The sequence below is a fragment of the Dreissena polymorpha genome, chromosome 1, assembly GCF_020536995.1.
Source record: "Dreissena polymorpha isolate Duluth1 chromosome 1, UMN_Dpol_1.0, whole genome shotgun sequence".
Classification (NCBI taxonomy): Eukaryota; Metazoa; Mollusca; class Bivalvia; order Myida; family Dreissenidae; genus Dreissena; species Dreissena polymorpha.
This window is the reverse complement of record NC_068355.1, coordinates 162,587,857-162,705,738: the sequence shown is the minus strand read 5'-3', so window position 1 is coordinate 162,705,738 and position 117,882 is coordinate 162,587,857. Positions and strand designations below refer to the sequence as shown.

Genomic DNA, 117,882 nt, shown 5'->3' with positions numbered 1-117,882 from the left:
CATACTAGTCAAAGTCAACATCAGATATGGTCTTACTGTGGCTGCCTGTTAAATTATTCTTTCTTTTAGCCCTCTTAGTTACAATATAGCATTTAGTTTTTCAAATATCTGTGTATGGAAAATTAAAGATTTTTATTAATGAAATATATACCTTTGAGAGTTCCCATGGTACTGGAAGACAACTGATAATATTCCTTGTGGGTCTTCACATCATGTCCCAGATGCTTTGCAAGCAATTTTAGTTCACCATGAGTCATGTCAAGAATCTATAAAGCATGTTAATCTTGATTATATTCACAAATATGCAGTCATCATTCCAGTTTGCTGCCAATTAACAAATTTGTTTTGCATCTTCTACAGAAAAGATGTACACAAGAAAGCTTTTATCTGTATAGTTGTAGTCATTATGGTGCTCCAAATTCTTGTAATCACACCATGCATTTACAGAGTCAAAAATTTTGTAATGTTTAATCTGAAAAAGCCAACACGTGGTTTGGTATTTACATGATCCGCCATTTTGAAAATAGCTACTTCCTGTATATATGCCAAAATTTATGTTAAATATAACAATTGGGTCTAACAATTTAAAATCAATTATTGGGTTCTCACAGATAACCATTTTCTGTCATACAAAAGCTGCCAAAATCAAAGGTCTCCATAAAAGTTTTATTTATAATTTATTCACAAATTGATGGCAAGCAAATTCAACATAATTACTTATTTCTGTATAAAAGCCGAAGTATACATGTATGTATGTATGCCATTAAACTGGAAGAGAATGTAGTATAATTGCTGAAAGTCTAAATAAATATTGTGCCATAATAAAGAAACCTTCAGGTCACAATATCTCATCTGTACAGGGATATGAAACAAAGACCATAATTCTTAAATGGCTTAAGCAATCCCATATTTGCACAACTAGACTTTAGAAGTAATTGTGAACGATTGTACCAGTTTGTAAAATAAAAAAATACATACATATAAAACAACACAACAATTTCTTGATTTAACAGCAAAGTTTAATATAAAAAACAAATCTATGTATCAAGAGAAAGTAAACAAAAGGACTGCAATGGTCGCTCAAGGTATATTGACAGCAAGTAAGAAATGCTGAACCAATGATTGGCAAATCGCCATGACAAAGTAACCTTGGAACTTTTGAAGAATGTCTTATATGGTACCAGACAATATTTCTTACAATACTTCTTATATGAGACTCAACAGTATTTCTTATATGGGACCCAACAATATTACTTATATGAGACCCGAAAATTAGTGTAAACATGTTTATTCTTATATGGGACCCTACGATGTTTATTACTTGTAAGAGGCCCAACAGATAACAGAAATACCATGGGTCAGACTGGCTGGCTCTTCACTTGGCTCCCTCCTATCATGGGTCAGACTGGCTGGCTCTTCACTTGGCTCCCTCCTATCATGGGTCAGACTGCCTGGCTCTTCACTGTCAGCAGTTGACATGGACTCTGAAAGAACCAAAGTGAAACCTGTAGATTGCATATGATCAGCACAGTCAACACTGGCATGTTGTATCATGAGAGGCTCTGACTCCTGTATAGATTCTAGACTGTGGGTGTCTTCAACAGTTGCCTCAATGACTGTAAACATATAATGTCAACAGTGGGGTCTTGTATGTCTATTATCCATTGGTGGGTCTTGCTGAAATCTATAGAAAATATATATTGGCTTGGATAACAGAAGTTTTGCTATTATGTTTACGTGACATGGTTCAGAAAAAAAAGGCCATATGAATGTGACAAAAATAAATTGAGTTTTTAAAATGTTCTTAAAGTTCGTTCTTTTCCTATTCAGATAATGTACACGTTTTATATGATCAAATGAAAACTTGTTCAAACCTATAATTTTGAAGAGATGCTGTGTGAACTCTAAAAATGTTTTTATATCAATGCAACTATTTTGACGATATAATTTTGCAAGAAGTTTTGTCCGTTGTTTACTACTATACATGTAATATGGCCAATTTGTATTGTTACACGTTCTAAATTAAATGAATTAGCATAGTGATTAAATTTGTGTGATGTTTGTCTAAAATAATTTTTAAACGTCGGAAAATAATGCATATCTTCACAACGTCATTTCTCCGTTATTTGACGTTCACACAAAAGGGGCCTTTTTCAGAAACGCGCCACATATATATAAGTATATAGTCAACAGTTGGGCTTGATATTATTATCCATTGGTGGGTCTTACTGAAATCTACAGAAAGTATATTGGACATTACAACTGAAGTTTTGCTGTTATGTATATCATAAGTTATAGTTTTTTGTTTACAGTGTATATTGGTTCCTCTACCCAAACAGTGCACGTATGACCAAGAAAAATTGACGAGGAGTAATATGTTGCCACTGGAGGGGTAGAGGAACCCATATACACTGTGACAAAAAACTTATAAACAATTTTATAATACTTCAAATTCTTTAAAAACAGCCAAAAACTCTTCATTAACGGACAAAAATCCATTTTTGCCATTCAAGATGTTAAAGACAATATCCACATGCCGCAACCCTTAATATGATGAGTAATAGAAGGGTTGTCGTTTTTACGTACCTATTATTACGTGTATAAAAATGTATAACAACGGCAAATGCATTTCTGCAAAATATTTGAATGTCTGTGAACATGCCATAATTAGCTTTATGTTGTATTGTGTCATTGTATTCGTTGTGGATTCCGGGCTTTTTTCCTTCTTTGCGATTGGCCATGGACGGACATTTCACAATTTTGACACGGCCAATTCACAATCCTTTCATGTCCGTGAATATTTACAAAACGGGCCGTTTTACATCGTTGAAAAACGGACTGTTCGTGCTCAAAACTGTAAAAAGAAGAAGAAGAAGATGTTTAAAGAAAAAGTTAACGCACGCATGGACACACGACGGACACAGGACCATGACATAAGCCCCGCTGGCCAGATGGAGCTAAAAATAAATATATATTTTTTTTTAGGTGGAATTTTTTGACCAGAAAGGGAAACAAACAGCCTAGTTCGGCGTCTGTTATAGAAGGTAAAAACCCGTTTCTAAAATGGGACCCAGCAATACTTCTTATAGGACCCAACAATATTTCTTATATGGTACCTGACAATATTTCTTACAATGCTTATTATACATGGGACCCAACAATGTTTCGTATATGGGACCCAACAATACTTCTAATATAGGACCCAACAATATTTCTTATAATACTTCTTATATGGGACTCAACAGTATTTCTTATATGGGACCCAACAATATTACTTATATGAGACCCGAAAATTAGTGTAAACATGTTTATTTTCTTATATGGGACCCTACGATGTTTATTACTTGTAAGAGGCCCAACAATTCTTATTACATGTATTTAGGCAGAAATATGTGCAATAATAAAGCTTCAACAAGGATACATCGTAAACAACCTAATAAATAAATATTCTGCCCATTGGGAATTGGCAAAAATGACTTCGCAAACTGGAAATCTGAAATTGGAAATTCTGCAATCTGGTACAAAGATGGCGAAGATCACAGCTTAATTGCTTTATTCGTCCATTTAACAGATTTTAATGGCATAGAGGTTAAACGGACCTTTCGACAGCTCATTGGTGTTAATCTGTTGTGTAATGTCAATAAAGGTGTGAAAAACTCGCAAGTCATGTTTATAACATGTATTCCCTATCAGAGCAGTATGTGTAAGAAAAATAAATGAAATAATCCAGGCAATTTGTTTCATGCTTATGCAGTGCAACTGTTAACAGATATTCACTTTCATTTTAACCCATTATCAGAAAGTACCACTCAAAATGTGCAGCTCCATGAAAACACCATACATGCCAAATATGAAGTAGCTTTCTTCAATATAGCAAAAGTGATTGCAAAATGTTAAAGTTGGCAGAAACAGACCAACAGGGGAAAATCCATATGTCCCCCACTATAGTGAATGGGAACATAAAAATAAAATGGGCTGGGTGGTGGTGGGGGGGGGAGGGGGGTATAGTGTAAGGGTGTGGTGGTCATTTATAAGGTGGGGGGAGTCTATTGTGGTATGTCAGTTAAGAGTTGTTTTGTCAAATTATCAGTTAAATCTAATCATAAATAAAGATGTTATGGCAATTTTAGCAAAATTAAATAATTTGACCTTGAGAGTCAAGGTCATTCAAAGGTCAAGGTAAAATTCAACTTGCCAGGTACAGTACCCTCATGATAGCATGAAAGTATTTGAAGTTTAGAATCAATAACCTTGATACTTTAGAAGTAAAATGGATCTAAACACAAAATTCACATAACCAAATCTTCAATTTTCTAAGTATAAAGGGCCCATAATTCCGTCAGAATGCCAGTCAGAGTTGCATGACTTTGCCTGCACAGTCCCCTTATGATAGTTAATAAGTGTTGCAAGTATGAAAGCAATAGCTTTGATACTTACGGAATAAAGTGGACCTAAACACAAAACTTAACCAAATTTTCAATTTTCTAAGTATAAAAAGGGCACATAATTCTGTCAAAATGCACGCCAGAGTTATCTAACTTTGCCTGCCCAGTCCCCTCTTGATAGTTAGTAAGTGTACCAAGTTTGAATGCAAAAGCATTGATACTTAATGAGTAAAGTGGACCTAAATCAGGGGGTTTTCAGCACTGTCTGCGCCTCCGGAAAACGGAGGCACTCCCAAAGCAAACGGACCCGATCCCAAACCAAAATATTTAAAAAAAGTCCCAACTTCCAAAAAAAAAATTTTTTTTTTTCTTTAAAGAATGAAGTGTCTTATAACTTGTGTGACTAACCAGTGTTTGTTTTGGTAAAAAATATCTGCTATAAGGTTTTGACTGTTCAGTTCTTATCTCAGAGTGTAACTGTAACTAATAAACAAAAATGCAGTACTTGAATAAACGTTGAACACGCCCAATATTGCATCTGTTTATATAAAGAAGACAAAATAACAAATAAAAACAAATTTATTTGTTAAACTACTGAATTATTTAAGCATGATATATTCACTATTTTTTCCCAAATGAGCTGTTTAATCGAAGCAAAATTTCCCCAAATGGCCAATTGTGTCGATAAAAAATTCCCAATTTGGTCAGACTCCTTTTCCCAAAATAGACAGAAAAACCCCTGTAAATGCAAAACTTAATCGGACGCCTACGCCAAGGTGATGACAATAGCTCATAATTTTTTTTCAAAAAATAGATGAGCTAAAAATGAAAAGATGCAAACTAACATGAAAATTAAATCTTAACAAGCAGGCTGTAATGATACCTTTGAATTTGATTTTGCCATTCACTGGATAATTCAAGTATCATATACATGTTTGCCCTAGGTGGCAGACCATTTAAAGCGGGTATATACGATCTTGTCAAATATTTATTAATTAATATAAAATGTGCAAAAAACTTATTATACATATATTTCAAAATAAACTAAAATACAAGTAAAGAAGAGCATTTGTCGGAAAATGCGAAATAAGCAGAATATTTAAAATTGAAATCGAAAAAGCCTGTACAGCCGAATTCGCCAGCATGTATATCATGCATGTAAGATGTGAATCTAAATTTAGTTTAACGGTTCATTTTAAATTCCTGCAGCGATATTGATTCATACGACACACGAACACTTACTTAAAAGACGAATGCATCGGTTATTGTAGGAAAATATGTACGAATTATCTTCGTCACAATCAGCTTGGTGCGCAAGTTTGCATTTGCTGCATTTTATGAAATTCGTCTTAAATGTATCATTTTTCTTGCATATTGCGTGTTATTATAGCATATTTGTTTCAATATATTACAATTTAACGCATTTAAAAATCGAATATACCCGCTTAAAGTTATGTTGCTTTTTTCCTAAGAGATGTACATGAATATGTGTGCCAACTATCATTTGCATACTTTTGACAGTATTGAAATTATCATAACTATTTATCAGCCTTGAAAAAAACTGACAACCATGATGCGAAGTTGGCCATAAAAACTTATTTTCTTTGAACGTTCTGCTAAATTGTATTTCACAAGATTGGCTTACTCAATAATTAGACAATTTAAACAAGAATATTTACCTACTTACTTCCCAATATTACCATTCAAAGTATCATTACATCCATTAAAAACTGTGAACTAAACATACCATTGGCTTTCTTTCCTACAAATTATTGCAAAAGTAACTTAATATTGATTTTATAAAAGGTACCAGATAACACAAGACTAAACAAAAGGTCCAACAAGATGTGTTTGTGAAACACAATGTCCCCCTATATGACGTTTGACCTTGAAGGATGACCTTGACCCTTCACCACTCAAAATGTGCAGCTTCATGAGATACACATGCATGCCAAATATGAAGTTGCTATCTTCAATATAGCAAAAGTTATTGCAAAATGTAAAAGTTGGCGCAAACCAACCAGCAGACCAACCAACCAACCAACAGACCAACAGACAGGGCAAAAACAATATGTCCCCCACTACTATAGTGGGGGACATAAAAAAGCCCAATATTGCTCAACAGCTATAATAAAGATTGCTGAACTCTTATTGATTTGTGGGGTTGATTAACTTGGAACATAAGATGAATCTGATAGCTCATTAATTTTTGTAAAAGATGTGATCTCCAAGGAAGGAGCAAATTTTAACCAAAGGGGCATTATTTAAACAATCCTGATAGTGGACCAATTAGAGACGCTAGATACCAAATACAAATGTATAAATGCTCTTTCCTTTTTGTTACAGGGAAAAAATAAGAATGTGGCGTCTCATCAGGATCCAAACTGTTTGCTATTCTAATAATATTCTATGAAAAAACTCGAAGAAAATGCTAATTTTTGAAATTCAGCAGATGAATTAGAGCAGGAGACACATTTCCCAGCATGCAAAGGGTTAACAGCTGTTTTTGAGGATACAATTATGTTAGCGAAAAGCCATAAGCTGTTTGATGACAAAAGTTATGTTAGTAGTTTGACATCCATTCATGTGTGCTTCTTCATGATAATGGCATCATCTATTTATTAAATATGATGTATATGATATAACTAACCTTCCATGGTAGATCAGACACACTATAGTCATAAAGAAGCTCCTCTCCTGTCTGAATGTCTCTTTGAGCAAATAAGCATAGGTATGGTTTTTGTGTGTTCATTTTCAGCACAAAATAATTGTAGATGTCACTATCTATTAATGTAGGAAAGTCCATTAAGTCACTACTCAAAAATACGTAATAGCCAATATGGCGGCGCCCTTATTATCGATTCTGGGATTGTCTATATTGCGGAGGATACTGGCAGTGGTCAATGTATAGTGATTGAGCATGCCTGTATTTACGTCATCGTCCAAGATGGTGGCAAGCAGAAAAGAAATTACGATGAACGGCAAAATGATAAATAACATTCGAATTAACAACGGATACCATATGGTTATAAGGAAATAATTTAATGGGTGTGTCAATTAACCCTCAAGACTAATTTTGAGATTAAAACAACACATATTTAGTAGAAATCTGCACAGTGAATGTGTGTCACTGAAACCAGTGTTAGAAAATTGCAGTTCAGTCTACTAGCAATACATTTTAATTATATGGGTCTCAACATTAGTCATTAAGTGTAAACATGTCTACTTCTAATAAAGGGCCAGGCCCAACAATTTTCATTACTTATATGGATACCTAAAGTGTTAATTATACATTTAATGTTAATTAAATTATAAGGGACCCTAGAATGTCAACTTGTATCTTTTATGTTGGACCCAACGATGCTTTTTACGTATATGGGACCCAACAATGTTTCTTATATGAGATCAAACAATATTTCTTACAATACTTTTTATATATGGGACCCAACAATGTTTCTTATATGGGACCCAACAATACTTCTTATATAGGACCCAACAATATTTCTTATATAATATGGTACCTGACAATATTTCTTGCAAAATTTCTTAAATATGGGACCCAACAATGTTTCTTATACGGGACCCAACAATACTTCTTATATAGGACCCAGCAATATTTCTTATATGGTACCTGACAATATACCTTATATGGGACCCCACAATATTACTTATATGGGACCCAACAGTATTTCATATATGAGACTCAACAATATGACTTATATGAAATCTGAAAATTAGTGTCAACATGTTTATTTCTTATATGGGACCCTACAATTTTTATAACTGATAAGAGGCCCAACAATGTTTATAACATGTATTTTGGCAGAGGAAGAAGTATTGCAATATTGCAATATCATCTGTTTACCACCACTGTTTCCCTTTGAAAGAAAGGAAGTATCTGAAGAGAAGGGGAATGGGAAGCTTGGTATTAGTTTATAGCCGTGTGGATACATAATTATGGCTGAATGTTACTGCTTCTGTTACTGATTATCATAAAAGCTTTAAAGCAACAATCAATATTCCATTAAAAATTTCCTCTGTATTTTGGCAAAGAAATATTAATCTTAGTCTTTTACAGATGACACAGAGGGAAAGTTTTGAAAAAAAATCGGTTAAAAAATAATACAATATAAAGAAGTGAAACTCCAGCTGCTGGAGCAGTATTGAATTTTCATTAAAAACAATTAGTAGGTCCTTTATTTAAGGCAAGTGACCGATTGCCCAAACAGTACAAAACAGCACAATACAGCACAATACAAACCAACATAAACACAAAATATGAATAAAGCTGGGGTCACCGCCTTGGAACGGTCAATGCAAAGCATTGGGGGTTTAAACCTGGTTATAGAGCGCTCAACCTCACACTTGGCCCAGCAATATTCATAATACATTTAAGTGTAAATAAAATTTAACGTCATAGCATTGTTACTCAAGTTAAACAATAATAAAAGGGAATTAAAACGCATTCAATTTAATTGCTATTTAATTACTCAATTGCATTGAAGATACAAGAGTAACAGAATTACAACTTTTTGACGAACGATCAAATAAAACTATTAACAATTGTCAACTACATTCCTTCTTTATAGAAAAGATTTGAGAATACAGAATCATAGAGTTAATATCTCAGATAATCATCGCGCAAATACAGGAAGAAGCAGCAATAATGGGTGTAAAAATTCCATATTACATAGCTTGGTTGTTTATGTGACTGCTAAACAAATTACAAGGCATTTTTCCTGAACAATTCCAGGGAACAGTTAAGCATTTGAAACTTGAAATGTTTTATTTTATTCATAAACCCATGTGGGACAGACAGACACAGTGATTGCAGTATAGCTCCAATCACTTGTGGTAGGGGAAAGCCATATAAAAAGCTACAGCTTTTAAGTGGAGCAAATAATGGTTATTACATGTAATTAACCTTCGGTTTATGACAATTTATTGCAATTTTTCCCCAAAAGTGCCCGTCACATGGTATTTTCCCCTTTTGAAAGGTAAGGCCGTATCCCAGAGTCAATTGTTTGTTTGCTTAAAGGATTTGATGCCCATTTTATTTGTTCAAACATATAAAGGCAAAAACATGTAGTGCCAGCTGAAATTGAAATTAACAAACAAGATTAAATGACTTAAGGTCAAGGCTACAAAGAGGAATCTTAAATGATGCACAGTACCAACTCCAGGGATTTTCTTAACTCTTTCAGTGCTGGAACCGAATTTTGAAGGCCTTTGCAAACAGTTTGGATCCAGATGAGACGCCACAGAATGTGGCGTCTCATCAGGATCCAAACTGTTTGCTATTCTTATAGTATTCTTTGAAAAAATTCAAAGAAAACGCTAATTTGAGAAATTCAGCAGACAACATTTTAGCAGACGACAAATTTCCCAGCATGCAAAGGTTTAAGAACTTGACTTCCACTTGCACAGATCCTAGGCCCAAGCGTTCTTGAGTTATCATCCGGAAACCACCTGGTGGACGGACCGACAGACCGACATGTGCAAAGCAATATACCCCCTCTTCTTTGAAGGGGGGCATAAAAATCAGTTACTTGTTTTATTTCTGCATAAACAAACTGTTGAGTGAAACATCTATCAGACATGAAAATCATGCAAGATTAATACATGGCTCTATATCTAACATAAATGATATTTAAATTTTCATAATATTTAATGATTAATCAAATAACTGTAGAGAATGAAATTTTGAAAGGCCTTATTACTCACTTAATGTCATAAAGACTAGTCACTTTAGGGAGAAGTTCTGCAAAATCTCAAACAGAAGAAGGAATAACGTTGGTCCAGTTCTTTAAGATTAATATTAAATTGTGTTTTGGAAACAGTCAATCTTTAGAAAATTGAAAACAGTTTAGACAAATGATCGTTGTTGGCAATGTTATTGAAACGACCATACTATTGACTGCTAGCCGCTGACAATCGAACTGGACGGGGCTTTATAATCAATAATCGAGGTGACTGCCAACAGCTGTTGTGTTGGAATGTATTTGAAACTCTGACCTTTGGGCAAAAGAATTTGGTTGAATTTAGATTGATCAGGTTTAATGCCTTCTTGAACCCAAATTAAGGTCATTTTGCAAGTGGTCAGGACATGAACCAGCTTTCCTACTTCTTGTGACCAGTATTAGCCAACCACAAGTGACCCACTTCTTCCCAACTTGATTCAGAGGTTGGGGAAGAATGACCTACAAATACAATGTTACAATGTTCGGGAACCAATCTCTATGAAGAAACTTTATCCTACCCCCAGATTCAAACCTAAAAATTGACAGTCTGGCGCTCTATCAACTGAGCCATCAACTCAGCTAGCTGGGCAGGCCCAAAACATTTTGGATTAAAAAAATCAATGCACAGAAAGCAGAAAGCATACTTCATTTTTAGCATATGATCATATAACCGGACATTACCTAACTTTTGGTTCCTAAACATCAGTAAATTACAGACTGCGCATTGCGATAAATAGTTGATATTTTAGATGATATTTAATATATAGCATCTTCAAGGTCTGTTCTTTAAAACGCACTGATTGAGTCGTAATGGGAAAGACTCTTTGTCAAACATTTCGGTATGTTTTGCTGACATTTATATACAATTTTGTTGATTTCTGTCTCGTTTCCAAATCGAGGTTAAACATTGTTCGCGGCCACATGCTAGTATAACTATGTTGGCAAGCAAGAAGTTTAAGCATTAATTTTAAGGCCATTTAGTAGTCCTGCCTGCAAAAGTCCATTTCAGTTTTGATTCGTGTTTAAAGATTTTGCAGCACCTTAAATGAAATAAAGAATAAGGACAATAACAGATCAAGCGTGATAATATGCGTATTGCTAATATATTATATTAAAATATATGAAAATCTTGTTGATTCTTACAATAAATGACATCAATCTTATAGTTTTATTTATGATCCATGTTTAATATCGATGATTATATATGATTCAAATAATTTCATGGTTTTTAACACGCCCATATCTTTCTGATCTATTTAGGATTTTCATCAGATATTTCACACAAGAATACAAGATCACATATAGAAAACAATCAATAACAATAACAAAAACATGAATATTATTTATAACTGGCAATATAACTTGGTCCTTGTAAACAACAAAGTTCATGTTTCGACAGTTTAAATAATATGTTAAATGCCCCCCTCCTTGAGTGGTTTTGATCATGTGATCCGTTATAGCTACAACTGATCCGTTAATGCATGAATTCTGCGGCGAAAAAAAGGTAACACAAATACATTTTGGATTTGACAAGGCGGACAGTCGCTCCAACATTATTTTGCCAACCCGGCTAACATCTATAATTAACAGACAATTAAATTTGCCAACTTGTTAACAGAAAGCCAATTTAACATGAGCGGATCAATGTGATTTTAATAAATCAATTTACTTATTAAGAAACTATGTTACAGTTGGTCGATTCTTTAAATGTAATTTAGCAATCTGTGAAAACAATATGTATATATTGTAATGTCAATATTACGCCAATAATTTACTACCAACATGGAACTTCTAACAAACAAACGCAGTCAGTCTGTGCTATGCTTAGAGGGTCACTCGTACTCAAAGAAGCACATGTCTAAGTCAACCATATGATGGTTATGCAGTAAATCGAACATGTCTGTACAGTCGAATTTGCCTGCATGTTGCATTTTATGAATTTCGTCTTCAATGTATAATTTTTCTGGTATAACATTCTATCAATATATAACAATTTAATTCTTTGCTATTATATAAATATAATCGGTGATAAAACGCGTAAGAAAGAAGACGGTGAGCCACTGACAGACACAAAAGACCTTTTGTTTGGATGTTTTTTCGTTTGTGTATTTTGTGTATATATATGTTTATAAATGTCATATAAATGTCATATCATAAAAACAAATGAAATTAAGAACAACATATTTGCGGTTTTTATGTTTATCCCATTCGCAAAATGGCACTTACATGTATTCCAATAAATGTAATGTAGGAAATGTAATGTTTTGAATTGGCTAACTGTCAACAAGTTGGCAAAATTAATTGTCGGTTAATTATAGGTGTAAGTCTTTGATAGGCATATAGAACGTTTTGCCGTTGAATAAAAATAATGTAGGAGCGACTGTCCGGGTTGACAAAATAATGTAGAAGCGATTGTCCGAGTTGGCAAAATAATATAGGAGCTACTGTCCGCCCTATCAAAACATTGTAGGAGCGAATGTCCGCCCTGTCAAATTTAGCGTTAGCTAAAGAAACTTCAGCGTACAGTTTATATAGTATTGACATATCTGTACGCTGAAGTCAACCCTGTATCGAAAGTCAACCAGAGTGGTGACAGATTTATGTCACGCTATAAATCAAAGACAGTATGTTTTCTTGGATACATTCCTTCATATATTGGTGAATGAATATAAATTACTGCATCGGGGCATATTTTAAGATTCAAATGTTTCAAATGCATCTTACAATAGATGAAAATAACTCTCATCAGCCTGAAAGTCATAATTTTGCACCATTGTCGCTTTGTCATGTGACGAGTTTTCATTTGGATACTTTCGGATCGACCTTGACATTTTTTGCTGGAATTGTAAACATTACTTTCGTTTTCTGAAATCTATTATTTGTGATTAACAAGTTACGTCTGGTGGATTTAAACACTGATTTCAAAGTGAATTTGGTAATTTTGAATATTTTGTACATTGATTTTGTATTTACACTACAATTTGTTTACAAAACAAGCAAGAATAATTATTAAAAAAAAACGGGAAATGTCTTTCTGAATTTGTAAACAATTGAGCACATGGTTTGTTACTAAAAATAGAAATAACATCATATGACCGTGAAATCTCGGGAGATTCGCATTTCAATCATGTGTGTCACGTCACTGTTTTTCTCGATAGACCAGTTGAATGTTATTGTTTACATTCGGGATTTTCCGCGCATGCGCACTGGCTGGTTGGCAAAAAACACTGGTTACAGTAACGTAAAACATGTATACATGTCGTTTGTTTAGTCAATAAAACGATACAAAAATCCGAAATAAACATAAAAACTCTTAAATAATAGTGCAAAAATATAATATTTAGTACCAATAAATGTATTTTCATAAATATAATTACCTCTGTATAAAAATACATATTAATAATATTAATACATCAGACTAAAAACTGGCAATCCAACAAAACAAAACAATAAATATTCTTTCATATTTTTTGTGATTGTAAGATTTTGGTAAATTATATTTCAAAGATAATAACACATACATTAATTTGATTATAATTATAAGTGGTGCAGATATTGTTATTGTTCATAAGCGAACGAAGGTGCAAGAGGGGCATTTAATCAATTATAAAACGAAGCCCTAAAAGCGGAATACATTACAATTAATAAACATTGTAGTAATTTTATTTTACATGGAATGAATTACCGTTTCGTTTCCATCGAATGACAATATCATAAAGTTTAGCATACATATGAAAAACAAGAACTGCATATTAAGCAAATTAAACTGTCTTTGCATGCACTCTCTTTACTGGTGGTAAGGAGTGATAACAATCTAGCATTTTATGATAAATATATCTATATATTAATTTATTTTACGCAAGTATTTTTTACCCTTTTGTTGTTTGCTTGTTTTCATGTCATTTCATACACTACAGAAACGTACAATCTTAACATGAATAGCCGAGTTTACATTTGCCGGTACTCGTTAAATACGTTAATTGTGTAGCAATGAAATTGCACAATATTTTTAATTTATAGTTATTAACACTCTATTATTATGATTAAACAGGCTAATATATACATACACTAATTCCTGTTAATCCATTTCGGACAAATATCTTCATTTTTTAATATGTTCAAATATTTTATTAAAGCAACTGTTTCGTATTTTGGCTTTACAATTTTGCTTAGATGATCGCTCAATATGCCAAGAGATGACATGGAGGTATCATAAATGATGTTTAATGACCAGACACTTGTATGCCACATGTGGTTTATGCAGTGGCCAAGAATAGGTCCCTGGATTTATCACACCATGTGTTCTTTGTAATTGTTTGGACAGTATCCGATCATAACGAGATAATCGCTTTATGATGAACAAAAGTGCAATAAAACACCGGGTTAAAAACGCTGAAACAAAGAGTGTCAAAATTGGTGTGAATAATTAAATAAAAACAATTACATTTATCAAGAGAATTTATTTAATGTGTAACAAGGCAAGTTTTTACAGGCATGTTCAAATCAGTTACTATATGTTGCGTACATAAAGTCGATCTATTTGCTGTTTGTTTACATCCTTATTTTTGTTCGTTCATTAAATTTGTTTTATTCTGAAAAAATTTCAATATCAGAGAATTTTTTATCTAAAAAATGGTCGCGAAGATGTGCCAAGTAGAGATTTTTATGGTAACTGCATACCGTGCTCGTATATTGTGTTCCACTCCAGATTTCGTTTATAGTAAAAACAAATAATAACAACAATATAATCGTTCCAAAAATGCATTTCCTTGCACGCTTATGTTTAATTCAGACATAGTTAGTAAAATTATATTTGATATAGTGCATGATTATCAATAAAAACGATTATTATTTCAACTTTCTCTATAAGCGCTTATATGAATTTCACCTCTTTTTGCCAACCAGTGGGCGGAGTGTAATATTTGCAGGTGCGCGTGACTTCACTCGTCAACTGGTCTATATGTTAGAGCAGAAAAGATAAATGTTAAATGTTTAAGATAGTATTTTGTAAAAAAACATATCAGTTAAATGTGAAAAATGTCAATCTTTCCAATAAAGACATAAAGTAGCTGATTTGGGCCAATAACTGCTTTTACAAGCTGTTTTGGAGCGGTCTTTGTTAACTGTCAACTTTTCGTATATTCCTGGTTGACTTTCCTACTGGGGTTGGTCCATAACTTTAATGTTGCGCCATTCAAAATTCATAGAAAGCGAATTTTAAAGTTATTGAAGCCAGAACTAATTTAGCGTAGGAGCGATTGTTTGTGGGAGCGTTTGTCTGGAAACCTTATCAAACTGATGTAAAAGAAGTCTTAAACCATTTATTGCTTTTCCCCAGAACAACTTTATTACGCTACTGATCCGGTAATAGTAACATGACTGTACCACTAAGGCTAGTCCAACTGTCTTGTGTGGTTAAAGATTCTGTTCTTTTATAATTTATTTCCCCAGTCTAACCATTGCAGTCAGCCTAAAACATATATTGAACTTGTATCGCATGGAAATGATCTGATGCTACAATCATGCTTGCTTTCATGAATGTCACTATATCTGCATTAAATGCAGATTATAGGTTACATTTGTTTGTTTGCGGTAACAAGGTTGTCACCTAAATTCGTGCCACGGCTTTACATGTTTGAAATATGTTTTCATTGTCAGCAAACGTTTCAGAAACTGTGTCCTTATTATTGGTTGCAGTTTCAGTTTAAATTCAGTCATTTGCAGAATAATTTTAATAACCAAAAATATAAATAAACCTAATAAATATTATCGCCACTTACCTTTTTAAGTTTAACCGCGAAAATTGGCAATTTATATTACAGAGTTGTCGGGCGCCGAGTTGTCGTTCGTTGCTATGCTGGTTCCCGGTAAATCACTGCGCCGAGGTTGGTCAATCTCATACGCAGTGGCCTCCCTTATTCTAGAAAAAGACATTAATGATTGGCGAATGCCCAAGGGAAGTAACTGCTGTGTGGAGTTTGACCTAATGTGTGCTAATGGGAGATATAGGCCCGACAATTCGAGTAAAATTACACATGCAAATTTGAATTTAAAAATAGTCATGAGTATGTTAAGCAGCCTTTTTTTAAGTGGGTCTTCAACTGTCGGGTCCAAGTGCCCGATAATCGACTTTGGGACCCGACAATCGACTAAAGACCCAACAATACGGCCGTAAAATGGACGTTTGACCCACCATTTTACCCAATCTGAAACTATATATATATATATATATATATATATATATATATATATATATATATATATATATATTCACACATATGACCAGTTACGGGGTCTCTGATTTAGACATAGGTCATGGGGTTCCCACTTTAAACACGTGTATCTCCATACCCTTTTTTATCCGATATTAACACGAATTAAGGTATATAAGGGTACCTTATATATTGTTATTTATGAACACGCCATTTATTTAACGTCTTATATAAGGAATATATATAGCGAACTTATTTGCGAGGTATATACAATTTCAATTTCAGACGTGATTGTGGTTTTCGATTTAAGACCTTATTGTGAGATTTGATTGCATTACCTCCCCTACACCCCCCTCATAGTAATTAAAGGAGCCTAGATTGCGGGGTTGTATATAGACCCCGTTTTTTTTATTGACCTCGTAAGTACAGTCTGAAAACTACAGAGACCGCGTAACTGGCACTATGCATTGGTATATATATATATATATATATATATATATACATATATACAAGGGAGGTATCTCTTAACACAGGAAAATCACCTTCATCAACATTTTTAAGCCATTAAGTGCCTAAATGGCGGTCGATTGTCGTAAACTATGTACCATTTTGTTGGGAAAGGTTGCCTCGTGACGAAAAAAGACCACGAACGGCTAATTGCCAACATAAACTACAATAAAACAATTCTGGAACTCGTAGAAATGCTAGGTCGGCTCTCGTCTGACCGAACGTTCAGTGCCGATTTTTACAAGAGTAAAAACTATCGAAATACCCCAGCTACCGAACATAATCCGCATTAGTACATTAAACAAATACCAGTTTATCAACTTACAACACAGATTTGTCCTTTTGTTTGCGTTAAAACGTCGAAATCGTTGTAAATCGGGAATTGTTTATCGGCAGTTTCGAGTCCAGCTCCATGTCGCTCAGAAGGTAAACACGGTTCTCGGTTTCAGGTATTCGGTAACTCTGAGGTGCGGAACCAATAGTTGGATAAATAGTATAAGATGAAGGACGGATCATGGTACACGATTGAAATAAACATTTAAACATAACGACTATATTAGTGCTTGTCGTGGACAAAAGACAAATCTGTGACAAAGGAGATCATATCCATCAGCATAGCGCTTCAACAAATACCAACCCAATACCTTCATATCATGTACTCTGTAACACACAGGCATGGTAATTGGATATTTCATTGAATTGAAATCTTAGATGTTATGATGTGTTCATGACACGCAAAGCGCCTTCTTGGCTACTGAACACCTGCGTTCGATATTAAGCAAACGTAAATGTATCATTCTCCGCCACAATTTCTTATATCAAAAGCTCATAAAGATAGCTTAAACTGTTTAATTTTTAACACTCTCAATCATCATATTATATTATTCCCATTTACATATTTTTTCTTCTGTCAAATAAGACATGGCATGAGTTTCTTTTCAGTTCCTCTGTGAAGTGTTAATAACTTATATGATTTAAATAGTACTGTTGTATGCGTGGATAGAGAAGGTTATAGCCCATATATATAACTAATGGTGTTGTGTATTAAGCCTACAGAGGCCTTCAAATCGATAGTTATGTAAACAAGTGATAATAACAGTTTTTGCTTCAGTTTCATCTATTTGTCACAATTGGACTAGGGTTTTCTTTGCATAATTAATTTCCTGCATGTGAAAATAAACAATTGTACATGAAATAATAATTAAATTTCATGAAATATTATATTAAATAGTTAACTTAATTGTATTCTATTTATTTCAATGTGCTTTTATACCATTAAACTGACGTTTTCCATTATAGCGTATAAAATAAGATTGCATGAAGATATTGATGTAAAATGAAATCAATAAGATTTAAAACATGAAATTTCTGAAAACCAATAAAAAAGGATATGCTTGGGCAATATGTGATATGTATAATCAGAAATAGAGCGGAAAATACACTTTTAGTAATCTTGTTATTTGAAACATCGTGATAACTGAAATTTAGGTATAATGCACATAGACTTGTCACGGAATCATACCGATTTAATTATGCATATAATGCTAGAAAGATAGACTTTTATTTTCCTCCATTCACGGAGAGCAAAACATATAATACAGGTAATAAACGATTAAATACAATTGAGTATATACACATACAAGACATCAAAATGAATTAACTCAATACAGACATTATATTATTTACAAAGATAAGGAACATAACTAGAGTAAATATTAAAATAATTGTTAGGTCAATGACATGAATAAAGTCAATGATAATGATTTAAGTTCACACACGCACGCACGCGTGAACGCACTCATAAGAATATATACGTTTACATGTACATAAAGACACTGTATGCGTTATGGACAATAAGGTACGCATAAGAGATAACATTAACAAAAGAAAGAACAACATAATACATCTGGATATGTTTCTAATTATTGGCAGCATCATCGCTGTATTAATGAATGAATTTGCAAATTGAGACGGCAATACCAAAGTGTAAAAAACGCTTCTGATATGTTTCATAACCCAACTTTAATATCTTCACACATTGCTCAAAGGCACTGATCTGGATGAAGCGTTTATAGTCTTCAATCCCACAACTCTCAAGTATCCACAATTTCTCACTTTCGGCTTCAATAGCAGTACAATAACACAACTTGTGGATAATCAGGCTTCCCGTTCTGAGATTACACAGTTTGTTATTAATAAGCCGATGCCATTCATTAGGGTTTTGCACAAGGATAAGAGTTTCTTATTGTCCTTTGCAATTAACCATAAAGGAGAGTAACTGTTATTTTCTATAACATGCGCCGTAACGACCCATGGGTCTCTAGCTTTTAAACGATTTACCATGTCTTTGTTGATACACGTCACGATATTACGATCAATGATTTGCTTCCACTGTCCCTTGGAAGCGAATATTCCGTGTTCAACATATGAATGTAGATAGTTGGTAAGATTGTATCTTTGTAATATTTTGTACACATCAGGAATAAAGCCGAAACATTGACGGTCTATATCAAGGAATCGCATAAGTCTGTTATTGAATAGATCTTTTGTTAGATACTGTGGGTTTAATCTGCAAATTTGTCCTAGTAATTTGAGTTTCTGACACTCGAGTATGTAAACTATTGGTATAGCATTTATTGTTATTAGACAGAAATCCGTAGAAATGCATTTCTGGTATCCTTGCATGTGTTTTATACAGAAGTTTTGAGTAATTTGCAATTTCAATAGGTCTCTTGATGAATTGTTATTCCAAAGCTCACTGCCGTAGATAGCCTAAGGTAACACTGCTGAATTAAATATCGTGATCATAGTGATAGGGCTTAGTCTCTCAGGTCCCAGACCTTTAGCGCATACGCTTATATATGCCCCTCTGAGCTTCAAACATGCTTCTTGAATGTAGTTGCCTGTTGACAAGCATGTGTTACATTCAATGCCAAGATATATGTTACTGTTATTTACAGGAATAGTTTCTGTTCCGACGTAAATTTCCTTTTGAGTGATCAAAGTCTTATTGTTAAATATCACAACAGAACATTTGTTTGCATTATATAAAAATCGCCACTTATTGGCGTAACTGGTGCCAATTCGGAGCATATTGTCAAGTCCAGCTCGTGAGTATGACACCAGAACCATATCACCGGCAACAGTTGGTGCGGACATATGTATGTCATATAGGCACACTCCATTCCCACTTTCTTCCAGCTCTGAAATGAGACCGTTGATATATACGAGGTAGAATAGCGGCGAGCTCGTTTCGCCCTGGCGGGTTCCCTGGCGTACCGGAAGTGGCCCTGATAGCAGTCCCTGGCAACGCACGCGGCTTGTAACATTCTCATACATATCACGAAAAGCAACTAACGAGTTAGCGTCGATGGCTGGCGTATGGGCGTCATCACCGGAAGTGAGAGAGGACAACTTGTAAAATAAGCCATCATGCCACACCCTGTCAAACGCTTGGCGTGCATCCAAAAAACACATGTACACAGGTGATGAGTGCTCCCTAGAGTAATTTAGGCATTCCCGCAGAGAAAAAATTGTCATGATGCACCCAAGTCCGTCTTGGAACCCTCCTTGTAACCTCCTTATTGAGGTCATTATATTGCCTTTACACCGGTCAAGCACGACCATCTCGTACACTTTTAGCATGGTCGAAGATAATGTTATGGCCTTACCTAGGTTTTTATTAAGTAATCAGTACTTATACACTTAATCAGAGGAGGATGTGCGTACCATGATTTCTCTCACAAAACTGCACCATCGAAAATGTTGACATTACATCAGTATTTATATTGCCTTCAACGATGAACTGCTTGTCCCAACTCAACCATTTTGATTTTGAGATTATTAATTTTCCCTCTTTGATTGATAACATTCCTAATATATATATATTTCACAATTAGATCGCTTTGCGACGAGGGCTTGTTCAAATATTAATTTCTTCAACTTGCGTAATTTTTATGTGAGTGATTTAATAAACAAGCATTTTTATTTCAAAAACAACGCAAAAGTTGTGCAACGTTTTTCTTAAAAAATACAAGTGTTTGGTTTTTAAATATAATGTTTTCTTAAATCGCTATTGGTGAGCAGTAAATGTAATTATGTCAATTTTAATAATAAACTGATTTTTAAAGGAATCAGTATTATTTATCAAAAAATGTCTATCGGTTCTTTATCTCATTTTTTGTTAAGTACGATTTTTCGCCGCTTTCAACTTTCAATCAGAAGTCAATGGTATATCTATTAAAGCTAAGTAAAAACATTAATTGAAGTATAGAGACTTTTGCAATAACAGCTTAAACAACTATGCTATTGTTATGTGATGATTTTTGCCGGTACTTTATCCTTTAGGTTCATTATTCTTTGAGTTCTTTCCTATTATTTACACCAAAACGAAAGTACGTTTCCCGCGAACAAGCATTCGACCATTCGGTACGTTCCACGCAAATAGCGTGTGTATTTTGGATTGATCATTGTGTTTTTATGTACATAATTTGATGATTTAATAATACAAGTCGGTTATTAAGATGCACAGTATGTATTTCATAATATAGCCACAGTATTAAACAATCACTGTTTGAAACGGTAGGGTTGTGTTTACATGAAATAGTAGGGTGATGTCTTTAGCAAGCGGGTCGCGTGGTATATATATCAGTATATAAAGCGCTGCTCTTATGGGGAGCAAGCAGTCTGCGTTCGATCGTCGAACAGTACACAACGTTTAATACGTTATATAAACCAAATACCATTGGAAGTATCTGTGACTTTGGATGCCTATTGAGTGGGGGTGACCCAGGCAACTTTGCGCATAACATACCATAGCTTGCTGGGTAAGCTTGAGACTCATATATTAGTCCGGGCACAGGTCTCCTTTGGTAATATAAGACAGTGCACGTTTCTGGTCTCTTAGGTCAGCCTGAGCAAGGGACATCTCTGTGACTTTGGATACTTTCGAGTGGAGGTGACCCTGGCAACTTTGCGCACAACATACCATAGCTTGCTGGGTAGCCTAGAGACTCGTATATAAGTCCGGGTCCAGTTAGTGCACGTGTCAGGTCTCGTAGGTCAGCCTGAGTCTGTCAAGCTACTGAGTGTCGCTTGTACAACACTGACCGATTGTCTTCCTTGCATAAACGCAGAGGGGGGACATTGATTGTCTCCCTTGCGTAACGCAGAGGGGAGACACTGACCGTTTGTCTTCCTTGCATAAACGCAGAGGGGGGACATTGATTGTCTCCCTTGCGTAACGCAGAGGGGAGACACTGCAGACTCGTTGCAATAGGTGTAAGACACCCGGGGTGACCCAAGTCACCCAAGACACCCTAGGTGATCCAAGTCAACCCAAGTTTACTCAAATCACCCCAAGTTGACCCATTGCAAGTCAACTCAAGACGAACCAAGTCGACCCAAGACACCCCGAGTCGACCCAAGTCGACTCAAGCCAACCCAAGTCGACCCAAGTCGACCCAAGTCAACCCAAGTCGACCCAAGTCGACTCAAGCCAACCCAAGTCGACCCAAGCCAACCCAAGTCAACCCAAGTCGACCCGAGTCGACCCAAGTCAACCCAAGTGATCAAAGCAATCCAAGTCGCACAGGGCATACGGAACCGGCTTGTATAGAGGCAAATTATATTATTTGTTTATCAAATCACACGGCTAAGGAAAGCCCGAGGAAAAGCCATTATATATATATCCCGAAGGAACGGTAGACACGTTACAGTTATTGCTTTTCTCGTTAATATGTCTACTGCTTTGACAGACGGATACGCAAAATCTATTGTTTTTAAGCCGATTAAGAACGTTTTATTTGTATTTTTAATAACACAAAACGGACATATACATTACTGTGCGGGTGTGTCGTATAATATCAGAGGGGGTTATCACGTGATAGCCAATATGACGACGTCCATTCGGAGAAAGGTATTTTTCGTCGTGTTATACCCTTGATTACTTTTGTTCAAATTATAAACAACGCCTATTTTCTAGCCATATCGGTAAGAAAAGGATTAACGTTTACTTCGTATTATAGTTCGCTTTATATATCGGCTTTATTTTTTGCAAATTTTCTTAGTTGAGCTGTAATTCTATGAAATTTCGCAGCGAGTTAAGTCGAGATAAAGAGCGAACATTAATACGAAATAAACGCTAGTTACATTCTTGCTGATTTTGACCGGAAAGTGAGCGGTATTAAGACAAGTAAAAAAGGGTATAAGACGGCCAAACAAAACTGTCTCGGCATGGACATCACCATCTTGACTATCACGTGACTACCCCCTCTGAATATGATAAGCAAAGAATATTGAAGAGTTTTTGTAGTTAATTTGTGTATTTGCTGGGTCCGATTCATGTGTTTTTAATTTAAAATAACGTAACTTATCTTTAGTATTAAAGAAGTAAAACATTGTAATTGCATTGCACGAACACACGCATTATCAACAAGCATTCTGAAAGTGCAAGCCAGCAGAACAGGTAAACTTTATAGGCTACATTTGAAGACGGAATTTTATAATGAAATTTATCTTTCCGAAATTGTTGATGTCAGAAGAATTTTAGAACATATGATAACGGAAATGTCAACTAACATTCTATTGACGAGACTGTCGTAATGATGGGTCGTAGCCTGGCATCAAGTTTGTCGTGAAATTTGTGTTGTGTTTCTTGTGTGAGTACATTTGGTCTTTGTCTGGTTGATAATATTGTTAATACACATGTACACTAAAATTCAATTTTGATTTAAATTTTATCGCAAAACCCTGTAAACTTTAATATAAATAGTTAAAGCTGTAATACGCATTATTTAATAATCATGTCGTAAAAACAATAAGGTAATAATGTGAGGAAGATATTTATTTTTGATATGATTTTTCTTAACAGTTTCATTGTCTGAATATGATTTCTTCAGAAAGAAAAGTTATTGTTATCATAACTATCACATAATTATTTTAGACTTGGTTCGATGTTAACAGATTTGTATCGTAAAGTACGTACTTAAACATTAATTATAAAAAGTATTAATCGAAATAGATGGAAATCTAATCGGATACTCAATCTAAACCATCACAATAGGTATCTGAATTGGGAAAACTTAAATAATACACGAAAGTCGATGTTGTATGATCTGTTTATTTAAATGATTCAACAACTTAAACAGAAACATGTAAAGAGAGATATGTTATAGAAGTGCACAATAAATGGAACTAAAACAATGACATCTACAACTGCGTAAATTCAGTTAATTATATAAGCGATTTTATTATAACCACGAAAGCATAATTTGAACCTCGTTATTGAAGCTATGTTGAGTTGTTGTTTTCTTAGAGGTTAGATTATAGAGGATGAGATTATAAAGTACCCCGAGGGTTGAGATGGCCCTTGATCGCTAATATGTGTAATAATTTCAGAATAAAGATGTAAAGTTGTTTTTACTGCATACAAACGATGTTACCCCTGCATTTTGCACACGACCAATATCTGAATGTAACACATGTTAATGCATCAAACTTGTGGATAAAGGGGGGAAGAGCTTTACCAAAGTTAGTATGATTTAAAGTTAAAAAAAACAACATTACACTACGCGCGGAGCGTTTTGTTCCCCATGTATTCGATCTTAACCAATATTGCGGATACAATATAACAAAGCTTCACCTTCTTTAAAATATTTGTATTCTCCATTTAAATTTTATTCCTCAGACTGTGCTTGGTTTTAGCCTTGAGCCCAGTGACATGACAAACACACTTTGTACAAAACCACTTTTTAAAAATAGTGTTATTTTACTATTCAGGTCTTGGCAAAGCATGTGAATGGCCGATGTTAACCTCATGGGCATGATTTAAACAGACCTGTTGAGGACCACTTTACCCTGCTACACACGATACATAAAACATCAGAGCGTCGTTATTTAATAGGAGTAATGTTTTAAGTTTTTGTTTTAAAAACCTGTTGTGTTTTTCGCTGGCTACATACATGTGGAACTATTTGAAATACTAACTATAAATGTCACATGAAAGAAAAGTTGGTGGAAGACGTACACCACACGACGCATAATAGGCCATACCAAACGCTTAAACGTGGACGTTGTGCACAGGTGAGCGAAAATCCGTATATAATCTTGTAAGTATTGTGAAATGAAAATACAATAAAGCAGTATTATATGTTAGAGGAATTACTATGACAAATATAGATGAAATACACGATACAACTCGATAACATGGATCCAGGTTTTTACACCTTCGACTTATTAAATAACTTTTAATTAGTTTTAAATGCCAATAAAGGTCTGCATTAACACAAACATTCAGTTCAATACCTTTAACCCAACTCGGGTCATTTTGTGGAATCAGTTTTTGCATCATTGATATTGTCTTTAATTTGACTGGCTTCAAATGAAGTTGCAAGCTTGGTCTACCAACACCTGATTTCGGTACAATAACTTCATCGAAACGAAAGTAACTGAGTGCAAACCATTGTCATTTCTTGTTTTAATAAAAGTAACCTTGACGTTCAACCGACTAGCCTAAAATGGAATCCCATGCCAGTTATACCTGTCATCTACATACACAAAACTTTTCAGTAAGATATTGAGCAAAAATTGCTTTTCCATTTAAGGAACTGTAATTTTGATCTTGATTGACTCAATTTAAATATGAAATGCTTTCCCAAATTCGGCGTGAATGTTAGCTGCTTATCCACACACATTTAATACAATACCTCCATCCAAGTTCAAGTTATTCAGCAGATATCGTTTATATTTTTAACAGGGATAGTAGGGGACGACTATCCCAAATGAAGTCTCAAGCTAGATCATGATTGCTTAAAGCGAGATAATACCATTTTGTAAAATATTTATGAATTAATATAACACGTGGAAAAAACTTATTATACATATATTTCAATATAAATTAAAATCAAAGTTAAGAAGAACATGTGTCGAAAAATGCGAAATAAGCCAGGTATTTAATTCTGAAATCGAAAATGTCTGTACAGTCGAATTCGACAGCATGTATATCATGCATGTACGATGTGAATCGAAATGTAGCTTTTGTGCAGATTCGTTTATACAACACAAAGACACAATTTTGTTTTACGGATCAATTTTAATTTCCTGCAAAGATATCTATTCAGACGACACACGAACATTAACTTCGATCCCAATAAAAAGACGAATGCTTCGGTTATTGTAGGAAAATGGTGAAATATCTTTGTCACAATCGGCTCGGGGCACTTTTTTGTCTTTGCTGCATTTTATGAAATTCGTCTTCCATGTATATTTTTCTTGCCTATTTTGTGTTTTTTGTAACATATTTTTATCACTATATTACAATTTAACACATATACAAATTGTATAATCTCGCTTTAATCGAAAGTTTCATCAAGATTAATAAATGAAGTCTAAAGTAATTGACACGAAACCATCAGTTTGACGCACAAAATCCCCTAGATTATCATAACTAATTGCATAAATGTTCAACTTCGTTAAAAACCTTTAAAACGATGCATTGCTTACAATGACAAAACGTGTACATAGGCAATCACATAAATTTGCATAAATTAACTCATACGTACTCAAAGGCGGACACAAACATGTTCTTAAACGAACACATATATGTTCATTGTTCAAACTACCATAAATACATATTCATAAGCTGAATAAGTATCTATAGGATGACACATACATTTTCATAAGCGGACCAATACATGTTCACAAGGGGACACAGGCCTGTCCATAGCGTACATAGGCGTACACTTTTATTCTCTTGGGCTGAAAATTTATGTTCATAGGTAACCACATACATGTTCAGAGGCAGACACATACATTCTCAAAGAAAGAAACATTCATGTTCATTGGACAATAAAGACATGGCCATAGATAGATACATGCATGTTCCTATGGCATACAGATGTTTCTAGACGGATAAAGTCATGCACATAGGCAAACCATACATGTTTATAGGCAGACACATATATGATATATGCCGACTCATACATGGTTATTTGTAGACATAAGCAACCACATGTAGCGTAATTATTTTACACATACGTGTTTATGGATCGACACATGTTACATTATTAGTGGACACATACATAGGTAGGGACATTCATTGTGTTTGTTCGACACATACATTCTCATAGGCAGATACATAGACAAACACACATGTTCTAAGGCAAACACCCACGGGTTCGGACACAGATATTCTCATAGGCAGAGACATACATGTTAATAACCGGACATATATATGTTCCGAAGCGGACACATAGATGTTCATATGCGGACACATACATTGCCATAGATTGACACGTACATAGTCATTTGCGGACACACATATGTTCATAGCCTGACACATACATGTGTATAGCCGGACACACATATTTTCATAGCCGGACAAACATATGTTCATAGCCGGACTTTGGCGTACACGAAACTGTCACTATAATAACACTAACATGTTTAGTGGACGCACATACGTGTTTATAGATCGAGAAACGTTACGTTATTACTGCACACAAATGTGTTTATATGCGGAAAGATGCTTCGCTATAAGTAGCCTTTTATAAATAGATAAAAACATAGTCATAGGCGAAAACATAGACGTCGAGAAGCTAAAATATATACCTTCAAAAGCGAACATAATTATGTACAGGTTCATAAGCGGATACAAATATTATGAAAGGCGACAGAACACGTATATAAGCTGAAACGTACACGACCGCGACATAAACACGATTATAAGCGGACCTTAACACATTTTTAGGTAACATCAACACATCGATACAATGAAGACGGCTCTCCGAAATATATAGTTCACATGCAATCGTCATTCGACAATGCTCTTAATTATATACAAGTATTATACACATTTTAAATACATATTTTAGTACACCATGTCCTTTTCAAAGTAAACAAGCCTAGTTTTAACATTTCAACTGCCTCATCTATTTGTTTCAATAAGCATTTTAACCATCAATTCCGTTCCAAACGTGTGTTATACAAGTTAAACTTATCTTGGTCATTAACCACGTTAGATGTTACACTAAGTTGACACAATATGATACTATACATCACAAGTATTTGCGAATTGATACGAAGCTAATGATTTTAAGATATATTCGAGGACATATCATATTATCTTTAAATATAACAATACATTACAAACAGTCTCGAAAGCATAAATATACCAGTTAACTAAAATTTTCAATTTCTACATTTAAAATATACCATGAAAATGCGCATGTACATATATACAGTTATGACATATTACAAAAAAATATGTGCTTTACTTAACATACAACCCACATTGTCTGTAAGTAAAAGAATGACGTAAGAATGAAGTTCCTTGATGGAATTTCTAAAGTTGATTGTTGTTAGTTTTCTTTTTTGTCAGAAAAGAGTTTAGCGTGTGTTTCGAGTACAATAGATAGTACGTAAAAATGAGTACACTTGACCCATTAGTTTTCAAAAAATAAATTAATTAACGATTGTATGTGATTGGCGTGTCTTTTGCACGCGCGCTTTTGAGCACTTACACGTTCATAGGTAAGACGCAATAAATTAATTGGGTACGTCAACATAAAAACTAATATGCACTGGCGTGCATACCACTACTGTATGATTTGATATTTAGAAATCAACCAAAATTTGTGTCTTACCATATTCATTTGTTTTCAAGTAAAAATTAATGTACACTGCATGTTCATACTCGAAACGAAATAACCATATTGGTTAACATTTAAAATCACTTAAATATATTGTTGGTGACGTTAAGGTAAACAATTTTTTGAATGGAGTCAGTTAAATGTTCACAAAACTACCAAATTTTCTCCGTTACAGCGGCTAACGTAATGCCATTGTTTAAGAACTTCTCTTGAAAGAAAACAACATGACATGAGCAAAACATTTGAATTTCTTTCTTTGTTCTTCTAATACATTTTTAATTGTTACTTCATATACAATTAACGTGTCTCGATACTTTGCTTACATAATTGATGTGTTTATTGCAATAACAATTGAAAAATATCAAAGAATATTGTACGTGTTACCTCCTGTATATATAGTGATGAAATGTACATGAAAAAGGGTTAAGAATATTTAAAAGACAATTACACGTTATTTAGATTATATAGATATAGTTAATATATTGTACAACTAAATTGTACATTATTATCGTCGTATGTAAATTAACTTTATGGATAGCCTTCATAAAAATATCATATTCGTTGCATCAGTCAAATAAAAGTATATTATAGAATGCGAATGGTATTAGCTGCACTATGTTTATTTCAGAAAGATAAATATAATTTTATAACAAAACTGAAATATTATAACATTTTGGTATTCGCCAAATGATACCATTTTTGAATATATATATATGTTTCTTATCTTGCAGTAAAGTTCGAAAAGTAGTAGGAATGTTTTTTAAGTAAAAAACGTATACATTTGTTTCTTTAAATGTTACCACTCCAACGGCTTCAAAAGCTTGGTGGGATTACACACTTTTAACAACTGCATGTATTTGATTATTGGATTACAACACACAACACAGCGCACACATTGTTACAAAAGCACGAATAAATAGGCAAGTGCAAGTTTAGGGAACATAAACAAAATTTACATGACAAATATATGACTGTTTATATTAACACAACATAATTTTGAATGTCAACGAAATGTTGTGTTAGGTTAACACGTTTTATGAAATTAGCATATCCCTTCAAAGTATATTAAGCATCATCACTGCATAACTCAAATGCTGATCCATATGAGTTCTCAAACTGCTTGAAGGCTTCACTAAGAAGACAAGCATTATATATTTCTGGTTGATGTGGATCTTGCAGAATAAATTTTCCTACGACCATTGCAATAGCATACAACGTCTCAGTGCCATCACTACTGTCAGTAGCACACACCATAGCGCCGCTGTCACCATCTATGCAGAATGAATGACCATAATTGCGATCGTGAATCTTTATCCCAAACCCATTAGGTACGTCCATATTTATTTCTGCAAGAGTTCCTAAACCAGGAGAAGTTTGCGCTCCCCATATATACACAGGTTCTCCTATCCAATTTTCAACATCTTCCAGTTGAAGTAGTTTTCCATGCAAAAGCTGCATTCCGTCTTCAGTTCTAAATCGAGTATTGCACTGTTGTAAAAAACCGGTATATACGTCAATTGGGAAAATATCAACTTCAGGTTCCTCAGGAATAATCTGTCTTCCACCCATTATCATATTATCAACGTTAAGAAAAACAGTTGAGTCTTGGATGTTAGCCATCGCAACATGTCGAGAGATGAGAGCAACTAGGTTCGAGTTTTCAGGGTCAGCAAACTTCTGTGCAAAACCTCCCATTGTTCCGTTAAAAACTCCCTCTCCGCTGGAAAGAAATTTTCGGAACTTCCCATAACTCATTTTGCATTTTACGTCTGTATTTTCAAGTAGCTCTTGTATTCTACGTGTGGTTTCATCAATATCTTGTTCGTTGTCTATAAGAACTTCAAGATATCCAATATCCTTCGAGCAACCAAGCACCCCTTTAATTTTTAGAACACTTCTGAGAACCTAAAATAACGTCAAATTTTATGTTAATGATATTTATAACATATTTGAATTGTGATTGACTATATACAACAACAACAGCTACAACAACAACCTTGATATAGTAGTTACAGTATATACACTTCAACGTGAATCTTGTTTGTCAAACAAGTTGTATACTTTCGCTAAATATCATGTCAGAGTCATTGACTTTCGTCAGTGACCACACACAATAGCCCGAAAGTCATGCACACAGTTTTCAGTAAACATGTTAAGAAGTTACAGACATATTATGTTCTTATTTTGAACAATCTTACAAATCAACTCGCGAATTCATATGTTGTTTCTGTTACTATTTCTACCTACATTGTCAATATTTTCCGGGTATTTATAAGTAATTTCGGGCAAGGTAAGTCTTTCAAATGTCGGAACTTTACATCTCTTGTATGCTGTCCGTGCGTATGTATAAATACTCTGCCATGTTTTTTTCTTCTCACTGTCTGAAATATTATTATTAAATGTGTTGGTATAAAAACACGCAACTTCACAAAAACATAAGCATCATTAACCAATACCTAGAACATGATGAAATCTCCCAAAGCCTTCTAGACCCAATCGTAGACAAAAAAAAATATAAACAGATTTTGGTGTGCCGATTGTTCCATAAACATGTCAAGCTATATGCCTACTGTATGCCAGAAAGCTTATATATGTTTCAAATTGGTATTCTCGCATAGTTTATATAATATTGTTTTCGATCAAAGTCTTATAAGTGTACTGTTTTTATTTAAATACAAAATCTTACTAAAGCCACTTTGAGTCATTTATCTTTAAAGGCTCTATAAAGGTGAGAAATTAAATTATTATGCATATAAACTGGTCTAATTTTTACCGGATTTCAGTTTCCTGTGCATAAAAAATGCTCATAACATAGCTTAAGTGCAACGTTGTCAAGACTTATGGAAGATATACCCGTTTCATAATTGGTAGAAATGTTTACAACTTTGCAACTAACGTGATGTGTAGCCTCAAAGCGTTTACGTATGCTAAAAATAGCCGAAAGAAAATTAAATTTTAATTCTGTTTTAAACAATTTCTTACCAGCAGAAAGTTACTTATTAGATCACTACAAACGTTTTAACCATTTAGAAGTGACCAACTTTGTGAGTGATACCGGAAAACGTTGAAAATCAACGAAATATTTTTGGTGACCTGAGTGACTTTCACTTTCACATCCCGAGTAAACAGCGATGTAAATAAACTGATTGTTTGTAACCACAATTGACTTGGAGGACACTCTATTTTGAGCTCAAAACAATTTGCATTGCTTATTTTTGTTTGGTAATGTCCAATTGCATATACATATTGTTTTTTGATAACCTTTATAAATAAAATATGAAAAACAATAATTAAAAATCGGTAAATAATTACGGATCGTGACCTTTATAGAGCCTTTAATATAACCACACGAATTCGTTTATGAGTGATTTTGATTTTCTAGTATATAAAACAAAAGAAATGTTTTGTCTTACACTTTTATGAGCAGATTGTGGAACAGTTGTACTAAAGTATGTTAGCAGACGTACAAAGAACTAGAAGATGCAATAGATATATCTGATTTATTACAAATGCTACTTAAATGAACACGATGTTATGTATGTAAATAACAGTTGCAAGAAATAAGCTTTACAATAACATTACGTTAAATAATTTGACATTTGGCATGCCACCGTTACAGGATGGTAGACAGTAATAAGGGTTTCAAAACTGATAAACGGCCCTTAAGGGAAAAACTCTTTAATGTCAGCTATGGGCATCTACAATTGCTTGAAATAAGCATGAAAATGCTTTTGTAGCGCTATTTTTCTATTATGAATTAATTAGAAAGCAAGTCAATTACAAACAGTATACACCGTTCTAATGTCTCCAACATGAAAACAGTCGTTTTATGACGGAATAGCATTTTAGTGAGATATAAATTCAATAAATTCAGCCCAAAGTAAAATTTCAAGCAACATGAGAGAGCTTACTGATATCCCTGTCACAAGCACTTATACAAATTAGATGGCATGTCATTTAGCCAGACTGGAAGGTCTTCAAAGTCAAACACTTCATCATACGAGTAAACATCATGTTTGGTAAAAAGAAGTACTTAAAAATAAAATAAAAATAACACAAAATAAAAACACACACAAAAAAGCGTATTAACGCCACCCTTATCATATATCCCATTTACAAACATGACTAACACGCCATATCCCTCAGTAAGGCTAACATTACTAAGGCCTTGGACGTGCACGAATATAAATAAGACAGATTGGCGCCTAAACAAACTGAAAGCCGTGTCATGATCTGAAACGTGAAAAAGGTCAACATACGGGGATAACTAGGTATCTTAAACCCGTCAGAAATAAGCCTTACAATTCCGTGTTGGTTCGAACTTCCCTTTCACGTGCAAAAATGACGGCATTTCACAAAGTTAGTACTAAGATAATTCTAATGTAACATAGGTCGATACACGTTAGCAGAACTGTATGTTTTAAATTTGTCATAAATGAGCATTCAACAGCATGTTACTTAGTGAGACTGATATACAGTATCAAGGTTTCAAATTTAACTTCAGACGGTATACGGTGAAAACTTTTTTCACCGGTTATGTGTAGCTTTAAACAGCGTTTAACCACCACGACTCTTTGTTACGAGCAAGAATATAACATAAACAGTATGTCAACTAGTAAAGATAATATAATGTAGCAAACGTCTCAAATATTTCATATGGCAGTATAAGTGACAATACTTTTGCGACAGATATGAGTATCTTAAATCGTCAAAAATAAGCAGTTTTATCGACCATTCTGACCCCAGTCACGAGCACGATTATAAATTAGGTGTCATGTAACCTAGTCCGCTTGATGGACAGTATCAGATCTTCAACAAGGCTTAAGAACGTATACGGGAAAAACTCTTGCTTTCGGAAACAGGTATGTTAAATTCGCCATAACTTAACATTACAACAGCGTCTTTCGCAAACCTAACCCATTTGTCCCGTCCACAAATGTAATCAAGACGGCATGCAATATAGTCTTTCTTGTAAACAATACCACGGTCTCCAAAGTATCCTATGGTCAAATACCGGTAAAACTCTTAAAATTGTCAAAAAAGAGCAGCGCTTTATCGCCACCCTGGTGTTTGGTCACGTGCATGAATGCATATTCGATGGCCTGTACTCTAAGTAGGCTGAAAGTGGGAACCTTTTTTAATCAACTTTAAAACATCCTGACCCCCTGTCATGTACACGAACATAAATCTTACAGCATGTAACCTTATCGGGCTGATAATAAAGAACCAAATAATGGCGATTTTTTATGAAAGCACATAACATGTCGAATTAGACATAAGTTGCAAGAACTAAATTCGTTACTATCAAATTAAGTTTTGCATGAAAAACCATTATTTTATAATTTGTACTACTAAAAATGATATTGATTTGAACATTCTACAGTAATACACGAGGTTAATTAAAAACAAGTTAATTTTCTTTATGTGTTCTAAAGCGGAAAACAGACGCCACCGTCCGCATGTGCGAAAGATCAATTATACACTTAAATAATTAGCACATATATGTTAAATAAAATATAATTGAAAACGCATATATTTTAAAAGCTTACCAGGCATATCTTTGGGTGATCCATATGTATTTAAACACTTTTCCATAAGATTCTTTAAAACTGCAAATATCGCTCGCTCAAGTAGATGATCTGCAGTAACCATGATATGGGATTGTGCTGCCACGCTTTGAAGTACTCCAAGTTTTTTGAAAAGGTCATTTGTATCTTTTTCGGAAATGTCCTTTGTAACTTTTTCGGAACTGTCTGTGGTATCTTGTTGGGAAATGTCTTTTGTATTTTGTTCTTTGTCAACAAACAGCACACCCAAACTAGTGATGTCTTCATTTATGCTGCTGAAACTTTTTTTAATCTTGTCATGCTGGTCCTTGGTAACAATCAGTAATGCAGGAAAGATAATTCTTAGCTCTTGCAAATTGAAATCTTTTACAGGAGATAAGTGCTCTTGGCAATCCGCTTTCAAGTCTTCCATCAAGGCAGAAGTGGTGTATACGTAAACTGATCGTGTGCTTACCATCTGGCTCTCTTTCTCACTAAAAACAGGTCTTTCAAGAATGCTTTTTCCTCGGGTAACAATACCCTGTAGAGCTCCACAACCACGTTTGAATAAAGGGAATAGGTCCGATCTACATTCGACCATGACGTCGATTTGTACTAGAATCAGTAAAAAAAACGCAATATAATAATCTTGCAAAATGAAATCGTGCACTCTCTTATAGAAACAAAAAAATATATTTGATTTCTGTGATCGGAAGCATTTATTTGAAAATAAAAATCATGAATGAAGACATCTATGTTTTGAAAGCACAATGCTCAATTTGTTGTGCTTTGATTGTTGAACAAAAATATCTGTATACGGAATGCGAATAAAAATGTCCGTATATCAAACAGTAAATTTATGAATGATTTAAAAAATATTATCTAGAGAATATAGGAACATACTATTGTATAACAAGACTATTGCCAAGCAATATAGTCCCCTACCGGCTCCACCATTGTCAGAAATTCCACCATTGTCAGATTTTTTGTTGTTGCCATAGCAACCAAAATTTTTGAAGTAGGAACAAAAAGAAATGACGTGCATAATGTCCATATTGCCATCTATCCATGTTTTAAGTTTCATAAATAAAATATTTAGACCTTTTAAAGTAATCGCAGGATCCAGAAAACCACCATTTTCAGCAGTTATACTAATTTATTTGTTGCCATAGCAACCATAATTTTTGACGTAGGAACAAAATGAAATGACGTGCATAATGTCCATATTGCCACCTATCCATGTTCAAGTTTCATGAAAAAATATTAAGAACTTTTAAAGTTATCGCAGGATCCAGAAAAGTGTGACTGACTGACTGACTGACTGACAGACTGGCAGACAGAGCGCAAACCATAAGTCCCCTCCGGTGAAACCGGTAGGGGACAATAAAGCATGTCATTAAGCAGTTTATGGCCTTAAAAATCAAGTGGTGCCACAGTAAGTGCCAATAGCCCAGACGTATCCTTTCAATCCAACAATATTATCAGGATCTATATTAAATCAAAATGTGTTTAAAAGTGCGAAGTTGTATTTATTTGTTGAAAATCTTAACAAACTAAATGTCCTCAATTGAACTGGGAAAAAGTTCCTCAGAATTCTATAAAGTTTCATCTAAATACATCAATACTTTATTATTCTGATCTGCGCTCTACAATAATACCATGGAATTTTGGTTTAAACAAGACAACACCAAGGCAAACAACTTCTAAACACATAGTTATATTTCTTGCAGTCTAGGCGCACATCCAATTTTTTCTTTACCATTATGAATATTCGTCGTATTATCTTTAATTGTATTTTGAATTACAGAGTGAACCAACACATTTATTAAATGCAATAAATATACTTATATAGTAGAAAAAGTCATGTTTTTTACATGCTGACATTTTTCTTTAGGCCATTGATCAAAAATATGAAATGCAGCAAACACTATATGTTAAAAAACTTAAATTTGCAGTTTATAGGAAAAATACAAATTACAAAAAATTAAAATATATGTTCATTCACACAATAAAAAAACATTCGCAATCAAATTGTACTTACATATTTCATACAATCCTTTTATGTCTCTTGTCATTGGAGACTCGATCTTTGGGGCAATCAGTGCATCAGTTGGAGACTCGATCTTTGGGGCAATCAGTGCATCAGTTGGAGACTCGATCTTTGGGGCAATCAGTGCATCAGTTGGAGACTGGATCTTTGGGGCAATTAGTGCATCAGTTGGAGACTCGATCTTTGGGGCAATCAGTGCATCAGTTGGAGACTCGATCTTTGGGGCAATCAGTGGATCAGTTGGAGATTCGATCTTTGGGTCAATCAGTGCATCAGTTGGAGACTCGATCTTTGGGTCAATCAGTGCATCAGTTGGGGACTCGATCTTTGGGGCAATTAGTGCATCAATTGGAGACTCGATCTTTGGGACAATCAGTGCATCAGTTGGAGACTGGATCTTTGGGGCAATCAGTGCATCAGTTGGAGACTCGATCTTTGGGGCAATCAGTGCATCAGTTGGAGACTGGATCTTTGGGGCAATTAGTGCATCAGTTGGAGACTCAATCTTTGGGGCAATCAGTGCATCAGTTGGAGACTCAATCTTTGGGGCAATCAGTGCATCAGTTGGAGACTCAATCTTAGGGGCAATCAGTGCACCAGGTTCCGTCTGAAAAATATATGGGCTTCAATATTATAATTAAACAGGAGAATTATTTTCTTAATTGAAGGTCGAAGCTGTGACCCTTGATAATTTACCCTATGTTATCCTCTTCTCGTTTGTCAGTATTCTTTGGGTCAAGACAAATTTAAACGTTTGGTCATAAGGAGCCTCCATGACGACCTTTGAACACATACGTACACCTTTGGTTATTATTTCTAGTAGATAAAGAGATATAAAGTAGTCGTTTGCAAACTTTAACTAGATTTTTTTTAATACAAAGGGGACAATATTCTGCTACACCCATGACAAATATGTTAAGTTTCAACAGAATACATGTTGCAGAAACAGGGATATAGTGTTGTTGCACGTTAATTTTAACATTTGCACTACGCGGACGTCGATGATAAAGTCGACGCCGACATATGGATGTGTATTATATCTAAAACTATTCGAAGAGTAGTCGAGCTAAAATGTATGATATTTGGTCTTTATCTGTGGCATTTTCAAACTATCTAGGAGCATTAGAACTGTACAAAAAACATCCTATAGGAGCATGAGAATAATAAGTAAGAAACAGAAACCCCAACTAAGGGCAACATCACATTAAACTGACAAGCCAGGAAGCCCCGAAAGGTAAGTGGATCGCAGTTAGAGTCTGAGTTCTAGGATACAGCCTAGGGCTGCCTTGCTGGTCGTCACCATGCCATTTGGCCCGTAGTAAGGTTTTATATTTTATATTGAACCGAATATTTCAATTCTGAGAATCAACAAGTGTAACAATCAAAGATCGAAACACACCTTGACAAAAGTCGTTTAACACTTAAAGTAGTTTTTGTTATTCCTAAACACAGTCACACTTTGGGTCCAAATGACGAAACACAGTTCGACAATATGATCAAAAACCTTTTTGTGTAATATTCGATCAAAAAGTGTGGGTGTGCAAATAGACGAATATAGACTTGGTCGGTTGTAAAAATTAGTTGAACACAAGTTTGTATCATCCAAGCATACGTGTAATTTATACATATCATATATAACGCACGTTCGTGTTGCCATACATATTACCAAATTCACATCTAATACAACATTTGTATGAGTTAAACATGTGCGTTAAAACACGACCTTAACCACTCTGCATTCAACGGAAACTTTACCACTATTCGGTAATGGATGAATATTGCCCCAGCATTTAGTTGATAATGGTTCTCGATGAAATAAATGAGCAACAAGGAATGGATACTTATTTATCGCAGATTTGATTGAGATTATAAGCAATTATAATTTTCACTGAAAGTTAATATTTTAAGATTCTGATAATTTGAGACTTAAAGACTTTTTGATTTTTTATATATTTTAGAGTGGTATTGCTCTTTTGATGATATTCATCGGATCGAGGATAAATTCGTATCTTTGGCCGATATAAACATGTGATGTATGTGATCATATTCGACGAAATTGATACATTTGCGAAAAGTTATTAAATTGTAAATGTTGAATGTTGTGTGTCTTTGAGTGTATGCAATTACTTTTCAGACAGAGTTCCATACATACGGACATACATAAAACAGAGGAGTTGACTTTATTAATCCAACCACAAGATAGCAAACACATTATGTCACACAATATCAATCACTACGTGTACTACCCATTTTACACGTAAAATATTTAGCGGTTCAAGTTATTGAAGTATTTATTTTATAGTATATTTTTAAAATGTCGTATGACATTTCACATATGGGTAAATGAATAGTCATGCATAGCATTGTCATCGCTTGCATGTTGTTTTTTTGGTAATCCATACGTAAGATAAGGTTATTTCGTGTTTTTTGACGGACCTCACGTTATGAGAGATATTGAATGTCAGCCAGACACGTATCATACCTATATCGAATTGTGTATGCAAATTTGCATTATCATATAATTTTTTTAGTTTATTAAGTTACCATATACAGACTTACGGACAAACGGACAATGACGAATGAAGAGAAAACCGATACTTTTTCCATCGCTTAAAAAATCTATGTTTAACAATTAGTTTCAGCATATTAGTATTGCATACCTTTATTTTGAGCACCACAATTGTGTCGTACCATTGCCCAACAAGGATGGTGTCTGTGTGCTTTGTGTAGTAGACTGACCATGGCCACCGCAATCCATTGCTGAATGTAGCTAGAGTGGCTAGCTTTTTCTTGCCGTCACTGTCCACTAGCAAAACTGTGTCTGATGCGTCTCCACACACTATTATTTGACCTTTCGGTGCCACACATACACCCCATGGCCGTAATAACCCAGGGTCGTAAAATGTAGCTAATATTGTACCATTCATGTCCAAGGTAATGAGCTTGTGCAGGGAGGGTTGAGAAATGTACACCTTGTCCCCAGCAGGACTCACAACACACTTCCATACTGTAAACAAAGATTAACGCCAATTATGTAAGCAATCAAAATAACATTATGTATTGCTATTTTATTACGTATGATGTGTATATTGGATTATTATTATTTGGTAATAACACATACATGGTAAGAATAAAAAATATTAATGTGTCATGAAATATATATCAGCGTTTTGTCTTATTGTTTTACTTGTAAATGCCCAAATGTGTAACCATGTCTAACACGTTAACACAAATCGAAAGAGTTAAGAAGTACAATTATGTGAATGTCATTTTCGTGTTTTAAATATTCCGCATTTTCTGAAGGCAATGATTTTTATTATATCTTTAAAGTATATATAACTAAAGCACAGCATAACTTATATAACCAAATGCGTGAAATACATAATTGTTACAGACACATCCAACAGATAAAAATGACTTCGTTCATGAACAATCACAACCTGTGACATGATATACGATCTTGCATCTTTTTGTCATGGAGAATAATTATCGCTAGTTATTTTTTAATCATCCAAGTCGAAAGATGTGCCTTTCAACACATGTTAATTGAGACGCGACGCGTGTTCGTACAAAGATTAAAGTATGCCTCTACGTAAACTAGCAAGCTCTTTGCCACAAAACATTGCCCAATGCATAAAATTAAATGTAATAGTCAATATTACTGACAAGAAATTGCCATCACTTTACTGGATACCTAAATTACATAAGACGCCATATAAAAGTCGTTTTATCGCTAATTCAGTGTCTTGTACCACCAAACAATTATCAGTGTATCTTACATCTGCATTGAGTGCTATTAGATATCATATAGCTAAATATTGTAATAAAGTTTATGAAAATAGTAATATTAACCTATTTTGGTCAATAAAAAACATCTTAGAAGTTATTGATAAAATTGAAAATAAAAAATATAAGGTGTCACAGGTAAGTACTTATGATTTTTCTACACTATATACAACGCTTCCTCACGCTTTAATAAAATCCAAACTTGTTTCTTTGATTGAAAAAACTTTTGCTAGAGAGAAGTGTTTGTATCTAGCTTTAAACACTAAAACAGCTTTTTTTACTAATCATTTATTAGATAATTACATCATTTGGACTGGTCTTGACTTTTGTGCAGCACTTACTTTTCTTCTGGATAACTTGTTTGTTGAATTTAATGGTAACATATTTAAACAAATTATTGGCGTTCCTATGGGTACTAATTGTGCGCCACTTATAGCTGACCTTTTTTTATATTGTTATGAAAGCGAATTTATGTTAGAATTATCTAAAACTAAGCAAGTAGATTTGATTAATTGTTTTAACCTTACTAGTAGGTACATTGATGACATACTTAATTTAGATAATCCATTATTTGAACAATGTATTCATAAAATCTACCCAAAAGAACTAGTCTTAAATAGATCGTGTATATCCAATACAGACACTGCGTATTTAGACTTACATTTAACTATTAATAATAATTTGATAAAAACTAGTTTATACGACAAACGGGACGATCTTAACTTTGAAATTGTGAATTTTCCGTTCCTAGATGGCAACATCCCTAAAGGACCTTCCTATGGTATTTACATTCCGCAGTTGGTACGTTATGCCAGAGCATGTTCATGTATTAAAGATTTTAATGATCGTAATCTAATATTAACAAAAAAATTGCTAAAACAAAGCTTTTTGTATCATAACCTAAGAAGTAAATTTGCTAAATTTTACTCTAAGTATGGTGATTTAATTTCAAAATATAATGTTTCTTTAAAATGGCATTTAAAAAATGGAATCTCCCATCCATCATTTTACGGAGATGTTTTGAAGCGTGTCCGCAAATTAAAATATGTTAAACCTAATGTTCATATTAAACTTTTCTATTCAATTAACTTGTTTTCATCAAAAGGATACGATGATTATGTACTTAAAAACACGTGTTTGATGGTTTTCGATTCACTATATCTTTCTTCTCTTATAATTTGGAATCATTAGTGATATTATAGGCATTTTTCACTGTTGAACAAAATTGTGTCTTTGTGTCGTATGAACAAATCTGCATGAAAACTACATTTGGACTCAAATCGTACATCAAATCATTTCTGTCGTCAGTTGTCAAAACACCTATATACTGTTTGATTCCAATAATGTCGCTTTAATGGAATTACTATTTTTATATATTTGATTCTTAATATTTAATCAACTAAACTTGTTTTATTAGGGCATTTTTCACTGTTGAACAAAATTGTGTCTTTGTGTCGTATGAACAAATCTGCATGAAAACTACATTTGGACTCAAAACGTACATCAAATCATTCCTGTCGTCAGTTGTCAAAACACCTCTATACTGTTTGATTCCAATAATGTCGCTTTAATGGAATTACTATTTTTATATATTTGATTCTTAATATTTAATCAACTAAACTTGTTTTATTAGTAGTACAATTTTGCAGTAGCCCCCCATTAATAGTTTTATTATTACTTTACAGTACCGCCCCTGGATTTTTTTCACGTCATTGTGTCTTCGCCTGTCAATTACGTCATAACTATTTCTCTGTTCCAGTTGTAAGCTACATGCATAGGTCATTGGGTTTATAACGTACAATTTTATTTATATTTTCTCTCTGATAGGCGTTTCTTTTTTTGATTTAATTATTATTAATTTAATTTTTAGCAGTCACATAAACAACCAAGCAATGTAATATGGAATTTTTACACCCATTATTGCTGCTTCTTCCTGTATTTGCGCGATGATTATCTGAAATATTAACTTAATGACGCTATATTTTTAAATCTTTTTCTATAAAGAAGGAATGTAGTTGACACTTGTTTGTAGTTTCATTTTATCGTTCGTCAAAAAGTTGTAACTCTGTTGCTCAGGTATCTGTAATACCATTGAGTAATTAAATTGTAATTAAATTGAATGCGTTTTAATTCCCTTTTATTATTGTTTGATTAGAGTTACAATGCTATGACGTTAAATTTTATTTACACTTAAATGTATTATGAATATTGTTGGGCCAAGTGTGAGGTTGAGCGCTCTATTACCGGTTTAAACCGCCAATGCTTTGCATTGACCGTTCCAAGGCGGTGACCCCAGCTGTATTCATATTTTGGTATATATCTGCCATGACCATATTATTGGGGTGTACCATATACGCTTCCATATTAATGGTATAAGATCAGACATGGAAACAGCTCACAAAACCTTAAATATGATACTTCTAGACAAAGGCTCAAACGCAAGGCACAACAGGCGATTTCATTATTTAAATGATTTTGTAAAGAACAAATACATTTTCAATATAATGTTTGTAACAAGCCTGCACATGTTTACTTGCTTACATTCAAATTCGTTCTTAAAATCTCAACTATTACACAACATTATTAATAGTCAATCAAATTTGAAACCAAAGATTGGATTGTGTAATATATTTTATAAAGATGTTCCTGTAATGGCATTAAAGTTAAAACAAAATAAAAAATGGCGTATATGCATCAACTTATTATTTGGAAAAATAATTTGCAATTTTTTGTTGACTCTGAAGCAATTTTTTTAAACGGGTGATTATATGCCCGGGTAAGTTTTTGTCAGACTTAAAAGTGGAAGGGCGATTTTTTTGTCCGCGTATACAGTGTATCTTTTAACAATTCATGTGTAGAACATAATATAGTTTGTATATGATCAATTATGCCATGAACTAGTATTTATTGATGACCACTGCATGCATTTTGTTTGTATAAATATATTCAACATACATGTGTAGTCAATGGACTGTAATGTCTAATGTATCTTGAATAAACCATAAACCAAACCATATTACAAGACAGCTTTAAGTCGGGATGTGAAACTCGTGGTAGAGGTACGCCTGCATGACAATGTACGGATAGCTATTGTCCGTGTGAGTTTTTGCTGTCATTACGTTTTAACCGATTTCCGTTTAACTAATTTATAGATGTAGCCAAACACAAATGTATTGTAAATGCGTCTAATGTTGAGGACTTTACGTCTTGTTAGATTTGCGGTGTTTTACATGCGCGCCAATAAGACAGTTAGTGACAACTGAAAACATACAATTATGCTTATAGTGCCTCCTATTCTCTGTAACTATGTTCCGACAGAGTCGTTATGAATGTCCGATAATGATCAGTTTGGTGTAAAATGCGAACCTGTCATCTAGTGTCTATACCCCCCCTCTCCCCCTCCGCACGCACACACCTATTTTAGGCGTTTTTATTGGATACCTAATACTGGGCTGATAATGGAGCATCACATATACAGGAAATGAAAGTTGTTATTAAAGATTTTTAAACGTAAGGAATATACAGTACATAAGATTTGGGGTGAGCATGAGGGGAGGGTTCCCATAGTATACCCGGTAAATCAGTTCCGCATTATTAAACATGAGATTTAACATGTTATCAACTACTGGGTTACATTGTGAAATATATATTTATTTGTGGCAAAACTGTTGGCGCAGAAACTAAAAACATAAAAAAGGTCTGGCAGGTTTATACGCTAAAAAAGATTGTCAAGTTATTTTATTATGATACGATTACAACTATTTGAGTAAAAGGCGGTCAAGGTAAATGTGTAGTTTTTATGATTCTTCAATTATAGGGTCGTCATAGAGAAGTGTATCATGCATAACGGGTTTTTGCAAACTTGTGTTGCTTTAGTACCTAAACAAAATGTCACACAATGTGTTGTGTTTACGCTTTAAACTTATTTTTTACAAGGAGGGATAACATGGTATTTTGTTTCATTTTTAAAATAAAAAAGAAATCGTTGAGAGGTGCTCTAGCTGTTGATTAAACTTAACCGACAAAAGATGATGGTCATAAAAATGGTCAAAAAGTTCTAGTTAACTTCGAGTGAGGACTTGCTCTGGCCACTGTCCTTCTCTGCTGATCCTGATCCTATCATATGCCAAGTTTTATAACTGGCTTATAAAACTGTCTTAATTGAAATCAAGTGAAATAAATATCTGAAAGTTATGGGATTCGAAAGACCAAACAATGAGTCGAAAACAATTGACTAGTTCGACAGAAGGAAGGACGGAAGTAAAAACAGAATAACAAAAGGTCGGACGGACGGAAGTAAGGGCACACTGCATTTGAGTAGAACTGAAGCAAAAAAGTCGTTTACAGCATAAAATTGACACGGGTTTCTCCTCCTGGTAAACAACTTAATAAATTTACGACTACGCAGTATAAGATTAACATTGCCCATACTTGTGCATGAGTTATCTTGCACAATAAAGTTCAATAATCATCAATGTGTTTGAAATTGAGTTAATATTCACAAAACATGTGACGTCTAGTAAAACATGTGCATAATCCTTACCCATGTGATAACAATATAAAGAAGTGAAACTCCAGCTGCTGGAGCAGTATTGCATTCTCATTATAAACAATTAGTTGGTCCTTTCTTTAAGGCTATTGACCAATTGCCAAAACAGTAAGAAAAAGCACAATACAAAACAACATACACACATAGAAGAATAAAGCTGGGGTAACCGCCTTGGAACGAACAATGCAAAGCATTGGGAGTTTAAACCGGTTTTAGAGCGCTCAACCTCACGCTTGGCCCAGCAATATTAATGACACATATAAAGTTTTATTATTATTTAGTGTATAATTTTTGTTCTGTCAGTTTAAATCATATTATGCTTATCAAATTTGGGGATCATATGTAATGCATTGATTTTCAACAAAAGACTCAATAAGAAATTAAACAACATATTAACATAATTTTAGGAAGAACTTTAATAGCGTTTCGTTGAAAATGCGTTTAAAGAATCAACAGAAAGTTGACAGCATGTATTGTTTTCAGTTTTTGAGGACACGCAGATGGTCGAATAAATAGACAGGGGAAGAGATTAGACCGACAGATCGGAAAACACTGTGTATGTTTACCCAGTTTCATGCTCATTACTTCAAAAGATTTTTGTGATGTTTGAAGAACGGATTAATGAAGAGACGAACGGACGATGGAGCAACAAGCAATATGGACAGAGATTTTTAAATGGTCATTACAATACGTAATACATATAGATATTCTTCCATATATCAGTATCAATTGATAATGTTTCTTACCTGTTCTAAGTTGTGAAGTATCCTCGTACATTTGGCGGATCCATCTTCCGTTATCCGCGTACTCGTGCAGTGCTGTACCAGAAGTTATAAACAAGCTACCCTCGTGGTGAGCAATACCTGCACTCTCGTTCATTTTTTCTAAACAAAAACAACGACCCTCTGCCAGCTGTTTATCGTTAACTCTTATAAACTGGATATGCTTACCAGCAGTAAGAGCAGCCTCATTTGATGTAACCTGACAAATGTCCCAAGGAGCAGCCGCTACTTTTATGTTACTCACTACCTGATAATGATCGTCCAGAAGCTTGACGGTCTTAGTATCCCAATCTGCAAGGATAACCCCATCAGGTAAAGCACAAATGCCTGTGATAAAGCATTGGACTTCATCCCTTGGTATTTTTACATTGTGCTCTGAAGTCTCCTGGACAATAAACGCCTGTTTGTTTTCTTGCTCTGACAACACCGAATCAAGAATACGTGTCTCAACACGGCAGTTTCTGAAAGTAGAATTTATAATCAGCATGCGAACAGTGATATACTCTACAATTCTTTTAATATATATATATATATATATATATATATATATATATATATATATATATATATATATATATATATACATACATACATACATTCATACATATATATATTTATATCACGTGATTACATGTACAATTAACGCATTTATGAGCAAAGGGAATTATCGGAGACAATCCAGAAGACTAAATGGTTTTTTCACATGTATATTATACAATATACATGTGAAAAAACCATTTAGTATGCTTGATAATATACATGTGAAAAAACCATTTAGTCTGCTGGATTGTCTCCGATAATTCCCTTTTCTCATAAATGCGTTAATTGTATATGTAATCACGTTAGCAAGACAATACGAGAATAAATATATAAACTAAAACAACAATGTAATAATTACTTTAAAAACCTTGCGCGGCAATTAAAAAGTCCTATTCTAAATAAAATGTGAATTAACAGCTGATAAAATAATTAGGACTCAACGATTAGGCATGATGCACATGTCGAAGGGTAAAAGTTATTCTCATTAAATCCAGACTTTTTTATTTTAATCTTAGGCTTTCAATATAAAGTTGAATACATTTCACTGGTCAAATGGAAGCAACACAAACAGTAAAACCTTATGCATGCATTACTTATATTAGAGTTATCTAACCCTGGCTCGTGATTAACGTGCATGAAAATCTCAAATTCAATAGGTTAACGTATTTCTTATTTTTGGAGAAAATAATATATTTTCTCAGAAATTCGATTCCATAAAATCGCAATACGGTCCAACTACAATAAAATATATCATCATTTCTTCCTCGTTCGATAATTTAATACTCACAGAGCACGTACCCCGAACCACACGTCCTCTCAATAAACAAAATATATGAAAATGAATTATATCATCAACTTTTACTTAATTTATTCATAACATCTCTCTTGCAAATAAAAAGTATCTAAGTATCTTGAAGCAGAACAACATGGTCAAATAGGCATGTCCATTACAAGAAAACTGACAATTGTCATTCATCAAAAATCTAAACTATTTAAACATTCCTGAGATCTCACTCGAGACTATGCCATTCAAATATTCAAAGGACAACAACTTCTAGAAAATACAATACGTTAAAAGCGGATAATAAGTTTTTTTTCGCTAAAACCCTTTTTGACGGACATTGTTTTATTCCCATAAAATTAGCAGCTATTAACAAATAAAAGATACTTAATTACAGTTCACTGCATTTAAACGGATGAGCGTGAAATAATAAAGTTTAAAATCAATACATGTTAGTAGACATAATTTAAAATATATTCATTAAGTAGGCAATCAATTGTTTTTATATAATTGACATTTTCATAATTACAAAAACTTTACGTAGTTTCATTTATTAATTAGATTTAGATGAATAGAGTTTCACACTCTCCTTAAGTTGTGTTCACCTTAGAAATTATAATTTCAACAAATATGTTATTGTTTCGTACATTCTCAAATAGCTATTGACAAAATTTGTTTAACAATTTTCATTACCATCAAGCGTTATTCACACGTGTGCTATTTGTTAATGAGGAGGGTTTTAATGGTGAATTATTTTGATATGTTAAAGCTGCTTTGGTTTTGACTTTAGTCCATGCCATTTCCTTTAAAAATACCAGTCGAACAGCAAACCTTTGGTTCATACGCATTATGGTAACCGGGGTATAAATGCATTTTGACACTTCTGCCTTTACGATAAGAACAATATCAATGCATTCCTGAACGATTTTCTTATGAATAACTTAACATAGCAAAGAGGACTTCTTCTAGTGGTATAATAGCTTTCCCTTTCTTGCAAGATGTGCTTACAAAAGCTAACAATTTGATCAAATTGGTTCTTATAGGTATCCACATATCGACCCACTACCATTAGCGAGCGGAAACAACAACAACTACTACATACTGCTTAGCAACTTGTAAAAAACGACCAAAACGTGTCATTCAAATGTTAAAATATTCAAATACCTGTGGGCAACGGAAAAGCATCTAGAGCAAAATGGCTGATGGTGATCAAAGCAGTACAGGTCCATTTGTTTATATGTATGTAATTTGCATTGCTGCGGCAAATCCTTGGCAGCAGGCCAGCGATCGACACTATCTCTTCCATGCTTGATATGTCGAAAAAACAAATCATTATGAGAGTGGATACATTTTTTACAATAACATAGTTGGCACCCCTCACAGTAAAACTCTGCACGTTTCAAAAAGTTCTTGTAGCAGCATGAAGTGCAATAATAGTCCACAGAACCGATGTCATCAGAAGCTTTAAGAATTGAAGACATATTTTAATAAGTTAAAACATGAATTGCACTTTGCAATTGTAAGTAATATGTATATCCTGCAGTATATGAACGTATTTTAAAAGAACACACATTGACTTATAATTTACAATGAATCAACAAAATTAAACGATTTTGAACAGTTCGAACAAAAGTGAAGTAAACAGCGTCCAAAGCTGTAATCAGTCAACAGATATGTGACCCAAATGTAAATGTGTTACAATGTATTAAGGATCACGTGGTTATAAGACAGGTAAACAGCGTATCACTGTGCAGCTAACGATCACGTGAGCATTTAGGAGGAGCAGATTATGTTACTAAAACTGAATTGTCACACATGCAGCATTGTCTGTAAATTATAAGAGAACAGTTTAAACCATATCAAATTATAGCGAATTATTCAACCTTTAAACAGATGTTACATTAGGTAATATTAAAAGTGTTGCAGAATGAGAATAATTCACAATTAGTTTGAATGACCAAATGCCCGCCAGCCCGTAAATGGATTGAAGTTTCGTTGGAATCTGCGGCTTAACAAAATATCAACAGCACAAAAAGATTCCAGTACACAATCTTGTAAAGGACACCATGTCCATCAGCAATCAAAATGTGAATTTGCCAAAGAGTTTTTCAGTAAAATATGACAATCCATAATGTAAATTAAGTGTTGCCACTACACCAAATTCAGATTACTGCCAGTTGGTCAGATTGAATCTGATCAATAAATAAATAATGTCACACGCTATAATTCACTTTTAATACACAGTTTGAGATGTTTATGTTATTTGCACTGAAAAACATATTTAAAAGTTAAGTTCCTGATAACAGAATTTTCAAATAATATTCGTATGGTACTTAATAATTAGTTTGTTATAAAATTGTCTAGATATCACATAGATTTGAACGTGTGTTATGTTTTTGGGAAAGTCATGCCATTTGTAGTCTTTTTTTTTATTCTTCAACACAAAACAAAGCCTCATTGTCTTCTTGGGGCGAACAAAACGATGAACGGTGGGATATGAAGTAAGACGGAACAAAACTTCATCGAAATGTGTTTTAACAATTTTTCAAATGATATCAGTCTTAATTTAAATACTAACGGTCTTACAAATCGGCGACTAAAAGCTTCCACTTTCAAGAGCATAAAATATAACACATTTAAATATGCATAAATAGCGTCGTAACATAGTTTACTGTGTAACCAAGTTTCAAGTCTTACACGCAATACTAAGGATAAAATTGTTGACATAAATTGAGACTATAACCGTAGAAGTGAACACTTATATATACTTAGTAATTATATTCAAAAGTGCTTAAAGCGGAGGGCTCTGGAATAAAATAGTATACATTTGAGACTTAAAAAAGGCTTTCATTTCTGTTCGTTCTGTAAAATAAATTAAGTCAGGAAATGTGGGCAATACTATCGGTTAAGCACTATACATAATACACAAATAAAGGTAAGCATATACTTATAAAAAGCAATTTTACCTCAAAATCTGTATAATGCCTTCATATGACCTTTTAATATGGCGTTGAACTTTTAGGGAAAAGATACGACGTTTCCTTCTTGTGAAAATTTGTTGTATGTTATTTTTTTAAATTGTCAGATGACTAGCGAAGTTCTACTCCGGACATGCTCGGACAGTCGAACGCACACTACCGCACGCACGGGGAAAAACTCGATCACTGTGACAGCTCTTTGCGTCTTGCCGTAATCGAACTCGACAAAACTAAAAAAGAAATGGGCTTGTTTAGACTTGTCCCTTTAATGTTAATAAGCGATATCGCTCAATTTACCGTATTCTCTTTATTCCGGATATCAATTTGTAGTGGCAATAAAGTATTTTGTTACTGTTTACAGCTATACTGAACAAGATTGATTTCAAGGTAATTGTTGATAACTACAATTTTCATTAAGCTAAAACCCTGTGTATTGTAAGTACAATCATACGTGCAGCAATTTACCACCATACTCGAGATAAGAGTTGATAATAAATTTACGAATACTGTTAATTGAGGATGTCCTCGAATTTGTATCGGGATATTTGGCAGCGTAATTGTTGTAATATACGGATATCTGCTTAGCTTTCCATAGCTGCTGAATGTTGAGTCATATGTTAAACATTAAGTTGACATCTAGATGTAAAGTATCTTCTCTAAATAAAAGTAAGTAAGAACGTTTGCAGTACATTAATAAGCTTGATCAAAATATATTTAGAAAAACAAACATGCATAGGGACATTTTACCACGTTACAAACCATGTATTATATATATGACATATGCCAATAGGATTGTCGAAGTTTCAATTTTTATCAAATGTGTCTTGTTCTGTAAAAACTGGACATAATGCATGTGCGTAAAGTGTCGTCCAAGATTAGCTTGTGTGGACTGACACTTTCCGCTTTAATGGTAATTTTAGTTTTAAAGGAAGTGCCTTTTTACCGAAAATCTAGTTTAAGTGGAAAGTGTCATCCCTGATTAGCCTGTGCGGACTGCACAGGCTAATCTGGGATGACACTTTACGCACATGCATTATGCCCAGTTTTCTCAGAACACGGCACAAATATAAGCACTCGGAACAACTGCATGGGCAGCAGACTGGAACGACTTGAAATTTATGTGGAGCACAAGTGGCCTAGTAAAGGAGATACAGTAAAACGCTATAATAGCCAGTTGATACGTTGCGTTTATATAGTGGTTCACGAGTAATTTTTCGTAATGTTATATATGCAATGATGTCGTTTTTCGGGATGTGGAGAGGCCAATCTAAAGTATTAAATGTCTTAATAAGGATCCTGTTTTATGGAAAGTTTAAGTTTTAATTACTTTTGGAAGCAAACAAAAATTGGGCTCAATCACCAATACTAGAAATGGCGTGGCAGAGGCCGACGCGTATCCCCATGCTGCATGTTTGACCCAGGGGCGCCCCAGGGTTGGTAATGGGGCCATGCATAGTTGAGATTGACCGCATTGTCATAAGAGATGTTCAGTATCAATTTGAAGTAAATCGGTGAAGAAATGAAGAAGTTAATGTAAAATTACCTAAAAAATGAGTGAAAAATCTCTGACCCTACCCCACCCCAACCCCCATAACTATTAACCTAGGGGTCAGGTAGTAATTCCAAATAGTGAACTTCGCACATATGCTCATAGCTATCATGTGTGTAAGTTTCAAGGTTCTAGTGGTAATAGTGTAGGAGGAGAAAGTGCCCAGAACGGACGGACATACAGACGGCAGAGATAACCACATAATAGATTTCAAAATCTAAACTCGGACCCTAAGTTCAAGGTCACAGGGGTCAAACATTTTATGCGCATGTAAAAGTCTTGTCCAGATACACATGCGTACCAAATATGAAATCAATTACTACAGGGACACAGACGTTATGAGCTTTTTTGAATCGCGGTCGCAGATTTGGAAACCTGAACGCAGACCCAAAGTTCAAAACTTTCATGCGCATGGAAAGGTATTGTCATTGGTCATGGTCGGCTCGGGTACTACTTACATGTACCGTGGGTACTCTTAAGTATACTTACATGTACCCAGAGTACGGTAAATATACTTAAACGTAGCCGGGAATATAAACGCTTTATCTGTCGTTGTCGGCTATTTTTTTTATTATGTTCACATTTATGTTTATTTTCTATTTAATGGCCTTTATATTATCGAAACTCATACTCAAAAAGCATAATGATGCCGTTTTTTTTTAAAGAGAAGTTTGTTTAAGATAAACATTATCGTTTTTCCGTAGCGCGTTTTACGACATCGAATTTTCGGCGAGAATACAACTCTGGTCCACTCTTATATCGACCGGTACATTTTAGTATATTTACCATACCCGGGGTACATGTTAGTATACTTAACAGTACCCGGGGTACGTGTAAGTAGTACCCAACCTGACAATGACCAATCGAGCTCAAATATCCATATCTCTAATTAAATTTAATGTAAAGAATGCAACAAAAGTACTGATCCTCCTCTAGTCATTAACATGTAAACAATTTTCTAATCCTGAAATGTTACGTTTGCGCAAACGGGCAGAGGTCGACTTCAGTGCGCGGCAACACCTTGACATAAATATATTTCCCTTTTGACGGTGGATTAGCGAACTGACGCTAACGTCTATTTAATATATAAATTGGACCATCTACTCGTTAGACTGGAGCTGACCATCTACCCCTTTCACTGAAGCTGACTATCTACCCTTTTGAGTTAAGCTGACCATCTACCCTTTTGACTGAGGCTGAACATCTACCCGTTTGACTGAGGCTGAACATCTACCCGTTTGACTGAAGCTAGCCATGTACCCGTTTGACTGAAGCTGACCATCTACCCGTTTGACTGAAGCTGACCATCTATCCCTTTGACTGAAGCTGATCATCTACCCGTTTGACTGAAGCTTACCATCTACCCGTTTCACTGAAGCTAACCATGTACCCGTTTGAAGCTGACCATCTACCCGTTTGACTGAAGCTGACCATCTATCCCTTTGACTGAAGCTGACCATCTACCTGTTTGACTGAAGCATACCATCTACCCGTTTCACTGAAGCTAACCATGTACCCGTTTGACTGAAACTGACCTTCCACCCCTTTAACTGAAGCTGACCATCAACCGTTTGACTGAAGCTGACCACCTACCAGTTTGACTGAAGCTAACCAGGTACCCGTTTATGGCGTACCATTTGGGTTGAAAGTCAAAAAGACCTACTAGGTTAAAAGAGAAATGTACTTTGACGTACAATATGTACGTCAAAGTACAAAAATTGTACTTCGCCGTACAAATATGAAATACACTTCGAAGTATATATATGTACGTTGAAGTACAATTTATTCTTCGACGTACATATTTGTACTTCAACGTACACATTTTCTGAACAGCCAATCAAAACACACGTCTCTTGAGCCACTTTTCCTTCAGATTTATTCAAAATAAATGTTTAAAATCTCTTTTTTTATTGAGGACAAAATGAATAAAAATATCAAAATTGAACAAGAGGGCCATGATGGCCCTGAATCGCTCACCTGACTCATTAAGATCAGATGAAAACTATGACCTCTATTGTCTACACAATGTTTTTCTATGATTTGACCTAGTGACCTAGTTCCTGACTCTAGATGACCCAAATACAATCCCAATCCAGATTCAATCAAGATAAACATTCTGACCACAGTTCATAAATATTGGATGAAAACTGTGACCTCTATTGTCAACACAAGGTTTTTCTATTTATTTGACCTAGATTTTTACCCAAGATGACCCAAATACAATCCCACCCAGATTTCATCAAGAATTCTGACCAAATTTCATAAAGGGTTGGATGAAAACTGTGATCTCTAATGTCTACACAAGGTTTTTCTATTATTTGACCTAGTGACCTAGTTTTTGACCCCAGATGACCCAAATAAAATCCCAACCCAGATTTCATCAAGATAAACATTCTGACCAAATTTCATAAAGATTGGATGAAAACTGTGACCTCTATTGTCTACAGAAGGTTGTTCTATTATTTGACCTAGTGACCTTGTTTTTGACTCCAGATGACCCAAATACAATCCCAAACCGGATTTCATCAAGATAAACATTTTGACCAAATTTCATCAAGATTGGATGCAAACTGTGACCTCTACTGTCTACACAAACAAATTGTTGACGGACGGACGCACGGACACACGCAGGCACGCCCAACGGACGCCGGACATCACACGATCACATAAGCTCACTGTGTCACTTCATGACAGGTGACCTAAAAATATGTGTCGGAGATAAACATGAACAGTTGTGGTTAAAATCCCATAGAAACAAGGGCTGTTTGTAAAACATGCATGCCCCCCCTATATGGGCTATAAGTTGTAGTAGCAGCCATTGTGTGAATACGTTTTTTGTCACTGTGAATGGTGGTGGTGGTGGTGGTGGTGGTTGTGGTGTAGTAGTAGTAGTAGTAGTAGTAGTAGTAGTAGTAGTAGTAGTAGTAGTAGTAGTAGTAGTAGTACTGTAGTAGTAGTAATAGTAGTAGTAATAGTAGTTGTAGTAGTAGTAGTAGTAGTAGTAGTAGTAGAAGTAGTAGTAGTAGTAGTAGTAGAAGTAGTAGTAGTAGTAGTAGTAGTAGTAGAAGTAGTAGTAGTAGTAGTAGTAGTAGTAGTAGAAGTAGTAGTGGTAGTAGTAGTAGTAGTAGTAGTAGTAGTTGTGGTGGTAAAAGTAGTAGTAGTAGTGGCAGTAGTAGTAGAAGTAGTAATAGTAGACGTGGTGGTGGTGGTGGTAGCACTAGTAGTAGTAGTACTAGTAGTAGACGTAGTAGTAGTAGTAGTAGTAGTAGTAGTAGTAGTAGTAGTAGTGGTAGTAGAAGTAGTAGTAGTAGTAGTAGTAGTGGTAGTAGTAGTAGAAGTAGTAGTAGTAGTAGTAGTAGTAGTAGTAGTAGTAGTAGTAGTAGTAGCAGTAGCAGTAGCAGAAGCAGAAGCAGTAGCAGCATTTCAAGACCAATACTTAAGAATAATCAAATGGGAAAAGGTAACCTAGCACTGGCAGTAAATATTGGGCTCATTTACAGGTCAGATTTGGAATCTCTGCTGTAAAATGAGACTTTGAATGAATTAAAGGGAGGCAAATCTGTAATAAAATTAAAAAGAACATGCATAAACCGTAGTTGTTTCCATTGTTTGAACCATGCTAAATCCTTACAAGTTTGGAAAGAATTGGATGAAAAATTTGGACTTTATTGCATAAACACCATTTTCTCAATTCAAGGGGAGGTAATTCTGTACTTCATGGACCAATAATGCTCATTTTTGTAGGGTTCGTGTCCTCATTTATATAAAGACACTGTGCAAATTTGGAAAGGATCGGACAAAAAATGTGGAAGATTTTTGAAAGTTTTCACAAAATAGGCAAAAACGAATAAACATGCAAAGTTCAACGAGCTCCTGCGGCCATGTTTTTTGACGAATCAAATTTCTTTGAACAACTTTTTCAGGGAAGCCCTCAAAGGTCATCCCTGTGAAATTTTTTGAAAATCTGATGAGCGGTTTCTGACAAAAAGATTTTTTAAGATTTTTACCATATATGGTCATGGCGGCCATCTTGGTTATGTGATCAATTTTTTTAAACAATTCTTTTGTCCCATGACCTAGGGATGCTCCACATGAAATTTAGTTGAAATTGGCTCAATGGTTTAGTAGAAGAAGATGTTTACAAATTGTTTACAGACAGACGGACGGACGGACGCCGGACGCTGAGTGATCACAATAGCTCACCCCGAGCTATCGCTCAGGTGAGCTAAAAAACTAAACAAAGAAGTTTCAAGTATTTAATGCATTGATATAGATTATTTACCAATTTGAAGAAGATTCAAGGTTGCCTTTTTTTAAATTAAAATTATCAAGCATATTGTGAGTTTTTATTGACCATGCATGGCGGAGTATCACGGCCCAGCGCATTACTGTGTAGGAAATTCCCAACGGTAACCAAACAGTAACCAAACGATTACAGGATTAAAAACGTATAACCTCCCTGGTTTGGTCGTATTTTGTGATAACCATTATTTGCATAAGTCAGAGGTTAATTCCGCCACGCCAGGTCAATAAATACGCACAATATCTATGAGTTGGTGGTTTATAGTCGCATAATTTGGTATAAGTAATAATAATAATGTTAAACAAATACGCACACTATCTATGAGTTAGCGGTCGAAAGTCGCATACTTTGGTATAAATAATAATAATAATGTTCAATGTCAAATATCTCTAAAAGCAACAGATGTAAGGCGTCTTCTGATTGGCTAACACTCAAGGGTCGGTAAAAACTGTACGTCGAAGTACAATTTAGTACGTCGAAGTACAAAAAATTAACTTCTACGTACATATCGTACATCAATGTACATTTCTCTTTTTACCTAGTAGGTCTTGTTGACTTTCGACCCAAATGGTACGCCATACCCGTTTGACTGAAGCTGACCATTTACTTGTTAGACTGAAGCTAATCATCTACCCGTTTTACCGAAACACACTATCAACCCGTTTGAACGATTCAGACCATCTACCAGTTTAACAGAAGCTGACCAGCACCAATTTGATTGAAGATGAACCACTACCTGGTTGACAGAAGATGACAGTTTACCCGTTTGCCTGAAGTAGACCATTTATTCGTTTGACTGAATGTGACAATCTATCCGTTTGACTGAAGCTGGCCATGTACAAGTAAGACTGCGGCTGACCATCTGCCTGTTAGATTGAATCTCTGAATCTGACCATCTACCCGTTTGACGGAAGCAGACCATTGTCGCGTAATTACACATTGTTCGTGGAGAACACACAGTAACAAACAAAGTTCATTTCTGTTTTCATCGAGATTTATTTCTGATTAATAATTTCTAACACAACGCTTCTAATGTTCATGAAGTACAATTTTACAGCGCGGCGGCCGACATGGCCACCACGTCAAGAAGACGTGACAAATCTCTAACCGCAGACCTTTCTTATTAACTAAAACACTGCATTTTATCCCCAGGATAATTTACATAAAATCTACTTGTAATTTCATTGGTCATCAAGGTCTGGGCTTATTACGGATTGGTTGACATATTAGAATGTTCTAGAAGGAACAATCTATTTACTTGCTTGCCAAATGCACTAAAATCTAATCAATTCATATTGGTTTAGAGTAATCCCGTTACGTTCGTCAGTACTATAACTTTTGTACCCCAGACAATAGGTGACCTTTTCATCTGTGCTGTTTGTTGACCATGTGTGTTACTTACAATCTCGTATCTATATGCTGACTGTGGACTCATTGTGTTCTTATTTGGATTTAATCTTAAATCAGGTCTGACTTTCCATTTTATTGATTCCAATTATACCCCACCTGAGTGTAAACATATTTGCGTTCTTACTTTAAATAAATCTTAAATCAGGTCTTAGTTTTGCAAATACCTCCCAAGGTGTATTATTAAATTCTCAAACTTCATCTTAACATTGCCTATACATATTATTGAAATATCCCCTTATTAATTTCCGTCATAAGAATAAACTCATTAGAATAAACGATATGTTATAAGCTGTTACATGACACAACTTTCCCCTTATTTTAATTTTTTAAATATTTTATGATATTAAAAAAATTATTTATGATATTAAAAAAATATTATTATTATTATTATTTTTATTTTACAAGCGTCTCTGCTGAAATAGATAACATAAGTTATTGTTACACAATATAAATGTCAATCGGTATGTAGCGGAGTACATCATCTGTTGGTCGTTGGCCTTCAATACGTCTGGTGTCGTCCATGTAGTGTTGAAGTCGTCACGTGGCGAATACGATGTTTATTTAATGTCATTGCCGCCGTCTTGAAGATAAGCCGATTGTAGGTTCGTCCGTGAAAATTGGAATGCGTTTGTTGATTCAGCTCTGCTTTCCGCTGTTTAACTTGCGTCGTCGATCGTCGTTTCCGTTGTATTCATCGTTGTTGTTGTTTTCGTTGTCGTTTGTTGATGGTCCCAGCGTCTTCATTTCTCTCGGGACATTAAGATCTTCTATTGGCCATAATGCTCACGAGGTATTAACTATAGCAGTGTTCTCCTTGATGTCTTAGGCCTCGGAAGTATCATTCCAAATGCGTTATCTACGCACGTCAAACAGTTAAACGGCTGCATCTACCCTATAGTGTTTAACGTCACAGGTATTGTGTCCAGTGTTGCGTCACTTGTTGTCCTTCGAAAACGTCTGGCGTTGGGTCTTCTTTTAGCAATAGAACCAGGTATTCACTTTGAGAGTAAACACCGTGATGTTCCATCCTAATCATGTTGTTTGTTTCTTCTATTCGTTGTGGAAGGCGTTGTCTTGCGAAGTCGCTCTTCTTCGGCGTTGTCTTCAAATCTCGATCTTTCATCTGCGTTGTGGTGATACAAGTATCAGTTGTTCAAAATCATGGCAAACATTTATAAATATCCCCTTAAGTTCCTCTTAAATACCGTCATGACAACTTAATAGAACGCCTTAGTAAATACAACCTTTATTACACCAATTACTATCGAAACACTCCTTTAAACATTACATAACAGTTCGATATTTTACGTACGTGCTATCAGTAAATTTGTGACAGGTATGCGCTACTTTATTTACCTAGGGTATTGCACTTTAAACAGACATATCGCGTTCGTATCTTAAAATCACTAATCTCCTGTGTATCATTATGTACTTAATGACCCTTTCTATCGACATATGTACCTGGGCGCTCTTAAATACGCGCGTCTCTCTAAACAATTGTGAAATTTTTGATGAAAAAGGGCAGACTTTTTTCAATATGCATTCATTACACCAGAACATTTATCGGTATACTTCAAATTTCAAGTCTTGTTCTCCTAATGAACTAATCCCATAAATCTAATACAATAAGTATTCTTCCACCATGAGTAAATGGTAGGCTTCCATCATTTCGCAAATGATAGGCTCTCATAAACCTCTATGTACCTTATAGAGTTTATTCAATAACAGAAATTTAATGCGCATATATCAGTATATTTTAACTGCACAGTTTTCGTGACAGAACACATTAAATTCTTACTTAAAATTACTCAAGACCTTCAATATTACCGATACCCTACATACATTTGCAATAAACAAAATTTCGTATATACATATTTACATAATATTTTTTTTAAGTGTCTGCCCTATTCATATTCGCACTCAACATTATTTCTCTTATAAATGTGTTTACCCTCCTAATTTCTTTATTCTATGAATGCATGAAACCATAGTCAAGTATACTGATTTTGTGTACGTCTCTTAATTCCCATTTATGTGCAGGTTTCTATTTCATATCTTATATAAAATGACGTCAAAATCGGATACTCTCTAATGTTTATTCCTACCTTATAAGTTCCTTTAATATAATATCAAAATATTAAACTGCCTTCAAAATTCCTTAATTATAAAAATGTATATGCCTCATATATCTGTATTCCTATAATGTCAAATTAATGAAACATTCTTCAAATATTCTAATTTCCTCATACGTTCAAATTTCATGAAAACTTGCAAAAATATCAAAAATTTAAAAAATACCATCAATTACAAATGTATTTATATTATGCAAAAATGTGTCCGTACATAATTATATATTCCAATAATACAAAAAATATAGAAAACTCTTTAAATACCCTCAATTATTTGTGCGCATCTAATTTCAGTATTTCTATAACTCATATAATTATGTCAATTTCAAATGCTTTCTTATTCATTTATTTTATTCTCAATTTACCGATATTTTAGAAAAAATACTGATCAATGAAAAACTGTATTGATTTTGATACTTGCATAATTTTTCCGTACATGATTTATCATTTCTTTAACACCTATCTACGTAAAATTCTTTAAAACAATTCTTAAAAATTTCGTTGTCATAACGCCTTTTCTCAATTTACCGATATTTTAGAAAAAATACTGATCAATGAAAAACTGTATTGATTTTGATACTTGCATAATTTTTCCGTACATGATTTATCATTTCTTTAACACCTATCTACGTAAAATTCTTTAAAACAATTCTTAAAAATTTCGTTGTCATAACGCCTTTTACTTTGTATTTCTTACTTGATAACATTTTAAATAAACCCCTGTTTGCCATAATTTATGAAAAAACTGACCGTTTTCCATGTCGCGTTGTTTTTTTGATCCGTTGGCCTGTGATTCCGTATAGTGTTGTTTGTACTCCGTTTTCCAATGTTTTTCAATGTTCATCCTGGTCACGGCACCATAAAATGTACTGTGTCACGTAATTACACATTGTTCGTGGAGAACACACAGTAACAAACAAAGTTCATTTCTGTTTTCATCGAGATTTATTTCTGATTAATAATTTCTAACACAACGCTTCTAATGTTCATGAAGTACAATTTTACAGCGCGGCGGCCGACATGGCCACCACGTCAAGAAGACGTGACAAATCTCTAACCGCAGACCTTTCTTATTAACTAAAACACTGCATTTTATCCCCAGGATAATTTACATAAAATCTACTTGTAATTTCATTGGTCATCAAGGTCTGGGCTTATTACGGATTGGTTGACTTATTAGAATGTTCTAGAAGGAACAATCTATTTACTTGCTTGCCAAATGCACTAAAATCTAATCAATTCATATTGGTTTAGAGTAATCCCGTTACGTTCGTCAGTACTATAACTTTTGTACCCCAGACAATAGGTGACCTTTTCATCTGTGCTGTTTGTTGACCATGTGTGTTACTTACAATCTCGTATCTATATGCTGACTGTGGACTCATTGTGTTCTTATTTGGATTTAATCTTAAATCAGGTCTGACTTTCCATTTTATTGATTCCAATTATACCCCACCTGAGTGTAAACATATTTGCGTTCTTACTTTAAATAAATCTTAAAGGGGCCTTTTCACAGATTTTGGCATTTTTAAACTTATTCATTAAATGCTTTATATTGATAAATGTAAACATTGGATCGTAAAAGCTTCAGTAAAAAATCAAGAATAAAATTAAAAAAAGGAAAAGAACATTGCCCGGAGCAGGTTTCGAACCAGTGACCCCTGGAGTCCTGCCAGAGTCCTGAAGTAAAAACGCTTTAGCCTACTGAGCTATTCCGCCGAGTACACATATTTGACGTATTTTATACCTTATATAAGAAATCTTCGTAGTTTCACAAAATTTAACGACAAAAACAGAACTCGCCAAATTATTCAATCGTTTCGCGTTGCAACGCTTTATAATTTTTATGTTTTAAAATCGTCAAAAGATGCATATAATGGCTATATAAGACCATGGTAAATGTTCAGTATTACTGTTTCCTCACAAATATCATAACTAAAACGAAAATTTGCGAATCTGAAACAACTTTTTTCAATTTTGTCAATTTACCAAAGCGTGAAAAGATCCCTTTAAATCAGGTCTTAGTTTTGCAAATACCTCCCAAGGTGTATTATTAAATTCTCAAACTTCATCTTAACATTGCCTATACATATTATTGAAATATCCCCTTATTAATTTCCGTCATAAGAATAAACTCATTAGAATAAACGATATGTTATAAGCTGTTACATGACACAATATACCCAATTAATTGAACGATCGATGCCAAACGATATTTTGGGAAACTACGAGGATTGCTTATATAGCTATAAAATACATACACTCAAGACATGAGCGCGGATGGTCGAGTGGTCTGGGCGGGAGGCTTTTTACTAAAGGACTCGAGGGGTCAGTGGTTCCAGCCCTGTCGAGGTTTACTTTTTTTCCTTTTTTAAAATTGTATTCTTGTTTTTTTACAGGAGATTTTTAGTTCAAATGTTTAAATTAATCAATATAAAGCATTTAATGGCAAGCTTCAATACATGCCAAAATCTGTTGGACTGCCCCTTTAACGATAACACAAATACTCATATGAGACCACCAAAGTGTGCGTGCCTTTATAGCGGAAATGGTAGCTACTGACCAGACTGCGCGAAACAGACACTGGTCTGAAGCTACGCTGGCCGCATATGGCATAAGGCCCATTTTCTTATAACGCAGATCATATCTTTGTATGAATGAAATTTTGAAGTCCTTACTTTAGATTTATTACACTCAAACTAGACAGCATTATGTGTGTACGTTATGTGAAATTGTTGCAAGTTTAACAAGGCGTATAACTGGAAATTGTTTGATTGCGAGATTCTTGATCATCCTATGTTTGTTTATTACTGTATGTGTGAAATTACTAAAAAAAATTAAAGAATGACCCGCATCATTTGATAATGGGTCTTACTCCGTATGCGGTCAGAGTAACACCAGACCAGCCTGGGCACAGGAAAAGGTCACGCAAGGTTTTGAGGTCTCATTACAGGACAGCATATCTCATGACCGGACTGTGCGGATGCGCAGACTGGTCTGGAGCGACCTGGCTGCATATGACGTACGACCCATTTATTGCATGACGCGGCTCCTATTATATACATAACAAGAAATGGCGCGGCAGAGGCCGACGCGTATCCCCACGCCGAATGTTTGACCTAGGTGTGCCCCAGGGTTGGTAATGGGGCCATGCATAGCTGAGATTGACCGTATTGTCATAAGAGAAGTTCATCATCAATTAGAAGTGAATTGGTGTAGAAATGAAGAAGTTATAGTAAAAGGCAATTTTGGGTGGGTGTGACATATGTGGGCAGGGCGCCCCAGGGTTGGTAATTGTGCCATGCATAGTTGAGATTGACCGTATTGTCATAAGAGAAGTTCAGTATCAATTTGAAGTGAATCGGTGTAGAAATGAAGAAATTATAGTAAAAGGCAATTTTGGGCGGGTGTGGTCTATGTGGGCGGGGCCCCAGGGTTGGTAATGGGGCCATGCATAGTTGAGATTGACCGTATTGTCATAAGAGAGGTTCAGTATCAATTTGAAGTGAATCGGTGTAGAAATGAAGAAATTATAGTAAAGGCAATTTTGGGTGGGTGTGGTCTATGTGGGCGGGGCCCCAGGGTTGGTTATGGGGCCATGCATAGTTGAGATTGACCCTAATGTCATAAGAGAAGTTCAGTATCAATTTGAAGTGAATCCGTGTAGAAATGAAAAAATTATAGTAAATGGAATTTTTTGGTGGGTGTGGCCTATGTGGGCGGGTGCCCCAGGGTTGGGATTGGGGCCATGCATAGTTGAGATTGACCCTAATGTCATAACAAAAGTTCAGTAACAATTTGAAGTGAATCCGTGTAGAAATGAAAAAATTATAGTAAATGGAAATTTTTGGTGGGTGTGGCCTATGTGGGCGGGGCGCCCCAGGGTTGGGAATGGGGCCATGCATGGTTGAGATTGACCGTATTGTCATAAGAGAGGTCCAGTATCAATTTGAAGTGAATCGGTGTAGAAATAAAGAAGTAAATGTAAAATAACCTAAAAAAAATGAGTGATAATTTCTGACGCGGCCCCACCCCAACCGCTATAACTTTTGACCCAGGGGTGATCAAAATTCCAAATAGTGCAGGGTCGCACATATGCTCATAGCTACCATGTGTGTAAGTTTCAAGGTTCTAGTGCTTTTAGTGTAGGAGGAGATAGTGGCCAGGACGGACGGACAGACAGACGGACGGACGGACGGACGGCGGAGATAACCACAATATCCCCACCTTTTTTTCAAAAAGCGTGGGGATAATTAGTGTTTATTAACGAAAAAGACATGTTTTGTCACGTTTATTTTCATGTTATTGAAAGTAAATACGAAGATTAACATTATTTAAACAAAGTTATATAACTTGTCATTTTAAAGGAACATACATGTACAAAAAGTTTAATACAATTGTTTTATGGTGTTCATTTGCGTGGTTAAATATTGTAAATGTTGAAATTTAACATAAATTCATTAAAAGAATAGTAGTATTCACTTTCATGTAGTATTACCAATGCGTTTGTTTTAAAATCCGATAACACGTTCCCTTGCAAAAATCTGAGTGTTTGCCCAACATTTTAACTCTTTCAGTGCTGGAACTGAATTCTGAAGGCCTTTGCAAACAGTTTGGATCCAGATGAGATGCCACAAACGTTTTGTGGTGTCTCATCAGGATCCAAACTGTTTGCTATTCCGATAGTATTCTTTGAAAAAAATCGAAGAAAATGCTTATTTTAGAAATTCAGCAGACAACATTTTAGCAGAAGACAAATTTCCCAGCATGCAAAGGGTTAAAATGTATGCACAATTTGCATGGACTATTTCGCGTCCACCGGGCTGTGTGAACATGGCAACAGAATGTTTTGCATTAAGTAAGGGTTGATGATATCATCCACATTTTAAATGACACCAACAAACCATACTTTAACAACTCACATCAAAGATAACAGTTAAGGAAGAATGTTCTGAATGGAAATTGTAGATTAGCATTTAGCCATGAAGTTTGTAAAACATTGTGTTGCCAGATTGTTTACATTAATAACATATATTAATCTTAACAAAGAGTTAAAAGTCTTAAAACAATACTGTAAACTGATTGAACAATGTACAAGATTAACATAAATTTCGAGTATTGCAAGAAAAACATAGTCCCATTTATATTGGAGTTTCAAGTCAAGTACACGTGTGGTAACATCGAAAGACAATTATTAAACCAAATGACGAAAGCATGGTTTTATCATCATAACATTGGAAACGTACAGGATGCATACAGTAAATGAGTATGCTATAAACCTGCAAAATATGAAATTTCCACCAAAGTTATCAATAACAATTTATATTTTCATGTATGCTTAATGCTTGTTGAGTGGTGGGTAATTTTCATAAAGTTGTTACATCACAAATATGTTATAGATGTATGACTTTGACTCATTATAACATAATTTTTATCTTTGGTCTTAATATTTGTTGCTTTTTTTCAAATGTGTATCGTCTGTAATGATAATAAACAATCGATTGTGTTGATAGTGTCAAACCGCCCTCATAAAATGGTTTCCTGTTGAGCAGTGTTTTCTGATTCGCTATTCCACTTTCAAGGTTTGCATACTAAATAGTCTTAAAACTGATATGGTATAGACTAGTGGTTAATTTCGTGTGAAAAAGTAAACAGACAATGTATGGAAAATACTTATAAATAAACTATTCTTGTTACTAAGAAACACTATATGAACAATTTATAAAAAATGAAATATTTTATAAGAGTTATGATGAATTCCAATATTGACCTGTTTTGGTCGCATTTTTGATCAGCAAAACGATGGCGACCTGGTCAAATGACTGCATCATTTGGGAACGTTAGATCACGTGATTTCACATGATCTCTAGAACCACGACTCAAAATGAACCAATGACTCTACAACAGGGGTTTTTATCTGATTTTGGGGAAAGGGCCTGGCCTTTTTTGAGGGGAAAAAAAATGGCGCGAAACGCCGGATTTTGGGGGAAAAAATAGCGGGAAAAGCTGGATTTTGGGGAAAATAAGGAAAGTCTTAAATAATCAATTTAACATATTTTACTGTTTTTTAAACAAATTCAAGGCAACAGATAATTTGATTATATATTTATAACTTATATATTTAAAGGTTAAAAAAAAAAAATTTAAGGGGGGGGGGGGAGAATATGAAATCTAGGAGAAAATTTACCTGCTGAGGAGAAAAAAATCTGAGGGGAAAGGGCCATTTTTCGGCGGTTCACAAAGAAAGAAAAAACCCCTGAACAACAACCTACCATATATTATTTCCTCACGTGTTATCCTAAATAACCATTTCTGTAATGTTTATTAGAATATAGTTAGAAACAAGAGCTGTCACCATAGGATGACTTATGCCCCCTATAAATGCTTGATTGAAGTTATGAGCTTTTTTTGAAACCAAAACGCAGATTTCGTAACCTAAACACGGACCCTAAGTTGAATGTCAAGGTCACAGGGGTCAAAATTTTTGTGTGTACAGGGGTTTTTTTTACTAAGAAAGTGACGCCGATATTCGGCGTCTTCCCCTACCAGAATTTGTCCCCTAAAAATACCTTTTCCCCTCCAAAAATATATTTTTTCACCAAAATATAATATTTTACTCTCAAAGAAATGTTCTTTTTCTTTTGGGAAGTCGACACTTATCCAATTTGTACCATGTACAACGATCTCGCTCTCTCTCTCCCGACGAACGCTCAAATCTGGGAATCCCAGTGATTCTATATATAGCTCTTAAATTACGTCATGGAAACCGGGCAACTAATCGTATTAATCATGTGACTATTTTACTGGATTCCGGTCTTGCGCTTGAAACGGTGTTTTGTCAATTAATTACCGGAAACCAGTCGAATTTTCATCCGGGTTATGTGAAAGCCAAGATATAAACGTTAAAACAGAAAAAAAGTCTCACAATTGGCGTTCATACACGAACAAAATAAAACGTTCGGACTCGGAAAATATTAATTGCGTTGACGCATTTTTTAAGAATGAATCATCAAAAACCGTTGAAACCCAGCAGGATTCGGAGGTACATGTAATCAACATCGATTAATACTGTCGGATTATTGTGAAAGTGAAAGTGGACAATCGGCAGCTGCCGCACCTTTCCCTTCCAATACTGTAGCAGATCTAGATCGTCAAACCATTCATCATGAAATTGAAATCATAATATTGACATCGTTCCCCGGCCACAGTTGAAAACATTTCCCATTACTAGATCTACACCTGCAACTTTATTTAGGACTTTGACTTAAATATCATACTTGTTCATGTGTTTAAGAACAAAAAGGTCAGAGACATGCCTCTTTTTCTAAAAAAAACCCTGAAGTCTGTGGGTGAGTTATAGACATTGAAATGAACAGTTTTTATTTTTTCCCCAAATATGTCTCTTTCGCGCTCGATTTTCCCCTTTTACCCAGCGTCCAGCGTCTTCCCCTTTTTCTAAAAAAAACCCCTGGTGTATGGAAAGGCCTTGTCCATATAAACATGCATACCAAATAATGAAGGTTATATCTCAAGGGATATAGAAGTAATGAGCATTTTTCGAAACCTAAACGCAGATTTCGAAACCTAAACGCGGACCCTAAGTTCAATGTCAAGGTCACAGGGGTCAAAATTTGTGTGCGTATGGAAAGGCCTTGTCCATATACACATGCATACCAAATATGAAGGTTATATCTCAAGGGACATAAAGAAGTTATGAGCATTTTTCGAAACCTAAACACAGATTTTGAAACCTAAACGCGGACCCTAAATTCAAGGTCAAGGTCACAGGCCTCAAAATTTGTGTGCGTATGGAAAGGATTTGTCCATATACACATGCATACCAAATATGAAGGTTATATCTCAAGGGACATATAGAAGTTATGAGCATTTTTCGAAACCTAAACACAGATTTCGAAACCTAAACGCAGACCCTAAGTTCAACATCAAGGTCATAGGGGTGAAACATTTTGTGCGTATGGAAAGGCCTTGTCAATATACACATGCGTACCAAATATGAAGGTTACATCTCAAGGGACATAGAAGTTATGAGCATTTTTCGAAACCTACATGCAAAGTGTGACGGAAAGATGGACGGACAGACAGACGGACAGTCCGATCACTATATGCCCTCCTACCAGGGGCATAAAAAACACCTTACAAATTTGACTGTAAAACTTTTTAATTGAAAACCCGAAACGTACGACATTTATTTCCACAAGGAGTTTTGGGAAAGTTATACGTACATGTATAGTGCTGTCCTGTGTTTAATAAATAGGCCTTGTTTTAAAGCAAGTGAAGTCTGTTACAGTGGTGAAATTAAGAAAAGAAATGTGTCAATATATTGTGCAAACTGAACTTAACACACATAAGATATAACACAAATTCATTAAACATAACCTTTATATTAATAACAAGCAGAAAACTTATTTCAGACCACTATAGTTTTCTTGTATGAAACCTCATGTGATTTGTCAAGTTGTAAGTCTGGTTACATGCATAGCCACACACCTTACACTTATATGGTCATTCACCAGCATGTGTCCTCATGTGTTTGATTAAAGTACCACGCTGTTTAAATGCTTCACTGCAAACCTTACATTTGAATTGTCTCTTTACTGTATGTGTCCTCATGTGTGTCTTCAAGTTACCACTCTGTCTGAATGCTTTACCACACACCTCACACTTATACGGTCTTTCTCCTGTATGTATTATCATGTGTTTCTTCAAGTTACCATTCTCTTTAAATGCTTTACCACAAACAACACATTTGTACGGTCTCTCTCCTGTATGTATCCTCGTGTGTGTCTTCAAATCACCACTTGATATAAATGCTTTACCACACACGTCACACATGTACGGTTTCTCTCCTGTATGTATCCTCATGTGTGTCTTCAAGATACCACTCCTTTTAAATGCTTTACCACACACTTCACACTTGTATGGTATTTCTCCTGTATGTATCCTCATGTGTGTCTTCAAGCCACAACTCTGTTTAAATGCTTTACCACACACCTCACACATGTACTGTCTTTCTCCTGAATGCATTTTTATATGTTTTTTTAAATTAACACTCTGGTTAAATGCTTTACCACACATTCCACACTTGTACTGTCTTTTTCCAGTATGTATCCTCAAGTGTTTCATCAACTGAAAACTACCAGTACATTCTTTACCACAAATCTTACATGTGTACGGTCTCTCTCCTGTATGTGTCCTCGTGTGTCTTTTCAGTGAACCATTTTGGTTACTTGCATGACAACACACTTCGCAAGTGTACGGTCTCTCTCCTGTATGTGTACTCATGTGTCTTTTACAGTCACAACTCTGGTTACATGCATTACCACACCCCTCACACTTGTAATGTCTTTCTCTTGTATGCAACATCATGCGTTTCTTCAAGGAAACATTCGGATTACGCGTATAACCACAAGCCTTACACATGTAATTATTACCGGGGTCCCCTTCAAGCACCTGCAGTTGGTAGTAAGGTATATTAGAATATACTACAACACTATTTTGAATTAGAATTAAAGGGCATATTAATGTCAATTTTTGTTTAAATTAAGTGACATATATTAAAACAATTAAAAATATCTACATTCATTAATACACTTTCTCAAGTAGGCATCATATTATACCCATAATAATATATTTATACTTTCTTATACTTAATACCACATGTAGTTTTGATGAACAAATCTCGACCTTTTTGCCCAGTATGTATTTGTAGGGTCCGTGGACAGGACCGTCCCCTTCAAACTCCTTGCTGCACTCTCCACAGTCTAAAAGAGCAAAATAAAAACAAGGCACCAATCAAACAAAGTCAATATCTAACATCCGCTACTTGTACATCAGATTTAAGAACCAAACGTATATTTATTATATGAAAATTACAAAACTGATTACTCAGAATCATATCTAAACAGAACAATCATGCGTGTTACTTCAAGTAACACAGTTTTAATTTAGAACATGAAAATGGTTATGAAAATCATTTTAAAAAGTTTAATCGTTATACATGTATTAGCGACAAAAGACCAATTTGGAGTTGTCTTGACTATTTTCCTCAATTATGACTTAGGGACCATTTGTTTTTACCAACTTCTGACTAGGTATTGTCAAGATGAAAGAAAATCATTTCACAAAGTTTAAGCTAAATAAGTCACAAAAGATATTGACTTTTAGACATTAAAAATTAAATTGTCATCCAGCACACTTTATGATAGCCCCATCTCTTTTCGTGGAAGAAGTATTTAGCAGTCATTTTGTTGGATTATTTAACGCCACAATACGTAACTGTTGCTTTAATATGATATTTAAAAATTTAGTCATTTACGTGTATCCAACAAAAAAATGATTATCAGAACTATACACTGTATACATGTAGATATATGCAAGTTTAATCATACTAATAAAGTGTTGTTTAACTTAAATTTTTAATACATTGTATTGCGAAAATGCACTGCTAAATATTTAACGTACATGTACTTAGCGGGTACCGGTACTGTAGATTCAAACTCCGTCGTTATAAATAAAAAAATAAATAAACATTACAACAATAACCAAAACAACATCATTAAAACAAGAAATAACGTTTTGCCTCAAAAGTGTATATAATATTTATGAAAAATAGAAAAAACAAGACTATTGCCAAGCAATAAAAGTCCCCTTCCAGGTCCACCATTGTCAGAAAATCCACCATTGTCAGAATATTTTTTTTATTTGTTGCCACAGCAACCAAAATTTTAGACGTACAAACAAAATGAAATGACGTGCATAATGTCCATATTGCCATCTATCCATGTTCCAAGTTTCATGAAAAAATATTAAGAACTTTTAAAGTTATTGCAGGATCCAGAAAACCACAATTTTCAGCATTATTTGTAGTCTATTTGTTGCCATAGCAACCAGAATTTTTGAAGTAGGAACAAAATTAAATGATGCGCATAATGTCCATTTTGCCATCTATCCATGTTTTAAGTTTCATGAAAAAATATTAAGAACTTTTAAAGTTATCGCAGGATCCAGAAAACAAGAGGGCCATGATGGCCCTGTATCGCTCCACTGCTGAAAAAAGGCTGAAACAAATATTCTCTGCATGTGCAAATACTTAAATATAGGCCCTATTTAAGCACATGTACACTTTTGTGACCCCCTGGGCTTGGTAAAATTTAACCCCAGGGGCATAATTTCAGCAAACTTTGTAGAGGACTACTATATCTCACTACATGTACATACAAAATATGGTAGCCCTAGGTCCTGGAGTTAAGGACAAGAATATTTTTAAAGTTTTCACAAAATAATCAAGATATAAGCGTATATAATGTTCAATTTTGTGACCGGCGGGTCAGGGTCAAATTTGACCCAAAGGGCATAATTTGAACAAACTTGATAGAGGACTATAAGATGTTTCTGCATACCAAATTTGGTAGCCATAGTCTGAATGGTTTTCAACAAGAAGATTTTTAAAGATTTCACAAAATAGGCGCTTTATAAGTGTTTATTCAATTTTGTGACCCCCCAGGACAGGGTCAAAGTTTACCCCAGAGGCATTATTTTAACAAATTTGGTAGAGATTCATTAGATGTCACTACATACCAAATTTGGTAGCCCTAGGCCCAATGGTTATGGACAAGAAGATTTTTAAAGTTTTCACAAAATAGGCCCCATATAAGCGTATGTTCAGTTTTGTGACCCCCTGGGCAGGGTCAAATTTGACCCCAGGGGCATAATTTGAACAAACTTGGTAGAGAACTGTTAGATGTCACTACATACCAAATTTGGTAGCCCTATGCCTTATGGTTAAGGACAAGAGAATTTTTAAAGTTTTCACAAAATAGGCACTATATAAGCATATAATCAATTTTGTGGCCCCCAGGGCAGGGTCTAATTTCACTCCTGGGGCATAATTTGAACAAACTAAGTGTAGGACTGACTATACAATGTCACTACATACCAAATTGTGTAGCCCTAGGCCTAATGGTTATGGACAAGATTTTTTTTAAAGTTTTCACAAAATAGGCAATATATAAGCATATGTTCAATTTTGTGACCCCCCGGCAGGTTCAAATTTGACCCCAGGGATAAAATTTGAACAAATTTGGTAGAGGACTATAAGATGTCACTACATACCAAATTTGATAGCCCTAGGCTCGATGGTTATGGACAGAAAGATTTTTGAAGTTTTCACAAAATAGGCCTTATATAAGCATACAGTCTAACCTGCACATCCGACCACTTGCATTTAGCGACCCACCTCGCTAAACGACCGTTATTAATTCCTCCCAAGCTAAAATCAATTAAAAATGGCTTTACTAAACGACCACCTTAAATCCGCGACCAACGACCATTGTTTTTCTTACAAATTAAGACTCGTTACGACAGTAAGCGACCATTTTGCAGTCTCGCAGTGAAGTTGCTAAGCGATGGTGACACTCAACTAACAATGCAGGTGATAATCCGCTAATTGGCATCCACGCTTGCACGCTGTTATCGGGAGCAAACTGTGAAAACTCGGCTGACATTAATTATTTGTGTACTTAAAGTTTGCAAATAATTGTTTTAATTACAATGACTATATTTACTCAAAGGTAAGTTTGTAACGGACAGCAGTATAAAAAGGGAGGTAAATAATTTTTCAAGCACTTGCAAAAGTACACAAACAGCGCAACATGTCTTCTACTAAACGAAAGTGTCTTACATTGGAAGAGCGGATGAAAGCACTAAAAATGCTTGAATCCGGGAGGAGCTGTAGGGCTGTAGCGACCGAGATGGGTGTTGGTAAGACACAAATACAGTCGGTGATGAAAAGAAAACGAGAAATTATTGAAGAGTATGAAGGGGACGGTAATCTACAAACCAAGCGTCCGCGGAAAGCCACAGAATATGACGATCTAAATGACCTTGTTCACAAGTGGTTCTTAGATGCTACTGGGCGTCACGTGAACATATCGGGACCACTCCTGAAAGAACGGGCGCTCAAGTTCGCAGCAGAATTGGGGTTAGCGTCGTTCAAGGCATCAAATGGGTGGCTCGACTCATTCCTAAGACGCCATAACATTGTATTCAAAACACGGACGGGTGAGAGAGCGGAGGTGGATCCAGTCGTAGTGGATGACTGGAAAAAGCGTCTACCAACAATCTGCGAAGGTTATCAACCGTGTGACATCTATAACATGGATGAAACAGGATTATTCTACAAACAAAGCACAAGGTAAGAAAAAAATTACAACACCCTAATAATAAAACACATAAATAAATGAAAATATAAATAAATTATAATTTTATATTTCAAAATAACTTTTTTAATATTTTCAGTGCGACGTTCTTCAAGAAAGGCGAGACATGTGCCGGCGGGAAGATGGCGAAGGAGCGCATCACTGTGGGTTTATGTGCCTCGGTAACGGGAGATAAGCTGCCCCCAATCATCATCGGGAAATCAAAAAAAACGAGATGTTTTGGGTCAGTTACTCCCGACAAATTGCCGATACGGTATTACAACAACAAAAAGGCGTGGATGACGACCGGGATAATGGAAGACTGGCTGAAGTGGTTTGATCGGCGGATGCGACATGCCAGAAGACACGTCATATTATTCATAGACAACGCACCATCACACCCTCGCATCACACTAACCAACATCAAGCTACAGTTCCTTCCTCCAAACACAACATCAGTGATACAACCCATGGACCAAGGGATCATACAGACAATGAAGCTAAAGTACAGAAAACGTCAACTACAACACGTGATGATGGAGCTGGAGAGATCGTCGGCGACCACCGGACCTCAAATTCTGAAAGAGGTTAACATCCTACAAGCTATCTACTGGGTCATAAGCGCATGGAAGGAGACAACGACGGAGACGATCGGCAAGTGTTTCGCAAAATGCGGATTCATGAGTGACAATGAAAAAAGTGCTAGTGCTAGTGACAGTGAAAAATGTGCAGATGACCGTGAAAAAAGTGTTAGTGAAAACATTACAAGTGACAAAAGTGACAAAAGTGAATGTGATGATGTTGAGGACGACTTGCCTCTCATCATGCACAAATTAGCACATGATTTATTTGGGTGTGAAGTGAAGGACCTCATCAACATTGACAGGGACTTCACAACATGCGCAACGGACATGGACGAATGGAAGAAGTCAGCACCGGAAATTCTACAAGAAGATGGATGTGACGAGGAAGATGACACCAACCCAACAGAAGAGGAAGCGACGACATCAGAAACAACACTCTCCATGAGTGAGGTAGTGGAAATGAGCAGAAAACTGAAGGACTGGGCAGTGAAGAAAGGGCACCATGATCTACTAGCGACATTGATGGAAGCCAGCAACCAGATAGGGGATATAGCCATGAATGGAGAGAAGGTGAAACAGACTAAGATTGAGGATTTCTTTTTCAGGCCATCTTAATATTGTTGTAATGTGTAAATATGTGTATGCTGTTCCATGTAAATATAATGTTCATTGTTGCTATGCTTGATATGTATGCTTTTTATTTGATATGTATGTATTATTGCAATTTTAATTGTTTAATTATATGACTGTTACATATTGTATTTGTAGTGGTTTAATTTGTATTTATTTGTATGTAAAGTTTGATGTATTAGGTAAATATGTTTATGTATTTTTTTATTAAATAAATGTATATTAATATATTAAATACAATTAAACAACAAACAACTTTTTTTTCTGTATATATTTCTATAAAAACGAACACTCAACATATATTTGAATGTATAATGTACATACTAAAGCGAGATACACATGCATGTACTGACATATGCTAATGTGTTGCATTAACAACGACCAACTGGTCTGACAGGTCAAACTGTACTCAGAGACCACCTCAGTTAAGAGACCACTTCCTAGATTCACCTTGGGTGGTCTCTGAAGACAGGTTAGACTGTATGTTCCATTTTTTGATCCCCCGGGGCAGGGTCAAATTTGACCCCAGGGGCATAATTTGAACACACTTGGTAGAGAACTATAAGATTTCACTACATACCATATTGGGTAGCCCTAGGCCCAATGTTTATGGACAAGACGATTTTTAAAGTTTTCACAAAATAGGCATTATATAAGCGTATGTTCAATTTTGTGACCCTCTGGGCAGGGTCAAATTTGACCCCATGGGCATAATTCGAACAAACTTGGTAGAGAACTTTAAGATGTCACTACATACCAAATTTGGTAGCCCTAGACCCAATGGTAATGGAAAAGAAGTTTTTAAAGTTTTCACAAAATAAGCCCTTTATAAGCAAATATTCAATTTTGTGACCCGGGGCAGTTTCAACTTAGACCCCAGGGGCATAATTTGAACAAACTAAGAAGAGAAATATTACATGTCACTACATACAAAATTTGGTAGCCCTATGCCATACGGTTATGGACAAGAAGATTTTTGAAAGTTTTCCCACAAAAGGCATTATATAAGCATACGTTCAATTTGTGACCCTCGGGGCAGGGTCAAACTTGACCCCAGGGGCATAATTTGAACAAACTTGGTAGAGGACTATAAGATGTCACTACATACCAAATTTGGTAGCCCTACCCCAATGTTTATGGACGAGAAGATTTTGAAAGTTTTCAAAAAATCAAACCTTTATAAGTATATATTCAATTTTGTAACCCCCGGGGCAGTTTCAAATTTGACACCAGGGGCATAATTTGAACAAACTAAGAAGAGAACTATTACATGTCACTACATACCAAATTTGGTAGCCCTATGCCATACAGTTATGGACAAGAATATTTTTAAAGTTTTTACAAAATAGTAGGGATGGCATCGAATACCTATATCGGTATTCGAATATTTGCAAATCCATTCAATCGAATATTCGCATAAAACGGCTGGATTGATTTAACTTTTATTACTCAGTTTCGTAACCACTAGGGATATTAAATATACATTGCCACAGAGATACATTGGAATATACAAGTGTTGTGTTGAGAAATAAAAATAAACGGTATCTGAGTTGTAAAAACAAACTTTGAAAAAGCTTATTTAGGCGATATATATTTTAGAAAAGAGTGAAACTTGTTCTGTGTTAACTTCCATTGTTGTGTAAGTTATATCCGTTTGCTGAATACGAGGCTGTTTATTAACGTTGCTAACGAATAATTGTATCGCTGTCGGCTAATACTATGACCGATACTGTAATCGGGCACAAATAGACAGAAAACATCATGTCATTGAAGTGTATTTTTATTTAAAATTTTAAAGTACCGATTGCATGTACGCTTATATAAAAAAAACATATCAATAAGGCATGCAAAGTACACCAAATATTCAAGAAAAAATATAAGGACAACCATCATGTCATAGCATTTAAATTTTATTTGAATTTTTTAAAATAACGATATCCTGTATGTTTATTCAGTTTATATCATTTGTTAAATTTGAGTAATTCACATAGTTTTGTTTCTGTTCAAACTGTGATCACAGAAACTAAATTATTATTCGCCAGTCAATTGAAGCCCTTAATTGGCACCTAATTGACAAACAACAGTTTGGGCCCTTTCTTAGAGTGTGTATATTGCATTTGGCATTTGAGTAATTCACACATTTTAATGGCTGTTCATACTGTGATCACAAAAACTTAATTATTATTCGCCAGTCAAATGAAGCTGTTAAATGGCACCCCATTGACAAACAGTTCCGGGCCTTAGAGTGTGTATATTGCATTGCACAATCAACGCTGATACGGGCCGCGTTATCAGTTTGACACGAAGAACGTCACATCAAACATGTTAATCCCAAATGATTTTGGGTGCCAATTAGTAAGCGGATCGCAGGTCATTAAATATAAGGGCAATTACGTTTGAATTTTTTTTTGCGAATATGCAAATATAAATTTTGTTATTCGAATACTGACCATTCAATCAAAAATTCAAATATTCGAATAATTTTGCCACCCCTATAAAATAGGCCTTATATAAGCATATGTTAAATTTTGTGACCCTCGGGGCAGGGTCAAACTTGACCCCAGGGGCATAATTTGAAAAAACTTGGTAGAGGACTATAAGATGTCACTATATACCAAATTTGGTAGCACTAGGCCCAATGGTTATGGACAGAAAGATTTGAAAAGTTTTCACAAAATAGACCCTATATAAGCATATGATCAATTTTGTGACCCCGGGGCAGGGTCAAATTTGACCCCAGGGGCATAATTTGAAGAAATTTGGTAGATGACTATAAGATGTCTCTACATACTAAATTTAGTAGCCCTAGGCCCAATGGTTATGGACGAGAAGATTTTGACAGTTTTCACAAAAAAGGCCTTGTACACTACGCGACCAGTGATTTTTGCCGCGATTCTCGCATCACCGCAATTGATGCAACGTGACAAATCGCAGTGTTTCCAAGCGACAAGAAAATTTGGGTGATGTCTCGGCGACCGTCGCTGCAATCAGCGCGAATCAGCGCAAATCACCGCGAACGGCCGTGATTCCCCTTTTTAAGCGATTAACGTTGAGGGTTACACTACATTACATGTAACATATATGTATTCACTTACATTATACATTGCAATAATAAAGCTTTTGTTGTTGTATACAATGAGCGTATTAGCTAAAATACTCCTGTTCCGACATGAACTTTATGAAGTAATGTCGGAAGCTTTAACGGCTCAAAATTAATATAACAGCGCAGAATGATCATTTAATAATTATTGAACATAACATCTAAACATTATTTAACTAATTGCATTAGCAGAATGTTTATTAAAACTTACAATCAATTATATTCCAGGCCCGAATACACTACCACTGTTCAAATTCCATATTGTTGCCATATGCATGTAGCGTAGCACTGTGTAAATTGAAAGTTGCATAGTGTTTCGTCATTGGTCGGTTATAAATACCTTGTTTCTCTATCATGGTATTTGATTTAGACGAAACTAATAATTTGGTAATTTACGAGAAATATGATATATTAAGTTTTCCCTTTAAACTTTGATCTTACCACGTGTGTTTATTGACGTTATTAATTATGTAATACTTATTTTTGCATTTCATTAAGAATTATAATGTGTAGCCCTTTTGTTAACAGTGTTTAGCAAAATATTCGCGCCTTAAGGCACGGAAAATTGTTTAAGTAACACTTTCATTTAAAGTTTAAATGTAATCGGTAGATTACGTCTAATTATTTGGACTATATTATGCTATACTTATTTATTTTCTGTTGCAGGCTCCAATGCGGATAACTCGTGTTACTTGCGTTACTTTCCGAGCGTTGTACATACATTCACAATGCTTGATAAGCCGGAAATCGGAAATACATTACTGTTCTATTTTTAAGTACATGTTATTATGATATCGTGTTATATAATATGTTGTTATTACATCATTGCCTATATATTAAAGCCATTAAACATTGTGTTTGTTTTGCTGGAAAAAAACGAGTATATCAACGTAGCACTAAGCATTCGCAAAGTTCAGTAAATATGACGATGTATAATGTACATGCATTTCTCTGGGTTTTCACGTCCAAAACAAAAAACCCTCAACATTTAATTATTTATTGTGTACTGTCCAGCGGGTGATAGTGTTTATTCTAATGTCTAATTGGCACTCTTTGTATGTGTTCAAACTGTGAAAAGATGTGACAATCACAGAAACAACAAGATGCTGCCAATTAAGTACGATAATGGATCAAATGGCATTGACAAAAAATAACAGTTTGTATAAATTTTTCGACGTTTACTCAGATTGTCTCTCACAACAAAAAAACTATACAAGTCAAGGTATTATGTTTTACTTCTATCAGTAAAGATACGGATACGCCGTGTTTGATTTGATATGACTTTCAAAAGAAATATCAAAGTGTTAGCGATATAATTGTTTTAAAAATACCAAAGAAACATTTAACCAAAATCAACAGAATTCAATGTTTTCTGCGCTACGCAGTTTGTATAAAAAATCAATACTTGCACACTCTATACCTTGACCTTGTACATTGCCGCATAATTTTCGCGCTCTTTTGTCGGGAAATATACATGATGGCTATATTGGAAGCATTTGTAAACGTCGTGTTAACATTAAAACATCGGAAGTGTGTTTCAGATTATAAATTATTATTCTTATTTGGGCTCGTCCAATGAAAGCTGTGTTCCACATTATGCACTATGCTCTTTAAACTTCTGAAAAATGGCGTATTCATATAGTTGTGTTAATGAAATTCTCAAACATATTTACCGACATAAATGTTTAAGATTATTTTTTGTAAGTGATGTTGCAATTATGTTGGATTATTTGATAATTGTGAACATTAGAAAAGCGTTATGTATACAGTTTGGATACGATTCGGTTTATATGCATGAATTGGCGAATCATCGATGTCAACGATATCCACTGCGATCACGGCGAATTGCGGCGAATCACCACAACATTGAGGGGATTTAGCGCGAAGATTATCTTGCTCTCGCGCAACTTCGGAGTGACGAGTCACGTGAAATCGCGGTGATTTTACACCCCAAAAGCAAAATGCCCGCCTTGACTTCGCTATTTAGGCCAAAATCACGGGTCGCGTAGTGTATAAGCATATGTTCAATTTTGTGACCCCCGGGGCAGGGTCAAATTTGACCCCAAGGGCATAATTTGAAGAAATTTGGTAGAGGACACCCGGGTGTACATTGTCCAGGGTAATCATGGAACTTAGGCTGGAAATCCGTGGTATAACATGGAATTCCATGGAAATCCCTGGAATTTGAAACAGTTTCCAGGGTTTTCCAGGGTTTTGTTCTAGAAATGTCCATGAAACGTGGACTTTTTTCCAAGCATTTTCCAGCCTTGGATGGAAAAGCATGGAAAAGGAATGGAAAACGCTGGATTTAGGCTGGATAACCATGGAAAATATTTCCAGATAGCATGGAAAGTGGAACATTGAATTTTTTAAGCATGGAAAAGACTCTAACATTTTCAGCTGACCCTGGAAAAAACTTAGACTTTATAAGAGGAGAAAATAACTTATAAAAATGCAACACATTTTATTCAAAGTAAATCAGAGTTCAACAATTTACACAACATATAAATAAAACATAAAACAACGTGCATAGTTTGGGCAGAAATAGTAGTAGTTATAGTAGTAGTAGTAGTGGTAGAAGTAGTAATGCTGAGGCTGGCAGTAGAATATGTTGTAGGAGTAGAAGTAAAAGTGGCTGTTGTATAAGTTGTACAAGCAATACTATTGGTGCAAATTTAAGTGACAGTAGCTGTAGTAGCAGTTATTATTGTGTTGTTGTTTTAGCATTTACAGGAATAGAAGCAGTAATGGTAGCAATAGTAGTATAAATAATAATAACAAAACTAGTAGCAGCAGTAGTAGTAGTAGTTAAGGAAGTAGCATTAGCAGCAGTAGTAGTAGTAGTAGAAGTAGTAGTAGTAGAAGTAGTAGTAGTAGAAGTAGCAGCAGCAGCAGTATTAGCAGTAGCAGCATCAGTAGCAGTAGTAGTAGCAGTAGTAGTAGCAATAGTAGTTGAAGTACTAGTAGTAGTAGTAGTAGTAGTAGTAGTAGTAGTAGTAGTAGTAGTAGTGGTAGTAGTAGTAGTTGTAGTAGTAACAGCAGCAGCAGCAGCAGTAGCCGTAGTCGCTGCAGCAGGAGTTGTAGTAGTAGCAGCAGCAGCAGCAGTAGCAGAGGTAGTAGTAGCAGCAGCAGCAGGAGTAGTAGCAGCAGCAGCAGTAGCAACAGCAGTAGCAGTAGTAGTAGTTGAAGCAGTAGTAGTAGTTGAAGCAGTAGTAGTAGTAGTAGCAGCAGTAGTAGTAGTAGTAATAGTAGTAGTAGTAGAAGTAGTAGTAGTAGTAGTAGTATAAGTAGAAGTAGCAGTAGTAGTAGTAGTAGTAGTAGTAGTAGTAGTTGTTGTTGTTGTTGTTGTTGCTGTGGCTGTTGTAATAGTAGTAGTAGTTTTGCAGAAGTAGTAGTAGTAGTAGTAGTACTAGTAGTAGAAGTAATAGTAGTAACTTTCAAAGCAATGTCTACATGTTTAAATTCCTTAACCCTGTTCAAGGTGTATACACACTCAATATTTAACTACAGTCCAGGTTTGCAATTAACAAACTATCTGATAAACCTGTGTGTGAGTCAGATATGTCTGCTGCTAATCTATTGGTTATAAAATATCACAGCCTTTTCTGATTGGCTGAGTTCAAATACAGAAAGTTTACCTGTTAGATTGAAATTCTGGAGTAGGCGTATTGTAGAAAATATGCAGGTTAAACTTGTTGTTAAAATGAAGTTAATGTAATGTTCACAAACAGTAGAGTTAATGAGTTTTTCCATTAACAAGAATTTCTTAAAATAATAATGTATGGATATCATTTGGAAAGTGACATGAAATGTTGTTAAAAAGTGATGCATACAAGTGTTTCAGAAGTCTGTCTAGGAATAGAACAAGAACTGAAGGTTTGTGCTTTTCATAATTTCTAAATATTCCTTTAAATTTATTCTTCTTGTGTCATCATTGTAGACCTTTTTTATGTGACATTTTAGGTAAAAGTATGGCAAATATAGAAGTTTAAAAGCAGCTGTCACACACATTTTCACTAAGTGCAGTTTGCAGCTTGATAAAGGAAGTCCTATGTGGAGATATTAATAAGCTTGAAGGTAGTATCGGAAGTTTATAATCCATGGCTAGGGAACTGAGGCTAAGGGAGTTATGTGCTGTGCATGATGAGAACTCACTAAGTGCAGTTTGCAGCTTGATAAAGGAAGTCCTATGTGGAGATATTAATAAGCTTGAAGGTAGTATCGGAAGTTTATAATCCATGGCTAGGGAACTGAGGCTAAGGGAGTTATGTGCTGTGCATGATGAGAACTCAATGCTCATTAATGCTGTAAATGTTTATAAATAAATTAATTGAACCAATAGCATTGTTTTTTAGGTTTCACTGTGCATTTTCATACCAATAGAATTAGGCCAAAAAAAAAAATAGTCTTGGTTCAGGGAACCCGACCGACCCTATTTTTTGCCCCCGACCCTAACGATTTTTTTGGTCCATGGAAAAAAATCTGATGAAGAAAATGCTAAAATCTCGTAAAATTTCATTGAAAACAGCCACCAATTAAACCTGGATTGGTTTTCTATATTTTTCTCTTTGTTTCAATGAAAATGTTCGCAATTTGAACAGTGAACAATAACCGGTCTGCACGTGTATACGAGACATCGCTTGACCTTATTGTTATTGAAGTGCGCATGCTAGCTGGCCAATCAACATTGAGCTCGCTTACACATGAAATGACGTTGTTAAATGAAATGTAAAAATGGGTGGAGCTATGGAGTAATATTCGGTCATTCATGCGCAGACACTGTGCACTTTGAATACACAGTTAATATTGTCGTCTGCAAACAAAATAGCGGCCGGTCACAAATGTCGTATTATTATAGATTAAAAATGAAAAGAAGCGTGACAATATTTTAATTATTTCCAAGCTGTCTATTGATCTGAATTTAAAAGTGATAATTAAATAATTAGTTCTATGTCGATGATGTTACAACTTTCTGCCAATTTCCGATCGAAATGAAAAGATGATAATTAATTCATTTGTTTGTTTTACTCGCACACTATGCTAACTGACAGCAGCGTATTTTAATCAAATAAAAATGTGAAAAACACGCGCGGTTTAATTTTAATTAACATTTCAAATTTTTAACACATAGGAAGAGTCCTTCATCTACACTACTATAAAAATGGAAGTAACCACTTTGTCTCTAAAGTCGCTAACATGGCGTCTTTAACCTTAAAGCGTTGTTGGACGAAAAAGAGTCATAACAAAAAAAAAATTAAAACACAAAACACTAGAACATTCAAAGAGTCATAGAAACTTGACAACAATTGGCTTCGCTTTGATAATGAATCAAAATCAATGTACTGTGACGCCCTTAGCCTGTACAAACCAATAGCAACATTCAAATTTATGTACACTGCTCACTTCCTGTGCGATGCGCTCAAACCCATTGCCATTTTATCAAAAATGTACCAGAAGAAAGACTTGTGCTATTCTGAGGTTACCCTCCTTTTGACAGCCACTATTCAGACTCTTGAGCACCTGTCGGAGACTAGGTCAGGTCTCATGATGAAAAAAATTCTGAAGGTCACACCCCAAACACCAGAGACTCATAAAGATGGCTTGTTCACTTTTGAATATGAAGGTCACACTATCACAGACAGACAAAGAAAAAATGGTTGGCTAAAAGAAATTTTGGGCCAGCGCTAGCCCTGAAGAAGTGCATAAAGAGCTAGGAATATTGAATAATATACAACGACTAAATACCACATGTGCAATATTAATCATTTGGTCAGTGTTTAAACAATCATGGGTGCATTAACTGACCCTTTTTCACCCTGAAATCAGTCGACTGGTAAAAAAAAAAAAAAAAAAAAAAAAAGAAAAAACCTACCTACCCTCCTACGTTTTTCTGGCCATGTTTCCTGAACCAAGACTATTTTTTTTTTTGGCCTTACACATCATTCTAATTATAGCAATAATAAATTTGTACTAATCATACCTACACATTTTGTTATGCTATGCTTTGTGATGTATTAACTTCATTGTAAGTTATTATTTAAAGATCATTTTACTAAATATTTAAACAATACTTGAATTATTTTCTATATACATTTTCATTATGTGCTTTAACTATAGCTGACCAGTTGATGGAAGATACTGCAGAGTTTGGCAGGGAAATAACCCAAGACAGCAAAGCGGCTCTTTTGGCGCATTTACCAAGAGGACTAACATGGCCACAAATTCATGGTAAATATTGTTATGCCCCGGGCTCATATAAGTAATTTAGTGTTAACCACCTGAAAGTATTTTGTCTTTTTGGTATCCAATATTTTGGTCTAGTTTCAATTACAGGTTATTTTTATATGAATTAGCAAATTAGCATAACTTTCATATAGCAATATCTGAATATAAAATTTCTATATATGTTTGAGTTTCCAGATACATGCTAGTGTATCCCGTTTTGGGGCATTTAAGAAAACAACAATATAAATTTCAAAATAAAAGAGTCATATAAAAATATAAGTTAAACCACCAATTTATTCACTTGAAAGTCTCAGTTTTCCTGTGTGGTTGCCTGTTTGCAAGTAGATTAAAGCCCGCTTGCAAACTTTAAGATAATAAATTTCAGTAAATGGAAAAGAAATAATTGCTAACTACTTAGGATCGTAAATGTTCGCTCAAATACAAAAAAGCCAGATGTACCGAATTGAGCAGTGATATGAAATATCTAAAATAGATTAAAATATGAATGAGCATTGAAGTATAGATATTCAATCATATGATTGCTGCACATTTACTTTTACAGATTAATGTAAAAAACTTATGACTTTCTTGTAATATTGTTTGCTTTGTTTTTCTTTCAGAGATCATGCAGGAGCCGTACAGTATAACAGCAGTACAAGTTCTATAAAAGATCCACGACCTACTGAAGCCCAGCTAATAAACAAAAAAGTTTTTAAAAACTGTAATTTTATCCCACCTGGGTACTTATAATTTACTAAGCTGCCTACACAAGTTTTAGACTTGCAATTATACTTTAAACTGTCACTTGGAAAGTAATACATGTACATGCATTATGTTCTTAATTTCTTTGAACAATAAAATTATATAAAAGTATTTCAATGAAATTGAGCACCTAAATTGCATTAAAGTGAAAGTAGCTGAGAAAAATAGTATCCTTGTGCTCATGGGCAGCTACATATATTGTGACAAACATGAAGTAACTAAAATAACTTAAATTTTTCATTTTGTTTCTTGTATATCGTTTGTACAGGGTTCCTGAATTGTTACTGTATATTACTTGACTTGCTTGTATTTTGTTACTTTGAATACATGTTGTTAAGGTTGCATTATACTTTTTAACTTTTAAAGTAGCGCCTGTTCTGTTATGTAAGGGCCTGATTTATGATAATGGACCTAGAGGCTTTGTAAGCATGTATTAAACAACACTTGTTTGATCTGAATAATTTGTTAAATAAATGTAACACAATTTGTAATCTGATGTTATATTTTGATGAATTGTGAACAAAATAATACATCGAAGAAACTAAGGCATTATGTTGATTTTTGTTTTGTTTTAATCTAACCTTAAATTATGATTTATTTAAGCTGTGAGTATTGTATTCATTTAATACATGAATATTGTTTTTAGACCAGAAATTTCTTTTTCTATTCAGTGACCATGGTAAACGCTGGACAATTTTCCATGTTATACCAGGCATCCATGGAATATTAAACAAGGAAAAACCCTGGAACATTTTCCAGGGTTTTCCATCCAGCATGGAAAAAATACCGCCCGAATACTCCATGTAATCTGGAAAACCCTGGAAAAAAATCCATGGTTTTCCAGATTACATGGAGTATTCAGACAGTATTTATTCCATGCTGGCTGGAAAACCCTGGAAATTGTTCCATGGTAATTATTCCAGGGAGCCTGGAAAACCATGGAAACTATTCCAGGCTATTTCCACATACCATTGACAATTTTCCACCCTTTTTTTTTAAATATTGACGCTGGAAAAGGCTGGAAACTTAGTCCGAATACTCCAGCCTCATATTTTCCATGGATTTCCATGGAAAACCCTGGACAAAGTACACCTGGGCAGTATTAGATGTCTCTACATACCAAATTTGATAGACCTTGGCCCGATGGTTATGGACGAGAAGATATTGACAGTTTTAACAAAATAGGCCTTATATAAGCATATGTTCAATTTTGTGACCCCCGGGGCAGGGTCAAATTTGACCCCAGGGGCATAATTTGAAGAAATTTGGTAGAGGACTATAAGATGTCTCTACATACCAAATTTGATAGCCCTAGGCCCAATTGTTATGGACGAGAAGATTTTGAAAGTTTTCACAAAATAGGCCTTATATAAGCATATGTTAAATTTTGTGAACCCTGGGGCAGGGTAAAATTTCACCCCAGGGGCATAATTTGAAGAAATTTGGTAGAGGACTATTAGATGTCTCTACATACCAAATTTGTTAGACCTAGGCCCAATGGTTATGGACGAGAAGATTTTGAAAGTTTTCACAAAAAAGGCCTTATATAAGCAGATGTTCAATTTTGTGACCCCCGGGGCAGGGTCAAATTTGACCCCAGGGTCATAATTTGAAGAAATTTGGTAGAGGACTATTAGATGTCTCTACATACCAAATTTGATAGCCCTAGGCCCAAGGGTTATGGACAAGAAGATTTTGAAAGTTTTCACAAAATAGGCCTTATATAAGCATTATGTTCAATTTTGTGACCCCCGAGGCAGGGTCAAATTTGACCCAATGAGCATAATTTGAAGAAATTTGGTAGAGGACTATAAGATGTCTCTACATACCAAATTTGATAGCCCTAGGCCCAATGGCTATAGACAAGAAGATTTTGAAAGTTTTCACAAAAAAGGCCTTATATAAGCATATGTTAAATTTTGTGACCCCCAGGGCAGGGTCAAATTTGACCCCAGGGGCATAATTTGAAGAAATTTGGTAGAGGACTATTAGATGTCTCTACATACCAAATTTGATAATTATGGACGAGAAGATTTTGGAAGTTTTCACAAAATTTGGTAGAGGACTATTAGATGTCTCTACATACCAAATTTGATAATTATGGACGAGAAGATTTTGGAAGTTTTCACAAAATAGGCCTTATATAAGCAAATTTTCATTTTTGTGACCCCCGGGGCAGGGTCAAATTTGACCCCAGGGGCATAATTTGAATAAATTTGAAAGAGGTTCACCCCAGGAACATTCCTGTGAAATTTCATCAGAATTGGACCAGTAGTTTAGGAGAAGATGTTTTAAGGAAAAGCACGCACGGACGCATGCACGACGGACACAGGACCATGACATAAGCGCCGCTGGCCTCTGGCCAGTGGAGCTAATAACACCATTTTCAGCAGTATTTCTAGTCTATTTGTTGTCATAGCAACTAGAAATTTTGACGTAGGAACAAAATGAAATGACGTGCATAATGTCTATATTGCCATCTATCCACGTTTCAAGTTTCATGAAAAAATATTCAAAACTTTTAAAGTTATCGCAGGATCCAGAAAAAAACACCATTTTCAACAGTATTTCTAGTCTATTTGTTGCCATAGCAACCACAATATTTGACGTAGGAACAAAATGAAATGACGTGCATAATGTCTATATTGCCATCTATCCATATTCCAAGTTTCATGACAAAATATTAAGAACTTTTAGAGTTATCGTAGGATCCAGAAAAAAAACCCATTTTCAGCAGTATTTCTAGTCTATTTGTTGCCATAGCAACCACTTTTTTTGACGTAGGAACAAAATGAAATGACGTGCATAATGTCCATATTGCCATCTATCCATATTCCAAGTTTCATGAAAAAATACTAAGAACTTTTAGAGTAATCGCGGGATCCAGAAAAAAAACCATTTCCAGAAGTATTTCTAGTCTATTTGTTGCCATAGCAACCACAATTTTTGACGTAGGAACAAAATGAAATGATGTGCATAATGTCCATATTGCCATCTACCCATATTCCAAGTTTCATGAAAAAATATTAAAAACTTTTAATCGCGGGATCCAGAAAAAAAACCATTTCCAGCAGTATTTCTAGTCTATTTGTTGCCATAGCAACCACAATTTTTGACATAGGAACAAAATGAAATGATGTGCATAATGTCCATATTGCCGTCTACCCATACTCCAAGTTTCATGAAAAAATATGAACAACTTTTAGAGTTATCACAGGATCCAGAAAAGTGTGACGGACTGACGGACGGATACATAACCATAAGTCCCCTATATCTAGAACTTTATATCATAATATAGAAACCGGGTTTCTATATTATGATATAAAGTTCTAGATATTTATCCCTCATGATAAGAAGTAACAAGGGCTGTTTGTAAAACATGCATGCCCCCCATATGGGCTGTCTGTTGTAGTGGCAGCCGTTGTGTGAATACGTTTTTTGTCACTGTGACCTTGACCTTTGACCTAGTGACCTGAAAATCAATAGGGGTCATCTGTGAGTCACAATCAATGTACCTATGAAGTGTCATAATCCTAGGCAAAAGTGTTCTTGAGTTATCATCCGAAAATCATTTTACTATTTCGGGTCACCGTGACCTTGACCTTTGACCTTGTGACCTCAAAATCAATAGGGGTCATCTGCGAGTCATGATCAATCTACCTGTGAAGTTTCATGATCCTAGGCATATGTGTTCTTGAGTTATCATCCGAAAACCATTTTACTATTTCGGGTCACCGTGACCTTGACCTTTGACCTAGTGACCTCAAAATCAATAGGGGTCATCTGCAAGTCATGATCAATCTACCCATGAAGTTTCATGATCCTAGGCGTATGCATTCTTGAGTTATCATCCGGAAACCATTTTACTATTTCGGGTCACCGTGACCTTGACCTTTGACCTAGTGACCTGAAAATCAATAGGGGTCATCTGCGAGTCATGATCAATCTACCCATGAAATTTCATGATCCTAGGCGTATGCGTTCTTGAGTTATCATTCAAAAACCATTTTACTATTTCGGGTCACCGTGACCTTGACCTTTGACCTAGTGACCTCAAAATCAATAGGGGTCATCTGCGAGTCATGATCAATGTACCTATGAAGTTTCATGATCCTAGGCCCAAGCGTTCTTGAGTTATCGTCTGACAACCACCTGGTGGACGGACTGACCGACCGACAGACCGACATGAGCAAAGCAATATACCCCCTCTTCTTCGAAGGGGGGCATAAAAAGAATTGCATTATACAGGCATAGAAAGTTACATTTGCATCATGAGTATTTTTTTTTCAGCTCTATAACTCGGATTAATGAATATTGTCATTAAATGTAAAACAAAATTAATTCCATGATAAAGTAAATTTACATTACATTGAAATGTTGTCATGCACTTGGCTTTTTATAGGATTTTGTGCTGCAGTTGATTCAATGTACCATGTACCTCTCACACTCTCTGTTTGTCAGGACAATGTCGTTTATTTCTTTGACTTTGCAGTCAAGGATAACCCATGAATGTGCAAGCACTTATTTCCAATGGGGTCCTTTGGTTTTTGCTGAAGAGACAGCAAACAGAAGAGACAGTATTGAGATACAAGGAATCTTGGTGCGATACACAGGCTCTTTGCAAATAGATCCCTTGGTTCTTATACGTGCTCAGTGTATAGCACAGATACCAAGAAAATTACCTGGGTTTCATACCAGTACATCTCTAGTTGGGTCAACTTGGGTGGAAAACACCTGAAGCATTATTACCTGGGTTTCATACCAGTACATCTCTAGTTGGGTCAACTTGGGTGGGAAACACTTGAAGCATTTCTGAAATGTCCAGTGCCCCGGCCAGGAATTGAACTGGGGACCTCTGGAATGGTAGACCAGTGCAGTGATTTTTTGGGCTCAAAATTACCGCCGATTTTCGGCTGCTTCCCAATCGCAAAAATCTGACCAAAATCCCCCCCCCCCCCCAAAAGCGAAATTTCCAAAAAAAATTTTTTTTTTCTTTAAGAAAGAAGTCTCTTATGACTTAATTATGATTTCTTAACTCTAGATCTCAACTTTATTTTTTAAACATCCATCAAAATATTTAACTTTAGTTTAGTCCTTTTTGTCGATAAATAATTCCCAAATTTGCCACTTTTATTGATTAAACAAATCCCAATTTGACCACACTCCTTTTCCCAAAATGGCTAGAAAACCCCCATGAACATGCACTTAAAAACAATATTAATTCTGTTACTTATAATCATATTTATAATACTTAATTTTTCCCAATTTCATTGTTTATTGCGCTATTTTTCCCAATTTCACATTTTATCGGGCTAATTTTCGCAATTCAAATGGCACAGGCTGTAACAAATAAATGCAAAAAAAATCACTTTTACCACTCGACCACCGCAATAACACACACTAGCACACCCATACCATAGATAACTTTAGTTATATAATAATACATTGTAATTTAATTTATTGAAATCCTTATACAAGAAACGGTACTACATGAACAAGGTCATCAGCTTATTTTTTAAATCGCAGAAGTTTACTGTTTAGTGTTCAGACCACATCTACTGTGAAGCTTATGAATAACTTGTATTTTCTTAAAGAAGAAATTGATTTTATTGTGTATACAATATTGAAACAAAATATAATAAATTTTAGTTTAAATATAGGTTTCCTATCAATTTATTGACTAAATCTGTATGCATACATGTGTACATGTATGTTTTACCCCATTGGAACAAGTGCTTTACCAATCAGTCAGTGCGCATGCGCGGAAAATCCCTAATGTAAACATTACCAACAGATTATCATTGGATGCCAGTGCATCCCACGTTTATCAGACGTAGTCACTTACTTGCAGCTAGTTCCTGTTGTTCCCAAAAGAGTCTTTGACGCGAATTGCTATCTGGGAAACTTTGTTTAACTTCCTCGGAACAAGTACATGTAGCAAACGATTTGTTCAACTCAATATTTCCATGATCGCTCATTTCAACACCATTTTTGGAAATTGCTCGCTCCAATTGTCTTTTAAGTATCCTTACTTCATTTGAGAGGTCACCAATTTCATTTTTTTGCTCTATCAGTTTGCTACACAGTTCATCTCTTGTCATGTTGGAGTGTTTGAATGTTGAATGGCTAAATCTTCTTGGATTTGCTTTCCTCTCCTCGATTCTTTTGATTCTTTTAGTCAATGCATAGCCATAATCCTTGCATTTTGGACATTTTTCCAGTCGCAAGGTCAACATCTCACACGCGGATGATCTTATTGTGGACTGGTATTGCGCACCAAAATTTCCTTCTCTGTATGCCACAATACATGTATCATTACTGCTACTATTTGTCAACCCAGACCCAACAGATACTAACTGTTGAAATTCTGCCTCTGAATTTCCACAGCAAACCAAGAACTTATCAAGTCTTTCCAAGAAATCAAAGGCATCTTTGCTAGTATGAAAAACCTCTGGTGCACATTCCCACAAACTGTGTGATCTTGGTATTTCTTTCCTGTGCACATGCACATTGCAAGTAAAGTCATTGTTAAATCTAACTGTCAATTTCACTGCTAAAGCACCTTCACTAGTAACATAGAAATCTATGAGTGTCAATTCTGATTCTGTTTCGTGTACACAATAGCTCCTAGTTTTACTGCTTAATCCTTTCTTGATAGCTGAAGAAAATTCTTTAAAAGAAAGAGACTCAACAACTTCGTCCCCACAGTCAATGTATATGGATTCTACATGTATCTGCTCCTTAGCTGCATGCGATTCATTTACACTAGAATTAAGTTCTGCATTACTAAAACTGTCATCACTTGAATAATCCATACAACTTTTCGCATATGTATGATCACTTTCGCTTTCTATAGTTTGCACAGATATATCGCAAGTTTCAGGTATTGCTTGAACACAAACATCTTCAAAATTTGTCTGAATTGTAAAATGAACATCAACATCAGTGAATTCAGGCTGGACCATCTGTATACTGTCACATTCAAAGTTGCTTTCAAGATTAACATTTTCACTGTTTTCATGTTTCAATTTAGTCTTTTTTAAATAATGGTATTTATGACGCCGACCAGAAACACCTGCTCTCTTCTTCTTTTTTGGCATTTTGATCTGGAAAAAGAAATACTGAATTATTCATAATTCTTTCAAGACTGATAAATAAACGCCACTAGGTCTTTTAACGTACAAACTAATGAACCCCATTGCAGGTTTTAGAATAATAGTGATAAAATAAACATAATAAGACCGATCATGTGTTTGTCAAAAGTTTTACCGCCATATTTTCGAAACGACTACATGTATTCAAGAAAACTTCATTAAAAGGTACATGAATGGGAAATACATCATGCAAGCAAAAAAAGAACTTTTGAGTTGAGGTTATTGAAAGCATCCTGGAAATGTCCTGAACATATTCCCAAATATATATGCAATTGGATCGAAGAGTAATAAAAACTTTTGCTAGAAATTATATATACCATATATACAAAACTTCCAACTATCTGCTGAGTATAATGATTAGTTTTAAATTTAATATTATACATAAACACAAGCTAATATGCACACAGTTTACATGACCATCTGTCAGGGCTTGAACTAAGCGGCATACAGCCGTATATTACACCCTACAATGTATAATTGTTTCCATACGCCGATAAAAAAAACCATGACGTCCACTGTACTTCCTTAAAATTGGTCATATGCCGAAAATAGCAACCCGTGACGTAAGCTGTCGATTAAAATAACACTTCAATCAACACTGCTTTCTGCCCACTCAATGTGTTTTGCACACGTCTCGATCGGTCTAAACTCCGCCTCCTTTTATTTGTCACCGCCCGCAGGTGATTAGCAAGTTTATTGTGTGTTGTTTATCTAATGGATACAAAATTTACCCCCAGCGCCGATCGCAAATTGACCGTGACAAAGCAGTCGCTTAAAATTGGTTGCTTAAACAACACACTCGTGCCTCTGCGCATGCCATATGTTGTTTAATGATTAGGAGAGTTTTCTCAGTTTGTTAATCCACCGATAATTACGAGTAATAACCATCTTATATAAACTGGAATCACTGTTCATTTTCTATACTAACAAGTCATTTTACTAGTCAGAAACATTCAGAAAACACATTTCCTGGATTAGATATAAATTATCTGAGTAGAATTAAATTGCTACGTCATCACCTTCGACATTGCAAATGGCTGACCTATTGTAACATTCAACCCGCGTTCAGTTCAAAGCTGGCGATTCAAATTACAAGTAATGTGGGTTCAATAATGAAGAAAACATTAAATGGATTTAACAAATATTTGATAAGGTTTGTTAAACCAGATAACAACAAGGAAAGTTTGGATTATTAAAGTTAAACTGGTAAGGCATTTATTAAGTGTACATATTTCGGACATATATAGTATTCGGATAAACAGTAATTGATATACTAGATGCTCCATAGGGATGAGGATAATAAAATGACAATAAATATGTGATGAAAATGTGCAACCGCACATAGCTCAAATTACTTAAATGTGTTGAATGACTTAAATGTGTTATGATTACGTAGATTTTAATGAGAATTTATTGTTTTTACAAGTGAGTATAGTAAAATGATAGAAATAATAAAAGTTTTGAAATTAACATGTTTTGTTTTTTAAGTCGATATTGTTTGCACAAACTTATACCCTGATTTTCCAAACTTCTCCCTATTTTTAAAGCCTAGGGTAGTCTCCGCCTTGTTGTAAGATATATCTAGTTACTTTCACAGATGTACAGTGACCCAAAATGGATGGGAAGAGTTTGTGATCATTTACGCAGTTGACATTCCCAGTGTTTTTTTTTTCACAAATAGGGGAATGGTGGCGGGGCCTGTTCAAAGGGGAAAAACGCATCGTTTTTAGAAAAAGGGGAAAATAATTAAAAAAATCACTCTTTTATATGTTATGATATAATTATTTATTATATGAATACACATGTTTGTATGAATGTAATATTCACAGCTGAATTTCTCTGTCCTTGTTCTTTAATATATATATCAATGATTTTTTTCAACAGTAGTTTCAGACATTTCAGCCTTTATGCACTGTCTCAGTTTTCCTACCCATATTGAGTCTAATCTGGATTTTTTAATCGATAAAATGGCTAATTTCAGCATTTTTTTCAATAAAATGGACCAAAGTGGAATGTTTTTATCAGCAAATATTGACACAATATAGATACATTAGGCTTTTTTCTGACCATTTAGGGAAAAAAAGGCAATTTATATGAAAAGTCCAGTTTTGGGAAAAAATAATTTAATATAACTCTTTATAATAATTCAAAAACATATTAATTTGTTATATACTTTGTAAGTTGCTTATGAAATAAATTTGAGGTATATTAATCATTAGAGAGTTCTTTCTAAAAAAAATTTTTTTTTTTTTTTTTTTTAACTTCTGGAGGGGATTTTTTCTACAAAATAGGGGAAAAATATATACTCTTTTTTAAGGTGAATAGGGCCGAATATCGGCCCCGAAATTGCCATAAAAAAACACTGATTCCGTTAACATCAACATTAAAGTTGTTAGGACTTTCAACTTTTTTGAGTGGGACTTCCATAAGTAAAGGGCAGGAAGTCAGGACTTCCAAAATTTATTTCTTAGTGCAAGCCCTGCCATCTGTGAACAGGGTGCAAAATAAAATTTCACAAAAACTTAATAAAACAGCAAATGGCGACTAATTTAGTTGAGTCACTGTGATTTTAAAAGACCCATTTCTTCATAAATTCAACAATTATCTGGTGCAACTGTTGTCGGCATAATAAAAAAGTGTCTCCTCATGGGATAAATAAGGTGATAATTAAAATGCATGATAGGATTTTGCGATTCTAAAAAATGACTTTCTAAACCGCGATGAAAAGTTCCTTTTGGTATTTACAATGTATTTAGGCCAATTGCGAATTCACGATTTTTGATTCTGATACCTTGGATAACAAGGGCTGTTTGTAAAACATGCATGCCCCCCATATGGGCTGTCAGTTGTAGTGGCAGCCATTGTGTATACGTTTTTTGTCACTGTGACCTTGACCTTTGACCTAATGTAATTTTGTTTTGTTTTGTTTTTTTGGGGGCGGGGGGTAGGGGGGGTGGGGGGTAGGGGGGGGGGGGTGAGAGGGGGGTATAATGTTGGGTGTGGTAATTTATAAAATGTTTATATAAAAAATATTATTTTTTTTGGGGGGGGGGGGTGGGGGGGTAGGGGGGGGGGGTGAGAGGGGGTATAATGTGGGGTGTGGTAATTTATAAGATGTTTAAAAAAAAAATTGGGGGTTGGGGGCGGGTGGGGGGGGTAGGGGGGGGGGGTGGGGGGTCAGAGGGGTAATAATGTGGGGTCGGGTAATTTATTAGATGTTTAAAAAAAAAAATTGGGGGGTGGGGGGTGGGGGGGGGGGTAAGGGGGGGGTAGGGGGTGAGAGGGGGGGTTATAATGTGGTGTGTGGTAATTTATAAGGTGTTTAAAAAAAATTGGGGGGTGGGGGTGGGGGGCTGGGGTGGGTGGGGGGCGTAGGGGGGGGGGGGGGGGTGAGGGGGGGGTGAGGGGGGGTATAATGTGGGGTGGTGTGGTAATTTATAAGATGTTTAAAAAAATATATTTTTTTGGGGGGGGGGGTTGGGGGAGGGGTGGGGGGTAGGGGGGGGGGGTGGGTGTGAGGGGACATAATGTGGTGTGGGTAATTTATTAGATGTATAAAAAAAAAATATTTTTTTTTTGGAGGGGGGGGGTGTTGTACAATGTGGGGTGTGGTAATTTAACATGTTAAATTTTTTTTGTTTATGGGGGGGGGGGTAGGGGGTGGGCGTGGGTGAGAGGGGGGTGGGGTGAGAAGGGTGGTTTAATGGGGGTGTGGTAATTTATTACATGATGTTAAAAAAAATGGGGGGGGGTGATATTCCTCTATTCATTAAACATGAAATTTAAACTTATTGCATTTGTTTCCCTGTATATAAGAAACATATAATAGTGTATTACCTCCCCTGTCCTGCTTATATTTATATTAATCAACAAAATTAAACATTAACACAATATTTAATATACAAAATATACAAAAAATCTCATATTCTGATAATATTTTTACTGATCCACTGTATTTTACTCAAAATATGATGTTTCATTGGACTGATAATTATGGATTTAGGATAACAGACCAGTTGCTTCAGTAATATTGTTCAGAGTTTGCCCTGTTGGCCGCGTATGCATTCTTGAGTTATCATTCAAAAAACATTTTACTATTTCGGGTCACCGTGACCTTGACCTTTGACCTAGTGACATCAAAATCAATAGGGGTCATCTGCGAGTCATGATCAATGTACCTATGAAGTTTCATGATCCTAGGCCCAAGCTTCTTGAGTTATCATCTGACAACCACCTGGTGGACGGACCGACAGACCGACAGACATGAGCAAAGCAATATACCCTCTCTTCTTCGAAGGGGAGCATAAAAATAACTTTACGACCATAAAATTATTTGCAAACCTAAACCTGATGCAAAAACGTCAACATACATGTACATATATGAGGCGATATCGATTTTAGCTGACTAACTTACACGTTAAAATCGTGAATCCAGTCAAGTGTTAAACACATCATTGTCATTGTCACCTGTGCAATAACTATATGTCTGTTGTCAATACGCTGTGTAACATTTTCAGTAAATTTTGTTGGAATTGATTGATTTATAAAAGAAAAATAAGTAAATTTAGAAGATAATTAGAAGATTTGCCTAGTATAATATTTCTTGTATGTGTATTTTCAACTCATGAGCACAAAAGGTGCTGCAAATAACAAGAAAGAGAGAAAGAGGCTTCTGGTCAGAAGAAAACAACAAATGCACCTGCAACCAGCTTTAACGTTCAAGGTGTGAAGAAAGCCTTCAAACAAGCTTACACCAATAGCCTGAGAACTATCATCAGCAGTCAAATCTACAACATTTTTGGAGTGTCTGACCAGTCTAAGGTACATGTAGCCAAGTGTTGTGTAGGCAATAAAAATGTATTGAAAAAGTTTGAGGACTTAATGTTGGAGGTGTTCAATGGAAGTAGAAAGAGAAAACATCTTCAGAAAACTACACGAAAAAAGGTTGACCTCTGCAGTGATTGAAGACCTCACAAGAACTATAAACAACGAAACAAATACATATTCTGTGGAGGCGGTGAACAATTTCATTCAGGATTTTGTTCTGGAACTACTCTGGAGTATTGTGGAATTGGTCGGGTAATCATCTTAAAACAGAAGTGAAGTAATCAGTGACAATGACACAAATGCTTACATTGTAATTCTATATATCTGGTTATTTAATCCGTGCTCTTCTGAAGAAGTAAAGCAAGATAAGAAATGCAACTGAAAGCATTCGAAGTCTTTCTTAAAAGCTGAATAACATGAACAAATTCTTGATTAATTAATGGTAAAGCACTATAGATGTGATCTATTTGAACATGTGGAATGCGATAATGAAAGAGAGAGCTTTCTCGAATATTGTATAAACTTATGTTTTACTGTAAGGGGTTTTGCAATTACAAAACTGATCAATAAGAAAACTGAGAAGAGTGCCAAAAATGAAAAGAAAACATCCGCCAGCCTGAGAGACACTTTAAAGTCATTGAATAATTTGAAACCAGACTATTGCAAGTAATGTAAGTCCTCTACCGGTGAAACTCCAACATTTTCAGCAATATTTCTAGTCTATTTGTTGCCATAGCAACCAGAATTCTTGACGTAGGAAAGAAAAGAAATGACGTGCATAATCTCCTTATTGACATCTATCCATGTTTCAAGATTTATGAAAAAATATGAAGAACTATCAAATTATCGCAGGATCCACCATTTCAGCAATATTTCTAGTCTATTTGTTGCCATAGCAACCCGAATTCTTGGAGTAGGAACAAAATGAAATGACATGCATAATCTCCATATTGCCATCAATCAATTTTCAAGTTGCATGAAAAAAATATGAACTTATTAAGTTATCGCAGGATCCAGAAAAGTGTGACGGACTGACAGACAGACAGACAGAGCGTAAACCATAAGTCCCCTCCAGTTTCACCGGCAGGGGACAATAAACTGGAACTAGAGGTCTATACCGAAATTTTACATTAGGACTATCAGTATGTGAATGTGTACTGAAAATAACTAGAACTTTGTCAGAGACGTGACGTACACCCCCACATACCGCATTGAGACAGACTATTTTGCATGCTGTCTTCACAAAACAAGAGAATCTAATTTATGGCGATTTTTAGCTCCACTGGCCAAAGGCCAGCGGGGCTTATATCATGGTCCTGTGTCCGTCGTGCGTGCGTCCGTCCGTGCGTTAACTTTTCCTTTAAACATCTTCTACTAAACTAGTGGTCTAATTCTGATGAAATTTCTCAGGAATGTTCCTGGGGTGAACCTCTTTCAAATTTGTTCAAATTATGCCCCTGGGATCAAATTTAACCCTGCCCCAGGGGTCACAAATTGGAAATTTGCTTATATAAGGCCTATTTTGTGAAAACTTTCAAAATTTCTCGTCCATAACCATTGGGCCTAGGCCTATCAAATTTGGTATTTAGAGACATCTAATAGTCCTTTACCAAATTTGTTCAAATTATGCCCCTGGGGTCAAATTTGACCCTGCCCCGGGGGTCAACAAATTGAACATATGCTTATATAGGGTCTATTTTGTGAAAACTTTACAATTCTTCTCGTCCACCATTGGGCCTAGGGCTACCAAATTTGGTATGTAGTGGCATCTTATAGTCCTCTACCAAGTTTGTTCAAATTATGCCCCTGGGGTCAAGTTTGACTCTGCCCCGAGGGACACAAAATTGAACATATGCTTATATAAGGCCTTTTTTGTGAAAACTTAAAAAAATTCTTGTCCATAACTGTATGGCTTAGGGCTTCCAAATTTGGTATGCAGTGACATGTAATTTAATTGTAATAGTTCTCTTCTTAGTTTGTTCAAATTATGCCCCTAGGGTCAAATTTGAAACTGCCCCCAGGTCACAAAATTGAATATATTCTTATAAAGTGCTTATTTTGTGAAAACTTTTAAAATCTACTTGTCCATATCCATTGGGCCTAGGGCTATCAAATTTGGTATGTAGTGACATCTTATAGTCCTCTACCAAGTTTGCTCAAATTATGCCCCTGGGGTCAAGTTTGACCCTGCTCCGAGGGTCACAAAATTAAACATATGCTTATACATGTATAAGGCATATTTTGTGAAAACTTTAAAATCTACTTGTCCATAACCATTGGGCCTAGGGCTACCAAATTTGGTATGTAGTGACATCTTATAGTCCCCTACCAAGTTTGTTCAAATTATGCCCCTGGGGTCAAGTCTGACCCTGCCCTGAGGGTCACAAAATTGAACATATGCTTATATAAGGCCTTTTGTGGGAAAACTTTAACAAGGGCTGTTAGTAAAACATGCATGCCCCCCTTATGGGCTCTAAGTTGTAGTGACAGCCATTTTGTAAATATGTTTTTTGTCACTGTGACCTTGACCTTTGACCTAGTGACCTGAAAATCAATAGGGGTCATCTGCGAGTCATGATCAATGTACCTATGAAGTTTCATGATCCTAGCCATAAGCTTTCCTGAGTTTTCTTCAGGAAACCATTTTACTATTTCGGGTCACTGTGACCTTGACCTTTGACCTAGTGACCTGAAAATCAATAGGGGTCATCTGCCAGTCATGATCAATGTTCATATCAAGTTTCATGATCCTAGGTATAAGCGTTCTTGAGTAATCATCCAGAAACCATTTTACTTTTTCGGGTCACCATGACCTTGACCTTTGACCTAGTGACCTGAAAATCAATAGGGATCATCTGCTAGTCATGATCAATCTACCTAACAAGTTTCATGATCCTAGGCATAAGGGTTCTTGAATTATCATCCGGAAACCATTTAACTATTTCGGGTCACCGTGACCTTGACCTTTGACCTAGTGACCTGAAAATCAATAGGGGTCATCTGCTAGTAATGATCAATCTACCTATGAAGTTTCATGATCCTAGGCATAAGCGTTCTTGAATTATCATCTGGAAACCATTTTACTATTTCGGGTCACAGTGACCTTGACCTTTGACCTAGTGACCTCAAAATCAATAGGGGTCATCTGTGAGTCATGATCAATGTACCTATGAAGTTTCATGATCCTAGGCCTAAGCGTTCTTGAGTTATCGTCTGACAACCACCTGGTGGACGGACCGACCGACAGACAGACCGACCGACCCACCGACATGAGCAAAGAAATATACCCCCTCTTCTTCGAAGGGGGGCATAAATATCTTTATGTCCATAACCGTATTGCATACTAAGGCTACCAAATTTGGTATGTAGTGACATGTAATAGTTCTCTTCTTAGATTGTTCAAATTATGCCCCTGGGGTCAAATTTGAAACTGCCTCTGGGGTCACAAAATTGAATATAGCTTATGAAGGGCTTACATGTATTTTGTGAAAACTTTAAAAATCTTTTGTCCATAATCATTGGGCCTAGGGGTCACAAATTTGGTATGTAGTGACATCTTATAGTTCTCTACCAAGTTTGTTCAAGATATGCCCCTGGGGTCAAATTTGACCCTGCCCCAGGGGGGTCACAAAATTGAACATATGCTTTTATAAGGCCTATTTTGTGAAAACATTAAAAATCTTCTTGTCCATAACCATCGGGCCTAGGGCTATCAAATTTGGTATGTAGCGACATCTACCGGTAATAGTCCTCTCCCAAATTTGTTCAAATTTTATCCCTGGGTTGAAATTTAACCCTGTCCCGGGGGATCACAAAATTGACCATATGCTTATATAAGGCTTTTTTTGTGAAAACTTCAAAAATCTGTTTGTCCATAACCATCCGGCATAGGGCTATCAAATTTGGTATGTAGTGACATTTAATAGTCCTCTACCAAATTTGTTCAAATTTTATCCCTGGGGTCAAATTTGACCCTGCCCCGGGGGTCACAAAATTGAACATAATGCCTATTTTGTGAAAACTTTAAAAAAATTATTGTCCATAACCATTAGGCCTCAGGGCTACACAATTTGGTATGTAGTGACATTGTATAGTTCTCTACTTAGTTTGTTCAAATTATGCCCCAGGGGTCATATTTGACCCTGCCCTGGGGGCCACCTTGCCCGGGGGTCACAAAACTGAACATACGCTTATATGGGGCTTATTTTGTGAAAACTTTAAAATCTACTTGTCCATAAGCATTGGGCCTAATGTGGTATGTTCATGTAGTGACATCTAATAAACCTCTACCAAATTTGTTCAAATAATGACTCTGGGGTCTACTTTGACCCTGCCCCGTGGGGGAGGGGGGGTCACAAAATTTAAAACACTAATAAAGCGCCTATTTTTTGAAATCTTTAAAAATCTTCTTGTCGAAAACCATTCGGACTATGGCTACCCAATTAGGTACACAGTATGCAGTATGCAGATACAGGGCCATCATGGCCCTCTTGTTAAGAATTATTATGCCATTATCATTTATGGCCATTTTGACCTTTAAACTCTTGAATTCTTTCGCATATCTCGCCGTCCAATGACTGTGAACAAAATTAATGTACAGAGTCATTTTAAAATCTCACAATGAACGACATAGGAATGGCCCGGACAAGCTCACTTATGGCCATTTTTTACTTTTGAACTTCAAGTGTGACCTTGACAATACCGACGTAATTCTTTTGCATGACACATGGTCTAATTATTGTGAACAAATGTACGGAGTAATTTTTAAATCTCACACTGAATGACATAGTTATGGCCTGGATATAGGATCATTTATGGCCATTTTTGACTTTTGAACTCACAGTGTGACTGTGACGTTGCAGATATCGATGTAATTCTTTCGCGCAACACACCGTACATCGATGGTGAACAAATGTGCCAAATGATTTTAAAATCTCACAATGAACGACATAGTTTTTGCCTGGACAAGCTCATTTATTGCCATTTTTGACCTTTGAACTCAAAGTGTGACCTTGACCTTGGAGATATCGACGTAATTCTTTCGCGCGACACACCGTCCAATTATGGTGAACAAATGTACCAAATGATTTTTAAATCTCACCATCAACAATGGCCCGGACAAGCTCATTTATGGCCATTTTTTTACCTTTGAACTTTAAGTGTGACCTTGACCATGGAGATATCGACGTAATTCTTTCCCTCGACATACCGTCCAATGATGGTGAACAAATGTGCCAAATGGTTTTAAAATCTCACAATGAATGACATACTTATGGCCCGGACAAGCTCATTGATGGCCATTTTTGATCTTTGAACTCACCATGACATTGGAGATATTGACGTAATTCTTTTGCGCAACACACCATCCAATGGTGGTGAACAAATTTGACAAACGATTTTAAAATCTCATAATAAATGACAAAGTTATAGCGCGGACAAGCATTTGACCATTAAACTCTAAGTGTGACCTTGACCTTGGAGATATTGATGTACTTTTTTCGCACAACACACCGTCCCATGATGGTGAACAAAATTTAATGTACCAGGTCATTTTAAAATCTAACGATAAATGACACAGTTATGGTCCGGACAAACTTTCGGTTTAAAACGCACTAAGTGATCCCGTGACCAAGTTTTTACCCGGCATGACTCATATTCAAACTTGACGTAGACATCATCTAGATAAAACTTGTGACCCAGTTTGGTGAAGATCGAATGAAATTTCGGGACCGACAAACAGACAAAGTGACTCCTATATAGCCCCCATTACCATTGGTAATGGGGGTATAAATAATGTGTGCTCTGCTATTGCTGAAGCAATTACATGTAAGACATTGCAATGAAATGATAAATTATAATACATTTTGTATGTGAAGATTTGAGAATTGAGATGAAAAATGACAAAGTTTTTCAACCAAGAGGGCCTGAAAGGCCTAAAGTCGCTCACCTGAGATAACAAGATATTATTGGGACAAATCTTCTGACCAAGTTTCATGAAGATCGGAAAATAAATGTGGCCTTTAGAGTGTTAACAAGGTTTTACTAAAGCCATAAAAGGAAAAATGCCCCGCCCCCTGGCAGCCATGTTTTTCAACCAACCGGCATCATTTTTTAACTCTTCCAAGATATTATCGGGCTGAATCTTCTGACCAAGTTTCATGAAGATCGGACAGTAAATGTGGCCTCTAGAGTGTTAACCAGATTTTACTATAGCCATATAAGGAAAAATGCCCAGCCCCTTGGAAGCCATGTTTTTCAAGCAACCAAAACCCTTTTCTAACACATCCAAGATATCATTGGGACAAATCTTCTGACCGAGTTTCATGATTATCGGACAATAGATGTGGCCTCTAGAGTGTAACAAGGTTTGACTATAGCCATATTATATTAAAGGTAAAATGCCCCGCCCCCATGATGGCCATTTTTTCAACCAACCATTTTTGAACTCATCCAAGATATTATTGGGATGAATCTTCTGACCGAGTTTCATGAAGATGGGACTATAAATGTGGCTTCTAGAGTGTTAACAAGATTTTACTATAGCCATACATGTATATACATGAAGCCCTATAGGAGAAAATGCCCCGCCACTTTGCAGCCATGTTTTTAAAACAAACGTAACCATTTTCAAACTCATCCAAGATATCAATAAGACAAATCTTCTGACCATAATTCATTAAGATTGGACAATAAATGTGGCCTCTATAGAGTGTTTACAAGGTTTTACTATAGCCATATAAGGAAAAATGCCCCGCCCCCTGGCGGCCTTGTTTTTCAACCAAAGGGCATCATTTTTGAACTCGTCCAGGATATTATTGGGATGAATCTTCTGATCAAATTTCATGAAGATTGGACAATAAATTTGGCCTCTAGAGTGTTAACAAGATTTTACTATAGCCACATAAGGAAAAATGCCCCGCCCCTTGGCAGCCATGTTTTTCAAGCAAAGGTTACCATTTTCAAACTCATCCAAGATATCATTGGGACAAATCTTCTGACCAAGTTTCATGAAGACCGGAACATAAATATGGCCTCTAGAGTGTTAACAAGATTTTACAATAGCCATATAAGGAAAAATGCCCCGCCCCCTGGCGGCCATGTTTTTTAACCAACCGGCATCATTTTCATACACTTCCAAGATACTATTGGGATGAATCTTCTAACCAAGTTTCATGAAGATCGGACAATAAATGTGGCCTCTAGAGTGTTAACCAGATTTTACTACATGTATAGCCATATAAGGAAAAATGCCCCGCCCCTTGGCCGTCATGTTTTTCAAGCAAAGGTTACCATTTTTGAATTCATCCAAGATATCATTGGGACAAATCTTCTTACCAAGTTTCATGAAGACTGGAAAGTAAATGTGGCCTCTACAACATATGTTGACGCCACACAACGCACAACGTACGACGCACGACGGACAAAAGGCAATCACAAAAGCTCACCATGAGCACGTTGAGCTCAGGTGAGCTAAAAATAACCAAAACACGTTTGACGTCAGGTGTGTATAATAGCCTAGATCGAAACCAACAAGGGAAGCAACTTGTGATGTCACAAATTGGCAGTGAACAAAAAGTGGTACTTTATTATCTCGCTTAACATGGGTCTAAATTACGTTTAAAAGCTCTTTTCTGATTGGATTTAACAGTCCCAAATCATCCAATAAAGAAAGTCGAGATATTTAGCTTTCGGAGCATCCAATGCCATGCCACATGCAAGCTATTTAGAAAATATTAATTGTCAACCAAACAGTTTTTGTTTTTTTCGCGGTCATAGACAGTGTTCCTGGCAGAAAACAATGCAATATTACTTTAAAAGCATTCATGTATTAGGCCAAAACAAAATAATGTTGTGGTTACGGTCCCCGGACCGAGACTATTATTTTGCTGCGACCCTACAACATTTTATTCAAAATTAAAAGCCAAAAGAAAAAAAATCCCAGTATAATTAAAACTGTACCGGAGTAACGGTTTTTAGCCACGCTGACTTTTAACAGAGTGCGATTTTTATGTGTGCACTGTAAGCCTCATCAGCAAGGCGCTTTACTGTTAAATGCATACAGCGCCTGTGACGCAATGGAGAAATCATCTTCTTTGTCGATTTTATTTAATGTTCTATGAAAAAAGTCAGTTGTAAGCCTTGTATTTTGAAACCAGACTTGAATTCACAGAGTTTTAAATTCAGCATGCATGTCAGATACAGCTTGTTCTAGTTTTAAAAAATTTGTATATAATTTTATTTCTTGTCTGAAGTACTGTTGAAGAGAGAGCTTGTTCTAGTTACATTTGTTTTTTTCTGTTGATGAGGGTATGACTATCAAACAGGTGTTAGCCTTAGTAATTAAGCCATGTTCTTTAAAGTTTTTTTGGGTTTTCATTCATCAAAATTTACAATATTTTTCTCTATATAATTTTTTTTCTGAATTTTATTTTTCATATTGATAAAAAGTCAATACATGGCTACAGCCAAGTTGATGCCATGAATTGACCATTCATCCTAATCGGCAGTTAAAATGGTTTGTGCTAGATTGCCTATTGTTTGTATGGGAAAAAAAGCCGTTCAATAAAATAAAATAAAATGTTTTTCCTTCCTTATACCCTAACTTTTTTTTGGCCAGTAACCTGAACCACAACATTATTTTGTCTTGGCATTAGTATTTAGCGAGGAAGTGGTAGAATATTTGTGTAAAACATAAGAATTTTGATTTAAACTTGTGTCTACTACAATTTGACCAGTGGTTACGGAAATTATCGACTGTACAGATGTATCGACAGACATCTGCCAAACAACAGAATAGCTTGCATATTTCAAGTTTTTCAGCCTTGAAATCAAAAATTAATCAAATGAGAATCAAAATCATTAATTTATCAACCAGTAATGGTCAGTAACACAAAAATCTTTAGGCGCAACCATCGTGTTTTGCGGAAACCGCACCATGTTGTTTTTCGGAAACCGGCGATCGGTGATTTCCGTAAACATATGCAAAAAGTTCAGCTGACAAGTTTTTGCTTCTTACGTTTTTCTCAAATATTCTACCACAAAAATATTTATACTATTACACAGATGAATATAAAGTAATATTTCCTTGATTTTGGTGAGAAACACCGTCTATAAATGCTCATAAATACGCATCAAGGCTCAACTTAGGTGCGTAAAATACTAAGAAATAAATCATATTTCAGTTTTTCGTTCTATCGAATAGTTTCATCAATCTCAGAGCTGTTTCACTCAATTATATTGGACACGGGGCCCTTGCTACACTTTGGGGGATTGGGGCCGGGGCCCTTAGAGGGGGGAATTTCGCGTTTTGGGCGAAAAGGGGAATTTTAGAAGATCTTTTTCACCAACCATTTAACACTTAAAATTGCTAAATTTTAATGTAATTTAAATAAATATACATTAAATCAAAGGTTAATAGCTTGATACCAGCTGGCAACATAGGTATAAAAGTCCAAAAAAGGGGGGAATTTTTAGCTGAAATAGGGGAAAAATTATACTTTTTTAATGGGGGAAGTTTTACTTATAAATTTTTATATTATTTTTAATAGTAGTTCTATTACATAAATGTTTTTTGATAAGAGATGTCAATTTTATTTAGATTTTTGAAAAACAAATTAGGCAAAGATTACAAATAATAATATAAAATGCAAATAGTTTAGAACATATTCCCTTTTAGTCAGTATGTTGGTTTTATCAGTCAATAACAATATAACTTCATAGAATTATTTAAAAGTTATAACAAACATTAAATGTTTTCCGATTAAATGATTCATGACACATATTTATTTCATTTAGTAAAAGCAACATAACCCTTAAGTGGCTGAGAAGAACTTATGGCTGAATAAAAAGAACAAGAAACCGGCGGAGACGGGTGATGCTCCCCAAAGTTTTTGTCACAATATTGCACTATATATTCAGATAAAAGGAAACGTCTTGAGGGGCATAACTTTGGAAAAAATAATACGATGGATGGTTTAGCAACTTAAAAATTTCAAAGGGCCATAACTCTCTTAATAAATCATCTAACCAGAACCCACAAATAACATGCGCATCTCCTCAACGTAGTTAAGCTTCCCATAAAGCTTCATTGAATTCCAGTCAGTAGTTGGGGAGAAATAGCCCAGACAAGAATTGCCCTATATGTACAGTTTATAGAAAATTTCAAAGGGCCATAACTCTGTGAAAAATCATCCGACCATAACAGGCTGATAATATGCACATCTCCTGTTGGTAGTGAAGCTTCCCATAAAGTTTCATTGAATTCACGTAATAAGTTGCTGAGAAATAGCTCGGACAAGAATTGCACTATATGTACAATGGAAAATTTCAAAGGGCCATAATTCTGTGAAAAATCATCCGACAAGAACCGGCTGATAATACGCACATCTTCTTTTGGTAGTGAAGCTTCCCATAAAGTTTCATTGAATTCCAGTCATTAGTTGCTGAGAATTAGCCCGGACAAGAATTGCACTATATGTACAGTTAATGGAAAATTTCAAAGGGCCATAACTCTGTGAAAAATCATCCGACCAGAACCCGCTGATAACATGCATTTCTCCTCTTGGTAGTAAGCTTCCCATAAAGTTTAATTGAATTCTGGTCATTAGTTTCTGAGAAATAGCCTGGACAAAAATTGTGCACAGACCGACACACGAACGGACACACGAAGCGGCGACTATATGCTCCCCCCAAAATAAATTTTGGGGAGCATAAAAAGAGTCAATATGCAGCTTTTGCTTGTTAAAAAAACAAAACATATATCTGTATGATTTTTCTGATGAAAAGTGGTATTTTTAGTGAACAGGGGAGATACATTTTTAAGAATAAACAATATAATTATACATGTTTCGGTGAAGTGCATGTCATCCAGTATTATCAAAGAACCACTTTTGGGCTTAAAAACAAAACAAAACATTTTTGAAACTTCATAACCCCTCAATGTTGCAAAAATATAAATCATGAAAAAACAGAATTTTCAGAGTAAACTATTAAAACAAGAAACTGTCGGAGCAGGTGATGCTCCCCAAAGTTTTTTTTAGTCACAATATTGCACTATATATTCAGATAAAAGGAAACGTTTAAAATTGTACCAACATTGTACATGGCCAAATCCTTTAAATTGAATATTTTCCTCTAGTTTGTTCTAACATTTATATATAGATTAACATCTCAACTAGCATAAAATTCTGACTTCAACAATTTTGGAGGTGAAATAGAAATGTTTTTTCAAAAAGAAACAAAATATTTTGGTAGCAGGTGTGAAAAATGATTGAACGAAATAAAAGTATAAAATTGTACCTATTGTACAAAGGCAAAATCCTTTAAAATGACTTATCTGCATCTAGTTATTTTTTTAATTCATACCTAGTTTAACATCTCACCTAGCACACAAATCTTACTTTATCAATCTGGGATGAGAAATGAAAAAGTTTTTCAAAAAATCGTTTGGGCATTTCAATTTTTCAAAAATTCCCCAAAATGACCAAATCCAGTTTCACTTTCAATTTTCAATAAATTTCATGTCATAATAATTAACTACCAGAACCTGAAACAGTATCAACCAGGAAAATAAAAACTTATTTTTATTGAAAAATATTCAATACGTCTTTTTGCAGCGGGTGGCTGTCGTTCCCCCCCAAGACATTTCCCCCTAGACGTTTTACTCCCATTTTGGGAGTGAACTGTCTACATAATATGAAAACGTATATTAGAAGTAATTATTTGTAATGATGGGATATGTGAAAAAAATTGATAACTTTATCGATAAGTATTAAAAGTGTGTGCATTTTATGTGTCTTAATAATTAATGATTTACAACAAATTGATGTAAGTTTAGTCCTGAGTGTTTAAAATATTAATTAATTAATTGTACCAACTAATTATATCTTATTTGGATCTAATTAGAGCAAATTAACACAAATAATATGCAAGTGGGAAAATATGGATACAAGTACATTAGTAAAAGCACTAAAGCTTTAGTGTTCTTTGATGGTTGTTTTTAGGGAAGACTCTAACAAATTTTACCAATAAAATAGATCTCATTATGTGGTTATCTCCGCTGTCTGTCCGTCCTGGCCACTATCTCCTCCTACACTAGCATGCGCATGGATCCCACAACAACCCAAACGTCCCATTGCCAGACAGTCTAGCTAGAAAGGCCAACAGATGTAGACCAAGTTCCGACCAGCCAAGCCAAAGGACGTGCGGTTCGACATAGACCTACAGTCCCAAGATTCCTGGAAGCGGATATTTGGAAAGTTCCGAATGCCGAACACCTATGCATAGAGGCCGAGGATGTTAAGTATGAGTTACGGTACCTCAAGGATGGTCTGTCTACTAGGAGAGTGAGACCAGCGAGCCAAAGGATTGAGAATAGTAACAGAGACCTCTGGGTCAGGTATGACGCCAAAAACATAACATCCAGTGAACTGTTGAGTGAATGTGCTAAGGTATATGGCCCCAGGGTAGAACTTATAGTGGAACATAAAGCAGACCAGAAGACACTAGTTACTACATGTAGATTGTGAAAAGTTGGTGTGCATGACATTGTGGATTTATAGAGATGTTGTGTTTGTGCAACTGAGATGCTAAATTTCAGTGCATGATGACTAGGTTTATACATATTGTGTTCTTTAAAACTGATATATTAATTACTATGTGCTAAGTTGTTGTGCATGATGACTACCATTAATTATACATTATGTTTTTGACACAGTTTTATGTTTTAATTGAAGATGACTAGGTTTAAAGATAATGTTTTGTACATAATAACGAGGTTTAATGACAAGTCAATCATCAGCGATTTTTTCCTTTCTTTATAAAGTACCTGTAAAAGGTACTTTCCCAATTGAAGAACAAGAGGGCCAAGATGGCCCCTAGTTCGCTCAACTGAGAAGAGTCGGTTCATTCAATCTTTACCTAACGTCAAACTTGATCTTGATATTGTCCAGACAAACATCCTGGTAAAGTTTCATCATTATTGAACCAAAACTCTGGCATATGGAGTGTTTTTGTTTTTGTAAGATTTGACCTGGTGACCTATATTTTGAGTTGACCCCCCTTACCAAACATCAAACTTTGCTTACAAAAATAAATATTTTGACCAAGATTCATAAAATCTGACACAAAATTGTGACCTCTAGAGTGTTTACAAAGATTTTGTATAATATAATGAAAATTTGGACAATCTAACTTATCTAAGGGCAATAATAATGACATTAATTATGTGGTTTTGCTCATAATCAAACTTGACTGAGATCTTTCAGCAAATTTCATAAAGACTGCTTGAGAAGTGTGAATGCTAGAGTGTTTATAAACCAAATGTGGATGGACGGACAGCGGACAAAGACCAATCCTAAAACCTCACCTGAGCAATCAGGTGAGCTAAAAAGTGTGTTTCACCGATCTGAGCCATTTTCCAACTTGTCCGAGAAATCAATAAAACCAATGTATTGACTAAGTTTCACGATGATTTGGCAAAACATGTGACTTCTATAGTGTTCGATTGCAAGGTTTCTCTCTAGTCACACAAGGAAAACTCCCCCTCCCCCCTGGCGGCCATGTTTTTTTGACCGATAGGGACCATTTGCGAACTCATCTGAGATATATATAAAACCAATCTTTTCACCAAGTTTCATGATGACTGGGCAAAAAATGTGACTTCTAGAGTGTTCACAAGCTTTTTTTACTATATACATGTAAATATAAGAAAACTGCCCCCCCCCCGGCAGCCATGTTATTCAACTGACCGGAACCATTTTTGAACTCAACTCTTGTATCAAGGAAACAAATGTTCTGACCAAATTACATGAAAATTGGGCCAAAAATGTGACTTCTAGAGTGTTCACGTGTTTTCACTGCATACATATAGAGAAAAATGCCCTGCCCACTGGCGGCCATGTTTTTTCATCGATCTGGACCATTTTCGAACTCAGCCAAGATATCAATATAACCAATGTTTTGACCAGCTTTCATAATGATTGGGCAAAAATTGTGACTTCTAGTGTGTTTACAAGGTTTCTCTATAGCCAAATAAGGAAAACTGCCCCGCCCACTGGCAGCCATGTTTTTCAACGGACCAGAACCACTTTTGAACTCAACCAACATATCATTAACACAAACATTTTGACAAAGTTACATGAAGATTGGGCATGATATGTGACTACTACAGTGTTTACAAGGTTTTTCTTTTTTTTTTACCTAGTGACCTAGTTTTTGACCCATCATGACCCAGTTTCGAAATCAATCGAGATATCATTAGGACAAATGTTCTGACCAAGTTAAATAAAGATTGGACAAAAAATGTGGCCTCCAGAGTGTTTACAAGGTATCTCTATAGCCAAATAAGGAAAACTGCCCCGCCCACCGACGGCCATGTTTTTCAACGGACCAGAACCACTTTTGAACTCAACCAACATATCATTAAGACAAACATTTTGACAATGTTTCATGAAGATTGGGCATGAAATGTGACTTCTACAGTGTTTACAAGGTTTTTTTTTTTTTTGACCTAGTGACCTAGTTTTTGACCTGGCATGACCCAATTTCAAACTCGACCGAGATATCATTGGGACAAAGCTTCTGACCAAGTTTCATGAAGATCGGAAAAGAAGTGTGCCCTCTATAGTGTGTACGAACAAATGTTAACGGACGGACGACGGACAAAGACCGGTCACAAAAGCTCACCTGAGCAATGCGGTGAGCTAAAAACTACTCAATTCCCAATTATTTCAGTCTTAATGTTTCCCAAAAGGAAGGAAACTTTGGTCAATTTTATTCCAAACATACATGATCTGCAAGTTTAAAATTAAAATGAGCACTGACAATGAACATTTCAAGCCAAAATGAATGTTAAACAATACTTGAGTTGATTTGTGCTCTTGATACCAAAGACCTATCTATATACATATGGATAGGTCTTTGTTGATACCAAGCAATTAAAAAGACCCATAATGGTAATTCCCAATTGGGAGATTTTACGACGTGAATTTTCTCAATATCAGGGCTTTCGTGCTAACTTTCCTAATTGGTAATGGTACAGGTACTTTTCCAAATTTGGGAAGAAAATTGCTGATCATTCACATCTTAACAAGTAAATTGTTGCTGTTGTTACCTCTATGTTTATAAGATACAGTTGCAAATGAAAGTAAGTGTTTTTAGTTCAATGTTATTGCATGAATTTAAAGGCATTTCACATTGATGTCAAAATTAAGAAATGAACATTTAAAAATATTTTAATGTTATTTAGATGGTAAAAAATTATTTTGAGATTGAATAAAAAATTGCCACATATTTCATATTTTTGCATTTAAAACATTTTTTAATTCGTAAAGTTATCAATTTTTCCTTAAAGGGGCCTTTTCACAGATTTTGGCATTTTTTAACTTATTCATTAAATGCTTTATAAGTTTATATTGATAAATGTAAACATTGGATCGTAAAAGCTCCAGTAAAAAATCAAGAATAAAATTAAAAAAAGGAAAAGAACATTGCCCGGACCAGGTTTCGAACCAGTGACCCCTGGAGTCCTGCCAGAGTCCTGAAGTAAAAACGCTTTAGCCTACTGAGCTATTCCGCCGAGTACACATATTTGACGTATTTTATACCTTATATAAGCAATCTTCGTAGTTTCACAAAATTTAACGACAAAAACAGAACTCTCCAAATTATTCAATCGTTTCGCGTTGCAACGCTTTATAATTTTTAGGTTTTAAAATCGTCAAAAGATGCATATAATGGCTATATTAGACCATGGTAAATGTTCAGTATTACTGTTTCCTCACAAATATCATAACCAGTCTTCGAAATTAGCAGACGCCCGATCGCCCGTGGCGAGTAAAATTTCTGCCGGGCACATACAAAAATTCATGTTTGTGGCCCGCCGGGCATGTAAATTATTGAAGCCAATTGACAGTTTATAAAAAAAAAATCGTAAGCGGTTCTTGATATTTGCAGATCTATTTTTCAATTTTGCAAACAAACACCTTGCCGTAAGTTGTAAAACAATGAAATTCGATTGGTTTAACAACACGCACCTGCTTGCACACGTCATCGTTATTGTTTTTAACCGATGCAGTTAGGTCACAATCGGTTCTTATCGACGGTTGCAGTTAGGTCACAATCAGTTCTTATCGACGGTTTCTCTAGACATTAATCGAGAAGATGCTTTTTGAATCGATCATTATCCCCACGCTTTTTGAAAAAAAGGTGGGGATATTGTGGTGATCTCCGCCGTCCGTCCGTCTGTCCGTCCGTCTGTCCGTCCGTCCGTCCGTCCTGGCCACTATCTCCTCCTACACTAAAAGCACTAGAACCTTGAAATTTACACACATGGTAGCTATGAGCATATGTGCGACCCTGCACTATTTGGAATTTTGATCTGACCCCTGGGTCAAAAGTTATAGGGGTTGGGGTGGGGCCGCGTCAGAAATTATCACTCATTTTTTTAGGTTATTTTACATTTACTTCTTTATTTCTACACCGATTCACTTCAAATTGATACTGGACCTCACCTATGACAATACGGTCAATCTCAACCATGCATGGCCCCATTCCCAACCCTGGGGCGCCCCGCCCACATAGGCCACACCCACCAAAAATTTCCATTTACTATAATTTTTTCATTTCTACACGGATTCACTTCAAATTGATACTGAACTTTTGTTATGACATTAGGGTCAATCTCAACTATGCATGGCCCCAATCCCAACCCTGGGGCGCCCGCCCACATAGGCCACACCCACCAAAAAATTCCATTTACTATAATTTTTTCATTTCTACACGGATTCACTTCAAATTGATACTGAACTTCTCTTATGACATTAGGGTCAATCTCAACTATGCATGGCCCCATAACCAACCCTGGGGCCCCGCCCACATAGACCACACCCACCCAAAATTGCCTTTACTATAATTTCTTCATTTCTACACCGATTCACTTCAAATTGATATTGAACTTCTCTTATGACAATACAGTCAATCTCAACTATGCATGGCCCCATTACCATCCCTGGGGCGCCCCGCCCACATAGACCACACCCACCCAAAATTGCCTTTTACTATAATTTCTTCATTTCTACACCGATTCACTTCAAATTGATACTGAACCTCTCTTATGACAATACGGTCAATCTCAACTATGCATGGCCCCATTACCAACCCTGGGGCGCCCTGCCCACATATGTCACACCCACCCAAAATTGCCTTTTACTATAACTTCTTCATTTCTACACCAATTCACTTCTAATTGATGATGAACTTCTCTTATGACAATACGGTCAATCTCAGCTATGCATGGCCCCATTACCAACCCTGGGGCACACCTAGGTCAAACATTCGGCGTGGGGATACGCGTCGGCCTCTGCCGCGCCATTTCTAGTTTCAATCTAGTAATACGCTTCCGTTTTTGTCAATGTAAACAAATGTTATTGTCGACATAGAGGCTATGCAGTATCTTAGGTATGTTGATGGGGCTAAGCCCGATAAAACACTTCCAAAATAGAAAATTGAAAATGATTGAGAGAAAAAGGAAGCCAAGAAATGGTACGAGGACACCAGAGAACGCTCTTTTCAAGAGCACTGGTGTAACGATCGACCGTCTTAATTCTAGTGACTGATTAGATGTAATTGTATTCACTACTATTGAAACAAATGTTCTGCTTAACTATGTGTAGCATGTAAGAGTTCAAATGTTGTGATTTGTTATAATTTTGGTTAAAAAAGTTTGGGCATGTAAAAAATATGTTGGGCATGTAAAAATTCTTAAGTAACTGGCCCGACTGGCATGTAACTTTTCAAAGCTTATTTCGAAGACTGCATAACTAAAACGAAAATTTGCGAATCTGAAACAACTTTTTTCAATTTTGTCAATTTACCAAAGCGTGAAAAGATCCCTTTAAATTCCACAAATTCATTAAATAAAAAAGTTTTATTTTATTTTTTTGCTTTTAAAAATTATTACCTGTACGAAATAATGGGGTGGATTCCGGGCGTAATCGGGACGAATTGGCATGTAAAGTTGGAATTACGCTCGTACAACAGGCGGGATGAGTTTTACGCCCGGAACTAAAATTATTTCTGGGCGTAATTCAACTGTTTTTTCCAGGCATAAAACACATCCGGGCGTATTTTTATATTAAGAATTTGTATGAAGGAGATTTGTTGATGGAATTATGCACTTTGTTTCTTTCGCAGGAATTTCAAACTTATTAAATATTTGTGAAGCCACAAGACGGAATTTTGAACATAGTGGTTTTTACAGAGCGTAATATAGGACAAATTTCTTTGAAGCTGAACAATTACTTAGTAAATTTAATTTAAAAGAAAGTACAGAACAAAATATTACCAGTTACTGATAACTTAATAAACGTTTTTAATAAAATATTATATATATATAATTATTTACATATAAATTTATTTAAATTTTGTACTATCAATGAACATTTATTATAGACACAACTATTTCAGTCACAGTATAATTCATTCAGCTGATAAAGCTTTGATTTAATTATGTTCATGTTCAGATTCTAAAACATATATGGGAGTATTTTTATACTTAATTTGTAAGAAGCTGAAAAGGAGACAGACTTCTGAACTTGTGATCATTAATTATACCCTTAGATTTTGCATTCATTGGCATTGCTGTTCAAAAATTCAAAATTAAGGAGATAACAATAACACATTTTAATTTTAAATACTTTTTATCTAATGCTGACTTTTACACTTTCCACTTATAATTTTAAGTCTGAGGGATGACCATCATCATATGATACCGAACATGATACCGAACTTAGTACTGAAGACCTGCGCCAGCCAGTTAGCACCTGCTTTATCAACAATATTCCAAATATCTATAGACTCCGGTAAACTCCCTCGAGATTGGAAAGATGCTTTTGTCTCACCCGTTTTCAAGAAAGGCGACGTCCACCTAGCTGAAAATTATAGACCCGTCTCCCTAACCTGTGTAACATGCAAGCTTCTAGAACACATCATATGCAAACATATCCTAAACCATCTGGAAAATAACAACATCTTAACTAAACTAAACCATGGCTTCCGAACCGGATTTTCCTGTGAAACACAACTACTGACCACTGTCCATGACCTTCTCTCCAACTATGACTCTGGCACGCAGATAGATATGGCTATCCTGGATTTCAGCAAGGCCTTCGATACGGTTCCACATAAAAAGCTCCTGCATAAACTGAAGCAGTATGGCGTCACTGGTAGCATAAATCACTGGCTCGAGGACTTCCTTACAGACAGGAGCATGAATGTTGTTGTGGAGGGAGAGAAATCAAACCCGGTAACTGTCGACTCCGGTGTTCCACAGGGCACAGTCCTTGGCCCTCTGCTTTTCCTCTGCCACATAAATGACCTACCCGATTCAGTTAAGTCATCGGTCTGCCTATTTGCAGACGACTGCTTACTTTATCGACCCATCAGAAGTCGCCATGACCATGAAATTTTACAACAAGACCTGAACAAACTAGAAACCTGGGCTAACACATGGGGCATGCAATTCAACGCCAAAAAATGCTACATACTAACCATAAACCAGAAAACCTCAAAATTTTATCAACTCGAAAACCACATCCTTCAACAAGTCCCAGAAAACCCATACCTCGGAGTGACAATATCAGAAGACCTAACTTGGAGCTCACACATAAATAAGATCACCAAAAAAGCAAACTCTACACTTGGCTTCCTAAGACGCAACCTGAAACACTGCCCCGAATCCTGCCGTAAAACAGCATACTTCGCCTTAATTAGAACAACTCTAGAATATAGCTCCATTGTCTGGGATCCACTCCTTCAAAAAGACATCGATAAAATTGAAAAGATCCAAAAACAATCGGCGAGGTTCATAACCGGCGACTACTATACCAAAACACCAGGCTACGTGACAAACATGCTGAAGAGTATGAAGATCCCACCTCTCCAGGAAAGAAGGAAGGCCAATAGACTTATCTTCTTCTTCAAGGTGGTTGAGGGGCTGGTGCCAGCAATGCCTAGCCAAGACTTCCTTACCCCAGTCCGGCAATCAAAGCGTAGAATTACCCCTAAACATTTCAAAGACTTCAAAGTAAACAATATCGTTGAACAATATTCAGTTAAAAACTCTAAGTGTTTCACACCAATCCAGTGCAAAACCCAACTATATAAAAACTCATTTTTCCCTAAGACATTAATAGAGTGGAACAATCTTGAAGAAAGTGTTGTTCGCGCGGACACAGTTGACATATTCAGGTCAACTGTCCTACAGTGGGACTAAACCACCCTCTCTTCCGTTGCGCCTACACCGAAAGGTCCTGCGACGTACATATCCAGATCCAGATATCATTGAGTTAAACTATTTAACATTCAATAAGTTTTGATTACATTTGCTAATTATATTATTAATAATGGAATAGTTTGCAAGGACAGTGCCATTCGGTTTTAATTAGTCTAAATTATGTATTAGTAAAAAATAAACAAATATATCAGTGACATCCAATAATTTGATTATATACATATAATGCATAAAAAAAATAAAAGTGTCGACAAACTTGACAGTTACATAGTCTATTTATTTCGTGACGTTGCGCCGTCGTTTACTTCAGACATTTATTTTGCTCTGCAAACCACCAATCGAGCGCTAAAAACATAAATTAACACATTAAGATTGTGAATAATATTATCAAAATAACAAAAACTTACCAGATCATGCCCAGAATACCCCACGACAACAAATATTGTCGATTAATTACGAAGAAATAATTGATGGTTTTGTGACAAAATGGCCGACAGCACTTGTTTCCGGCATCTCCAAAATCAATTTGGCGTGATTCTCGCGAAGTCACGCACGCCGTGAGATTTTATTGAATGTAGCTGTAGCGAAGAAGATAGTGTGTTATCTGTGTATTTTATATGTCTTGGGTGGAAAAATGACTTGTCAAGACAAGACAAGACAAGACAAAAGTTTATTTGTAAATAAAGGCCACCGGCCCAAAATACAGCATACATAAGTAACAGCATGTTATTTTTTGAGTTGTGATACATCAAGTTTGAACATCAATTTTGATCTACATCTTTCTTTTTCATTATTTCAGTTACAAAAAAGGCTATGCTTTTAAGTTTACTTTCATCAGAGATTTGCATAAGATTGCAAAAATTTAAGAAATTTTGTTCACCATTGTACCATGAAAAGATATACATTTGCCTTTCTTGGTTGAATTTTGGACATTTAAAAAATACATGAAACTCATCTTCAATACACATATTATTAAAAACGACTGAACAATATGTACATAATCGGTTTTCTCTTGAAATTCCTAAATGTCGACCAGTTTCAATAGCTAATTTATGGCTTGAACAACGGAATCTAGCAACTGACTTTCGAACATAAAATGGTATATCGATAAACAAATACTTTTCTGGGTTTAACATAGATTTGAACTGTTTGTAAGTATCGCATCTTGGTGAATTTCCAAGAGCTTCAAGCCAGTTCTGTGTATTACAATCAATCAATCTTTGTTTAAATGACATTAAGAATAATTCCACATTTCCTATCTCTTGACTTATCCAAACAAAACCAAATCCATAACGGTACAAAATATTTTTTACAGATGTCACCCAATTAGTTCTTCCGATTTCGTCATGCCGCTTTAACATAATATAACAGTTTCTAGGATATCGATCCTCTGTCATACTTATCAATTTACACCAATATTTAACGCATTTTACATGATGTTCTATACAAAGAGGTAATCTACCACATTCTCCTAATACAATGCTATCATTTACAGATTTATTTACACCAAGGAAATATTTACAACATTCGATTTGCACTTTTTCGAGAATGTCTGAGAATTCTATTCCATATATCTCAGAGCCATATGTAAGTATGGGTTTAACCATTGAATCAAACAATTTAAAATATTCCGTGTATGAAAAATATCCAAAGTTTCTTTGGTATGATTTAATAGCAAAAATAGATTTTCGGGCTTGAGCTGCAAGTTTTTCTTTCGCTTTCCTCCATGATAATTTGGGTGTAAAAAGAAGACCCATGTATTTATATACAGATGTGACATTTACGGGATTATTTTTTAAGACCCAATGTTCGTATGCTCTTAGCGGACCTCCATTTCTAAAAACAATAATTTCAGTCTTTTGTTGATTAATTGTCATACCAGTATTATCACAAAATTCTGATATAGAGTCCAATTGTGATTGTAGCTCGATCGCGGTATCGGCGCAACTCGCAACGTCATCGGCAAAAAGAATGCAAATAATGTCTGAAATATCTTCGGTGATAAAAAATACCCCTATGACCTTTAGATTTTAGAAAGGTAGACAACTCGTTCATGTATAAATTAAAAATTATAGTGCTGGTTACGTCCCCTTGCCTAGTGCCGATGTTACAATTGAAGTTTTGCGTGACATTTTTATCATTTACCCGTACACATCCGCGTAGATTTGAATACATCGATTTTAATACTTGAAAAAGC

General features: G+C 35.4%; 3 protein-coding genes and 2 long non-coding RNA genes across 5 annotated transcripts; 3 read left to right on the top strand and 2 right to left on the bottom strand.

Annotated features, from left to right (window-relative positions):
• The first annotated feature begins 23,381 nt into the window (after window positions 1-23,381).
• Window positions 23,382-24,999, top strand: LOC127858750 (uncharacterized). Its single transcript, XR_008039039.1, has 2 exons — window positions 23,382-23,504; window positions 24,625-24,999. It is a non-coding gene; the product is annotated as an uncharacterized LOC127858750 (long non-coding RNA).
• A 4,065-nt stretch (window positions 25,000-29,064) lies between these two features.
• On the bottom strand, window positions 29,065-45,303 carry LOC127863506 (uncharacterized). The gene is made up of 6 exons (XM_052403084.1): window positions 45,171-45,303; window positions 38,750-39,096; window positions 36,081-36,696; window positions 34,043-34,654; window positions 30,741-30,874; window positions 29,065-30,398 (listed from the first exon to the last, which is right to left on the bottom strand). The coding sequence occupies exons 1-6, from the start codon at window positions 45,301-45,303 to the stop codon at window positions 29,559-29,561; spliced, it is 2,682 nt and encodes an 893-aa protein (XP_052259044.1). The 3' UTR covers window positions 29,065-29,558.
• A 23,012-nt stretch (window positions 45,304-68,315) lies between these two features.
• On the bottom strand, window positions 68,316-116,198 carry LOC127858741 (uncharacterized). The gene is made up of 5 exons (XM_052395989.1): window positions 116,093-116,198; window positions 89,260-90,520; window positions 88,164-88,269; window positions 68,602-68,678; window positions 68,316-68,367 (listed from the first exon to the last, which is right to left on the bottom strand). Exons 2-3 carry the CDS (start codon window positions 90,512-90,514, stop codon window positions 88,196-88,198), a joined length of 1,329 nt encoding a protein of 442 aa, XP_052251949.1. The 5' UTR covers window positions 90,515-90,520; window positions 116,093-116,198; the 3' UTR covers window positions 68,316-68,367; window positions 68,602-68,678; window positions 88,164-88,195.
• LOC127863424 (tigger transposable element-derived protein 4-like) lies at window positions 71,105-73,312 on the top strand. The gene is made up of 2 exons (XM_052402983.1): window positions 71,105-72,109; window positions 72,214-73,312. Exons 1-2 carry the CDS (start codon window positions 71,568-71,570, stop codon window positions 73,310-73,312), a joined length of 1,641 nt encoding a protein of 546 aa, XP_052258943.1. The 5' UTR covers window positions 71,105-71,567.
• LOC127858749 (uncharacterized) lies at window positions 79,801-83,393 on the top strand. The gene is made up of 3 exons (XR_008039037.1): window positions 79,801-80,303; window positions 82,545-82,655; window positions 83,273-83,393. It is a non-coding gene; the product is annotated as an uncharacterized LOC127858749 (long non-coding RNA).
• Window positions 116,199-117,882: the final 1,684 nt, after the last annotated feature.

Excerpts from the sequence above, each read along its gene's own strand:
- LOC127858741 (XM_052395989.1), bottom strand. The coding sequence starts at position 90,514 with ATGCCAAAAAAGAAGAAGAGAGCAGGTGTTTCTGGTCGGCGTCATAAA. Across the intron at positions 88,270-89,259 it reads ACAACAGGAACTAGCTGCAA|AGGTCCCCAGTTCAATTCCT; the intron begins GTAAGTGACTAC and ends CTACCATTCCAG.
- LOC127863424 (XM_052402983.1), top strand. The coding sequence starts at position 71,568 with ATGTCTTCTACTAAACGAAAGTGTCTTACATTGGAAGAGCGGATGAAA. Across the intron at positions 72,110-72,213 it reads TTCTACAAACAAAGCACAAG|TGCGACGTTCTTCAAGAAAG; the intron begins GTAAGAAAAAAA and ends TAATATTTTCAG.
- LOC127863506 (XM_052403084.1), bottom strand. The coding sequence starts at position 45,303 with ATGAACGAGAGTGCAGGTATTGCTCACCACGAGGGTAGCTTGTTTATA. Across the intron at positions 39,097-45,170 it reads TACTTCACAACTTAGAACAG|TATGGAAGTGTGTTGTGAGT; the intron begins GTAAGAAACATT and ends CTTTGTTTACAG. Across the intron at positions 36,697-38,749 it reads TTGTGGTGCTCAAAATAAAG|ACGGAACCTGGTGCACTGAT; the intron begins GTATGCAATACT and ends TATATTTTTCAG.